This window comes from Telopea speciosissima, chromosome 11 (genome assembly GCF_018873765.1).
Source record: "Telopea speciosissima isolate NSW1024214 ecotype Mountain lineage chromosome 11, Tspe_v1, whole genome shotgun sequence".
In the NCBI taxonomy this organism is placed as follows: Eukaryota; Viridiplantae; Streptophyta; class Magnoliopsida; order Proteales; family Proteaceae; genus Telopea; species Telopea speciosissima.
Window position 1 is genome coordinate 52,506,137 of NC_057926.1, and position 102,439 is coordinate 52,608,575.

At 37.7% G+C, this 102,439-nt stretch overlaps 5 protein-coding genes, 2 long non-coding RNA genes and 1 pseudogene across 13 annotated transcripts; 4 read left to right on the forward strand and 4 right to left on the reverse strand.

The window, feature by feature from the left end:
• Positions 1 to 9,831: 9,831 nt before the first annotated feature.
• Positions 9,832 to 12,271, reverse strand: LOC122645326 (aspartic proteinase PCS1-like). Its single transcript, XM_043838641.1, has 2 exons — positions 12,266 to 12,271; positions 9,832 to 11,169 (listed from the first exon to the last, which is right to left on the reverse strand). The coding sequence occupies exons 1-2, from the start codon at positions 12,269 to 12,271 to the stop codon at positions 9,871 to 9,873; spliced, it is 1,305 nt and encodes a 434-aa protein (XP_043694576.1). The 3' UTR covers positions 9,832 to 9,870.
• Positions 12,272 to 25,321: 13,050 nt separating this feature from the next.
• LOC122645939 (pentatricopeptide repeat-containing protein At4g19440, chloroplastic) lies at positions 25,322 to 28,006 on the forward strand. The gene has a single exon (XM_043839357.1). It carries the CDS (start codon positions 25,376 to 25,378, stop codon positions 27,989 to 27,991), a length of 2,616 nt encoding a protein of 871 aa, XP_043695292.1. The 5' UTR covers positions 25,322 to 25,375; the 3' UTR covers positions 27,992 to 28,006.
• A 251-nt stretch (positions 28,007 to 28,257) lies between these two features.
• LOC122645944 lies at positions 28,258 to 34,994 on the forward strand. Its single transcript, XR_006330540.1, has 3 exons — positions 28,258 to 28,387; positions 28,420 to 28,556; positions 34,929 to 34,994. It is a non-coding gene; the product is annotated as an uncharacterized LOC122645944 (long non-coding RNA).
• Positions 34,995 to 38,404: 3,410 nt separating this feature from the next.
• LOC122645942 (GTP-binding nuclear protein Ran-3) lies at positions 38,405 to 61,171 on the reverse strand. Of its 2 annotated transcripts, none has more exons than XM_043839367.1 (8): positions 61,167 to 61,171; positions 44,150 to 44,219; positions 43,889 to 43,945; positions 43,690 to 43,807; positions 39,978 to 40,067; positions 39,688 to 39,867; positions 39,517 to 39,594; positions 38,405 to 38,614 (listed from the first exon to the last, which is right to left on the reverse strand). In XM_043839367.1, exons 1-8 carry the CDS (start codon positions 61,167 to 61,169, stop codon positions 38,545 to 38,547), a joined length of 666 nt encoding a protein of 221 aa, XP_043695302.1. In that variant the 5' UTR covers positions 61,170 to 61,171; the 3' UTR covers positions 38,405 to 38,544. The 2 variants fall into 2 exon arrangements, with proteins under 2 accessions (XP_043695302.1, XP_043695301.1); XM_043839366.1 differs by lacking the exon at positions 61,167 to 61,171 and adding an exon at positions 44,369 to 44,440.
• Positions 45,616 to 49,049, forward strand: LOC122646138 (annotated as a pseudogene).
• Positions 49,338 to 83,621, reverse strand: LOC122645941 (short-chain dehydrogenase TIC 32, chloroplastic-like). 6 transcript variants are annotated; one of them, XM_043839363.1, is made up of 9 exons: positions 83,440 to 83,621; positions 77,954 to 78,185; positions 77,680 to 77,759; positions 77,374 to 77,527; positions 77,089 to 77,167; positions 75,749 to 75,833; positions 66,454 to 66,500; positions 66,099 to 66,270; positions 56,566 to 56,585 (listed from the first exon to the last, which is right to left on the reverse strand). In XM_043839363.1, the coding sequence occupies exons 1-8, from the start codon at positions 83,543 to 83,545 to the stop codon at positions 66,112 to 66,114; spliced, it is 942 nt and encodes a 313-aa protein (XP_043695298.1). In that variant the 5' UTR covers positions 83,546 to 83,621; the 3' UTR covers positions 56,566 to 56,585; positions 66,099 to 66,111. The 6 variants fall into 6 exon arrangements, with proteins under 6 accessions (XP_043695300.1, XP_043695295.1, XP_043695299.1 ...); XM_043839360.1 differs by lacking the exons at positions 66,099 to 66,270; positions 66,454 to 66,500 and adding an exon at positions 56,964 to 57,010 and having other exon boundaries at positions 56,341 to 56,782; positions 83,440 to 83,620; XM_043839364.1 differs by lacking the exons at positions 66,099 to 66,270; positions 66,454 to 66,500; positions 75,749 to 75,833; ... (3 more) ...; positions 77,954 to 78,185; positions 83,440 to 83,621 and adding exons at positions 56,964 to 57,010; positions 67,360 to 67,444; positions 68,821 to 68,899; ... (2 more) ...; positions 70,012 to 70,243; positions 71,561 to 71,734 and having other exon boundaries at positions 56,341 to 56,782.
• Positions 56,551 to 66,203, forward strand: LOC122645943. Its single transcript, XR_006330539.1, has 2 exons — positions 56,551 to 56,618; positions 66,107 to 66,203. It is a non-coding gene; the product is annotated as an uncharacterized LOC122645943 (long non-coding RNA).
• Positions 83,622 to 90,599: 6,978 nt separating the features above from the next.
• On the reverse strand, positions 90,600 to 93,111 carry LOC122645940 (pentatricopeptide repeat-containing protein At2g01740). The gene is made up of 2 exons (XM_043839358.1): positions 91,179 to 93,111; positions 90,600 to 91,089 (listed from the first exon to the last, which is right to left on the reverse strand). Exon 1 carries the CDS (start codon positions 92,979 to 92,981, stop codon positions 91,320 to 91,322), a length of 1,662 nt encoding a protein of 553 aa, XP_043695293.1. The 5' UTR covers positions 92,982 to 93,111; the 3' UTR covers positions 90,600 to 91,089; positions 91,179 to 91,319.
• Positions 93,112 to 102,439: the final 9,328 nt, after the last annotated feature.

Genomic DNA, 102,439 nt, shown 5'->3' on the forward strand with positions numbered 1-102,439 from the left:
AATCGGTCTCGTCATACCTCAGTCCAAAACCAATCCAATAAGGATCGGTTTGGTTCGGTCTCGGATTTTTTCAATCGGTTTCGATCGATCTTAACGATTCGGGCTAGGTTTTGACACCCTTACCGAATATATATATACCCTTAAATGGATACAAATGTGAATCATATCCGGATTTTCGACTATCTGTTTACATTCGTGACATGTAACTCGGACCTCCCCCTTCCCCCTCACGGACATGATTCACTCTCAATCCATGTTTCTTGGTTGTCTTAGCTCTTTTCCTCATTCTCTAAAGCCCATCTAATCTTTAAGCACCCTCAAGATCATTTAGCTACTTATTTGTATTATTAGTTGATATATATCTATTCGAATTGGATAGATTTTGTTTTGGATTATCTAAATTCGAATTTGAATATCCTTTAACCAAATACAAATAACCTAAATAGATACCAATCGAATTTGAAATTTTCAACTATCCATTTACATCACTACATGATTCTCTAGCTTCTTCTCTACTAAGGGAGTTGGTTGTGAGAGATGGAGCTACTTGAGAGAGATTGATCCTTTTATAGGAACCCAGCTTTAGTTTAGTTTTGTAATCAATCTCATTTCTCCTCGCAAAAGTTTGGGGCTTGAACGTTGAAGAATGAGTGATTCTTTCAGGGATCAGGACCCTTTACTGCCGAGCTGCCCACACTGACACGTGCGCTAGCATCTTGCCCGAACAGGGGTAAGGCAATCTTTACCGCCTTGCCGTGTGTAGGGCGCATGGAAGTAGGGGCAGCTCAGAAATAGAGGATCCGGATCCTTCTTGCAATTTGTCTGAACTCTCAAGGGGTTTCTTTGATGAGTTTGAAGTAGAATGGTTGGTGTTTGGGATGGCATTGCATCTAGAAAGTTTCTATAAAAATCGTTTGAAAAAAAAAAATCAATCTTGTTTTTTTATCTTTGTATTCACTTTAAAAAAATAAAAAGAGGGAAAAAAAAAACTGTAACACATCTCATTAGTGTACTCCCCTCTGCCGCTTGCTCGGAGAACCCTCACCCATAGCATGAGTCTTCACTCTTGAAAACAAAGGCTGGACCATGACAGGCGGCTGGCAGGGCAGAGGTCAGTCCAGGCTTAGCTTGGTTTTGGATATTTTAAGTTCGGGCCGGGCTAGACTTCACAAATAGAAGCCCGTTTGCCTGAATCCAACCCAATTAATTTTACTGGGCTGGACCAGTCTGTGTGCATATAAAGATCCATGTAATATCAACCTCTCTTTTTCTTCTTCCTCTCCTTCCTCTTCTTATGTGTTTTTTTTTTTTTTTTTTTTGGGGGTGAAACTTCTTATGTGTGTTTTGAGAGTCTTAAGACTTGAAAGATGGTGCATTTCTTCAAGTTTGAAAAATAAAAATAAGGCAAATTTTATTGCCACAAGGATATGTTGTTTTTCCAACATCACAAGGCATCTATTCTGCCACATGGACAGGTAATATGTATGTTTTGACCGTTGGATAGAGAAGACGTTGTTTAGATTGGCTTGCATCAAATTTCAAAGTTTGATTCAATCAAATACCCCTTTTTTTTCAAATCTAAGTGTGAGCAACGGTCTAGATTAAAAAAAACATAACGTAAAAATGAATTGCTCAGATTTGTCTTGTGATTTTTAGAAACCTCACCTTCCATTGTTACATTGATAGCTATCCATAAAATAAGCCTTGCTTTTAAGAGAGAGATCTTGATCTTCCAAATTCTTAACTACCCATTAGTCGATTGTCTCCTCTTTCCAAATCCAAAGAAAAATTACAAAAAAAATATTTATGGAATAATAACTCAAATAACCATTAAACAAAAATTTCCCTACGAGGCAATTAGGATGGAATCTCTTAAATAGAATCACATAATTTTATCACATGCCAGAATGATGTGGAAAATCTGACCATTAGATATCTAGGGACTTGTATGAATAGGTCACTTATCAAATTTCAAACTAAAATTCAATCATATACCTCTCATGTAATAACATACCTTTCTAACAGTTTGTTTGCCAGGTGGCCAAATCTCTTTAGGCTAAACTCGATATGTGAGCAAGGGATCTTGCGGTCTACCTATCCACAAAGTTTCATGTTGTGTTTGGTATGCATTCTACGTTGATTTCACATTCTTGGACAACAAAAACAACTATCTTTATCATCCGAGAATGTGAAATCGACCTAGAATGCATTCCAAAAATGCATATCAAACGCAGCCTCAGACTCATCTAATTGGCCATGCGATAGCATTAAGGCTGTGTTTGGTATGCATTCTTGGAAAGCATTCTAGGTCAATTTCGCATTCTCGGGCGATAAAAACAACTATTTCCATCATCCAAGAATGCGAAATCAACCCAGAATGTATACCAAACGCAGCTTAAGACTCGAAAAAAATGGTTTGATATAGACTATTTAACTTTTATTCCACATTCTTATTTTATAATAGGAATGCATTTCTAAGAATGCATTCTCAAAATAAATTTTGGGTTTTTAGAACACATTCTTAAACCTTAAGGGTGTGTTTGGTATGCATTCTTGGAATGTATTCTAAGTCAATTTCGCATTCTCGGGCAATAAAATCAACTATGCTATTTTTATCATCCGAGAATGTGAAATCGACCTAGAATGCATACCAAACGCTACCTAAGTTTTCTCATTTTTTTTCGTTCCAAAATGCATTCTAGACCCAAAATCTATTGTGAGAATGTAAAACCAAACACAACCTAAGTTTCCATTGAGAAGATTCAATCTTAAAGGTTGAATTCATTAGAGAAAATAAGAAAAACTCAGCCAGCTAGGTTGGCCATGGTATATGCTGGGAAGTTCCCTGAAGCAATGTATGGGTTGTTGTGTTGGTTTCATAGTTGTGGGATTGCTTTATTTCTGTCTCTTGCTTCACTAACAGAATGAGTTATCATTAGTGGGGGAAAACAAAAACTAATTGTCAAGCAAGTAGGTGCAAGGTTCATAAAATAGACCATTCCCATTTAACATTGGTAAAGGTTGTTAGCGAGTTAATACATCCATATTGGAGGGCAAAATGGTCCGATACGGCTTAATATTGCTGATCCATATTGGTATTGGTATCGGCCAAAACCGATATGGCGCTATCGTGGTTTAAATCTTTGCCTCTATCTTTTTTGTTAATGCAGCTGGAAGTATGGTTTAAAATTGGCATTGGAAGAAGTAGATGTGGCCATGGTGGCCAAGGTTGGTTAAGAAGTGTTTGGCTAAACAAAAGGGTTAACCAAGGCCAAACACTGCTTAACCAACCATGGCCACATCTACCAGATGCTTAACACCGTGTTTGGTTTGCGTAAATTCATGACTGTTGAATCAATAGAATCATGATTCTCAATTTCGTGTAGTGTCTGGTTGATTTATGAGATGACATCTAAAGAAACACAAAAATCCAGAGATCTACCATTTACACTAAAAATCACAAATCTTGAGGTGAAATCTGAAGATTCAACCTTTTTATAAAATCCTTGACATCTGGAGATTCACAAAAAATCAGGATTTTCCTCAAGTTCACGTCAACCATCCGCAGCTCTGCTCCTCCTCATCGTCGTTGTCGCTGCTGCTCCTCATTGACTCCAGGTAATCTCTCTCTCTCTCTCTCATTCTGTCTCTTCTCTCTCATTCTGTCTCTTCTCTTTCATTCTCTCTCTCTCTCTCTCTCTCTCTCGTTCTCTCTTTATCCCTCACGATTGAATCCCAACCTTTTTTCTCCTCCCTTCATCTTCTTCATCTCAGGTCTTTATTTTGGAACCCTAACTCACGATCGAAGAATTCCCTTCCGATAACGGTTGCAGAGGTCAAGGAGAACCCATTTCCAGCAAGGGTTGCAGAGGTGGATTTTCTCCTTTCGAATTGCTAGACCGAAATGGTGGTGGATTCATCTCAACGGAGAAATTCTAAATCGAAAAATTCCTTTTCAGTAATGGTTGCAGAGGTCAAGTAACCAAATAGTTATTCTGGTAGATTCAGGTTTCAGAATCAGGTAACCAAACAGTTATTCTGTCAGAATTTTAAATCCACAGATACTTAATCTGTGAATGTTACATCAAACTCAATATAGGCACCAAAAGATTTAGATTTAAACATGGCAACCAAAAACCGGTGTAAAGCATCTCATGGACCCTTATACATATTTCAGGCAAGAGGGGTAGGTCTATAACAAGAAGTAGATATGAACTAATTTTCCAAGGGCATCTCTATTGTGGGCTGGAATATTCTAATTAATGGTATTATCCTAATCACATTTGGTGTGTAACAGCTCTGCTTAATTAAGTTGAATATGCAAACGTAATATAAAACGGAATCATCTGATGAGAGAGAGATGGAAGAAGAAGAAGAAAAAGAAATACGAGGTTGAAAGGCTTTGTGTGTGTGTGTCATAGTTTTAGTGCACCGTTTTGGATCCAATATCAGCATGGATCGATTGGTATCAGATACCTTTGCCACTGATGTTTCTTAAAAGGTGAGTTTTTTTTATAAGTTTACTCCTGGTCTGTATTGTACAATCGATACGGATCAGTCATGTATCAATATCTTGTAAGCTGTGTTCGGGGAGAGTTATTGTCTGTCGTTAGCCTTTATGGTCAAATCAGTCAGGGAAGCCTAAGAGGCATTGGTTTACCTTGGGACGGATGTCATGTGTGTGTGTCCACTTAATCTATGATTTATCATTGTGTGTGTGTGAGAGAGAGAGAGAGAGAGAATTAAATTTTTAAGAGCTTCTTGTAGCTAAGGTGTCTTAGGATTTTTCATGAATGATCTACAAGCCACTTAAGAGGAGACAATGACCAAAATATTTTGCACACGCTACCACACGAGTAGACTGCTTAAAAAATGTAGAAACATGCATGTCAACAAAAAGCTCTTTCTTAATATAATTACAGAATTCCCAAGAAGAGTATGGTTCTAACTACTAGTATTGCATTGATGTATCAGTTAATTTGTATTGATATCGTTAGAGACCGATATTGATATGATATTGATGTAGGACACTTGTGTCACCCAAAAAGTGCTTTATTTTTAATTTATTCTGATCTTTGACCTAATACGACCAATCTGTATCAATATCTTATCTCATCCTATAAGATGGAAGCCATCTCAACCATATCTCTTTAACTGAAAATAAAAACATGGGAAAATATTCTCCGTGGGTGAGCGTGGGGGGAGGAGGCGTAGGCCACACCCAGACATAGTGGGGGGGGAGGTGAAATGATCGCCCCACCCCCACAGATGCCACAATGTGCTCTCTCATTGGCTGCCACACGCGTGGCCCGTGTGCTTCCCCAAGAACATATTATTGGAGCACATTTTTATCATCAATCAAATCAAGTTACATGTCCTCTAATTTTCTAAACTATAGGTCGAACTTTGAAACTAATCTCTCTCTCTCTCTCTATACAAGTCCTTGCCTTGTTTGACTTGAAAGAAATCTCATTTCTTTGAAAGATGCATAAGTTAAAACAATTAAGAAAAAAGAAAGCTAATGTCATAGTCTTTGACTTCCTTTTCAAAAAAAAAAAAAAAAAAGGTAAAGAAAGAGAGATAATTGTAGAAAGAGAAAACTATACCTTCCAATTTTTCTTCTTTTCTTCTTTTCTTCTTTTCTTCTTTTCTTCTTTGCTTCTTATGATTGATTGTTGCTTGGAAGGTGTGTTTTAAATGTGATTAATGCTCATGTGAAGAAGATAAGAAGGTCTTATCTTATTTAAGATGGTTGTTTAATCCTTTTCAAGGGTTTACGTGTCACATATACACACGTAGCAAATGGAAAGCTATGGCTGCGAAAACGTGGAACCTTCTCCATCTTCTTGAGATTTTATATGTTTTTATTTTTTTTGAGACAGGAGGAGTATCCTACTTTAGACTGACTAAATCCCCCCTGGGCTCGTACATGACCCCCTGCAGGCACGAACCAAGAGCTTTTGGGCCATAGTGAATCTCAGGCGGGTGGCGCCAAGAAATTATGCAGCGGTGAAGGTTTGATTAGATTTTATATGTATTTCTTTTAAGATATCTACTCTATCCTATTCTAAGTAGCATGATTAAAGGTTTCAAACACTAAAAAGAACCGGTCGAACCAATCAAACTGGACAGAAATACTCTAATTGAATCGAACCATTTCCCTTTTGGATTTCATACAATAATTAAAGGGAAATAATTATGGATTGAGCTCCACTCTAGGGAGCCTAGTGCCAAGGGATTGAGGGAGTGCCAGGGGGCATCCCACTGCTGAGCTGTGCGGCACACATCGTGACAAATGACTGACATATGCCAAAATGTGTGTATCACAGCTCAGACATTGAATGCCCCCTGGGTACTCCCTAGAGAGGAGCCGGATCCAAGAATTATGTCCCTCATTTTCCTCCCCATAGGTGAAGAGAAACTTTCTCCAAAATATAATGATTGGAACTATAATTTAGACTCAGCTCAATTATTTCCCTATATAAGTTCAACATAAATGCTCTCGTAATCCCAATCTAATAGATGTGGTCAATAGCACTTGCCCACATTTTCAGTGAACCTCTAACCTTATCCAATATCTCTAGTGTCTCTATTGATGGTGACTCTAATGTATCTTTCGTCAATGTTTATTAAGTTTAGGTGTTCTTAGGCTTGAGGGGTTAGGCAAGATGTCTCTACGTCACTCTGTAGAATCTAATACTTCTTTCTTTTCATCAATATAAGCTCCTAAGGCTGTCAATTTGTATTGTAAGTTCAATGGCTTAACTAATCATGCTCATAAATCCAGCCCCTTATCCAAATTAGGGTTTTAAAAATTGGGATCGGACGGGCTAGATCCGGCTCCCCAATTCTCTTCCAAAAACTAGGGTTAGGGCATTTTTGGGCCGATTATTATCGGTTCCACATTGATCCGGGTCGAAATCACTTGGGACCAATCTAGATCCTAATTCCGAAGTTTTAAACCCTGATCCAAATATACCTATCTTCTTGTTATTTGCATCAATGGGCTATATGATATGATCATCATAGTTTTAAACTTATTTTGGAATCGTTTGATTTGGATTGGAATAGGCCGTACTTGTCCAATTTCTTTCCACAAACTAGGATTAGGGCTTATTTGGGCTGGTTAATACAAGTTCCTCATCGATCTAGATCAGAACCTCATTCTATGCATATTGTGTCTGATTGAGATCCAATGAAGATGAAACATCCCCCCCCCCCCCCCGACGATTAATAGTGGATACCAAGTTTATCTCCTCCTCCACACGGAAGCTAGTGTGGAACCTAAGATCAAGCCCTGAGAATCCTCAATCAAACAAGAATTTCCACGTCCTGACTTTGATACCACTTATTAGGGACTTGGGTCTCATCCTCAAAAGCTAATCGTTAAGGAGAGGGTGCCCAAGTACCTATTAACCCACTCATATCCCTTTTCATATCCGATGTGAGACTATTTTTTCTATCTTATGCATGGATATCCCAACATGTTACAATCAGATGGCGTTCTTTATGCCCCAAAAATATATGTTTTTAGGGAAGCAGTTTTTTGTATGGTAGTCCACACTCCCATGTGTCTCTCTCTCTCCCTCTTCCTTAAAGCAAGGGGGCAGACGTGTCTTTTCATATGGGGAGGAGAGAGATAGACCCGTGGAAATGCTGGCATAGATCAAAACAGACCAAAATCAAAATCAAACTTCAACTTTTTAATTTGATTTCGCGAGTTAAATCGAAATAAATTCAATCTCATCAAAATCAAACCAAACTAACTCATTGACACCTTACTCATTAGAATGCCTTCATTGAAGGTTCTGGGTGGTGGTGATCGTCGCTCACAATCAGGGTTTTAAAAAATGAATCCGATAATGTCAATTCCAATCCGAATTGGCCAAAAGTGATTGAAAATCAACAGATCCAATTCTCAATTTTTAACAGGTAGCTCAATCCATGGTTCTAGATCTCGGCCTTGGATCGACCGTATCAATGAACACCGATACCTATACTTGACTGATACCAGATTGATACGCAGTATGAAGATGAGGGTATAATTATCAAAATACTGTGTGGTATCGAATATATTTAAAGGCAAAGCTGTCATATGACTGATACCAACTAATATCTCCACCGTATCCGATTCGATGCCGATACCAAATGCCTGATCACGCGAATCCAGAAAGTAAAGAAAGACTCCAATAATCATTCTGTAATAGTTTTTCCAGACTTCCAAACAGAATTGGGATTTGAAGTTTACTTAATAGAGGAGGGGTTCGTTCCTCGAGGTGGAGGGATTGAAAGAAAGCAAATTTTGTCTCTCCCAATCCCAAATGCCAATTGGGTCTTCTTGGCCAGTTGGCTCAAAATACTTTCCGCCTTTTTCTTTCTTCTCAGCCAGCTGGTTATTCCTCCGTTCCTCTTTTTCAGTCTCTGTCAAATTTTGGCTTACTAAAAGTCTCGCACCTCAAGACAAATACTTTTTTTCCTTTCCGCCAAACACTCTGTAATGATCATTTCTACTCCTTCGTCTGGCTGTCATCTCACTATCATCAACTACTCACTTCACTTCACTTCACTTACCCCGAAGACCCCATAAAACGAATATCTGCCACTCATAATTTCTTATAAAGAAAGAAAAAAAAAATTTTATATGGAAAGGGAATCGCTGCCAGACTGCGTGGTCCCATCACCCGAACAAATGAGACCGTGGTCCGCGGGACATCCAACAAGGGAAAATTATCTCCTCCAATTTTCTGTTTGACTTAGTTCCTCAGTGCCTGTAATAAGGGGGTGGATCCATCTGAGCAGTGTGTTCAAGTAGGGGTAGGGTGGTTATTGCACCCCCTTATTACAGGTACTGGGAGAAGTGAAGGGGAAAGAGATCTTCCAACAAGAGAACTTTCATTTCACAAGAGTGATCGATCGATCATTTCGCTTTTCTAGTGTTTGGGCAAAAAACCAAATTGAAATTGTTTATTAAAATTGAATCGAGCTATTTTCATATTTAATAGATGATTTGATTTTAGATCCTTGCAACTTAGGGTTGAGCGGCCATCATGTTGTGTTCAACTCACACGTCACCACGTAGATTTTATTCCACTTTGATGAATTGGTAGACGATGATTTGATATTTTTAAATTTTGAATTATAATTTTGAATTTTAAATTGAACTCATCTACCAACCATTGGATTGGAATAAAATCCACGAGGTGGCCTATGACTTGAGCGTATAGCATCATCATCGCTCAATCCCAAACCTTAAACTAATCACATGTGAAATCTCAGTCATATTCAATCAAATACCTTATTTCATATTTACATAATTACATGCATCATATATGTCAATGTGTATCAATACTTTACAACATTTTTTTTTATCACCTTCTTCATTAGGGAGAGTTTTAAAATTATAAAATATCAAGGAAGAAAATGAGGTGAAATTCTTTTTTTATTAAAGTACAAATCATGAAATTATGAGTAAAATAGCCTTATAGGGAAAAAAGGTGACGAAAGCCCTAGAAACACTATCTGAGACTCCCTCGACAATCTACCCACTAAGGTTTCTGGGAACTATGAAGTTGCACGCTTGCACTTTGGCACACCACCACACATCTTACAATCTTTGTCGGCGAGGAGATGGGCACTGAGCCGTCCTGCCCACCTTTGTCTCTCATAGTGGCACGTACACATATGTCCCCAACAACCTGGACCCCACCATTTTTGTCCTTTAGGAATATATATGGTCTTCCACGAATTTCAAGTCTCTTCCACGTGTTCGTGTGGGACCCACATCTTAGATAATAAGCTTAAAAGGGTTAAGGGATAGTATCATACACAGTAATATATATAATATACACCGTCCGATTAGAATTAAAGATCTTATGCCGATCTGCTACAATCTGTTATTCCGAACCCAACTCTACGATTGGTTAGGTCAAACTCTACCCATAAGTTCTGCTGATGAACATTCCCAATTATATTACTTTCCACTCCTAGTAAATCTGACCGTCCGATGCTCAAGCAGTGGACCCCACTACCTACATCAGCCAATACCCTATCCTTACCCACCACAGTCTCAACCCCTTTCTCAAACTCCAACACTACGTCCCCTATCAACCGTCCGATCTCTGCTGCATCCCCATCAAAGCATAGATCCAATGCTTGTCCGTAAACGAATCCCTTCTTCACTCTGGACCCCACCAACCTCATGATCTCTTCCTTCACCTTAACATACGCAGCTTCCACCAAGAACGTGAACTCCGTGCCGGAATCTATCATCGTCTGACCAGCACCACCAGCATCCGGTCTAAAAACGGACCGGGGAATATCCAACCGGTTCATTCCAATCCGTATCCCTTCCATCCCTACCGTATACGCCAATGGATCGAAATTCGGCATCCGTTGACTTTGACTCCGATCAAAGGTCAACAAGTCAACATACCGAAAACCACCGGAGCTTGGATTCTCTCCGAGATAGAAAGACCCAACTGGAGGCGACGCCACCATCCGGTTCGGTCGAACCGGAACGCAATAAGAGAACTTGGAAATCTTGGCTTGTGCAGCAAAGGAGAGCCGGCCGAGATTCATTCCCAAGATTCCCTCCGTGGAAGCATCTGTAGATTCCCGAGCACAACCAAGGATTAAAGGAGGAGTGGTTTGACAGCTTGAAAACGCTATTTTTTCTCGGACGAGATTACCCTCAGCTAAAGTTCCGTCGGCGTAGAAGTAAGAGTAGTGGCAGAGACGGTTTTGGTCGCAGGAAGTTGGGAGGGTAAAATCGGGAATTTGTGGTTTGCAGATTGGGTGGTTACAGGGAAGAACAGAGAAAGTGGAGGAACGAGAAGGATCGAAGGAAGACGGTGGAGGAAGATTGGTTTGAGGTTTTGTGACCGTTGATTTCTTGTTGCATTGGACCCACGATAACTGGCTTCCGGTATCTAAAACCATCTGTTTGGTCTGTGGTGGGGTCCCTATAGGAAGAGAAACGATCAAAGCCATTGTATACTTGAAAGAAGATCTGTAAGCTTTTAGGTTTGTTTTAGGGACTTGTTTGGTTGATGGTGAAGTGAGGGAAGAGGAAAGGAGAGGAGAAGAAGAAGAAGGGGAAAGAGGGAGAGAAGTGAGAGGGAAAGAAAGAGAGTAGTTCAAAGAGGGTTTAAGCTTTTTCAGGGTTTCTTGCTTTGAGAAGGAGAAGAGAGAACAGAGGAAGAAGAAGAAGAAGAAGAATAGACGAAGAAGAGAGTTGCAGTGAGCCATGGCTATAGACGGTGATGGTGTGGGGACTAAAAGACTTGCGTTTTGGTTCTATTTATACCATTTGAAACAAAAAAACGCCAAAAATGAACGCGTTATTTGGAAAAATAAATTGTTATTAATTATGGTGCTGATTTGTTCTCTTCTCCCTTGAAAAAGACACTAAAAATAGAAATCAGTTTTTTTTTCCCTTTAAATTTCTCTGGACTATTACCAAACTTTTTCATTATGAGTGACAGTTCAAAAGAACTATAAATCTTATGGTTCTAAGCATCCCTATATAAACCTAGTTTTATCTTTGACCTCTCTGGTTCACTTCAGTGCTGCTTACTGTGATATGGGTCCCATCTCCCAAGCCTTTAACAGCCTTGTGATGCTTTGCTTGCTACAATTTGCTATTACCCTATTACACATATATAGTAGCGGTGTCAATCATTCGGTTTGGACCGGTTTCGGTTTCAGTTTGGTTTCATCGGTCTCACAGTGTGAGAATGAGTGAATTCAAAACATGATCTAATAAGGGTACATTGGTTTTGATTCGGTTTCGATTTGATTTTAATTTGTTAACGTGTATATTGAAGATAAGGATGGATCGGGTCTATGACTGGGCCATCAAGATTCGCTGATTATAATGCTTCCTTAACTATCTCTCATATCTAAGATACTCTACCAAATATGTCTCATGACTTGGTCACCAAGATTGTTGGTGATACCCTAAAATATCCTACCATACTTATCTCCTATAATTGTGCATTCACCTTCTATACATATGAGTGTCAATTGATGTAAAAATCATTCACAATAGTGACATATATGACTATGTAGGCCTTGGATTTCTTTCTTCCTTTACTTTCTTTAAACAATTTGCAATCCTAAACTTAACATGATTTCTTTTCAGTTTCTCTTATCGGCTTATGTCTCGAGTTGGTTTGAGTTTGTCATGTAAATATATTCAAAACTGTGAAGAAAAAATGTATTCGTAATGCATTTTGAGCTGGGATCAGTTTCTTACTAGGTTTACATCCATTTTGGTCCTATTTTTCAAGTTCGGTTCAATGTCTTATCAGTTTCGGTACAGTCCAATTTAGTTTCAGTATCATAAAATCCTAATCCGAAACACGGTAACATACCCACAAGGAATTCTCAAAGCTGTCTTTCTAACATAGATCCTCTCATAAGAAAGGAATTTTTTTTTATAGAAAAAAGAATGTTACTTGGTCGCGTGGCTCCAGCACCACCTAGACATAGAAGTGTGTCGGCTCCTCTAAAAATAAAAAATTGCATATGTATTGATGTCCTTGTACGTACTCACATTGGTCCCGCGTTGATGCAAGGACTTATTTTTTTCTCTCTCTTTTCTAATCATTGTGGATTTTATTTTTTTTTTGGGTAGAATCATTGTAGGTTTCTTGGTATAGAAACTGAAACACCATCCAATATTCAATTTATTGTCATTATTGGACGCAGACATGAGCCAACCTTTTAGTTTTAATCCTTTATTTTATGAACACCAGAAACCGGGACTACATGTTAAGCCCTTAATTTGGGTTTTGAAATTTGTTTAATTTCCTCTCCAGATTTAGAAACTATGGCTAGCATTTTAACAAAGCACTACTGAACCGGCTTTTGTGGCTGTAATAAGAGTTCTAAACCAAACTTCTACCAGAATTTTTTTTTTTTTTTGATGGATTCTATTAGTATATTTGGTTAGCTTTTTCTCATTGAGACTTAATAAAACTCTCCCCACACAATTTGGGTGGTTGATTAACAAGTGAACAATTCGTGCAATGTGGCATATGATTATGGTTATGGTGGATCATCAAAAATTTGTCACATTTCAATGATGGTACGTTCCCATATTTTTCAAAAATATATGGGAAAATGTTCTCTACACTGGGGCGAAGAATGCGCTCAAGCCCCATACACATGGGGGTGGGCAAAATGACCAGCCCCGTCTCCTGAATGACCGAAATGGTTGTTCTGTCTTGCCCCATGTGTCTGGGCGCAGCCTATGCGCTCCCAGGCAGAGAACATCACCCCAATATATAAAGCCAAAGAGTTTTACTCTGTGCTAATAAAAAAAACCTTATGTTCTTTGCCCCATAGTTAGTAAGTTTGGGTACGGCAATAATACAGGAACGCATACGTACAACAAGTAATCGGCCCACACGACAATAGGTCGTTTTAAAAAATCTAGTGCAATAAACCGTGTACGGCAATTAATTGGTACGTGTTTTAATACATTGCTCTGAAATAGTATGAGAGCAAAAATATGGGTTTATCCTATTAAAAATCAAGGAGAAAATTGATTTTTTTGCAACTAAATTCTAATCTTCTCATGCACTCATGAACACTTAAAACCAATATGATTTTTCAATTTAAAATCATTTCTCATTCTTTTGGATCTCTACATCTAATATAAATTAAGTTTAACCAATTAATATGGTATTTAATACGATGATTAATACATTAATCTGTATTAATACAGCAATTAATACGACATTTAGATTTAGGTTTTAGTTTTTTATTTTATTTAATTACATTAAAATAAATAAATATGTATTAATATGACAATTAATATGGTGATTAATATGACTGCTTTTAAAAGTCGCATACGGAATTAAGCTACCCCATAAAATACGGTAAGAGTAAAAAATTTGAATTATACGGTCGGATACGATAATTAATATGGCAATTAATACGCGAACTTACTAACTATGCTTTGCCCACATATTTGTGCCATGTGGAAAGATTATGAGGCAATTATAATTGTTGGACATGTAGGCTCCTTTTGAATGCACGAGAAATGTAAATATTTCCCTTAGAATGTGAAATATAGTTTATAGGAAAAGTCATTTTGGGTATTTGGTTATAAGGAAAATGCAATATTTCCAGTCACTTCTCTTCCTCATTACCCTTGCAACCAAATGGAGCCATAGAGAAATTTGGAATAGTCCATGTATCAAGTTTCATACTCAAATTTTGAATAGGCCATGGAAAATTTTCAAATGTATATATTTTTTAAAATTTGGCACTGATTTTACCCGTAGTTGGAAAACCAGGTTTTCTGACTCGACTCGTCTTTTAGAAAAAGCTAGTGACTCGGCCTTGTCAAACCCGATCAAGGCAAGTCTCGTTTTACTTTTTTATGCAATAAATATGTATAAATTAATAAAAAAAAAATAACGAAAAAAAAAGATATGGGAAAACCAGAAAAAAAATCAAGGAATCACATATCAATGCATCTTGAGTTTATACAATTGAACAAGAGAAGGGAGTCGAGGAGTTGAGGGTTTCTTCCTGTTTTAAACTACAAATTTACTACTTAACTCAAGTCAGTTTAAGTGAACCTCCTTTATGGATTTTTTTGAAATGACTAAATTCGTCGAGTTTGTCATGATTCAAGTAAAAATACCGACTCTTACTTGACCCTGGATAATTTATGACCCATACTCGTCATTTTTTACCTTGACCTAGTCTACACGACTCTTGACTAAGTTCTCCAAAATCTTGACTCGACTTAGTGACTCCCCAATCAAAACCCAGTTTTCCAACTATGACTTTTTACCTAAAATTTCTCTTCTATTTCTTTCATAATATTTATGAGAAAATGAGTACTTATTAACATAAAAACATTGTTACCACATAACAAGAATTTCTTCAGAACAAAAGATTCCTTCTAAATTCATTATAAAATGTTGCTACTGTTATTCACTTTTTTTTTAATAGCATGAAAAAAATTGACATAATATATTAATATCTTTTATTTCTTCCTTTTTGGTTCTTGGGTTCTAACTTCAGAGTCCAATCATGTTTGGGTTGTAGGGGAAGTGGGGTTGACTACTTTCCCCCTGAAAGAAAACATGAATTAAGGCAATACATCTATAGAACTTAAAAGTGAGACTTTCAATCGTCTATTTTTATTTTTTTTTTCTTTTCAAGCTTCATTAATTAATCATCTGAAGCCTTTAATTAGGAGATGGAAGAAGGAGAAAGTAACAAACGAAGGGGACATCTATCAAAGTATTGTTGATAATGTGAAACAGTCACGGGCCTACCAAACACATAGAAAGTAACTCACGGATCTTATAATAACAAAGACTGTGTAGTACATTGCTTCACAATTCTTATAATGAAGGGAAGGGAGAGGGGGAGAGGATAGGACATGCTGTTGGCTTTCGATAAATTAATGGCATACACCAATCACAGGGTTGGACACATGAGAATAAAAGGGTCTTTTTCAAAAAAAAATGAAAGAAAGAGAATGACGCGTGCTGAGCACTCTGACCACGTGGCTAACCTTTCCCCAATGAATAAATAGGAATAAACATATCTGAGATTTTTTCCAAATTTTTTTTAAAGGATTAGGAGGAAACAAATCTCTTTCATACATGTGAGAGGTGGTTCTATGGTTTAATGGGTTGGTAATGTCAAGTTTATCATGAGTAGGGGTTGGCATGTCTCATCCGTCATCACTGTTGATAGCCCTTAGTTGCAATGGTGGCATCCGTGATCACAGCTGGTCTGTAAATTACTCTAGTTATTTATGATACATCTTTTAAAAGATTTTACTATATATGTTTTGTCTCTCATAATTGTAGAACTCAAGATCTACCTAATGATTCTTTTGACAAAGTAAAGAAAACAAAATTTTTAGTTCCACATTTGTTTTAGAAAGAGTGAATTGAGGCTTAAATAATTTAATGGAAACTACAAGAGTAATTAGGTCAAGACTTGATATACTCTTTTCTTCGAAGGGGGTTCAGGGTTTATAATGGGAATTCGTATTGAGCCGGGTTGTGCGTGGCAAGGCGAGGCGAGGCAAGGGACTCTTGTGTATGTCTTCCTTTTTGTGCTAACAGTTGATCTTTGTTCGACGTCGTTCAGAATGTACTAGACGTCGACAATGGATCTTTTTTTTGTATCTTCCCTCTCTCTGAGAGACGCACCTCTTGAACCCTTTTGGACAGATGTTTCCCAAGGTATCTCTCCTTTATAAATAGAAGACGTATATTTATTTTATTTATTTATTTATTCCGGGTTATCTTCCTGCCAGCTCATCCGCAGCAAGGATTATTTAGAGCATTTTATTTGTTAACAAATTTTAAGATAATGATCTAATTGTCCTTTCATTAGTGGGTCCACTCATAATTCACTTGTTTAAGTAGCTACAACGGGGACTTTTTTTTTTTGGTGAAGCTACAAGGTCCCTATTTAATAAAAGGAGAATAAAATTTTTGGCTCTAATATTTATTTTTGGGAGAAGTTTCATTGAGCAAGTTGCATAGGGAGTACATTAATGAGTTCGACAAAACAGTATTGAGATCATTTCATGTGAGGAGGAGAGATAAACATAGAGGTGCTAGCGTAATTAATGAAAATCAATTGGAATCAACTAGAATCACCTGGAATCGATCAGATCGATCATAGATGATTCCAATCTGAATTGGCCGATTCGACCGAACTGATTCTGATTTTGAAAACAGTGCTTCCTTTGCCTCCACCTTTTCTTTAAACAGATCTTAGATGGATGATGGCTATACGTTCATCTCTAGTGCAAACTTTCCTACCATTTGTAAGCATGCAATTTGTGGGATCTTCAGCCCATAAGAGTAAATTGGTGGATGTTAAAAACAAAATATGAACTTGCAACTCAAATTCTTAGGGCCAAAATTTGTCATTTTCTTATTGGGGAAAGTTTTTCTCCAACCATAGAAGACGATTCACCCACCATCCTAGGGTTCACAAACCTCTCCTAGGGCTTTGGTATGTTCCAAAATACCCTCCCAATACCCATTACCACCCTCTCCCGCCCCTCGGTGAATGAGATCCCATTCACCGTGGGTGAAGGGAAACTGGGTCCTTTCTTTTTTGGTAAGAAACTAAACTAATGATATGATAATGGGAGTGTCTCTCTTTACAACTTGACACCTTCATTTGTCTTATTTCTAAAAACATTTAATCCAATTCTTTCAATGAGGGTAAATATATTATCTCACATAGCAACTGTATTAAAATGACTTTCAACTTTTTTAAAACACCTTTTTTACCCCTTGCATTAAATACTACATCAATTACCTTTTGAAATAAAACAATGGGAGAAAAAATGGGGGTGCGGTTGTGTCTAGGCACAGGGCAGCGCAGCTCATCGCACGCGCCCAGGTACCGTTCTCTTTCCCTAATACAATGGATAAAAAAGCAAATTTACAAATAGTTTCTTTGATTCTGAATGCAGGGTGGTCAACAGGCAGTTCAGGAATGAAGCTTGCCTCCCTAGCATTGCTCTTTCTTGATAATAATCAGATAATTAGTCATTTTTTGGAGCTAGTAAGCAATTAAAATCAATAAGAGGGGGACACTAAAGTCATAAGCAACCACACAGACAAGGATTTGTAACACTAAAGTCTCTGGCCATAAAAAGTCTTTAAATTCCTCTCCACATTGTATGCACATGCATGCATATCCAAACCTTCTTAATGCCCCATGCTCTTTTGGACCACCTGAAGCTTCTCCCCATTCCCAACATAGAAATACCAATCGAATCTTATCTTGATAGTATTTATTCAATAGAAATTTTTTGTAGTATGAAAGAGAACTTGTATCAGATTGGTGAGTCTACAACACTACAAACCTGTATGCTTGCATGAACATGGTGCATGTGGGCTGTATAATTATTGGCAATATAGATAGAACTTGGAAGTATGGAGCCATAATCACAAGTATTTTGTTAAGACGGTTTTCAAAATTGGAAAAAAAAAAAAAAAATGAATCATAGATTCTATTTACTCATGCTAATCCACTGGATCTGACCCTCTGAATGGATTGAAAAAATGTATTTTAGACGCCTAGGACTAGGGTAGAACTCGTCCTTAAAAGCTAGACATTAAGGAGAGGATGTCCAAGTCCATATAAGGACTCACATCGGTCTATGTACATCCGATGTGGGATCTATTACTTTTGCGAGGAACCCCAACAACACCAACCCAAGAGATGATCACCAGTGGATGGAATAACTGTTTACATTTACAGGGCCAACTATAATACTAGTATTCAATGCATAAACATGGTTGAATATCTATTACCTGGTGTACTATAGTGCATTAGGTATATCATTGAACAAGGCGGATTTCTTGGTACCATAAAGGGGAACCCGAAACCCAAAAGGTAAGCTTTAAGAACCACATACCTTCTTAAATAGCAAACATTTCTTCCCACTTCAACAGAGAAGAGCTTCATATAAGCATAATGTTTTGCTAAAATAAGTTTTCTTTGCCCTAGAGAGAACTTACTGGGAAAATCATCAAACTATTATATTATCTGAGCATTTTAATTAGAATTTCCCTCAGTATCTATGTAGGTTCAGGTTTCAATATCTTATTCTTTCTTCTCAGCTCTTCTTACCTTTCCACTAACTGATGAGAGATCACCTCAAAAACTTCTTCAACAGGTCTTTCGGCTCTGAAAAATAGTACCAGTTAGCAGTTGTCTACCTACTAATATGTTAAACCTTCATATTATAATTCATGAAAGGAGAAACAGAAGAAGCTGTTTCCCAGAGTAGCAGCCAAGGAGGCCTATTCCTAGATGGATATGTAGCTTGGTTGGCACTCAAAACTTTGCAGACATGCTATGCATACCACTGTCTACTTGAGTAGTATGCTTCAACAATATGCATTTAGAAACAGCCGAACATCAAGGAAACCATCCTTGACTGCCAGTTTTAGGAGATAAAAAAAATCTCCAAATCCTTTTATTTGGTAACCTACCTTACAATGCCACTTGGGACTCTAAACTACAACTACAAGAGAGAGAGAGAGAGAAAAGGGGGTGCCTTAAAGCACAAAGTGAAAACAGGAGAGTAGGGTTGTCGAAATCAGGATGGGAAATCGGATCGGTGAGTGCCGATTATGTTCCGAATCGGCCAGATCAGTAACAGCTGATTCTGATTTTTGATACAGTGCAGGAGAGTCAAACCCGTGATCTCCTGGGACGCTCCACTCTACCCGTAGGATACCAACCAACTGCACAAGCAGTTTGTCTTCCTAATCATTAGATATCATATGTCCAAATTTAAAGAATAACTTAAATTAAAAAACAAACTCTGTTTTCCTCTGTCAAATGAGAAACCTCCCAATTAAAAAAAGAAATCATGAACATATAATTACCTCGCAAATCTTGCCCTTTGATCTGTAATATTCGATTACAGGTAGAGTGGACTCTTCATAAACTTTAAACCGCTTTAGTATTGTATTGTATCAATGTTATCATCATCTCTTCCTGTTAGCAAAACCGTGAGTAAAAAAGAAAGAATGAGAGAATAGAATGGCTTGATTTCATTGATAGGTAAGCCCCTCTATTTATAATAGAGGGAAATATTACAAAGGGATATAAATAGACAAAAATATCCCTAACTACCTGACTCAATAAGAATAGCTATCTAATCCTAATAACTTAACAACTAAGCAAGCCCAAAAGGACCAAAATACCCCCACGATATTCTGGATTACATATTCCAACACTCCCCCTCAAGCTAGATTATACATATTAGTAAAAAGAAGCTCCAGCTTGAATAAAATGGGAAGAAACAGAGTTGCAATAGAGTCCAACTTGACAGATGAATGAAGCTCCCAAATAAACCTTCAAGAACTTGAAATAATTGTTCTTAAAAAATTGGGCAGACTTGATCACCAAAGCTTTCACCAATCTTCAATAGTGGTCCAGTGATGAATCTCAGATTGTCATAGTGACATAAAATCTTGAAGTGAAAGATTAGGGCAGCAAGCAGCAAAATAAACTGAATCAGGCAGGAGAAACAACTGAATCAACCCAACTGTAAACCCTTAAATAGGCAGGAAACAACCAAATATCTTCAGGAAGGAAACAACTTTCATTCCCTTCCTTTTTGTCTTCTGTCCAAGTTGACTGCCCAAGTCTATCAACATTCGACAAGACAGACTTCTCGACTTTATCAGCAAAAACAGTATCAACCATCCCTTTTCTCTGAGAGTGTAAAACCCCTTCTAAGCTCAGGGCATGAAGAAAAGCTCTTCTCAGGTAAGAAAGATCTCCAACATCTCATCCGATCCATTAAGAAAACCCCTTCAAGTTCTAATGCCGCAAAGTTTTCAACAAAACCAACCGTATGATCAGGGCTTTGGAGAGAAAGAAGCACAAGTAAGAGAAACAGCGGTACTTTTGGGGAACGGTTGCAGAGATTAGAGAGTGGATGATGCCGGCTGAGATTGAACAACAAACTTAATGGGCCCAATCAAGAGATGAGAACAGGTTGGGGAAGACTAAAGTGGATGTGGTAAGAGAAACAAAGGCTCTAATAAAAGAGAGATTAGCTGAATTAGTAGTGATATCTTTAACATAATTAATAAGAATTTTTCTCCATCTAAACACAAGTCTGGAAGTGTTTGCCCAATCCAACAGAATACTAGACAACAATTCAATAAAAAGGAGCAATTATCAAAACCAAATTAAGTAATAATTTCGAGCTTAAGAGAAACATTGGTATGCATACAAGGAGTACATGGAGAGGCAGCAATAAATACGGTAACTAAGAAAACTATTCTAACAAATCTTTAAATATCAAGTACTCACCCAAAACAAAAACACAAGTGATTTTAATGTCTGATAAACTCCCATTTGCATCCTGAAGTTGAAAAGTAAACTTAGTATCAATTGGTGAATATCAGAGGAGTCAGTAGAGAATTAGAAGCATACAAACTACCACAATTTAGTACTTACTCTATATTCTGCAAAAGTTAAAAAATGAGTGTGCTATCACTTGGAGGCCAAATTGACAATCATTTTCCCTAGCAGTATGGTTTGAGACAGAAATCATATGCTACATTTCCTTAGGTAGGAACTCTATCCTACCCTCTTTCTCATTGGCACCAGCTTCTATGCCAGGGAAGGACTGGTAATCCTGATTTTCTACTGTAATGACCAAGATGGCCATAAAATCCAAGCTAAGCAGTGTCAACAGGGTTTGTTTACATCTGATCTACTTTGTTCATAACAACATTTGATGCATAATTACTTGACAAAAAGTCTAATAATTTAATTATTGACTGTAACTAATGCTAAAGAATTGCTAAACAGTATGTACAAAAGCCTCGGATGCAGACAATGGGAGCTGATGAGTAGTGCTTATTAGGAATTCCTCGTCAAAGACGAACAATTGCAAGATCTATCCTCATCACCATGAAACTTTTGAAGATTACCCAGGTCTGTCGGTCAAGGATATAGACTCAACTCAAAACCTAATAGTTATACAATAACACACATAGCAACCAAGCTAACACTCAAATTGGTACTTCAAATGAACGTTATTTATCATATCTTAATATCTCAAATCCAGTCACAGAGAAGCTAGAGAAGCAAGCAAGAAAAGAAAGACAATTAACATTCGAAGGAGACTCAAAGTGAGACTGAAAGAGCATACGTACCTTCCTGCTTCCAAGCAATCAAATCCCTTCTACTTCACTGTAAATTAATGAAATCCTTCAAATGGAAGAGGACCTCTGACTTGTTCACCTTAGCCTGAAATGCAGTGAAGCGATTTAAAGAGATTATTATGAGCAGAAGAAGCAGAAGAAGACCTAGATTGGAATGGTTAGGGCTTAGGGGAGTTTGGGTAACTTAAACCTTTCATGCTTCTTGTGCCTTTGTGAGTTTCCCAAATCCCGCGGGAAAACCAAAGAGGCTTTGTTTGCTACCGTTGTAACTCGGAAAATAGATTCACTCGCTGCTCAGCCGATCCGAGTGGAATACCGAGTCAGTACTAAAATAAATATAATTGAATCTTGGGAAATGATTCCCAACAAGGCCAACGTAGGGGAATTTTCCATGTTACACTAATGACAGTGTGAGAAATGGTATCATTCACATGAGGTATATAAATGATGAGAATTCAGAATCAATTCGGTTGAGTTATTCAGATTGGAATCGACTGTGATTGGTTTCAATTTACGTCAATTCACATAAAACACTAGAATCAGTGAGGTTTTGAATCTAGGTGTCAATTCTAGGTTTTTCGAGACCGATTTCAATCCGATACTTGATTCCACATTTTGAATCCTTGCACATTGATTGCGTGGGAATTTTTTTTTCTAAATTTTTGAAGAAAAATAAATTAAAAGCATAATCAAAAGAAGAGGATGAGGGATTCAACATAAGGAGGTTTGCAAGAGAAGTAATTGAGTGAGATAGACATGGTTTCTTCCTACTCCCTTATTTATTTGTATTTATGGGTTGCATTTTCTCCAAAAATTCTTTAAGACGGGTAAAATAAGGGTTTTTAAAAATAATTTAAAGAAATTTTTTTATTGAAACTAGTGAAAGAGAAATTATAATTTTACTCCCTCCCCCTCCCCCTCCCCCTCCCCTCTCTCTTCCCCTTCCCCTTCCCCTTCCCCTTCCCCCTTTTTAGTATAACACAATTATTTTTTATTGGGGGTTAAATCTTGTCATTTCACATGGCGAACGATAAGTCACTTTCAATTATTTTTTCATCCCCATTTAAATAAACTTTAGGACTAAGACAAGGGGGCAATCAAAAGAAGTTTCCGATTTTTCGTGTCACTACTTAACTGACAAAAATCATACATTTATAGGGAAAAAGATCCTTGCTTGGTGGTGCCCCTTACGTCCTCTCACATGGCCCAGTGAAATGATGCCCCTACCCCCTAAGTGGATACTAAGGTGTGCTCTCCCATCGGCTTAGACGCTGGTGTAGAGATCATGCGACCAAGTAGCGATCTCATGCCCATATTTATTTTAGAACATCTTCAAAAGTTGATATTGTTTTGCACGAAAAATAAGGTTAGAAACTATTTAAGGTGTCAATAAGAAAATCACAATAGTGAAGACCTTCTAAGTAATCCTAAAATAAGTTAGGTCAATATTGGCCAAGCATCACCAAGAAAATCTGGTACAGACCTTTAACGAACCAGGTTTTGCTTGGCCACTCTGGTATAGGGCAATCATATACTAACTTAGGCCCAAGACTTCGACCGGTTTTCTTTAAGAGGTTTTGTTATACGCATGGTATATATCTATTTTGAGAAGTTTTCCTACATTGTGAGTGAAGGAAAAGTACACCCATCTAGGGTCATAAATGCTCTTCCCCCCTATAATTAGAAGTCGATAATCCTCCCACTTTACATCAATAGCTTGTACTGCGCTATTGATTTCCATGTGGAGATCTGTTCTGGTCTTACTTGTCCGGAGGTTTCTCATGATCAGCCAGGCCCTTAAAGATGTAATTAAGATTTTCGCAAACACCTTTGATGGACATGGCCTCCTCTTTAGGACATCTTTTTGATCCGGTGCCTGTGTGTAGGGGTGAATTTGTGTGCCCGGGGTATTAGTCAAGCCGAATGTCTTGACACAAAATTATCTCTTGCAATTCTCTGTCTGGTCCATTTCCCCAAGTCCCTCTAATAGGGGGTGGATCCCACCCGAGCAGGGGGTAGGGTGGTCATTTTCACCCCCCTTCCTATGGGAGGAATTGCAAAAAATGAACGGGCAAAAAATTGTCGGGGATAAAGATCCTCTGGACACTCTCCTCTCACGGGTCTGAGCTCTATTTATAGGCCTATATGATCAGGGAACACCTCATGATCGATCCCTTTCAAATATCAAATTTCTTTCAAATTCATCAGTTTTATCTATAGGCTATAGTCCTAAAGCTTCTTTAAGGCTTTTCAATTTCTTTTATGGATCTCTAGTGGTGTCAATTTTTAGCCAGACCGATCGAGAAAATCTGAATTGAACCCTCTTCGGTTAGGCTTTGGATTGGGCATTTATGAATCGGTCAAAACTTAACCAGGCCAACCAATGGATTGAAATATTGAATGAAACTTTAAACCGGAAACCAAACCCAAAAAGTTTACAAAAACATGAAAACCAAAACTAAATCGACAATAACTCGATATGATAATGGACTGATCAGTGGCCCATTAAGGCAACCCGAGGCGGGATCCCATTCTCGTACACTTCGGAGGCACACATCTAGAATCCACCATGTGGGGACTAGGGGTGAAACAGGGTCGGATTGGGTCGGGGTTTTTTATTACCCTAGTCCAATCCTGAGTCCTTTTAGCTCAACCCAAGCCCCAACCCGGCCCTAGGTCGGACTGAGATAACTCAACCCAGGCCCAATGCTGTTGGGCTCAGCCTAGCTCAGCACGACCCTGATTGACACTTATTGGGCTGGGTTGGGCCGGATTAGCCCTGATTGACCTTGATTTTTACTAGGACCCAGTTGGACCTGAAAACTTAGTCCAATCTTAAAATTTTAACACAGGGTGGGGCTGGGCTTAGCTCGAGTCCTCAACTCCTGCCTAGCCCAACCTTGACCCCGAACTTGAAAATTTCAACCCTAACCCGCCCTCAAGGTTGAAAAATCCAGCCCAAGCCCTGTTTGGGCTCAGGACGGGTTTGGGCCGATAGGGCCAAAATTACACCCCTATGTGGGACCCACTTGAGTGGATTCCATGTGTGCACCTCTAAGCGTATGAGAATAGGGATCTGTCCGAGTGGGGCCCACCCCCTTTTATTAGAGGCATTGGGAACTGGGCTGGGTAGGGAAGTGGAGGATATAATTTTCCATGAGAATAGGAGGCGAATTCAAAAAACAAACCAAACCTAACCAATATTAAACTTTGGTTTGGCCCAATACTAGACCTGAACCACTTCAGTCCAATCGAAACTGGACTGAACCGACCGAGTGACACCCTTTCGGATGGGTTTCAAGTGTCCGACTCCTACGGGACCGGAACAACAATTGGAGCGATAGTCGGACCGGGCCCGCGCGTTTTAACCAGCCCTATTATTTCCAAACTGATCGCTGAAACCCTTCCCAATAACATTTCCTCTCGCCCGTTTGCGGCAGAGGTCCTGCCAAGTTGCCTACAGTTAGTTTAAGTTCTATTAATGGATTATACGCCATGTTTATGAGGGAAAGGTTATTAGGTTACCTTACCAATTTGCAGTTCTTCTCCGTTTGAAAGTGATAGGCAGTTCCTCGATTCCCATATCGTCTGTGTTGGTGATATTTTAGTTCTTCAAATCTCAATCTGTGCAACTCCCCCCATCTGTTTCCTTCTCTGACTTTCCTATGGATTTGAGAAGAATCGCTACTGCCATTGAATCAAAAAGACCAGCTCTGTCATTGTCCTTGGCCCGTTCTTTGTCACACGAAACTTCTATAGCACAACAACATCAGCAGCAGCAGAAACAACAGCAACAACAACAACCCAAACAATCTTCACCATTGTCACCATATGATCAGAGCTTTGTAGATAAGGTAATATCAATCCTGTCAAACCCATCTTTTAACCCCTCTAAATGTAGAGAAATACTCTCTTCTTTATCTCCTCATCATTTCGATCGCCTAATTTTTGACACCCAATCATCAGTCAATCCAAAAACAACATTAAGATTCTTCTATTTCGCATCTGAATCCGTTGGATTTCAATTCTCGATTAAATCTTATTGTTATCTCGTTCGTATCCTTATTGGGTCGAATCTTGTACCACCTGCTCGATTGCTTTTGATCCGTTTGATAGATGGTAAGGTGTCTGCTTTGTTTGAGAACCCAAAGGACAAGCATCTAGAGATTGCCCAGGCGGTTGTGGAGTTGAATTCTAGATCGGAATCCATGGTGGCGGCTTCGACATTTGATTTGTTGGTTCATGTCTATTGTACTCAGTTTAAAACTGCGGGCTTGGGTAGTGCTATTGATGTCTTTCGGTTCTTGACAACTCGGGGCATTTTTCCATCTTTGAGGACGTGTAATTTCCTGTTGGATTCGCTTGTGAAGGCAAATGAGCTAGGGTGGACGTATGAGGTTTTTGGGATAATGTGTCAAGGTGCTTCTCCTAATGTTTATTCGTATAGTATTGCAATTAATGCATTATGCAAAGATGGGAAAGTCAAAGAAGCTACCCAGGTGTTCTCAAAAATGGAGGAGTTGGGAGTTTCTCCCAATGTAGTTACTTACAATGGCGTTATTCATGGATTATGTAAGATAGGGGATATAGCTGAAGCCTTTAGGTTCAAGGAGAAAATGGTTAAATCCGGTTTGAGTCCTAGTCTTATTACTTATAGCATTCTTATAAATGGCCTGATGAAGTTGGAGAAGTTGGATGATGCTAACTGTGTTTTGAAAGAAATGTCTGCCAAAGGAATTATCCCGAATGATGTTGTTTATAACGCATTGATTGATGGGCACTGTAAAATGGGAAATATTGGGGAAGCTAATAAGTTAAGGGATGAGATGGTGTCCAAGGGACTCAGTCCAAATTCAGTTACTTATAATACACTTCTTAAGGGTTTGAACAAGGTGGGTCAGATGGAACAAGCTGAGCACATTTTGGAGGAGATGTTATCCAGTGGTTTTTCTATTAATCCTCATGCCTTTAATTCCATTATTCACTGGCTATGTGCAAAATCTAGCTTGAATTCTGCAGTTCGGCTCTTTAGGGAGATGATGTTAAGGAATTTGAGGCCTAATGATTCGGTTCTGACGATGATGGTCAATGGACTCTGTAAAACAGGAAATCATTCTGATGCAGTTGAAATTTGGTTTAAACTATTGGAGAAAGGTTTTGCACCCAATACAGTAACATCAAATGCATTAATCCATGGACTTTGTCAATCAGGTCACATGCAGGAGGCAGTTTGCCTTCTCAAGGAGATGCTTGAGAGAGGGCTGGGATTAGATAGGATCACATACAACACACTCATTTTAGGATGTTGCCAGAAGGGGAAGGTTGGAGAAGGGTTTAAGCTGAGGGAAGACATGGTTAAGCGAGGACATAAGCCAGATATGTTCACTTACAATGCACTGATACAAGGGCTATGTGACATGGGTAAAATGGAGGAAGCTTCTGAGCTTTGGAACGAATACAAAAGGAATGGTTTGGTGCCTGATCTTTCAATGTATTGTACTATGATTGATGGGCATTGCAAAGCTAAGAAATTGAAAGAAGGTCAAAATCTCTTTAATGAATTGGTCTCGCAAAATTTGAGGTTGAATTCTGTTGTATATAATATTCTCATTGGAGGATACTGTAGAAACGGAAATATATTGGAGGCCTTCAGGCTTCGTGATGAAATGAAGAGTAAGGGCATCTCACCAACTGTTGTTACATACTCTTCATTACTACATGGGATGTGCAGTGCTGGTCGTGTTGAGGAGGCAAAGAACCTTCTTGATGAAATGAGACAAGAGGGCTTGGGACCGGAAGTTTTCTGTTATACTACACTACTTAGTGGGTATTGTAAGCTAGGTCAAATGGATGAAGCATGTAATGTTTTGCAGGAAATGGTTTCACATGGTGTAAATCCAAATAAGTTCACTTACACTGCCATGATTGATGGCTATTGCAAAATAGGTGACACTAGACAAGCAGCAAAGCTTCTAGGAGCAATGGTGGATGATGGTGTTGTCCCAGATGCTGTCACATATAATAGCTTGACATGGGGATTTTGCAAAGAAGGGAAAATGGAAGATGCTTTTAAGATATGCGATCAGATGTCTCAAAGAGGTGTAGTGTTGGATGAAGTCTGCTATACAACACTGGTTAATGGGTTGTGTAGTTCAGGACTTGTAAAAGAAGCTACTTTAATATCAGAGGGCATTTTCAAGCGAGGTTTGTTTCCAAAGCATGTGAACCCTGTTCAGTTCATTACTGAGCCTTCAAAGCTTGAGCAGCAGTCCTCAGAGTAAATCATTTGCTTCTAAGCGAAATAGAAATTTGTTGGATTTGATTACATACTGCCATATCTATTGGACCCTGAAATGAACAACCAAATGGCGGTCTCTTGTTATTTTCATCATAAGTGGGCCTTGAGGTGGCTATGGAGATCAACATCAATGAATATGAATCTGTTGAAAACCCGTGTCATTTCGCTTCTCAAGTGGATCCTCAAGTGCCACTGGGTTGACATTCTTGAATGGTGGATAAGCTCCTGGCAAGAGGTAGCCTCCCAAGAGAAAGATGTTCCATTGTAAGTGTCATTTTTTGGTAGTCAACTCCATTTCAGGTTTTCAGTGAATGTTGTTTTACTGAATTAATTTTATCATATTCTTAGCCCATCGTAGTGTGGGGCTCATGTAACTTAGGTGCTTATTCTTTTTTTTGGATTGGTACTTAGGTGCTTGATTTGTTTGCACTTTGGCTCATTCTTTTGCAGGAAAGTCTTTTCTGGATAATTCATGGGTTCCGCTTTTTCACCATTATTTTTTCTGGTTGAAGAATTAACAAACACGCTGTGCTTATTGTAATTACGAGGTATTCTATTTATTGCATATTCTCTTGTTGTAATAGTTCAGCATACCCTTATGTGCATTCGTGCCTTTGCCTTTTCCTTTCTGATGCCTGTCTTTTGTGGACGTATTAGGTTTAGTGTTTGCTGTTCCATATGTGGAATCATCTTTTTTATTTGGCTGGCCCCGTTTAGTTGGGATAAGACTATGTTGTTGTTGTATGTGGAATCATCTTTTTGTTTGCATATTATTAAATCTGCTGTCTTCTTTTATGTTTTTCTTTTTTCTCCGTGGGGTTTTCTTTATTTTCCTCGCTGTGTTTTGGTCTAGACTTGAGTTCTGTAGTCTAGACTTGTTCTGGCCATGGAACTTCCCCTCCTCACTTGTACATTGTTTCATTTGCCGTTGTAGTGCCTTTACTTCTTTTTGTAATAATTACTTGTTATGAATACTTATTTTCCTGGGTATGACTTAAAATTTCCTGATTGTATTAATTGCAACAATCCTGTAGATTGGATTCCCAAAAACTCATTCTTCACTGAGAGTGTCATTTGATGAATTTATTAAAAAGGCCCACTCTAAAGTCTCTGAAACTGCAAACAGTTTAACTGGTGTTGTTTCTGGTCCAACCTTACCTGTTTCTCAGACCCTTGGCACCAGATCTATTGAAAGTTGTCAAATGTGAGTCGTATATTGGGCATTATTTGATGTAATTTTGGCGTGCTTTTATGCTGGTCTGGTATTTCCTACAGCATTTGATGGGGTTGTTGACTTAGATTGATTGCCAATCAATGTAAATGCGAATTATGACCTGGGTCTGAGGCAAGTTGCCAGTGTTCATATCAAGAACTTTGTGGCTAGGAACTGAGGTAATTTTCCAATTCCACTTTATAACTTTGATCCTTGTTGGTTTCCATCATTGTAGATGAGCAACAGAAGATTTTGCCTAGTGATAACGCTATGGTGACGTGGGACATTCTTCGTGAATTGCACCAGTTCCCAATAAGCTACATCCATTTGGCCTGCATACATTGTGTAGAGTTCCAACACAATCAATAGGATTATTCGAGGACATTCAGTAGTAGGCAGGCATGAAGATATGGTCATAAAGACCATCGACTACAAATGTCCATGTATGGTCATCGTGATATATATATTTTTAATGAGCTACACCAAAATTGATGTAGTTATTCTTTTGTACACTTACCCATTTTTGTGATAAAAGAATTTTGACGTTTACACCTTTTCCTCTTTTGTGATATTTTATTCATCTGTTTATTTATTCATTGGAATGAGAGGAAGGATTTATTCATAACAGTGTCGGGACTATCGTCATGACTTTGTACAAAATGAATGACTCTCTTTATTGTAGATGAGGTTCAACTAAGAACCACTCTACAGTAGGATCGATGATAGGTTGCAGCAGAACATCAAATTAGAAACAAAATCAGAATCAGTAACTTAGTAAAACCAAACCAGCCAGCAGAAAGTCACAAAACTTAGGTCGAGTGGAGGTGATGTTGAAGAGGTTCTATGCTCCAAAATTCAGCCAGTTCTGATGGCTGAAGGCTGAGATATGAAGGGGACTCCAAAATAGAAACTTAGCCCTCAAAATAGAAAATTGTACAGTATCTCACCAACCAACAACAATCTGGGCTCCAAATAGGGATCGAATATAGGTCCTGGTAGCAGTGACAAGCCCTCAAAATCTCAGCCAATTCTGATCGGGGGTTCCGGAGTAGAAAATTGTACAGTATCTCACCAACCAACAACAATCTGGGCTCCAAACAGGGATTGAATATAGGCCCTGGTAGCAGTGACAAGCCCTCAAAATCTCAGCCAATTCTGATCGGGGGTTCTGGAGATATGCTCTTCCCAAGTTACAGCAGCAAAATCAGATCGTAGGGAGCAGCATGTCACAGCCCGCCTAATTATGGCCAAGGCTAAGACTTGCAAGGCCCATTGACATGGACCTTGGGCCAAGGAAGAACCAAGGTCTAGAACTCTCCATATGGAAGAGGCTAGACTCATTCTAGAAGTATTGAAGAACCTCTAGAAGCTAGGAAAGATCTAGCAAGCTTCTAGAGCATTCTTGTTAATATCTAGGATTATTCTAGACTCTATTCTAGAAGGTTCTCCACCGTTGGATGGAGGACACATGTAAATATCATAGCCATTCATTATAGGCTTGGTTGCCTATAAATAGAGGTGGCCTCATTTGGCAAGGAATCAATCAAGCAAGCTATCAAGTCTTGTACTAAAAGCTTTCAAGCAATTCAAGTGCATTCTTTCAAAGTCTCTCTAGTGTTCTCTAAGTTCTCTTCCCAAGTCCTTGCTACGAGTTGGTGAAAGGCTGACTTAGTGCTAGAGTGAGTGCTAAGTGCAGCGCGGTTGCTTAGTAAGATCTAGGGCCGTGACAAGTGTGGTATCGAGCTTCGGTTGCGAGGGAAGATACTTGTGGATTCGACATCATGGCTAACGAATCGGAAGTGGTAGACATGATGGTGGCGAGCAGCCCGTGGGGGGAGGCCATTCCCACCAAGGAAAGGCGAAGAGGCAAGGACAAGTCTGTGGACGTTAGTGGAGCTATGGAGCCACGCCTAGCTCGGGTGGAGCTAGCACGGCCGAGGGAAGGAGCGCCTCGATGTTGTAGAGCAAAGTGGGGAGGAGCTCGAAGGCCACATGATGGAGCTCGAGGAGGAGCTAGTGAGCCAAATGGGGGAGCTCGAGGAGTCCCTACAAACCACTCTCAACACCATAGTGCACGCCCAACGGAAGAGTTTGCCGGCTATCAAGGCTCAAGTATGGGAAGCATTGGCCAAGTTGGATGCTCGCATCGATGAGGTACAAGCGGATTGGGCAATGTGTAGGAGGGGGCGGCCGGGAGCCACTACCTCGCGTGAGGTACCTAGGGTGGAGGTACCAAAGCCCAAGCCATTTGATGGGGTCGGCACTACACTTCTCTACAAGCTTCCATCCACAAACCGATGGAGACGGAGCGCATCAACGTTTGTTGGAGCTTTACTTGAGGCATTTCGTGAGTGCTAACCAACGAGATTGGGCTAAGTTGCTTGATGTAGCCCAATTCTCCTACAATCTCCAAAGGAGCGAGGCAACCAATCAAAGTCCATTTGAGATTGCCACAGACAGCAACCCTTAACGCCACATACGGTGATGATAGGCTACATAGGGAAGAGCCCATCGGCGTTCAAGTTTGCCAAGGAGTGGCAAGAGAAGGTGGATGTGGCTAAGTCATACTTAGACAAAGCCACTAAGAAGATGAAGAAGTGGGCGGAGACAAGCACGGGCAGCCAGCAAGGTTTGAAGTTGGGGACATGGTACTTGTGAAGCTTCTACCTCAACAATTCAAGTCCCTACGGAAGGTACACAAGGGGCTGGTTCGTCGGTATGAGGGCCCATTTGAAATCACAAGGAAGGTAGGCAAGGTGTCTTATGAGGTGAGCTTACCTCCTAAGCTCAAGATCCATCCAGTCTTTCATGCAAGCATGCTAAAGCCTTATCATGGAGACATGGAAGACCCAAGCCGTGGAACGTCAACGAGGGCACCAATGAGTGTCACAACTTCCTACGATAAGGAGGTTGAGTACATGATCGAGACCGAGTTGTGCGGAAGCGAGGAGTACCTCCTAGTAGGGAGTACTTAGTCAAGTGGAAAGAGCTACCGGAGAGCGAAGCAAGTTGGGAACATGCGGACTCTCTATGGCGGTTCAGGAGCAAATACGAAGGTTCCACGAGGAGGACGCGACGAGGACGTCGCCAACTTAGGTGGGGAGAATGTCACAGCCCGCCTAATTATGGCCCAAGGCTAAGACTTGCAAGGCCCATTGACATGGACCTTGGGCCAAGGAAGAACCAAGGTCTAGAACTCTCCATACTTGGAAGAGGCTAGACTCATTCTAGAAGTATTGAAGAACCTCTAGAAGCTAGGAAAGATCTAGCAAGCTTCTAGAGCATTCTTGTAAATATCTAGGATTATTCTAGACTCTATTCTAGAAGGTTCTCCACCGTTGGATAGAGGACACATGTAAATATCATAGCCATTCATTATAGGCTTGGTTGCCTATAAATAGAGGTGGCCTCATTTGGCCAAGGAATCAATCAAGCAAGCTATCAAGTCTTGTACTAAAAGCTTTCAAGCAATTCAAGTGCATTCTTTCAAAGTCTCTCTAGTGTTCTCTAAGTTCTCTTCCCAAGTCCCTTCCTACAGTTGGTGAAAGGCTGACTTAGTGCTAGAGTGAGTGCTAAGTGCCGGCGCGGTTGCTTAGTAAGATCTAGGGCCGTGACAAGCAGCTGCCTTAAATCGATGGTTTGCAACAACAGCAGCTTTCGGAGTTGATTGGGAATGGATTCTGATCTTCGGAGTGTGTTCTCACAGAGATTTGTTGCAGTCACAAGCAGCAGCAGCAGCAATGGAGATTGAGTAGAGGGCTATGTGGGTTTTAGTCCCACATCGCCTATTTTAGTCACTTGTAACTTTCCCCTCTAGTTATGGGCTTACCTATCAATTAATACAAGTCATTCCATTCTCTCATTCTCTCTTTCTAACCCACGATTCTACCAACAGGTAGGAGAAGAAGATAGAAGAAGAAGGGGGGTAGGGGATGGCTTTCTCAGCTTGGGTCTCTCACCCACAGCTGTCCCAGCTGTTGTACAGGGGTTTTACTCCCATAATTGAGTGCAAGAATGCCTCAGAACTTCATTCATTAATTCTGCCTAACTATTACAAAAAAGGCTGCCTATTTAATGAAGTAGGCTAGCTTACAATATTGAAGGTAGAAAAATAGAAACTTTCTAAAAATCTAGATGCCTTATTTCAAAATAGAAACCCCTATAAAAAAAATATTAACAAACTGAAATTAGAAACTACCTTATATAAACTGAAAATAGAAACTAAATTATGGCAGCATTAGGATAGAATCTTCCTCCACTTGATAGGCCCACAAGATCTTCTAAAAAGCAATCCCAAACAAGCAAATTTTGGCTTTGACACTATTCACGTGATCAGTGACGTGAACAGTGTTTTAGTCTTCAACTTGGGCCTTCTAGAAAGATGACCAACAAGGCAATATGGGCTGTGACACTGTTCACGTGAAGAGTAATTCCTGACTCTTCTCTTCTTCATGCTTCAATCTACATCATTCTTATGCTGAATTTTGTGGGAGGAATGTTGATTCTCTAATATTGATTTGGTCTTTTTTTGCCCCTATGTAGCTTTCTAATTTTATCACGTCTCTTAAAGAGACATAGTGTTCATGTTTTGTCTATGCATCCATGCGTTTTCAGCCATCCATGATTGGTTATTTTCATTTTTTTAACTATTTCTTCTTTCTTTTAGTCAATAAAATAGCAGAAAGTCAATGAAAATTATCTCTTGTACCAAGATCTAGTGTTCCACAAATTTCTTGAATAAACCACTCCAAAAAATCATGTAATTCTAGTATGAGCGGCCGCAGGTGTTACCGACTAAACAAGCTGGTGATACACTAGTCATCGTGTTAAATGTGGTTGTTTCGAGAAGTGACAACTAAACAACCGCATTTAGTATGGAGGAATTTGAAACCTTTTATGATATTAGTAACCTAGAAACACATAAAAATGATCTTTTTAGCTTCTCAGCCTCCCCCCCTCCCCCCCCCCCCACCCAACCCTTTTTACTGTTATATTGCTAGCATAATTTGAAGGAATAATTGATGAATTCAATGGTTTAATGGAGTGCAAGAGGACATGCTGACCTAGTAGTTATTGAAAATCTCCTTGTGACTTGAGAATTGATGAACATAGTTTATTGCTTCTATGATGAAAATTCAATATAGCTTCCCATACAGATTGTAGTAGTCAGATAAACAGGGGTAAGAGTTGCACATGTTTCATTCCCACACTCCCCTCCGCCCCCCCCCCCCCCCCCAAAAAAAATGTTAGAGAGAGAGAGGCAACTGGGCCAGTGGTAGGCTGTTGGTTAACATGGGCTTTAAACAATGTCCCCTCACATGAATCTCAACGGTATTACCAACTTAACAAGATGATGATTATTTATTACCAATTTTGCTTTCTAAAAATATGGAAAAATGTTAAAACACTGAGAAGTGATGTATAATTTGCATGAATGATAAAGATGGCAGAGAATTACTTACAGTAATTACCATGGTATGGCAATAGTATTACCCAACTATTGAGTAATCAGCGACAAGTACATTAACCAATGCAAAGATAAAAAGCTCAGGTTCTTGTGTGTAGAACTGGTATGCAAGATAATCCTAAGCTCCATATCCTTACCAATTTGCAAAACTATAGAGTACGTTTTATTTACTCAACTACAGGAAAATGTTTCTTGGTCTTGGTTTTCTTACCTGTATCTGTTACTCTTTCCTATTGATAGGTAAGAACCCTTATGTTATGTCAGTGCTAAGATGTGCTGGGATGAAACTAGATGAACGAAATATTGTAGAAGCAGGTAACTATGATTCCTTCAGGGTGGAGTTCTCGGACGGTTTTGATTTTCTGACGGTGAAACTTTCTGGTAATTTTGCAGGGAAATGAATATTGCAGAGCAAGTGGATTATCTTCTTAAGCAAGCTACCAGTATAGATAACCTGTGTAACATGCATGAAGGTCAATGGATTTGAACAAACATTGGGGGAGAGGATACCTCTGGCTTTGCTTCCAAGGTTGGGAAGGGCACGGCATGGGTATCACATGAATGCCCAGAGCAGAAGGGTTGTCGCATTTTTCGAGTGTCTCGGGAACATATATGTTGATGTATTATCTCAGCAAGTCGGAATCAGTTGGGTGCTCCTCGTGAAGAATACAAAACTGAATCAGTTAGATGTCAGTTGCACAATGAAATGGATAATTTCAATTCCATTTCCATTAACAAGAGCTTCCTGAATGGCCTTGTCATAGCTTTCACTTGCTTAAGCCTCCAGATCTTTGATTTCCTGGCCTTTGTCCATTGGCACCGGCTCAGACATTTGTTCCTAGATTAAGTGCTCTGCTGCAGTTCAACTGGTGGGAGTGCTGCCTTACGGTTTCGGGCTTGACTCTGCATTTAAGGGCTTATTCAGAATGACCCTTCAGTATTTCTCTCTTTGCTAGCTGAGCCTTTTAACTGGACTTGGGTTACCATGTGTCGGGAATTCAGGAAGTTAAAAAGTCTCTCCCATCCAATGACAAGGAGGTGAAATCTTATGCAGTGGTTTTCTGTTGTGGCAGGAGAGTCCTGCAGGGGTTTTCAAGACAGTTGGCTGGTATTGCACTTTTCTGGCAGAATATGTTTGCCATTGGCTTCTGGTATGTGAGATGCTTTTATTTTCCAATTGGCTCATTGAATAGGCTGCGACAATAATTTTGTATTTATGCAGCTTTATGTATATTCCTTAATCTTTGCTTTCCTTTAGAAACAAACAAGCTCAGCAGCTTATGTTGTAGACTTATATCTTGTAAAGCTTAATCTTTGTGTAGTTCCCTGTAACTGATATGTTTGATACTGCTCCAAGGCTGGTACTCACTGGCTGTAAAGAAGAATCTAACCCTTGGTATTTGGCTTCAATTTGATACTAGTTTCGGAATCCATCCAGTTTTATTGTGATGATAGTTAACCAACAGTTTGTTTGCAAGCAAGGCAAAAATCAATAAGGATGCCCAGAAGTTCTACTTGATGTTTGAGATATTCTAATGGGCTCATAGATCTTGCAAAGAGTCTGGCCAGTGAATCGGCAAAAGGTTTGTATTCATGCATCAAAGCTTGAGATTGTAATGGGTTATTGTGATAGCAAATCCAGATTTCGAACAAGATAACTTCATGTTATCAGAGTTTTGCCGGTAGATTTTTTATTTTTATTTTTGGCTTGTAGAGGAATATCTTTTTGAGCCTTTTTCAATATATTATTGGGTCCTTCTAGGCATCACTATGCTTACTGAAGTAAGTAAAATTATAAATGATAGCAATTTTGTATTTTATATTCATCTCCATTTTATGAGATTTTGATAATTTTACTAAAATTTTGAATCTGAGTTTGAACAACTTTTCATGCTTGCCTTGGACTAAAATTTGGCCATTGACATGGATCCACTTATGCCATGAAAAACATCTTGGTTAATTGTAGGATTGCAAGACAAACGTCCAGAGCGCACTCTCACCCAGTCGCATTTAAGACTCCAAAATTCAACCATATACCCTCATGTGTATTGGCATGCATCTCGATATATGTCAATGCATGCCTATAAACCCTAACCTACAATCTACTATTCATAATCTTCGATTTTCAGAGCTTTATTTTGTCACTTGACAAACTCTATTTAGGATGAAACTTAACATGTGAACAAAAGACTTAGGACTTCACCTTTTCACGAAAAATGCTGATGTAGTAGATTGATATACTTCTCTCACCCCGCCTTTTTTTGGTGGTGGGTGCATTTTTTGTAATATGTTGAATGGAGTCCAAATTTTGTTGATAGGTAGACCCCTTACGTTCCCACGCACATGTCATGCTTGAGAAAATATAGATTTTCTAAATGATAAAATAAAGCTTTGAAAATCCATTACAACGAAAAATTACAAATAGTGGTCAGAGTACAATATGCCTATCCAACATTAATAGTTTCCATATCTTTCTGCCAAAATTTTTTTTTTTTTCTGAGAGGGGTAGTGGGGAAAGGAAAGGGCTGAGGGCAATGTTTTAAGAATTATAAATCCACTAATTCGGATCGGAATCGGCCATGAGTGATTCAAGCGATTACAACCAATTTCGCTTCATTTCTGTCCAATTCTGGTCGACACCGATCAATTCCAGCCAACTCAGATTGGAATCGATAATTATCGATTCGCTTCCCAATTCCGTTATTTGAAACTTAGGGTGAAGGTATACTCATAAAAGATCCATATCTTTTTATGTTATTCTCTTCCCCTTCTATCTTTGCATGTTTGCCTATCCAACCCTTGGTTTTCTTTGAGATTTTTAACAATATAATCACCACCATAGGATAGGATTCCTATGATATATCAGTTTCAGCTTTCATGAGGCTCATAGTTTGCAAGCTCTATTTACCTCAAGTTTCTGCCATAAGCCTCAGATTTAGGTTCACTGCAATTCTGGTTTCTTCAGATTTGCTTGTGTTTATTTTGTTTTTCAGCCTAGCAAACCTCATCACGGTCAGTAATTTAAACCAAAAACAATATTTTATAAACTGATTTAGTGTGTTAAAAATCAAGATTGAAGAACTAATCAGCAAAAACCATGCTCTTATGTTTTTATGACTTTGCTTATTTTTATTAGGGTCTTATTTTTCATTATGTAAAAAGCTACATGATTTGTTAATTTGGTATAATACTTTAAAAGTAATATGAGAAAACAATCTTTATTGGTTGAGCAGTGCAAAGTGTGATTTGCAGAGTAAGGGATTTTGCAATGCCTAAGTACCGAGTCATATATGGTAAGGCATTGCAGGCAGGAAAGGGGGGGGGGGGGGAGGGGGTGGGGTTTGTATTGTGAAGAGAATCCAAAATTATTAGGTCTGGTTGTCTTTCTTTATGCCTTCCATATCTACATTCAAATATTCAAGTTGAAAGGCAAAAGGTGTCCTTTTGTTTGAATGACAAACCTGTTCACATTGTGCAATCAGTAAACGGTCATAGGGGTAATAATTTTTTTCTTATTTTTTTAAGAAACAATAATTAGATCTTGGAACATTTTTTATTTCAAAACATACTTTAGTTAAATCATAAGGTACCACACTACAGTAAATCAAGAATAAATCTTGCAGTTCACAAATACCTACATGCATAGATTCAATATTGGTAAACACAACAGGGGACAAAAAAGACTAAAATATCATCCATCACTCGCAACATCCAGGGAAAAAAAAAACCCTGATATCAAAATCCTTCATATATATTCGCAGAAAATTTTGGAAACCTATTCAATAATACAGAGGGAATGATAAGGTTATGAAAAATATGAGAATATTGGAAACCTCTCTACATTGTTTCAACCAGTTTACTCAAAGGCATCATCGTCGTCATCAGGAAGAGGTTGAGCAGCGGCAGCAGCAAGCTCGGCTTCATGCCTGCAAAACCACAAAACATGACACTTGGTAGGATAACACCAACAGCAACAACCACAATATTGACAAGATAGACATCAATCCATAGATTGGTCATATTTAACAAATTCCATCACAAACTGCAACTAGTATATCCAAACAGCTCCTTTCTTCTAAATTTTATACAAAACCCATCTTGACCCAAATACTGAGGATCATTGACCAATGTGAATTTAACTTCCAAACAACCAATCATTCAGAAAGTCTGCAAATAGGCACGACCATAATCACCTTGGGGTCTACTTCAGGAAAAGCATTAAATGTTTAAGAAGTACTAGAAAGTAAGAACAAAAGCACTTAATATTCATGTGCGACACAAATGACTGGGGTCTCACCCAACCAGTAGGCCCCACATCCATATGCTAGTTGGTCTTACTGTAACATTGAATCCTGGCCATTACAAATTTCACGATGCCAATTACTTATGTCCTTGGCAGTTTCCAATTTTTTAAGGTAGCGGCATAATGCAACCTCCAATACAATCCTCCAATGGGGAAGAATGTTAACATGTCATATACCTATACTTATTTTTCGTTAAGCAAATTAATTATTGTACTTATGAACCCACTTTTTCAAACATTTTAAATGGCCATAAATCACGCAATCCAATACAACTTGATAAAGAGGCAAACATTTAAGATTTTTCATCAATTGCATTCTACTGGTCCAAGCCCAGATAGAATAAGTTACATGAGGTTGGAATTTGATGTACAACCTATACAAAACCCATTTGAAGTAAACATTAAAAAGTTCAAGTGTCATGCTGAAAAATTGGAATAAGTTAGCGGTAATCCATCCTAGTCAACTTGAGTCAAGGATTAAAAACACAAGCAATAAAGCATGTGATGAGATGCTAAAACACTTACTGTTGCTGTGCAGCCAAGTCAATCTGCACTTCAGGAGGAGCCAGAGCAGGAGACTCAACAAAGTGGAGATTAGCATCCCTACAAAACCAGACATATTTTTGTATCAAATGGCTTTCTGCTGCATTCAGTAGCACAAAAGTAGTGAAAATCGGACCAAAGTTGTCTCATTACCCTGCAAGCTTCCGGGCAAGATATAGGAAAGGCTTCTCAAAATTATAGTTGCTCTTAGCAGAGATCTCATAGTACTGAAGATTCTTCTTCCTGTGGAATGTAACTTGCTTTGCCTTCACCTGCCTGTTCTTCACATCAACCTTGTTTCCACATAGAACAATTGGGATGTTCTCACAAACACTGCAATTTTGAAACAAAGAATACATTTGAGAAATAACCAAGATAAATCAGGGGACATTATTACACAGCTAGAAACGTAAATAGTCTTTTAGTGTTCTCTTTTTACACACCGGCAGAGATCCCTATGCCATGTAGGAACGTTCTTGTATGTCAATCGAGCAGTAACATCAAACATGATGATAGCACATTGTCCATGGATACTGCACATACCTCAAGAAGTTTCAGCACATAACCAATATTTTGAAGCTGAGCTGAAAATACTTCAAAAATAAAATTAATAGCCTCCAGCAGTAATATTACTTTATAGGGGAATTTAGTACCAGAATAGAATCACCTGGGTCAAAATAATGTTGAATTCACTAGATTTTAAAATGAAAAAACATATAATCCTAAAATTGGATAGGGTGGTTTATGGGGATGGTCTGGGCAAAAGCTTTATAAAGAGATACCCCCATGCTTTTGGATCTTTTCTAATCCACCACAAATGGATGGGAAATTAAATCACAAATTATAGATTTCAAAACTTAACTATATGGTTTATATGCCAATCAAGTAGAAGAATCAGAATCATTTGTTAATTTCAGTCACAAGATTTAATTCAGAGCTGTTTTAGATACTAATGCTACTTGTACTATTAAAAATTAAAAAAAGTACACTAAAAAATTGAGTCACAATGCAGAAAAAAAATTCATGCATTACAAGTCATAAGAAAGGGTGGCACAATCCTATATAAAAAGCAACATAATAGATAACACTGACATAGATATCAGCAAGATATGAGATGCTATGCTCAATTTGAAAAGGAAACTCGCATGTTAATAGATTATCACTCTAGCTCTATCAAAACAATAAAATGGATAGCCAAGTCATAATACCTTAGACATTAACTCTTTATAATAGACATACGCGTGTTGCACAACATACCCATTTCAGCAAGATGGATACATAAAACTAGACCACAGCAACATTAATGGTATGATATTGCATAGACAAAGGAAACTAGCACTTATGCTTATATTCCTAAATCAATGGAAATGAACTATTTAAATTATTGTTCTCTTTATTCTATTTATTAACTAACATATGAGAATCAAAAAAAGAAAAATAAATCCTACTAAGTCGCAGGGTGGTAGAGCCCCTAACACATATGGTAGCAACCGAGCACTGAAGGTGAAACACTTGCAAAGAGAAAAACTTGTGACAGAGGATCAAATGACCTAATGAAACATCCTCCAATATCCCTTCAAGTCCCGCTTCTCAACTGCTTAGCAGTCAATGACTACTTCCTCTTTTTAGGCTTGGAAAAAATGAAGATATTCCAAGCAACTGAATAGATTTACCAGCATATCCCACTCCATTAATGACAGACCAACCATTGTCCACTAAAGGAATAACTAGTAACTAATATAACGGAGAGCCCCTTGGTACTCTCCTCCCCCCCCTCTGGATCATTAATGGAAAAGGTAATCATTACTTCACCATAAACTACCTAGCCATCAGCTCCTAAGAAGAATAATTTAACTATGAAAAAAAATAATAAGACAAGAATAACATTAAACCAGTGCAATGCATGGGAAATATTAGAAAAAAGAAACTTATAATAATAAAAACAAACAAAATGGGAAAATTATTACTACATAAATATTTAATATATAAATAGAGTTATATTAATATTGATTTTAGAATTAATAAGCTAGTGTAAAATGGAATTATTTAATATATAAATAGAGTTATATTAATATTGATTTTAGAATTAATAAGCTAGTGTAAAATGGAATAAAAAGTAATTTGATGAGGGAAAAGAAAGAAAATAATGGAAAGAAAATCTTATAAAGTTTGAATAATTACATTTTAATTAAGAGAGAGAGAGAGAGAGAGTTGTAAAAGAAGGAATGGGGGACTGCTCTCTCTCTCTCTCTCTCTCTCTAACCCCGCAGCCACCCTTTTCCATGTTGTCTCCTTCCCCTGCCCCGCTCCCACCTCGTGCTCTTCCCTCCCCCCTCCATCTACCTTGCAAAATCCTAAAATGTTCCGATTGTTTCCCCTGTTCTTATTTCCTACATATGGAGTTATGGACAAATAGCAGCTCGAACACGGAATCTGAATCCAATAACCCTCTCAACGAGGGTACCCATTTATAGTAGTTCCCAGATTGCTTGAGAAGTGCACAAAGATACCGCAATATGGTCAAAAGACACCCAAATCTCCATTACTAACCAAGACCAATGAAGGAATACCTCATTGCAAATACAGAAACACCTCCAGATTTTCTGGTTGTTCTTCCCAAGTTGTTGCATCAGAATTATTAAAAAAAAAAATACAGCAATGTACATGAGAGAGAGAAGGGGGTGGGGCAGATGCTAAGTAGAGATTCTAATTTCTCGTTTTCATTCATTGAATTAGAATTTTATCTTTCTTTTTACAATAAGAAAGATTTGTAACAGATTCGCAGGACCAACAGTCCAGATCAGTTTCGATCCCCACCACGATCCAACTTCAACAATAGAAACCAGTTTTGAAGCCCGTGAAGTTGAAGAAAACTCCAGATCACAGAAGCTTTGGGGCATGGGGCGCATGGGAGAAGACAACGGGGGAGGGGGTGACTGCAGGGTTTGTGGCAAGAGAGAGAGAGAGAAAGATAGAGGTCTGACGTTAGGTTAACCTACTCCATTTCACAATACTCAAGATCCTATTTTGGAAACCCACAGTTCAACGGAGGGGGTGAGGGAATGTAGGAAGGAGGAAGAAGACGAAGCATAGGTGGCTACTCCAGTATATTACATAATTCCCCTATTCTTAACTACTATTCATCAAAAAAATAGTGAAACATTTCTTTTCAGTCTCTTTCATGACGTATAGAAGGACCCTTCTATAAAAGAGAGGGATCTTCAATTGATGTTCTAAGACAGAAAAAGTTATTAAAACTTATTAAGGAGGTAAGAAAAATATCTTTGTAGAAATATGAGTATGGAATTTTCATTTTTCAATTTAAATAAAAAAAAAACATTACAAATTGTAAGAATCATTGTGAAATCAAGAATTGAAATATCTTAGTTTTATAAAATTGAAAACCCAAAAAATAGTGGGTCATACACCACACCAGTTCCTTTTATTACAATTACAGATAAACTAAAATCTATACGATAAAATATCCACTATAGCATTGCAAACTATCAACAAAATATAACTAAAACTTCAATATGACAGGAAAAGTCAAGTCATCAGGAATCAATAAATTTATGGGTTCAATTAAAAAAAGAGAAATAATAATAAGATTCATTGAAACACATACCATTCACATTAAGAATTATAAAAATTAAAAAAAAAAAAGCTAACTTGACGAAAGGAATAATGAATGGAAGATTGTCCCAGCCTAAGTTCGATTTAGCTAGGAATTATATGGGGTGGAGGAAGGTGGGGAATAGGTTAAACTTGGTATTAGATTGAAGATATTGTACGACTATGGAAGCCATTAATTATTTTTCTGCATGATGAAAGTAACAAACACCGAACACGTGGATAGCTTATAGGATTCTTATCACCCATGATGAAAATTCTTATAGCAAAGGAAAAACATTTTATATTGTATTTTCAAAGAAACCATTCTATCAATCTACGAAACAATGCCAGTAATCTAATGGATTTTAACAGCTATCAAATCCAAAAGTTTTACCGACAAGTAGCACAAACAGACAAGATTGCAGCTCCTATTAATCACAATTATCTAAGAGTTTTCCAATGACGAAAAAAGCTCCAAAAAGGATAGCATCTGAGAGCACAGTTTTAAAATGATTACACAAGGACCCATTTGCCGATACTTACTAGTATCCATCTCTCAACCCACCAAACTTCTCCTGGCCAGCGGTATCCCAACAATAAAACCTGAGTTTTCCGCAGTTCGTGAAGAAGTCCAATGGGTGAACTTCGACACCAATGGTTGCTGTAGATCACGTTTTACAACAAAATCGTTAATCTCAATACACCAATGAGCTAAAACAAATAATATTGAAACAGATCTTACGCTCATATTTCTTCTCAAACTCGCCGGTAAGATGCCTCTTAACGAAAGTAGTCTTCCCTGCATTCATAACCGACTAACTTACTCAGCTCAAAAGAAAGAAAATTTAAATTCTGATAAATACATCAAACGCATGCTTGCCTTTATTCTTTAGACTATAAGAAAAAATCCATTTGGAACCTAAAATTGAGAAGAAATCACTCAAAAAAAACCACTTTTTTTTTCCCCGAAGAGTTTTTCAGATATGAAAAGAGAAGCAAATACCTGTACCACCATCACCAACGATAACAAGCTTGAAGCTAGGGTAATCGACAGTTTGCTGGTTTGGAAGTGCCTGCAGATAGAAAACCAAAAACCCTAAACCCGATTAGCACTTACCTAATCAGAGATAAAGATAAAAAACAAAATAAAAATGATAAGGAAAGAGAGAAAAACCCTAAACCCTAACCAAAACCTTGAAGGGATTCAGAGCAAAAGATATACCATTTTCTAGGCTTTCTGAACTCTTTGTCACGAGAGGAGACGGCGGAGTAGGTTTCTGCTCAGAGGTATTTATTTGAACGCTAGAGACAAATGGAGCTGCGCAGGCGTTAGTTTTAAAACCCGATTCAGGGTCGAACCGGACGATACCATAGTCCAGACCGTAATCAACCGGCTGTCCCACTATAATTGATGGCTTGACTTTGCCGACCTAACAAGCTGGCAACTTCATCATCTTTGTCCCCTAACACACTTTACCACCTTGCCAAGAATGACCAAATTATGATCTTAGGGTGTCACCCAATAAGTTTACGTTTGATTGCCAAGAAAAGAAAAAATATAATAAGATAAAATCATGATGACACAATGATCATTTTCTATTTCTATCTCTCTCTTCAAATTCAAATTTTTTTTGAATTTTTCTTCACATCCAAATATAGTTTAAAAAAAACAAAAGGGAAAAAATCAGATTTTTTTTTTATTGGCGAGGGGGGAGGAGAGGGTTGGGTATGCTATCAGTTTTTTTTTTTTTTTTTGGAGACAGGAGGGATATCCGACTTTAGGCCGACTAAAAACCCCCTGGGCTCGTACATGACCCTCGCACCACGCACGAACCGGGAGCTTCTGGGCTCTAGTGAGCCTCAGGCGGGTGGCCCCAAGAAATTATGCAACGGCGAAGGTTTGATCATGAGACCTCGCTTCCTGATGCTATCAGTTTTTAGCCTCTCTAGTCTCTACCTAATACATATGATTAGTTTGTGATGAATTTCATCAAATGCTATTGCTTTTAATGTGATTTTCCACTCTTAAATTCGTTAGCCACTCTATATTAAAGGCAAAAGTTTTCGTGCACGGCCATGTATATACACAACTAATAGTAAATGCAGTTTATGCCAATCTAAAATATCATGAAAATCCCTAGCCCACCTATTTGATGGAGTTGATGGGAGAATCTCCCGTGTACGAATACCTTCCCTTATCTTTATTTTCAGATGGCGGAGTAGCTCTCTCTCTCTCTCTCGTCCATTGATTGATCCAATTCCTTTATCTTCGGTGGCTTTCAATCTTGTCCATCGGGTTTCGGAAAGAACTTAATAGCATCCCTTGTCAATTCCTGCATCGTGACTCCTCTATAGACCAATCTATTATATACGTATTAACAACCCCCAAACCCTACTATAAAGAGAGGGGTTTTATTTCAAGTGTAGTTACTAATCCTTTTCCTTAATAGGAGGGATGGAGAAGGAGGGATGGAGAAGGTAGTGGCATTTCAAGCCTTTCCTCCTCTTTCATCTCTAATCCTTTTGTTCCCTGGGACAAAGGTTTGTTTGTTGGGGTTCCCTTTGCTCCGCTTCTCCAAGGGTAAACTATTACTCGATAGATTCAAGTTTCTACAAGCTATAGCAGCCCCGAATTATATCGAGGGATAGATGATTCTTTAACCTACCCGACATTCTCGCATTCACGCCCATTTATACGCCATTTACCATTATTAACAAACTAAAGGATGGATGAGTTATGAGGTCATCCATTCCCCCATGGATGAGTTTGATGATGCTTTGTTTCTATAGAGGTGGTAGTTTATTCAATCCATTCTAAAGCCTAGGGGTTATTGACTCATTCTATTCCTTTTCAATAAACAAGAGATTGAATGAGAATCAATGATCCGGCTCGATCGCCATATCTATCACTCTCTATGCATATACAAAAAATAAAAGACTCATTATGGTGGTATACCAGTCGCCTGTCCTAGAACTTCCAATTCCAATCAGAGCATATAGATCCGTAAATGGATTTGTATGTATAGCCACTTCAGTCATGCTCTTCGTTTCTCGAATAGAAAAAAGTATCTTTTTTTTGGGACCATGGTCAACTGTCCTTAAATATTAATTATTCATGCAACCAAGTCAAGCTGAAAATAACCACAAGGTACTTGTGAGGGTAATAGTGAGGGCCTCCATTGCTATTCGTTTCTCAAGTTAACTCATGTGGTTAGTTTAATAGAGAAGAGAATAGGTTTATCGAGCCACGAAGGCGATCCGGGGATCTTGATTCTCCATCATCCTCCATATGAGTCCATCAAAACAATTTCATCCAAGCGGATGAGCACCTTAAAAGCAAATGTCTTTCAATTTCTTCTTATGTACACTCTTGCATTACAATTTCTTTCTTATTTTAAATCGTGGAAAACACATAAATCTTCACTCTTTTCTTACCAATTAGCACTTTAGGGGTGCAAGTTTGGCCCTGTCGCCCAAACCCACCCTAGCCGGCCCTAAGCCCAAACAGGCATGAGGTGAGATATCTTGGCCATGAGGGCAGGTCGGGGCTAAAAATTTCTAACCCTGAGTCCGGGTCGGGTCGGGTCGGGCCAAGGTTGAGGCCTCGAGCTAAACCTGGCCCGGCCCAGCCCTATTTTAAGTTATACAATAAAATAGATATTGATATAATATATATATTATAAACTTTAAATATCATCCACACTTTGTTATATAATATATTATATATGAAGATAATAAGTAATATAAACATTTTATTATAGTGTTATTTTACTTAAAATTGATAATTTTCTCTCCGGCTAGGCCAGCCCATGCATCTCCCTTATCCCTCCCCATAATTAGAGTCAGTCCGGCCTGACCCTGAGGACAGATCAGGGTTTGATTTTTCAAGCCCGAAGTCAAGGCCAGGTCGGGTCTGAGCACAGCTATGGGGACTCAAGGTTGGGCTAGGGTTTTATAAAGCCCGATCCAACCCAACCCAACCCTGTTGCAACCCTAATTAGCATGCTTGCCATTAAGAATATTATTATTTTTAAACTTCTTGCACTAATAACTGAATGCAACAATAATAATAAAAAAAGGAAAATTTACACATATCACCATGAGGTTTGACGAAAGGATAATTTTACCTCCCAATTTTGAAAAATTCTACGTACCCCCTGAGATTTGCAAACAATAACAAATAAGTTCATTCTGTCTGGCAAACAGTTAAAAATAAAAGGTGAACTGACAAAATTACCCTTGCAAAAAATTAAATTAAAAACCCTGCAACTCATCTTCCCCTGAGATTTGCAAACAATAACAAATAAGTTCATTCTGTCTGGCAAACAGTTAAAAATAAGAGGTGAACTGACAAAATTACCCTTGCAAAGAATTAAATAAAAAACCCTGCAACTCATCTTCCCCAAATCTATTGGGGAAGATGAGTTGCAGGTTTCAAAATCCTTTCAACCTTTACAAATACTCTCCAAGATCATAGACCCATGAGCTTTCTCACTTACAATAATGGAATCTAATTAGGGTTATCTGCTTTGAATATGCAACGGGTTATGCTTTCTCACTCGCAAGATCATCGAACCCTTCACTCGAGCAACTTCTCGATATTCTTCAAGATGCCGCCGCCTGTCACTTAGACGTTCTCGATGCCATACGTGCCATTGCCGACCGTGATCCAGCGCAGCGCAAGCGGTTCATCCGCTGTCTCGGTTGGGACACAACCACCGAAGGCCTGCGCACTCTGTTCTCACAATACGGTGATCTTGAAGAAGCCGTGATCATCCTCGACAAGGCTACAGGGAAGAGCAAAGGTTATGGCTTTGTCATTTTCAAGCACATCGACGGTGCTATGCTCGCATTGATGGAGCCCGGCAAGAAGATCGACGGTCGGATGACTGTCACACAGCTCGCCGCCCCAGGGACTTCGGGCCCCACTACATATCAGCCACCGGCGGTTGATGTGTCAATGCGTAAGATTTATGTTGGGAATGTTCCTCCAGATATGCCTGCGGATCGCTTGCTTGCTCACTTCTCGTCTTATGGTGAGATAGAGGAGGGACCATTAGGATTCGATAAGCGGACCGGAAAGTCAAGAGGGTTTGCCTTATTCGTCTACAAAACTGCTGAGGTCGCAAAGGCTTCTCTTGTTGATGCCACCAAGAACATTGATGGGCACCAGTTGCTCTGCAAATTGGCGATTGAAGGAAAGAAGGCGAAGCCTGGCCAACCTGGAGTAGCTGTTGCAGGAGCTCAGCCCCCCACTGGTGTCACCGGGGAAATTACCGGCGATGGACTTGGCTTGCCACCACCGTCTTCCATGCCGAGCACTCTTTCTTCTCATTACAGTGGTCATCCTTCTGGGTTGTCTGCCTATGGTGGTTTTTCCGGTGCTCATCAGGGCCCACCACCATTGGGTGGCCATCACCATCATAATCTGAACTCGCCATTGCAGTCGTCTATTGGTGCTCCTGGCCTGTCCGTTGGGAGTCAGGTTCCATCTTCGTTAGGTGCCACAGGTAGCTATGGTGCTGGCTTGAGAGGTGGTCCATATGGCGCTTCGCCGCTTCACAGTATGGTGGACCTACTTCGGGTGGTTATGGTGGTTTGGGTGTAGCGGATCGTCTTTATATCGTTTGCCGCCAACTTCGGTTGGAATGCCTTCTGGGAATTATCCAGAGAGTGGGCACTATGGTTTGACGTCTGCGTATCCAAGCCAGCATAACCTGCCTACAGGGACATCGCCGGTGCCTAGGGTACCACCTGGTGGGTTGTATCAGAGCATGCCTCCTTATTACTGAGGTATTTATTTTTTCTTAGTCTATTTTTATTCCTCTAATATATTTCTCCTTTGTTTTCTGTTGCAATTTATTTTTCTGTGGTTCTGTTGTGATTCTTGCTCTTCGTTTCTTTGTGAGATAACCCTAATTAGATTCCATTATTGTAAGTGAGAAAGCTCATGGGTCTATGATCTTGGAGAGTATTTGTAAAGGTTGAAAGGGTTTTGAAACTTGCAACTCATCTTCCCCAATAAGGGAAATTTACACATACCACCCTGCAACCATATCCATTGAATTAATTTAGCAATGAATGAAGGTAGAAGTCCATAATGTGATATAATAACAAAAACAAAAACAAAAATTTTGAGTAAGCTTATTAGGGCGAATGGAGGTATTCACTTATTGTTGACCCATGAGGGATTTTACTACATAGGCTCAACCAAAATACAAAAGTACCTGCTGAGCATTTTTTAACACATATTTGCCAAGTGCAAAAAAAATTCCTGCATAAAGAACACAGAAGATTGAAAAATCATATACCAGAATTTTAACCAAGCAATTTACAAAAATAACTAAATGATAAAAAAAACATCCATATGGTAGCATAATGCAAATAGATAACCCAAATCAAGTACAAAAAGAAAAAGGAAAGTTTTCAGTATGATAATATATATTTAGGGAAAAAGTTCTCTGTCCGGGAGTGTGGCCTACGCCAGCACTCCCATGAGTCTATCTCTCTCCTCCCCATATGAAAAGACATTTCTGCCCCCTTGTTTTAAGGAGGAGAGAGATAGACACATGGGAGTGCTGGTGTAGGCTACACTCCCGCTATATATTTTCTAAAATAAAGGATTGAACTACCCACATAATTGGCAAAGACAATAAAATTATATAATTTGCCATCATAAATTATCCCTTGTATGATGACATGTTGTGCACATGAATGATCCAAAGTGATTCAGTGACTTTTTTTTTCCTTAGGAAAGATTAAAATAAATAAATTGATCATTTACCATTTAGAAAGCTGGGATGGCGTAGAATATTGGTCGCGATAACTCCTGGATGAATTGAATTCGCAATTATGTCACCCCCCTCTTCCTGTTCAAATAAAGTAAAGAAACCATTTTTACCCAAAAAAAAAAAAAAAAAAGTAAAGAAGCCATGAAAACCAAACTGTGTTTTACCTTGCAAAAATTCCATTGCTGCAATAACTGCATGACTACTATGAAACAATGGAGGTAGTATATAACCCCAACTAATGAGTAGGATGCAAATATGTAGTAACTGAGGGAAGTTCCCTAAACTAGCACCCAAGTAAAATTATGGAAGTTCCCAAAACAGTTGGATTACCTACATCCTCAAAATAATGAAATAGAAGAGCAATTCTACATGCAATGAGAACATTCAACAGTCAAAATTGAGATAAAAAAATGACTTCTTGTGTACATGATAGGGGACTCATTGGATTTGTCACACTTAAATTTTCATAGCTCCACTCTAAAAATTTATTTTGCCACAGGGAAAACACAATTTTGATGAAGGAATTGTTTCAGCGACACCTCTCTATAGGTGCATTTAGAACATGTAAACTTCTTTTGATTGCCCCTTGTCTTATTCCCAAAAATTCTTCAAAATTATTTGAAAGTGACTTACCATTATGTCATTTTTAAGAGTTCTCATTGTCTCGCATATTTTGGAGTACACATGAAATGACAAGTTTTACCCTCACAGAAAGAAAAAAGTGTGTTAAACTAGTAGGGCTAAAAAATAAGGTTACAAATTATTTGACACTTTAAGGGATGTCAATAAGAAAATCTTTTTGATGAAACTTACCATGTGTAGAGGGTGAATGTGGACACCTCAACAAAATTGAAGTACCAAGTTGCCATATGGTAGATCCCCACCCATTTGTATGTATTAGAATTTAGATACACATGCATATTAGGATAATGTGATAGTCTTGTTGATCTTTTAATGGCCTATCTAAACTTGTCATGAGATATAAGGCAACATATATGGACCCAAACATTCTAATAGTCCTATAGCCCCAAAACCAAGAATCTCTTTGTAGAAACAAACAAAATTAGCACTGGCAATACAAAAGCATTCCGCTCTAATTTGCCACATATTTGGGGTGGGGTGGAGGCATAAGAAGGTGGGATTCAAACTCGGGCTTAAGGGATGATACCCTGCAGGCATTACCAATGCACAGGCACCTTCAAAACCAAGATAATTTGATCATCAAAATTTCTTAAACAAGGAACCCTAAAAAATGTCATTCACCACCAACTTTACAATTAATATCATACAACATTTTACAAATAAACAAGATTAGTGTCTAAGATACAAAACTCTTAATTTTGGCACATATTTGAGAAAATATATTTTAATCATAATAAAATCCCCAAACAAGAAAAGTTCCAAAAAAATGCCATTCACAAACACTTTAAACTTGAAGGTGCCAGCTCAGCAAGTAAAGCTTTGGGCTGGTAGCCAAGACCTCAGACCGAGTCCTGCCTTCACCCTCCCTTCTCTTATTACCCCCAACCCCACCAACCCCCACCCCCAAAAAAAAGTTCCAAGTGAATGTAATCAAGTTCATATGTCTAAAAAGAGGGGGAAAAAAAAACAAAACTTTAGATTTAATATTTCAGAAATATTTGCGATTTTATGAATTGATTGGATACCTTTAGGCGCCTATTAAGTTCATTAGCATGCAATATGTTCACAAGCTTTGATTGACCATAGGCATTCCAGCTTGCATACCTGAAAATTAGCAAGTCCAAAACAATTCCAATCCAGACTGAAGACAGTGAAGAGCGTAAATGCCTTCAATAAATCCCTCTCCAAGTATCAATGTGCTCTCAATGGCATGGTTTTATTCTTTATAAATTATAGTCCCTTATTGGACCTCATCTTCATAGACTGTAATGGTTGAAGGTAGAGGATCCTCTGCAGAAATGTCAATGGGATCAGAGTAAAGAGGGGTGCCCAAGACAGAACCAACCAGACTGAGGCCATCAGAGCAACAGTAGTGGAGTGGGAGACCTGGTAACGAGATCCATAGAAGAATGGAGGAAAGGTTGATATGGTTTATCATGCTCATTAGAGAATATGAAAATGAAAAACCCATTGTCCATCAGGTATGTTTCAACGTAACCTTGGAATCTCCATTGTTTTGTGAGAGAGAGTAACAATGTTGAATGGGGGGTGATTGCCAATGAAATAGCCAACCAAGGAATTTTGCCAGAGAGAAGTCTCATTGTCAAGTAACCTGTCAGGGCAGTGGGCTACCTTGGAGCTCCCAACTAAGGAAGGGCAACAAAGTGAAGACCTTCTTGAGAGGGCTCTGGGGCCTGGCTGAAGTGAGCGTCCCACGCTGGACCAGACTGGAGGTGGAGGGGAGAAGGGGGAGTGGCAGAGGAAGTAGAGGATTATTAGTTTACATTTATGAAACCCATGACAGGTAGAGTCAAGTAGGCTATGTGGAATATATGATGAGCTGAGAGTAGGATCATGCAGTACTAGCCCTGTTGCTATTTCCATGGTTGTATGAACCTTATTCGTCTTCACACATACACAATTCTTGGATAAGAAGTCAGCCATGCATAAAGAAACTGTTGTGGTAATTAAGACACACTACATCACATATCTTTAACAAAATATAAAACCTGTACTCAGAACTTAGGAAGTAGAAAAATTTTCTGCAAAATTTATATAAAATTCCCTTCCACTAACACTCCATCATATTTCAGTATGTAACAGAAGGGAACAAAGAACTACTTCCTGCTGCTCCCAAGAATTCAAATGAACAGATGGTCCCTTCTGTTAAATTTATGAGCAGTCAACAGCCATGAAACACAGAATTCAACCATAATTGTAACAACTTCCCATCAAATCAAACCAATAAAAAAAAAATTTCTCACATGGGGAAAAATAAATCAGAATCAACACCAGGCACCAGCTTCAATTAAAGGTAAATAAATGAAAAACAAAATCAAATAAGAAAACAGAGCCCTGCCTTCCATCACACAAGAGGCAGTTGTTCTCAGCATGCTAAGTACAAAACAAACCTTAATAACCTCTTAACTGAACACCCCTCCCCTCCTCCTCCTCCGCCAAGCCCATCTAAAACAGTAATAATCATTGGCGGGCGGAGACAAAGTAAGAACTGGAGGAGACAAAATTTTCAACCAAAAAAAAAAAGAGTATTTGTAATACCCAGATTAACCGATCAAAAAATTGTATTAAAAGATTGAGAAAGTAAGAAATAGAGCAAGAAATGGAAATCCAAATAAAATATTACCAGTAAGAATGGCAGTGAATGGCAGTGAGACCAGTGCCATCTATTCCTTGGGTAACTTCCTCTGCTGTAGCACTAGCTGAGAATCCAGAGGGTCCTTTTCTTGCAAAGCGCCACATCGTTTCTTCGTTGCAGAGTGAAATTCAGAGTACCAAAGAAGGCAATAGTTCCTCCCCACCACTTCCATCATAGAAGAAGTGAGCATCATCGTCAAATATTACCAAAAATCAACCCAGAAGAACCAAGAATTGATGAATACTTTCCCTCCGCCAGCCCTCCCCTCGGAACTAACTAGGTTTCACACTTTACAATCGGTGGCAGGTGGCAGGTGGCAAGTGGCAAGTGGGAAGCACCATATGGATGTTTACAGTTCGCACTAGTTCTAGCAAAACATTGGTTACCATTGATGGTCATTACAGAATTACAGTCTACCCCTCAATGGTGCAATACTGCAAAGTTTGAAATTTTGATTGGCAGGTGATACGCCCAAAAATAACCAACCAATGAATGAGGGACACGTGGTGACATGGTTTGCCTTTGGGGCAAGCAACTGACTCAAGGCACGACCCAAAGAGCAGTTAACCAACATTACATAAGGAGAAGATTTTGTTTCCCACTAGGGAGTATTCCCCCTCATTAAGGCGAGTATAACTGTCTCATCACTACCACGCATCAGAGGATAGAAGGAAGGAAGATTTCCAATTGCCTCAATAATCACTCCAAGTATAAAAGCGTAGAGGGGGACCCAGGTAAAAGGATCTGACTACTCTTACAGTTATTGTTCTGTCCGTACCCCCTATGCAGAATTTACTTGTTCGCCAAAACGACTTAGGCATCGGAGAGTCCCCCCTCGGAGTTCGTTCTGGATCTCTTTAGTGCTTTTCACCCCTTTGCAGGTCGTCCACATCATTAGAAAACTTTCTGACAGTAGCAGTTGGTGATTTCAAAACTCAAAAGAAAATGTTTCGAGTTTTAACAGATTTAACTCGAAATTTCAGCAAATTTTCTAATTAACAACATGTTAAGTTACGTTTGGCACGCATTTTGATAGATTTTCAAGTTCAATGCATCTTATTAATGTAGGAAAATCAGCACTTATGGGGATCACTATGATTCTAACCAGATTCCAATGAAGCTTTAGAACATAATGAAATGATGCAGGAATTCTGATTTTTTTTTAATTTAATTCCATTTCTCAAATGTGTTTAGGGAATGGATTTGAACAAGAACAAGTTTCATTACTAATTTTAAACCCTTGGGATTCGGTCTAATTTCAAGTAAAATGAAAAGAAGGGAAGTGAAATTTGTTTTAATTAGATAAAATAAACTTTTGTAATCATTATTTAACATGATTGTTTAACCTACTTAAATTCTTACCATATTAATGTAATTATATTTTTTAGATGTAAATTTCTACTCTACTTCTCAAATTCAAGAGATTTGGATGCAAAAAATTTAATAACCCAATTAGAATGATTTGGTGGCTCAGTTATGTTAAGTAATGATTACCAAAATTAGGTTTGAATGTAGGAATTGGAACCAAAAAAAAAAGAATTTTCTTTTTTCGGACAAAGTAAATAGAGGAAATGAATTCTTTTTGTTTCGACCCATGGTGATTTAGCTTCACTTCCCCTCCCTTTATTTTCCTTGCAACTACATGGAGCCTAGATTTAAGCATTTGAAACCAGTGGATTGAATTTCTCCAAAAATCCTGACTTTGCCTTTTTTGAAACAAATGAAACAATCAATAAAGAATCAAGGGCCAAAATCCAAATCCACAAATCAAACCTCACTCCTTCTGATCATAGATCCACATGCAGCTTAAAATAAATCAGCAACTTCTACTCTTTGGGTTCCTTTATTTCCATTAAAAAAAATAAAAATTTCTACTCTTTGGGGTATAACTTAAAGCAATGGAATTTCTCAAATTGATTGCTTTTCATATAAATAAATCAGTCTTTTCAATAGAATTATCTAATGGAGCAAACCAGCAAATGTTAGTGATTCCATCTTTACTGAAGCAGTTGGCCATTGAACTTCAACAATGTATGTAGCCAATGACAGCAAAGAAACAGCCCTGGAGGAGAGGGGGGAGGTGAGGTTTGCATCTTCCCTCACAGACATCTCCATTTCTTTCAGGAATATATATATATCTTAAGGAACCATTTGATTACTTCATTAGATCCATTTGAGCCTGCAAGAATAACTGCTGCATACAATGTTGCAGAGGATCTGCATTCCCAGCTTATTACAAGTTACCAGCAGCAAGTCATCACTTAAATAGTTTCTTCTCATTTACTCCCAGATCCAAAATTCTTTAGCATAACCTTGAAGGAAACCAAATCATTCCTATTTAAACTGTTTTCTTGAAATGATTAATCATTCATTTTATTGGATAAGTTACAAATGTCTTAACCAGCATGAAGAACAAAGCATCCTCCCTCGCAGTGCACTGATCTTTTAAGAAGGTATCTTCTTAAAAACACCCCTCGATGCTTCTTCGTGACCTTACTTGACCTGTACTTTAAGCAGATGTACCAATTAACAAAGTTAACCTTTGGGACCTCCAAATCTCTAGTCAGTAATGTATTAGTAATTCCCAAATCCTTCATTATTTTTGGGACCAAAAGTTTTTTACTTGACATTCCTATTTCCTTGCTACCATATTATATTGCATAGGCACCTCAATGTAACATTTCTTTTTTGTAATTTCATCTGTACCTTCAGGTTCAAACAGCTACTTTTGTTGTCTATTTTTCCTGTGGCAACAAAGAGAGGCAAAATGAAAATAGAAAGGGTAAAATATAACTTTCACTTGAGGTGCCAAAAATGAAGAATATGAATACATGGAACAGGAGTCCTATATTAAGGACCTCTTGGTGTCCCAAGAGTCTGCAAACTATGATCATTGGTCTTCTTTGCAATGCTTTTTAAGTTGTAAGTTCCATACCAGGATTCTTTCCATTAATGGTCCAATTCCAATTAAATTAGCTTGATAATTGGTTTTCTGAAAAAAAAAAATAGAGGGATAAAAGGGGAGGATTTAGCAGGAAATCTGCAACCTGCCGATCTGACAAAAGTTTTCTGAACTATGGTTCAGTCTGCACAGAAGTTACAACATACCAAAACATAAAAGATCTGCATCATCTGCTTATGACAAAAATTATTATTAGTGATCCATTACATATACTTTCATAGCTCTAAATTCAGGATCTCTAGAATAATCCTGCACAATCACCACCCAGATATTATTATTATTGTTGTTTTATTTGGTTTGACTGCACAAATAATTAAATGTCACAATAAGTACAAAAGAAACATGATTTTTCGGGATCATAAATCACAAAATATTATCTTCCAAATCCAATCAAGAATGGAACAACATCTATGAGGTAGAGGTACATCAATCAATCAAATTCATGCTCAATTCCCATAGCTTCTTTGCTAACTCCATGTCCTTAGCTTGGGAAGTGGGTTTGGCTAGGTTACTATCTGCAAAGTACTCACCACTGACCCCCTTGACTTGTGGATGCAAAGCCACATAGCAAGTGGTTGCCGCACCCTGCAACCGTAGCGATTGAATTAATTTAGCAATAAATGAAGGTAGAAAAGTTAAAAATGTGATATAATAACAAAAACAAACATAATTTTTAGTAAACAAATTTAGGCCAAATGAATGTATTCACTCATTGTTGACCCAATAGGATTTCACTACATGGGCTCAACCAAAATACAAAAAATACCTGCTGAACATTTTTAAACACATATTTGCCAAATAAACGAACAATTCCTGCATAAAAAATACAAAAAATCAAGAAATCATATACCAGACTTAACAATGCAATTTACAAAAGAATAAATGATAAGGAAACATCAATGTAGTAACACCAACTTAAGTTTTATATGGCCTCATAGGAGAAGGATCTTGCCCTTTGATAAAGAATGGATTTGGATTGACATGACCTTCACCGGTGGATCCACTAATGAGACTACGGGTAAGTTTGCCTTTGATGCTGCCATCTACCATATCTGGTTGAAGCACAATCTCAAACGATGGACTTCTAATTCTAGATCCCTCTAGCAGATTTTGACCATCATTGCTTTCGACATTAGAAGCAAATTTTCAGTGGCCTCCACTCTCTGTGGAATAGGCTAATTATGGATTCGTAGGGTTTCCCCATTTCATTGTACTCTTCCCAAGCCTCTTCTAGATGAGGCTGGGTTTTTCTTGTATTTTAATTTTCTTTCCCTCTCCCCCACCCTCCAAGAGAATGGGGGAGCTCATGCTTCTCTCTTTGGTTATGAATTTTTTATTCACCAAAAAAAATGTTTTATATGGCATAATGCACATAGATTACCCAAATCAAGTACCGAAGTCCGGCTGTTTCATGAACAACAGAACAAGGAAATTTTTCAGTATGATAATATATTTCTTTAAAATAAAGGATGGAACTACCCACATGATTGGCAAAGACAATAAAATTATATAATTTGCCATCATAAATTATCCCTTGTATCATGAGATGTTGCACGGATGAATGATCCAAAGTGATCCACTAGATTTTTTCTCCCTTAGGAAAGATTAAAATAAATATGGATGTGAAATAGATTGACCATTTACCATTTAAAAAGCTGTGATTGTGTAAAATATTGGTCACGATAGCTCCTGGATGAAGTGAATTTGCAGTTATATCAACCCCCTCTTCCTGTTAAATAAAGTAAAGAAACCATGAAAACCAAACTGTGTTTTGCCTTTCAAAAAATTCCATTGCTGCAATAACTGCATTACTACTATGAAACAATGGAGGTAATATATCAGCACAACTGATGAGTAGGGTGCAAATATGTAGTAACTGAGGGAAGTACCCTAAACTAGCACCCCAAAAAAAAATGATGGAAATTCCCAAAACAGTAGCATTACCTACATCCTCAAAATAATGTACTAGAAGAGCAATTCTACATGCAATGAGAACATTCAATGGTCAAAATTGATATAACAGAATGAACTCTTGTGTAGATGATAGGGAACTCATAGGATTTGTCACACTTAAAATTTCATAGCTCAACTCTAAAAATTTTTTTGCTACAGGGGAAAAACATAATTTTGATGAAGGGATTGCCTGAATGACACTTCTATAGGTGTACTTAGAACATGTAAACTTCTTTTGATTGTCCCTTGTCTTATTCCCAAAATTTCTTCAAGTCAGAGGTGAAAAGGATTTTCAAAATTATTTGAAAATGACTTAACATTATCTCATTTTCCAGAGTTATCATGGCCTCACACGCTTTTCCAGTATACATATGAAATGACAGGTTTTACCCTCACTAAAAGAAAAAAATTTGTTAACCCAAAAGGCCGAAAAAATAAGGTTACAAATTATTTGACACCTTAAGGGATGTCAATAAGAGAATCCCTTTGATGAAACTTACCATGTGACCATCTCCACAAAATTTAAGCACTAAGTTGCCATATGACAAATCCCCACCCACTTGTATGTATTAGATACATATACATATTAGGAAAATGTGCTAGTCTTGTTGATCTCTTTAATGGCCCATCTAAAGTTGGTTATTGATCCTCTTGTCATGAAATATCTGGCAACATATATGAACCCAGTACATTCTAGTAGCCTTATAGCCTCAGAAACAAGAATTGTCATTTAGAAACAAACAAGATGGGTGTTGGCATTACAAAAGCCTTCACTCTACTTTGGCACATATTTGAGCAAATTTTCTTTATTTTTTTCAAGGGGATGGTTTGCGGTGGGGAAAGAGGAAAAAGAAGGCGGATACAAACTCAGGCCTTATGGATGATACCATAGAGGCTCCACCAATACAATGCTCAGGCACCTTTAAACCAAGACATTTTAAGATTCACCACCTGTTTACATTTAATATCCAATAACACAGATCGGTGTCTAAGATACAGGTATTGGGCATATTTTGGCACATATTTGAGAAAAGATATTTAAATCATGATAAATCCTGACACAACGAAAAGTTCGTAAACAAACTACTCAATCAAAAACCATCAATCCCCCCTAATATTGAGCTCGAATCAGCTCCCCATACGTGAAGGCTTCACATACAGTTTCATGATGACACGTGTCCTTTTGCTTCCCGCAAATGCCCCTCTATGCTGTCATTAAGAGTGTTTAGAGCGGTATTTGTGGAAAAAAAAGGACGTGTGTCGTCACAAAACTGTGTGTGAAGAGTTATTACACTCCACATACAGCGGGAGCCAATCCAGAATTCCAAATATTCCTAGTGAATGTAATTAGTTTCGTATGTGTACAGAAGGGGGGGAGGGACTACCTTAAATTTAATATTTCAGAAATAATTGTGGTCCAAGAATTGATTGGATACCTTTAGATGCCTATTAAGTTCATTAGCATGCAATATGTTCGCAAGCTTTGATTGGCCATATGCGCTCCAGCTTCCATACCTGAAAATTAGCCAGTTCAAGGATAATTTAAAATGGTTTCAACAATTCTAATTCATAGACCAGCCTTGTTCAAATACCATCATATTATTTTAAAATGGTTTCAACAGTTCTAATTCATAGACCAGCCTTGTTCAAATACCATCATATTATTTAAAGAGACTGTCTAAATGACACCTCCATAGGTGTATTTAGAAATTAGAACTTGACACCTTTTAATTGTCCCTTGTCTTATTTCCAAAAAAAAAAAAAAAAAATTTAAGTTAGGAGCATAAAAGGGTTTTCAAAAATAATTTGAAAGTTATATCATTATGTCATTATCAAAAGTTGTCATTGTCTTGCACATTTTTCGAGCACATGTGTAAAATAACAGTATGTACTCTCAATAGAAAAAAGAAATGTGTCATACTAAAAGGGTAAAAAGTAACAACAACAAAATAGCCTTATCCCCACTAAATGGGGTCGGCCATATGGATCCTTGCTCTCCAATCAGTTCTAGTTGAAGTTAAGGGGCATCAATAAAAAAATCTCTTATATATATAGCAAGAATATAGGCATAAATTGATGTTGGGATCCTTATATTATACATATATAGGAAGAATATAGGCATAAATTAATGATGGGATCCTAGTATGCTCCTTAGATTTTCCAAAGCATAGAATATTGTCACTGTGAATGTTGTTAGCAAAGTGATACCCTGATTTATCATTGATTCTATCAAAACGAATTCCTTCAGGATATGGCCTCTGGTGAGCCTCTGATGAAACATTAACAATTCTACCCTCATTCTTACTTTCACGTGCTGTACTTTTCATTGTCTCCAACAAAAGATTTGTCAAAAGAAAATGGCCTGCAAAACAATGAGATATCCTCATATTAGTTCCAGATCTATCAAAGATTTAAAGGGCTGCAAGTTGCAAACAAAAATTTAAAAGCTACAATGTAAATCATCTATATGAAAAATTATACCATGTTAAAATCTTGGAATATCTGTCCAACATACCTACGTGGTTTGTTGCAAAATGTAGTTCTATGCTGTCTTGTGAAAGTGTGAAAGGAAAAACCACAACTCCTGCATTATTACTTAATACCAAGAAGACAAAAATCACTATCCTCTTCTTACTTATAATAAAATAAAAAATAAAAAAACTAAGAAGAAAGAAGAGGACCATAAAAATAGACAATAAGAAATGCATATCACAGTAATCCACCACCCAAAAAGCTCATATAACTAAGACAGGAGTCACTTGCTAGCAATGCAATCTCTCCTACTCCATCTCTTACATAAGAATGTTGAGAGGAAGACCCGATGAATGGAAATCTGATGCAAATTTCCTCACTGATGCCATTGAACTGAGATCCAATTCCATCACATCCACTTTAGCAGTAGGCACTTCCTTCATGATTGCTTCTTTAACAATACTTCCGCCATCCACGTTCCTCACCCCCATAACAATATGAACTCCACGCAATGCAAGAACACGTGCTGTCTCAGCCCCAATACCATTCGATGCTCCTGTAAGCACAACAGACATAAGCATCTAACAGTAAAAAAGAATAGGTATCAAATGCACCTACCAAGTCATGAAATGTCAGTTGTACACATCAAACCAGGGATGGCGCATCCACAAAGACATTTATTATTATTTTTTTGGGCTGATGTTCTCTGTGCAGCAGCACAGAACACATGGGCGGGGTATTTGTGTCATTCAGGGGGGTGGGGCGGTCATTCGCCCATCCCTCATGTGTCTGGGCACAGCCTGTGCCCCCTGACTGTCTATAATGTTCAAGTCCATTAGGTTGCTTAGTGGTTATTTAATTCCATTAGAATTTTTTGAAGTGGATGAAGTTTACTCAAATATTTTTGAGTTTTTTAACCTTAGGATATAATGCCCCATATCAGTTAATGTAGTTGATTATAAGTTTATTTGTGAAATTGTGTGGGCTGTGAACTCTACTTCCCTACCCCTCTCTTCTCCTCTCTTCCTTCTTTTTTTTTTTTTTCTTTCACATTACTGTTCATAATCCCAAAACAGCCAGTATCTCTTCTCTTCTCTTTCTTTCTCTTTCTCTCCACTGCATATTTGTGCAGCAGAGACACTAAACAGAAGAAGTCAAGAAGGTATTCTCTGTTATCAGAATTCTCTAAACAGGTCAGTCGATATTGTGTTGAGTCAATATCAGATATTGCTTGGACATAATAATTTGTGTTTCGTTTTCTGAAACTGATCTTCAGTTCTATCTCCCTCTATACTTCAGATCTGTTTCTGAACATACTATCTTGCAACTCTATATCTGGTTTCATTCCTTCTTACTTTCCCAGATCTGACATTAATATCAATTCCTTGTTCTGTTCTCAAACCAAAATTCTTTCTACCTGTTAATTTCCTGCTCTGATAACTTAACTGAATCTGCTTGGTTATTATTAAGCTCTTTTATTAGCCATCAAATATGACAGTTCACTCTTGTATTACGATGCATGTCCATTGTAGACCTTCGGACGCCCCAGTTCAAAGGAGTGACTTGATTCGGATTGAAGGTACGAAAAGAGCTAGGGACAGGCCTAAAATGACCTTAGGAGAAGTGGTGAGGAAAGGCATGTATAGCTTAAGTCTTGTCTCTAGTATGACGTCGAATAGAGCTAATTGGAGGGCAAGGATCCTTAGCCGACCCGAGTTAGTTTGTTTATTTGACTTTGTGTTGCAATGTTGTGTTTCTTTCTTCTACTTTGTCTTAACATTGTTTCGTCGCAAGAATCCGTATAGCCGACCCCATTTAGTTGGGATAAGGCTCAGTTGTTGTATACATCAGTTCACTCTTGGGCCTGTTTGCATCTGAGATCCATGTACTTTTGGATATCAGAACTGCATAAAATTAGGCAAATGGAAGGTTACTGGCAAAGTGGGAAAACGTTCAGCTATAAAACAAAAGGCCATCCTAAAGTTATGGAAAAATTTTATATATCATTCCCTTCCAGTAACACTCCATCATATTTCAGTATGAAACAGAAGGGCATAAAGAACTACTTCTTGCTGCTCTCCAGAATTGAAATGAGCAGAAGGTCTACTATAAAACAAAAGGCTAGCCCAAAATTTACAAGTCGTCAGCATCCATGAAACTCAGAATTCAACTATAATTATAACAACTTCCCATCAAATCAATCCAATAAAAAATTCCCACATAGGAAAAAATAAATCAGAATCAACACCAGCTCCAACTAAAGGTAAATAAATGAAAAACAAAATCAAATAAAAAAACAGAATCCTGCCTTCCATCATACAAGAAGAGGCAGCTGTTCTCAGCATGCTAAGTACAAAACCCATCTAAAACAGTAATAATCATTGCATGAGACAAAGTAAGAACTGGGGAAGACAAAAATTTTAACCCAAAAAATAAAAAAGCAACGAACTCACAGTATTTGTAATACCCACATAAAAACATTGAATTAAAAGATTGAGAAAGTAAGAAACAGAACAAATAAAATATTACCAGTAACAATAGCAGTGAGACCAGTTCCATCTATTCCTTGGGTGACTTCCTCTGCTGTTGAACTAGGTGAGAACCCAGAGGGCCCTTTTCTGCCAAGCCACATCGTTTCTTCTCTGCAAAACGTAATTCAGAGTATCAAAGAAGGCAATAGTTCCTGGATTCTCCACCAGTTGCAACATTGCCATTTATTACTCTTAAGGCAAACCATAAGAGCCACGAATTTCTACAGTTCAATGGTCTAATGCCTGGTTTCTTGATTTGCTGGTTCATGAGGGGGCGATTTCAAACTTCTGGGGAAAAAATATTGCGAATTTGGATAAATTATATGTCACCCCGTGATTGTCAAACGAAACTCAGATCACCCCTGGTTTTTTAAAAAAACTCAAATCACCCCCTTTACAGTAACGGTGTTAGTCTTCTGTTAGTTATTGGTGTTAAAGACTATTTTACCTTTGTACTAAAACATTAGAATTAAATTTATAATACTACCCTTCCTTCATCTTCAACATTGGTCAAGGGTAGTTTAGGGATTTAAATTTGTTTAATTGGCTGACATCATCACTTAACAGCATAAAACCAAGGGACTAATTTGTCATATTGGGGTCTAAACCAAGGGTGATTTGAGTTTTTTTTAAAACTAGAGGGTGATCTGAGTTTCATTTGAAAACCAGGGGGTGACGTGCAATTTACCCTTCAAATCTTAGCAGATTTTACCAAATTTTCTAAAGGACAGAAGTTTCCTACTATCCTAATATAGGAAATCGCCCCAACGGAAGAAGGGTTGACTCACCGATCCCGATCCACCTATCTTAATTGTTGCAGTTTGAATACGATTCCCTATTATTTGGAGTTGTATTGGACCAATTCCTGACTCAAGAACCAATTGGATTGGATTAATTTCAGGAAAAAGATCTATACTTGGTGGGGTTTCCTACACCTTCTCACAGAGGCACCGTGAAATGATGCCTCTACCCCTACCCAGACGCTTGTATAGAGACCATGCGACCAAGTAGAGATCTCTTGCCCTTTTTTATATTTCATTCGGAATTTCAAACATTGCCATGGCATATTGACATTTTCCTTGCTGCCTTAAAAACCTTCATGGTACAGGCCCTTCTCTTTTGAAGGGTGTTTAATCAAATCCATTATATAACAACTCCCCTAGTATTTCTTTTTAGTCCCTTTGCATTTTCTTAATATCATATTCTCTCTTAGCAATCCTTATAGGTTCATACACCAAAAGAGAAATATTTCACTGATTTTTAAAGATTTCATTCAAAACTTCAAACATTACCATGGCATATAGTAGCATTTTCCTTGCTGCCTGGCAATCTTCATGGTATAGGGCCTACAAGCCCTTTTCTTTGGAGGATGTTTAATCAAGTGATTTATATAATACTTTCTCGAGAAAGAGAACACTACCTGGGCACGTGCAGTGCACAGCCCCTGCCCCCAAACCCAGGGGCACGCAAAATGACCGCCGCACCCCCATGGAAAGGCGGAAAGTCCCAGGAGTGCGCAGTCATTTCGCACACCCCTGTGTCTAGGTGCAGGGTCAGCGCACGTGCCCAGGTAGCATTCTTTCTCCATAACTCTCCTAGGATTTCTTTTTAGTCCCCTTACATTTTCCTAATATCATTTGCTCTCTTAGCAATCCTTGTACACTAAAAATTCCAATGTTCAATGGCTAGATTGGCAAATCCAGGCAATACCTTTGTTGTAGCTAGTATGTGTAATGCAAATTGGGCTCTGCTAAGCACATAATAGTTTAAAGTGCATGATCAAGGGATAATGTTTCAAGCAGCTAAAAAGAAGAGATGCCTTGACAAAGAGGAAGGTTTTATGGTTAATGGTTCATTTTCATGCAATTTAAAGAGGAATAAGAAGATTGCAATAGACCCATTTGAGCCTGCGAGCATAACTGCTGCATACAATGTTGCAGAGGATCTGCATTCCCAGCTTATAACAAGTTACCAGCAGCAACCCATCACTTAACAGTTTCTTCTCATTTACTCTCAGATTCAAAATTCTATAGCATAACCTTGTAGGAAACCAAATCCATCTATTTAAGCTGTTTTTTTGAAATGATTAATCATTCATATTATTGGATAAGTTACAAATGTGACAGTACAGTGCATATCACAAAAAGGATCTTAACCAGCATGAAGAACAGAGCATCCTCCCTTGCAATCTTCCACTGACCTTTAAGGAAGGTAATGTCCCTTAATCACCCCTCGATACTTCTCGGTGACCTAACTTGGCCTGTACTTCAAGCAGATGTACCAATTAACAAAGTTAACCTTTTAGACCTCCTAATCTCTAGTCAGTAAATGTGTTAATAGTTCCCAAATCCCTCGATATTTTGGGACCAAAAGTTTTTTACTGAACATTCCTATTTCCTTGCCACCATATTATTTTGCATTGGCCTCTCAAGGTAACCCTATTTTTCTATTTTTCATCTGTAACTTCAGATTCAAACAGCTATTTTTGTTGTCTATATTTCCTGTGGCAACAAAGAAAAGCAAAATTAAAATAGAAGGGGTAAAATACAGCTTTCACTTGAGGTGCCAACAAAGAACAATATGAATACATGGAACAGGAGTACTATGTTAAGGACCTCTTGCTGTCCCAAGAACCTGCAAACTTTGCTCATTAGTCTCTTTGCCATGCTTTTTAAGTCGTAAGCTCCATAACAGGATTCTTGCCATAAATGGTCCCATTCCAATTAAATTAACTTGATAGTTGGTTTTCTGGGAAAAAAAATAGAGGTATAAAGGGGAGGATTTAGCCGGAAATCCGTCCAGTTTAACCTCTCCAACTTGTGTGTGTATTGGTTTACTGCACAACTAACTGATGTAACAATTAAGCACAAAATAAACATAATTTTTCTGGATCATAAATCACAAAATATTATCTTCCAAACCCAATCAAGAATCGAACGTCCATGAGGTAAAGGTACATCAACCAATCAAACTCATGCTGAACCCCCATAGCTTCTTTGCCAACTCCATGTCCTTAGCTTGTGAAGTGGTTTTGGCTAGGTTACTATCAGCAAAGTACTCACCACCGACTCCCTTGACTTGTGGATGCAAAGCCACATAGCAAGTGGTTGCCGCACCCTGCAACCATATCGATTGAATTAATTTAGCAATAAATGAAGGTAGAAGTTCAAACTATGATATAATAAAAAAAAACACAAACAGAATTTTTTAGTAAGTATATTCAGGCCGAATGAACGTATTCATTCATTGTTGAACCGTAAGGATATTACTACATGGGCTCAACCAAAATACAAAAAGTACCTGCTGTACATTTTTAAGCAAATATTTGGCAAGTGAACGAACAATTCCTGCATAAAAAAATACAAAAGATCACGAAATCATATACCAGACTATTAACCATGCAATGTACAAAAAAAATGATTAGGAAACATCAGTGTAGTAACACCAACTTAGTTTTATATGGCCTCGTAGGAGGAGGATCTTTCCCTTAGATAGAGAGTGGATTTGGATGGACATGACCTTCATCGGTGGATCCAGTACTGACATTGTGAGTAAGCTTGCCTTTGGTGCCGCCATCTACCATATCTGATTGGAGCGCAATCTCAAATGATGGACTCCTAACTCCAGATCTCTCCAGCAAATTTTGGCCATTATTGCTTTCGACATTAGAAGCAAACTTTCAGCGGCCTCCTCTCGGTGCATCGACTCCCCGCAGAATAGGCTAATTGTAGATTCCTGGGGTTTCCCCGTTTCATTGTACTCTTTCCAAGCCTCTTCTAGATGAGGTTGGGTTTTTCTTGTATTTTAACTTTCTTCCCCCCCCCCCCCCCCCGCCTTCTCTTTGGGGAGCCCATGTTTGTTCTCTTTGGTTATGTATTTTTTATTTACAACAAAAAAAAGGTTTATATGACATAATGCACATAGATAACCCAAATCAAGTACAAAATTCTGGTTATTTCATGAACAACAAAACAAAGAAATTTCAGTATGATACTATATTTCTCTAAAATAAAGGATGGAACTACCCACACGATTGGCAAAGAAAATAAAATTGTATAATTTGCCATCATAAATTATACTTTGTATGATGAGATATTGCACGCATAATGATTCAAAGTGATCCAGTGGTTTTTTCTTTCATAGGAAAGATTAAAATAAATATGGATGTGAAATAGATTGACCATTTACCAGTTAAAAAGCTGTTTCCATTTAAAAAGCTGTTATCGCGTATAATATTTGTCGCGACAGCTCCTGGATGAAGTGAATTCACAGTTATGTCAACCCCCTCTTCCTGTTAAATAAAGTAAAGAAACCATGAAAACCAAACTGTGTTTTGCCTTGGAAAAATTTCATTGCTGCAATAACTGCATAACTACTATGAAATAGTGGGGGTAATATATTAGCACAACTGAAGAGTAAACAGTTGGATTACCTACATCCTCAAAATAACATAATAGAAGAGACATTCGGCACGTAGTGAGAAAATTCAACAGCTAAAATAGATATAACAGAATGAACTCTTGTGTACATGCTAGGATGATACAAGCCTCAAAATAGGTTGCTGGACTCGGATCGAGAGAGTGATAGAAATAGGCTCCAATAATCTTGAACTCGGATTCAGGATTTTCCAGAACCACGCAAGATTTGTAAAATAGCAAACTCTCTAGATACAACTCGTAATGAGTTGATTCTAAACCCAAAAGAAAGAAGACTTGTGGGGCTAAAACTGTCGTGAAGAAAGTTTTCTCTGACTCTGATTATAGATTGGTGAAAATAAGCTGGGAACACAGACCTTCTGCAACTCCGAATTCTGAAATTGAAAACATCAAAGTATTTTTTTTTTGTGGGTTTTTGTAAAGGAATAAATATGGGACTGAAACACCTCTCTTCTAGGATGTGTAGCAATACCAAGAGTGTTGTTGCAACTCTTCTAGGATGCAAGTAACACAATGGAAAGCACCAATTCTTCAAGGTTTCAAAGAATGGACTCTTCTAGGTTCAAAAGGGAGAACCCATCATGGTTCTAATATATGCTCAAAACAATTTTTATTAATCAAATTCTAGCCTCTATTACAAATAAGATAAGTAGGCCTTTTATAGGCAAAGAAAAAGAAATCCTAAAAGTTCCTAAAATGTCTCAACCAAGATATTTTATGATTTACCACCTGTTTACATTTAATATCCTACAACATTTTACAAACAACACGATCGGTATCTAAGATACAGGTGTTGGGCATATTGGCACATATTTGAGAAAAGATAATTTAATCATGGTGAATCCTGAAACAAGGAAAAGTTCCTAAACAAACTACTTATGCAAACTCCATCAATCACCCCCACAATATTGAGCCCGAATCAGCTCCCCATATGTGAAGTCTTCGCATACGGTTTCATGAGGAGACGTGTTCTTTTGCCTCCACAAATGCCCCTCTATGCTCTCATTAAGAGTGTTTAGAGGAGCATTTGTGGAAGAAAAAGGACATGTGTCATCATGAAACTGTGCGTGAAGAGTTATTACACTCCATGTACGGAGGAGCTAATCCAGAATCCCACATATTCCTAGTGAATGTAATCAATTAAGTATGTCTACAAAAAGGGGGGGGGGGGGGGAAGTTCCTTAAATTTAATATTTCAGAAATAATTGTGATCCATAAATTGATAGGATACCTTTAGATGCCTATTAAGTTCATTAGCATGCAATATGTTTGCAAGCTTTGATTGGCCATATGCGCGCCAAGTTCCAAACCTGAAAATTAGCAAGTTCAAGGATAAATTACAATGGCTTCAACAATTGCAATTCATAGACCAGACTTATGCCAATACCATCATATTATTTAAAGGGACTGTCTAAATGACAACTCTATAGGTGTATTTAGAAGTTGACACCACCTTTTAATCGCCCCTTGTCTTATTCCCAAAAGTTCTAAAGTTAGGGGTATAAAAGGGTTTTCAAAATAATTTGAAAGTAACATATCATCATATGTCAATATCAAAAGTTGTCATTGTTTTGCACAATTTTCGAGCACATGTGTAAATCACAATATTGGGGGGGGGGGGAATGTGTTATACTAAAAGGGTAAAAAAGTAAGGTTAAAAATTATTTGAGCCCTTAAGGGGTGTCAATAAGAAAATCCCTTGTTTAAAAAAAATATATATATATAATTGCAAGAATATAGGCAGAAAATAATGATGGGATCCTAATATGCTCCTTTGATTCTCCAAAACATAGAATATTGCCACTGTGAATGTTGTTAGCGAAGTGATACCCTGATTTATCATTGATTCCATCAAAACGAATTCCTTCGGGATATGGATTCCGGTGACCATATGATGAAACACAAACAATTCTTCCCTCTTTCTTACTTTCATGTGCTGTACTTTTCATTGTCTCCAACAAAAGATTTGTCAAAAGAAAATGGCCTGCAAAACCACAAGTCCTCCTGATATTAGTTCCAACTCTATCAAATGGGCTACAAATTGCAACCAACAATTCAAAAGTTACAATGTAAACTCGTGTGTACAAAAAATTATTCAATGATAAATGCCTGAAATATCTGTCCAACATACCTATGTGGTTTGTTGCAAAATGTAGTTCTATGTTGTCTTGTGACAGTGTGAACGGACTAACAATAACTCCTGCATTATTACTTAATACCAAGAAGACAAAAATCACTATCCTTTTCTTACTAAAAATTTTTTTTAAAAAAAAAACCCTATGAAGACAGTAGAGGTCCATAAAAAGAGACAATAAGAAGTGCATATCACAGTAATCCGCCACCCAAAAAGCACATATAACTAAGAGGAGAAACAAGAGTCACAAGTTAGCAATGCCATCTCTCCTACTCCCCCATCTCTTACATAAGAATGTTGAGAGGAAGACCCGATGAATGGAAATCTGATGCAAATTTCCTCACAGATGCCATTGAACTGAGATCCAATTCCATAACATCCACTTTAGTAGAAGGCACTTCCTTCATGATCGCTTCTTTAACATTCCTTCCACCAGCCATGTTCCTCACCCCCATAACAACATGAATTCCACGCAATGCAAGAACACGTGCTGTCTCAGCCCCAATACCACTCGATGCTCCTGTAAGTACAACAGACATAAGCATCTAACAGTAAAAAAGAATAGGTATCAAATGCACCTACCAAAACATGAAATGTCAATGGTAAACATCAAACCAGGGATGGCGCATCCATAAACACATTATTAACTAAAAAATATAGACAATGAAGAAAGTAAATGCCATTGTTAAACCCAGCTCCAACTAACATTGTGCTCCCAATGGCATGGTTTTATTCTTCGTCGCATAAAAGTTATAGTCCCTGACTGCTTATAACATTTAATTCCATTAGGTTGCTTAGTAGCTACTTAATTCTCTTAGAATTTGTTGAAGTGGTTGAAGTTTACTCAAAACATTATTGAGTTTTTTAATATCAGGATGTAACAACCCCCCCCCCCCCCTCAGTTAATATAATTGAATAGAAGTTTATTTGTGAAAGTGTGTTGGCTGTGAACTCTTCTCCTCTCTTCTCTTTTTTTCACATTACTGTAAATAATCCCAAAACAGTCAGTATCTCCTCTTCTCCTTCTCTCTCTTTCTCTCCACTGCATATTTGTACAGCACAGGACTGTTCTCTTCTCCCTGCCACAGGCTTGAAGAAGGTATTCTCTGTTATCAGAATTCTCTAAACAGGTCAGTCAATATTGTGTTAAGAGTCAATATCAGAATCTGCTTGAACATAATAATATGTGTTTCGGGTTCTAATCTCTTTTCTGAAACTGATCTTCAGTTCCATCTCCCCCACTATACTTCAGATCTGTTTCTGAACATATTATCTTGCAACTCTATCTCTGGTTTCATTCCTTCTCCCTTTCCCAGATCTGACATTAATATCAATCAAGTGTTTTGTTCTCAAACCAAAATTCTTTCCCTGTTAATTTCCTGCTCTGATTACTTAGCTGAAACTACTTGATCATTATTAAGCTCTTTTATTAGCCATCACATACATCAGTTCACTCATGGGTCTGTTTGCATCTGAGATCTATGTACTTTTGGATATCAGAACAGCATAAAATTGGGTAACTGGGTGGTTACTAGCAAAGTGGGAAAAAGTTCAACTAAGACAAGAGGCAGCTGTTCTCAACATGCCAAGTACAAAACAAACCCATCTAAAACAGTAATAATCATTGCCGAAGACAAAGTAAGAACTGGGGAAGACAAATTTTTTGACCCCCAAAAGAAAAAAGCCATGAACTCACAGTATTTGTAAACCCATAAAAAAAATTTGAATTAAAGTCCAAATTAAAAGATTGAAAAAATAAGAAACAGAACAAGAACTGGATAATCCAAACAAAATTATTTTTTTGGGTCAATAATCCCAAAAAAAAAAAATTTATTACCAGTAACAATGGCAGTGAGACCAGTTCCATCTATTCCTTGGGTGACTTCCTCTGCTGTTGAACTAGGTGAGAACCCAGAGGGCCCTTTGCTGCCAAGCCACATCGTTTCTTCGCTGCAAAGCGTAATTCAGACTATCAAAGAAGGCAATAGTTCCTGGACCCTTCACCAGTTGCAACATTGCCATTTATTACTCTTAAGTCAAACCATAAGAGTTCACCCATAAAAAAATTCAAACCAAGAATTTGTTTAAGAATTTGGATCCTCCCAGTGCCGCTGGTTTGCAGGGCACCCCAAATCCTTTTGTTCAAGGGGTCGCCTCTCTCTCTCTCTCTCTCTCTCTCCCTCTCTCTGCAAACGTTCGTTACACTCTACACTCTACACTCTACACTTCAATGGTGCACTACTCGAAATTTTCTAATGGTATGAAATTACCCGCCCCACCCCATGCATAAATCTCATCCTATTGATGCTTTATAGCGTGTTCCCATTGATCACCACATGCAGAAATCTCACCCTATTGATGCTATATAACATGTTCCCATTGATCTACGCATTGGCGTAAGGACCATATTCTTGGACAAAAAACTCTTTTTCATAGATATTTAGAATCTTTTACTCAAATTTTTAGCAAATTATTTATGTTAAGTTCCACTACCCTCCAGTAGGAAATCTCGCTAGAGAGAGAGACTCACCGATCCCAATTCGGAATGGAATCAATTGACATTGATCCCCATTTTCATCTATCTTACTCATTGCAGCTTGAATTGGAATTGGAACAGCACTTCCTTAACTGATTCCTTTGTAGTTGCAGTTGAGTTGGACCGATTCCTGATTCCAGAGCCGATCCCAATTTCACCCTTTTATTGCTAAGAACCGGTTGGATCGGATTGATTCAAAGTAATTCAGATTAGAATCGACAATGATCAATTCGATCCCCAATTCTGTTTTTTTAAAACCCTAGGTGTGAGACAGATTCCTTCAGTAGAGGTTTCACATTTTATTTTAGGAGAAAAAGTATCAGCATAGTTCCCACAACTCATTATGTGAGAGGGGGTGAGAAAAATAAATCCCCATGAAGCTTCCCTTTTTCTAATTTTGTAAATTTCAACTTCTCAAAAAAAAATATAGATATTTCGCTAATTTTTTAGATTTCATTACGAAATTCAAAAATTGTCGTCATTTTCCTTGTTGTCTTAACAACCTTCATGGTAAATGCCCTTCTTTTTTGGAGGGTGTTTAATCAAGTATTTATTTTTTGTCTCTTCGCATTACTCTAATATCATCTAATCTACTTTCTTAACAATCCTTATACATCAAAAGAGAAGTATTTCACTAATTTTTTAAGATTTCATTCAGAATTTCAAACATTAGTATGGTATATATACCAGCATTTTCCTTGTTGCCCTTTCAATCTCCATGGTATAGGCTTGCAGGCATTTTTCTGTTAAGGGTGTTTAATCAAGTGATTTATATAACAAATCCCCTAGGATTTTTCTAGTCCTCTTGCATTTCTCTGTTATCATCTTTTCTCTTAGCAATCCTTGTATACCAAAAGGCTCAAAGTTTAATGTTTACATTGGCAATTGATGCTTTACTTCTATTGTAGTGTCAACACACCTTAATGTTAAATGTCATCATCCTTATACCTATCTCATATGAGCCTAGCCAAATCTAATACTGGTATACAAATTGGGCCCCATTAAGCACATAATACTTTGAAGTTTCAAGCATTTTAAAAGAAGAAGAAGAAGAAGACTTGACAAAGAGGAAGGTTTTGTGGTTAATGGCTCATTTTCACTCGACTTAGAGAGGTACATGAAAATTGCAATATATGGAGAAGACTGATAGAGAGGAAGTAGATCTCCACATATGAAAAGAAAACTTACTTAGAACCATCAAATTAGAGCATTCTAGGGGCATTGTCAATTGTTGAATCAGCCTTGTTACAATCTCTACCGTGACAAAGCATCATTTAAAGTTAATATACTCCAAACCATGCGGGGAAAATATTTTTTTGTTTAAGGATAATCTTTGTGTAATCATACATGGTAACAATGAGCTACCACCACAAAGCCATGGTCGTACCCAGTGCACAAGGCTCTCGCGTTTAGCAGGGTCTAGGGAAGGTCAAATGTACACAGCCTTACTCCTATTTCTAGAGAGACTGTTTCTTGGACTTGAATCCATGACCAAGCATTCAACAAGTGAGCACTTGACCAACGTGCCAAGCACGACCTACTATCACCACAAAGCCATGGTACAAGAATATATGGTTTAAGTTGGGTATTTAAATTTGATTATCAACATGTTAGGTTATGTTTGCCGTGACTTTGAAAGATTTTCAAGGTCAGTGCATCTTATCAATGTATTGAGCAAAATCGGCCCTTTTTAAAACACTCTAATTCTTATCAAATTCCGATTAAGCTCCAAAATTAAATGAAATGATGCAGACACTCTGAATGTTTTAGGACTTATCCCATTTCTCACATTTTGTTTGGGGGATAAATTTGAGCAAGAAAAAAAATTGCATAACTAATTTGAAATCCATAGTTTGATTGCAAGTAAAAGAAAGGGAAGGGAAGTGAAATTGGTTTTAAAAGATAAAAGGAGTTTTTGTAATCAATGCTTAATATGATTGTTTAACTTACTTAAATTCATACTTCTTTTAAAACAAATGAAACAATTAATATGGCTTTGAAGGTCAAAAGCCAAATCCACATATCAAAGTTCACTCTTATTCATAGATTCATAAGCCACTTAAACTAACTCAGCAACTTCTATTCTTTGGGGTATAACCCTTTTGTTTTAATTTTGCCTCTTTGTTACCCCAGGAAATATAGACAACAAAAGAAGCTGTTTGAATTTGAAGTCATACCCTAAAGAATAGAAGCCAACAAAGACAATATGAATTCATGGAACAATAGTCCTATGTTAAGGACCTCCAAGTGCTTAGGGGTCCAAATTGTCCCTAAAGTCTGCAAACTTTGCTCATTGGTCCCTTTGCCATGCTTTTTAAGTTGTGAGTCTTGCCATAAATGGTTCCGTTCCAATTTAATTAGCTTGATAATTGGTTTTCTATAAAAAATTAGAGGGAAAAAGGGGGAAGTTTTAGCCGGAAATTCATCCAGTTTAACCTATGCAACCTGCTAGTCTGAAAAAAAGTTTTCTGAACTCTAGTTCGGCCTGCACATATGTCACAACATAAAGATCTGCATCATCTGCTTATGATAACAAGTTTTATTAATGATCCATTACATATACTTTCATAGCTCTAGGTTCAGGAATCTATAGAATAATCCTGTACAAAATAAACATGATTTTTCTGGATCATATATCACAAAATATTATCTTCCAAATCCAATTAAAAGTGGAGCAATGTCTATATGATAAGAGGTATATCAACCAATCAAACTCATGCTGAATTCCCACAGCTTCTTTGCCAACTCCGTGTCCTTAGCAAGTGAAGTGGGATTGGCTATATTACTATCTGAAAAGTACTCACCACCTACCCCCTTTACTTGTGGATGCAAAGCCACATAGCAAGTAGTTGCCGCACCCTGCAACCATATCCATTGAATTGATTTAGCAATAAATGAAGGTAGAAGTCCATAATGGATATAATAACAAAAATAAACAGAATTTTTGACAAAGTATATTTAGGCCAAATGAATGTATTCACTCATTGTAGACTTATAAGGGGTTTTACCACATGGGGCAAAACCAAAATACAAAACTTACTTGTGGAATACTTTTTACAAAAAATTTGCCAACTGAAACAAAAAGTCCTGCATAAAGAATACAGAAGATTGACAAATTATATACCAGACTTTTAACCATGTAATTTGCAAAATAAATAAATAGTTAACTGACAAGGAAACATCCATGTGGTAACATCAACGCAAGTTTTATATGGCATAATGCACATAGATAACCCAAATTAAGTATACAATTCCACTTGTTTCATGTAGAACAAGAAAATTTTCCAGTATGACTTATTTTTCTAAAATGAAGGATGGAACCACCAACATAAATAGGCAGAAAAAAATTATATAATTTGCCATTATAAATCATACCATGATGTATGATAAGATGTTGCCACATGAATGAACTAAAGCAGTCCAGTGGCTTTTTTTTCTTTCTTAGGATAGATTAAAATAAACATGGATATAAATAGACTAATCATTTACCATTTAAAACGCTATGATGGCGAAGAAGATTGGTCGCGATAACTCCTGGATGAAGCGAATTCGCAGTTATGTCAACCCTCTCTTCCTATTCAAATAAAGTGAAGAAACCATGAAAACAAAACCATGTTTTACCTAGCAATTTTGCATTACTACCATGAAAAATGGAGGTAATATATTACCACACCTAATAAGCAGGTGCAAAAACGTAGTAACTGAGGGAAGTTCCCAAAAACTAGTACCCGAAAAAAATGATAGAAGTTCCCAAAGCGGTTGGATAACCTACATCCTCAAAATAATGAAATGGAAGAGCAATTCTACATGCAATGAGAACATTCGAAAGTCATAATTGATATAACAGAATGACTTCTTGCACACGATAGGGGACTAATTGGATTTTTCAAGCTTTGAATTTCATAGCTCGACTTAACTGTACGATCAACCCATGACTTTGACTTTCCCCTTTTGTATATTTAATAATCAAACAATTTTAAAAATTGTTAATATTTAAACCCTTCCTAAAAAAATTATTTTGCCATAGGGAAAACCATATCTTTTATGAAACTTACCACGTTTAAACTTGACTGTGAACATCTCCACAAAATTTAAGCACCAAGTTGCCATATGGCAGATCCCCACCTACTTGTATGTATTAGTTACAGATACATATTAGGATCATGTGCTAGTCTTGTTGGTCTCTTTAATGGCCCATCTAAAGTTGCGTATTGTTTTTCTTGTCATTAGATATATGGCAACATATAAGGGCCCAGTATATTCTAATAGACCGTATAGCCCCAAAACCAAGAATCGCTTTAAACAAACATATTTAGTGTTAGCAATTCAAAAGCATCCACTCTACTTTGCCACATATTTGAGCAAACATTTTTTCTTCAAGGGATAGGCTTGGGGTGGGGGTGTAGAGGGATAAGAAGGCTCCACAACTTATGGTGAAAAGCCCTTTACTTGTAGGGGCAGAGAAACAAAAGCGAGATTAGTGTCTAAGATACAAAACTGTTAATTTTGGCACATATTTGAGAAAAGATATATTAATCATAATAAAATCCTCAAAGAAGGAAAAGTTCCTAAAAAATGTTGTTCACAAACACTTAAAACTTGAAGTACCAGCTCAGCAGGTAAAGTTTTGGGCTTTTGCAGCCAAGATTTCAGCCTGAGTCCTGCCTTACCCTCCCCTCTCTTATTAACCCCCCTCCCCTCTCAAAAAAAAAAATTCCAAGTGAATGTAATCAAGTTTGTATGTCTAAAAAGAGAGGGGGAAAGGGGAGGGAAACTACTTTGCATTTAATATTTCAGAAATAATTTTGATCCATGAATTGATTGGATACCTTTAGCCGCCTATTAAGTTCATTAGCATGCAATATGTTCGCAAGCTTTGATTGACCATAGGCAGTCCAGCTTCCATACCTGAAAAATTAGCAAGTCCAAGGATAAATTAAAATGGCTTCAACAATTCCAATTCATAGACCATTGTCAAGAAAACACCTCATATTATTTAAAAGAAAATATGACAAGAATATAGGCATGAGTCAATGTTGGGATCCTAATATGCTCTTTTGATTCTCCAACAGATAGAATATTGTCACTGTGAATGATTGTCAGCAAAACGATACCCTGATTCATCATTGATTTTATCAAAACGAATTCCTTCAGGATATGGCCTCCGGTGAGCCTCTGATGAAACACAAACAATTCTTCCCTCAGTCTTACTTTCATGTGCTGTCTTCTTCATTGCCTCCAACAAAAGATTTGTCAAAAGAAAATGGCCTGCAAAACCATAAGATCTCCTGATATTAGTTCCAACTCTATCAAAGGGCTACAAATTGCAAATAAAAATTCAAAAGCTACAATGTAAACTCATGTATACAAAGAACTATCAACTATCTCATGTTAAAGCTTGGAAGATCTATACCACATACCTACGTGGTTTGTCGCAAACTGCATTTCTATGTTGTTTTGTGAGAGCATGAAAGGAGCAGCCATAATACCTGCATTATTACTTAATAACAAAAAAAAAAAAAAAAATCACTATCCTCTTCTTACTAAGCCCAAAAAAAAGAGGTCCATAAACAGAGACAATAAAAAGTGCATATCACAGTAATCCACAATCCGAAAAGCACAGATAACTAAAAGGACGAGAGACAGGAGTCACAAAGTTAGCAATGCAATCTCTCCTACTGCTCCATCTCTTACATAAGAATGTTCAGAGGAAGACCCGAGGAATGGAAATCTGATGCAAATTTCCTCACTGATGCCATTGAACTGAGATCTAATTCCATCACATCCACTTTAGCAGTAGGCACTTCCTTCATGATTGCTTCTTTGACATTCCTTCCAGCAGCCACGTCCCTCACTCCCATAACAACATGAACTCCACGCAATGCAAGAACACGTGCTGTGTCAGTCCCAATACCACTTGATGCTCCTGTAAGTACCATAGACATAAGCATCTAACAGCAAAAAATAATAGGTACCAAATGCACCTAACAAGTTATGAAATGTCAATGGTCACATCAAACCAGGGATACCCTCCGTAAAGCATTTATTAATTCTTTTCAAAAAAGTCAAAGAAGCAAGTGAACACTCTTTGTTAAGCCCATCTCCAACTATCATTGTGCTCCCAATGGCGTGGTTTTATTCTTTGTCGCATAAAAATTATACTCCCTGACTGACTTTTGGATAAAATATTGAGAGCATAATTTATTAATTTGCTTTTTTTGTTGGAAATCACATGTAATCATTATGTAGTATAAGTCTATAAGTCCATACTGAGTTGGCAGACCATAGTAGCCAAGACTAAGCGCACATATAGTTGTTGGATCTGACTCCTAGACATACTCCCACCCCCAGCACCACCTATGTACCATGAATTAGTTTGGCAGATGATCTTAGGTAAACAGTGAAGACAAAAATGAAGAAGAAAGAGTGACATATGAAGTCTAAAAAAAACAGCTAATAAAGGACCACAGGAAGTGCTCTTCATGAAATTTGAAAACTCCTAAGTTGGATGTCATCCAAGTAGCCAAAATAAAATCTGCTCCCCAAAGCAGTCTAAACAACCTACAGCTACAAGATTCTGCAAACAGATGAATTCAACTCTCATAACAAAAGTTAACCCCAAGGGGTAGCTCAGTTGGCAAGGACCAACACCTCACAATCAAGAAGTCATGACTTATGAGTTCAACTCTCCTTGGGGCCTACCTATCCAAAAAAACGAAAGAGGTTCTGCAAAACAGTATGAATGTGATGTAGGACGATCCCAGAGAAGCAACGCTTTGGGTGAATGGACAAAATTGAAATTATTGCTACCTGTAGGGGCAGGTCTCCCACCAAATAGTCACAACCTTTGTACGAACATTAATAATAAATATAGTTATCCAAATTCAGTAAAAACTTCTTTGAAAATAGATATTAAATAAATATCACATGCACTAATACATGGTAAATTCTCACATATCACAAGACCAAGAGCACATACAAATGCACTTATACACATTTTCCTGTAAGAGATGTTCAATATGATAAAACATGTAAACCGGTCTTCTGACGCACTTAAAATCATTTATATAATATGAGGATACAGATAATACACACATGTGGTCTCAACTGACCTTTCATACCTTGATGAATACGTCAGCAATCGTTGATTTGTGTTTACTAGCCAAAGTATAATCTCTCCTTGCAAGACCTTTCTACAGATAAGGTAATTGTTAACATGTGATATATGATACTATACTTGTCATACCCTGTGGTATATTGGTTTTATTGGTCCTTACTGTTTCTTTAGTGTCTACTGCAAGGACTTGAGGGTATTCTTGTCCTTGCGGCTTGTAATCTGTTTTTACCCTAATATAACGGGTTGAGAGGACTGCCGCTACGCATATTCTGCTGTTCTCACTTGTGGAAGTCTCTTCTTCCTCTCTTCTTCTACAGTGCTTGTTCAAGTTTCCTAATTCTGATATTGTTACATGGTATCAGAGCTGGGGCAATCAATACTTAATAATCAATTTCTAATTTTGAAAGTCCATCTCAGCTTTTCGATTCATCTTTGCAGAAACCAATGCTGCTTTATTTCCTTTAAACCCTAGTTGAATGGGCATGGATAACTAGGGTTTCATATGATGTTATTGTTTATGATGAGTATACACTGCCAGTGAGGGGTTTACTATCTCTACCATGATCTCTGTTGTCTGCATGAGTGAAGTTTCCTGCTGTTTTCTCGGCGCATGAGTCTTGAGCTCTCGTGGGTTGTTGATCTACTATGTTTCTGCTACTCTATACTAGTGGAGATGCTATCTATGGTTGAAGATATCATATACAAGTAAGATCTGTTAATTTATTTGACCATCAGATTGGTATTCTGGATTTTCTTTACAAACCCTAATCTGAAAAGGGGTTTATCAAGAACTCACTGTTCTGTTATTGGATTATTGTGAAACTTTGGGATAATATTCTCACTATACTAAGAGAGATTTGATTCTAATGTGAGGGCAATCAGAGACCTCCTGCTCCATGTGACTTAAAAGGAGCAGTTGTTTTAGCAAAGAAGAGTTTCTCTGCCCTGCGGTTGGATTTTTCAGGTTGCATACTGCTGATCTCTTGTATATTGCATGATGAATAATCTCAAACCTACTGTTGAGTGTTGACAGCTTCCAGATTACATCTATCAAACTCAATGGAGTGTTTAATTACTTGTTATGGGCTCAAGCAGCCAAGGTCTATATCAATGCTAAAGGAAAGATGAAGTATCTCAAATCCGAATCACCTTTCCTCTGATTCCAAAGACTATGAGGAGTGGATACGTGAGAATGACACTCTCCTTATATGGTTGTGGAACAGTATGGAACTAACCATTGCAGCGAATGTTATGTTCCACACCACTGCCAAAGGAGTTTGGGATAACTTGAAGGAAAGCTTCTCCCAGGAAAAGAACATGACTCACATTTATGATCTTTATGACAGCTTTTAACATCAAGCATGGGGACAAATCTTTGAATGAGTAATACAGAGCCTTTAAGGAAAAGTAGGAGGAGCTCAATGTTCATCAACCTCTTACGACTGAGACCTGGAACAGTTGAAGACTTGAGCTGACTTTGAAGACTTAGTGAGCTGAGTTTCAAGTTGCAAAGTTCTTGGCATGGTTAAATTATGATTTTCATCCATTTAAGATCCAGCTGCTGTGCCCTCACTGAATGAGACCTTCTCCTGTCTTCAATGCATTGTTTCTCCCTCCAGGGCTGACATATCATCCTCTTCTAAGGAAAGTTCTGCTTTTGTTGCTAGCCGTGGCCGTGGTTCTAGTTTTCCTAGGAGAGGTCATGGCCGTGGTGCAGGTGGTCATGGTGGACAGTAGATTGATCGGTCTTCCAGACAGTGTAAATTCTGTGGCAAGCCTAATCATACAGTTGAGACGTGTTGGGCTAAACATCGTATACCAGAGTGGGCTTCGCAATTAGCTAATACAACAATGTCAGATGTAATACTGGAAAGGTGACCTTTACGACACCAATCTTGCCACTATGTCTCAAGATGACTATGATCAGATTCTTAAACGTCTCCAACTCTTAAGTAATCAACTGCTACCTCCTCACCCACAGCTACTCTGGCACACATTCTTACTACCACATCTCCTACCACTCATGGTACCATTTCTCCTACCTCACCCATGACTTTGTCGTCTATTCTTCATGTACCGCTATTACATTTTAAGTCTCTCATTCGTTTGTCACTTTCTGTTGTGGTTCTCGCTCCAAATTAAGATGTTTGTGAAGCCCATTATCATGCTTTGAAGTGGTGCTGAAGTTAAAAGCAAGTTTGACAAAGTTTGAAATTGTAGCTGCTGGAGAAGTAACATAAAATAAGAACAAAGCAAATGCACTGGGTTGTAATATTGATGGATATATCTACATGAGACTTGGAATCAGTCACAATAAAAAAACACAGTGTGAATGTATTTTAGGGCCCTGTTCAAGAATGGTGGAACAAAGATTAGCATCACTGAAAGCTTCTTACTTTTCGAACATCATTTGAGAGTGTACTAGCCAGCATGCCTGTATGTTACCTAGCACCATATAAGATAACACAATCTCCTGCTGATTGGATGGACAGATTACAATGAAACTTCTTATGAGTTATGACATTGTAGCATCTGGTAGACCAAGAAAGGGTTTGCAAACAAAAGCGGAGGCTCAGAGTACCTCAAGTTATAGAAGTTGAAACCGCATGATACAGGAAATGGCTTTGAAATTTCATTTTGAGGTGGAAAGTTTATGGAGGTAAGTTGTAGCAATCAAGCGTAGTGTGTCATTGTGAGTGATAAGAAAATAAGATACCATAGGGTGGTTGTATAGGAATCTCAAATCGGTATCAGTTTTTGGAGAAAGGAATTTGGTTTGTGCTAGGAACTCATTAAGGTACAGATGATGCAAGGAAACCCTATGGAACTACAATTCACAGGTATATTCCAAATATCAGCAAATAATGAGAGGCAGCTGTCGTGAATTTGTATAGGTCCAAGAAGGTAGAAGGATATGAATCCCATATGAGTAGGAACCTAACGGATCAGAAAAATAGAGTGAGGCATTACTGGAAAAAGTTAGAAAAACTTTAGGTGACAGTGGTTCCTGGTATATAAATATGGAATAGAAGAACAATCAGTATGTTATCTATATGATCTCTCTGTAAATTGATTCAGCATAGGGGTGCCATTTCTTCTAGGACGAGGGATATGGAATTTGTTAGTTCCCTCAATTTCTCTCCTCACAAATATAGATGCCAGTATAAGACACTCTTTCAGGTTTTATCCGACCATGGCCATACCTAACTGCACCAAAAAGGCAAAGCCAAATACATGTTTATTTAAATTTTTAATTTGAGCATTAATTGATTTTCATTTTTCAAACCCATGACAAGTAGAGAAAAGTTTGTGAGATATATGATGAGGTAAGAGTAGAATCATGCAGAACCAGCCCTGTTGCCATTACCAACAGACATGATTGTATGAACCTTATTTGTCCTTATTCGTCTTCACACATAATTCTTGGATAAGAAGTCAGTCATGCATAGAGAAACTGATCTAGTAATTAAGACACACTCATCACATATCGTTTACAACTACTCAGAACTCAGGATTTAGAAAATAAAAATTAGGCAAAATTTATAAATCATTTCCTTCCAGTAACACTCTTATCATATTTTAGTATATAATATAAGGGCATAAAGAACTACATCATGTTGCTGTCCAAAATTCAAATAAACTGAAGGTCCACCATTAAACAAAAGGCCATCATAAAATTTACAATCAGTCAGCAGACAACAAATACAGAATTCAGCCATACCTATTAACAATTTCCGATTATATTAAACCCACACAAGGAAAAAATAAATCAAAATCACTCAAATTTAAAGGAAATTAAATGAAAAAAAAAAAAAAAAAAAAAGAGTCCTGCCTTCCATCACACAAGAGGCAGTTGTTCTCCGCATGCTAAGCACAAAACATACCATAATAACCTCTATCTGAAAATCGCCAACAAACCCATCTAAAACAATTATAATCATTGCCAGAAACAAATTAAGAACCGGGGGGAGACAAAATTTTCACCGAAAAAATGAATAAATAAAACGTTGAACCCTACTGAATTAGAATTCAAAATAGAATGGAAATCCAAAAAAAATATTACCAGTAACAATGGCAGTGAGACCAGTTCCATCTATTCCTTGGGTGACTTCCTCTGCTGTTGAACTAGATGAGAACCCAGAGGGTCCTGTTTTGCTAAAGGGCCACATCGTTTATTCGCTGCAGAGGAAATTTCAGAGTAGCAAAGAAGACAATAGTTCCTTCACAAATTCCACCACTTCCATTATGTAATGAACATCATTGTTATTTATTACAGGAAGTCAACTCAGGAGAGAGAGACACGAATTTCTGAAGACTTTTTTTTCTAGAAACTAACTGGATTTCATATCAACTGGTGGCATGTGGGATCCACTATATGATGTTCACAAATCAATGAATCACACTTGGTACCCACCACGAATGACATTTGTTTTAAGAGTCGAACCTAGCAGCACGGCAAGTGCAGTGACACGCAGGAAAAAAAAATCCTCTCAGTGCCCTAATCTTGTGGTGCACTCTAGCGCAGGCCCGAGAGCTTGACACGTGAAAGTTGCGACATCTCACAAGGCCAAGCTCAAGAAGAACGGAAAAAAAAATGTTTTGCATTGAGCTAGCACTGTTGGATGAAGCTTCTTCCACATGTCGAGCTCTCAAGCCCGCACTGCAGTGCACCGCATATGCCCACACTACCTTCTCTCTCTCTTTTTGGAAATTTTAGGCAGTGTTTACTGTTTGGTATACATTCTAAGAATGCATTCTAGGTTGATTTTGCATTCTCGGATGATAAAAATTAGTTGTTTTATGGTCAGAAAATGCGAAATCGACCGAGAATGTATTCTAAGAATGCATATCAAACACAACCTTAGTTAATCTCCTTATGATTTTCTAATATGACTTTTTCTCTTGCCAATCTATACAAGTCAAAAGAGAAATATTTCACTATTTCTTCCAGATCTTACTCCAAATTTGGTAGTAGCATTTTCCTTGCTTTTCCCTTTGGCAATTTCCATGATACAAGATAATCTCCTTATGGTTTTCTAATATCGCTTTCTCTCATGCCAATCGTTACAAGTCAAAAGAGAAATATTTTATTATTTCTTACAGATCTTACTCCAAATTTCAAACTTTACCATGTATATTACCATTTTCCTTGCTTTTCCCTTGGCAACCTCCATGGTACAAGCCCTTCTCTTTGGAGAGGTGTTTAATCAAGTAGTCTATGTAACAATTACCTAGAATTGTGTTTTTAGGCGCTCCCCTTCTCTCTTAGCAATCTTTAAACCATGAAAAAAAAAATTTCTATATAGTACCAATCAATATGCCAATTGATAGATTTTCAAGGTCAATGTATTGAGCAAAATCAGCCTAGTAATGAATAACATTAGGAAATAGCAGAATCACCTACAATGTATGGGTCTTAATGGCACGAGAAATAAGAAGCAAAACAAACATACACAAGGATACGGGGATTTACATGGTTCGGCTTTTAGCCTATGTTCACGGGTGAAGACAACGAGATGATTCCACTAAGAACAATTTGAGAATACGAAAACACTCTCTAACACTAACTCGAAGATCCAAACACATCCTTGAACTCTTTCCATCTCTAAAACAGAAATATTACAAGAGCTCTCTATATATTCTATACCCGAGGTAAGTGAGGGATGCACCTTCACTCTCTCGTCCTCTTCTTAAATTGGATTTATTGCGATGTAGACAATGAGACTTCATCACTCTTCAATTCTTACAGCCGACACTAAAGAGAGATGAGAGTCTAACGAGACTTGTCTCCAACCATTTATTCAAAGCAATAAATGCGGCTTTATTTTAAGCCACAAATTTTTTTTTTTTTTTTTTTTTTTGATGAAACCAAAGGAAAAAATACACTAGAACACATGGATGTCCATACAAGCATTGCGTGCCAAGTTTTTAACTACAGCTGCACTAAAGTTGCATGTGTTAAGACGAAAATATACATTCTGGGTTAGATCTGAAATCCGTAGCATCTTAGGAACTAAGTGCCTTGGCCATTGGCATTTGGTTGGAAATGGAAGAGATTCAGTGATCCACTGATTATCACACCAAATTTTCTTAATCTGCAACCCAATACAGGCAGCATGGTTGAGACCCTTAAGGATCGCCAAAACATAAGTATCTACATCCTCTGTACATAGCAGCTTTCCTGCATCAAAAAACTTAAACTTGCCATCAACCAAAAAGAGGTAGGCCCACCCAGCCCCAGTTAGTCCAGGTGAACAGGATCCTGCACAGATCAAGATAGGAAAATCATAACTAGGCAAGGCCAAAAATGGGGAGTGGAAATGGATGACTATATCAAGGGCACAACCAGTGTGAGGGTAATTAGATTTAAAAACCCTTAAATTTAAGTCAACCAGCCATTGTGAAACAACCTGTACAACCCTTAAAGGATTAGGTTGTATGGACTCAACTATTAACTTATTTCTACAAGACACTATTTTTGACAAGCCTTTCGAAGAACACTATGATTCTAATCAGATTCTGTTTGAGCTCTAGGCACACAATGAAATGATGTGGGCATTCTAATTGTTTTTGGAGAATCTAATTTAATAAATTTGTTTAGGGAATGTGTTTGACCAAGAAAAAAGTTCCAGAACTAATTTGAAATCCTTACATTTGAGCATTTGAAACCCAGTGGATTGGATTTCTCCAAAATCCTGACTTGACTCTTTTTAAAACAATTGAAACAATTGAGGGCCTCAAATCTAAATCCACAAATCAAACCTCCTCCTTTCTGTTCATAGATCCATATGCGGCCTAAATTAATAGATCCATATGCGGCCTAAATTAAATCATCAATCTTCTATTCTTTGGGATATAACTTAAAGCAATGAATCTGCATTCCCAGATTATGGCAAGTTACCAGCAGCAGGCCATCACTTACTATTGGATCCAAGATTCTTTAGTATGACCTTGTACAATCTCTGCACAAATAAGTTTGAAAAAAAAAAATCAAAAAAGACAACCCAAAACCTGATTTTAATTTTTATTGAACAACAATCTCGTTTTTCTTTTGTTTGGATTAAATAATGAACAATCTCATTAGAGGACTAGACCTAGCTCTCCCATCACTGACAAGCTCATCCACCAGAGTTGTTAGATTCAGACAGCCAATCTGAAGAAATGCTCATAGAAATGGACTAGACCAAGCACTACCAATCAGCTGTAACTTGTAAGACCCACATGAGTCTCCTCATCCAATTATAAGTGGACCAATGAGCATCAATTGATCAACCTCATGCTGAACTCCCATAGCTTCTTTGCCAATTCTGCATCCTTAGCCTGCGAGCTGGGTTTGGCAAGGTTACTGTCTGCAAAGTATTCACAGCCTAACCCCTTGATTTGTGCATGCTGTGCCACATAGCAAGTGGTTGCCGCACCCTGCCCTTTAAAAGAAACAACCAATGGAGGTTTAAATTCTAACTGTGAGAGACAATTTTAAAAAAAAAAAAAAAAAACAGAAGTGCCCGCTGACTTGACCGATGTAAGTGGAAATCAGCTACATGATTTCGGTAAAGTACCTGACTACCTGGTGAACTTTTTTAAAGTATATACTTCCCAAGCAATGCCTGCATGAAATCAATAGATAAATCAGAACATTAGCATAAAACTCTTAACTGGGTAATATACATATCGGTAAAACAGGTTACAGATAAAAAAATATATATATAAGCTGGCATTAGACACAGTTCTCTGTGACAAAACCACATAGAAGTACAGAACACCAGAGAGCTTCATGAATGAGGAAATTTTCCAGAATGATGATACATTCTAAAACATATAAAAGTAACCAAAAAAATACAGATTCGAAAGCTGAACTTCTAAACTAAACATTGCATAATGTAAAGTCATGCAGAGGACTGAATTAAACAAGCTACTTTTTTCTGCACACCAACAATATATAGAGGAAACTCAATATAAACAAATAGGAAAATGAAAATGTCAAACGATTTGGCGTTAATGAAGCTGTGATATCGAAAAAGATTGCCATAATAGCTACTGAATGAACTAAATTTGCAGTTATATCAACCCCCTCTTCAGGTTCAAACAAAGCAAAGGGCATGAAAATCAGGCCAGATGTTGCTAGCAAGAGAGGATGACTACAATGAAAGACAGGGAGTAAGTACATCAAGGAGAATAGATGAAGTGATAATGAAGAACTGAAGACGTAATAACAAATGGATGCCACAACACTTGAAATACCTATATCCTATAGGAAAATATAGAACCTCTCTATATCCTATGAAAACATTTAAAATTCAAACTACTTTAAGGGCAAACCGTAAACTAATGTTATGCTATGCAATCATAGTCCTCACATTATATGCTTCCTACTATTAACAAGCACCATGCAATACTGTATGGATTCTGTACATAGACACTCTCTTCATGTTCTTTCATGGTAACTGTGCATATTTCAATTTTTAATGGTCATCATTCATCAATTACTTGTCCTTAGGTAGCATATCTTAGTATCTTACATTTAGAAATCTGTAGCTTCTGATTCTCAAGATACAAAAAAAAAAACTTGAAGATTTCAGTAAATGGACAGCACCAAATCAGAAACACCAAATTTTCAGAATAATTATTCTAGTAGGAGCCCAGAAGGAGCAAGGCATCCATTGTCTACACATTTTGACAACATTGGGACAGTTCTTTGATCAACCTACCCATGCCAGGCTTCAGAAGATTGGATAATTTGTGCAAGAGATGGAACTCAACGAAAGCTGCTTGGTATCTAAAGTATCAAACCAATTATTGGTTTCACCCCTTTTTTGTGGCCTGGGGAGTGCCTACTCCAATCAGTTATTAAGATGTATGAAATTTAAAATACTCTGTGAAAGAAATATTTTAGAAAATTCCTTGTTCAACAATTTAATGGATGAAATTTCTTGGTTTTCCCAAAAATATGCCAGACCAACTGATTGCTTTTGTATGTCAAACAAATATTTCATTTTATTATAAAAGGCAATCTTGGCTTTGGGCCTATGGGAATTATTAGAATTGTCTAGGAAATATAAGGTTCCAGTCACAGTTTACCAAAGTTTGACTTGTCTTTAACTGAAATTCCGTAATTACAGAAAGCCTGGTATATTTTGCATCAGCTCCTGTTGAAACTAACTTAGTCAGCTGACTTCTAAATCATTTTCTAGAAACTCAATCCACTTGCCGAAGCAATTGACTCGACTGATTCCAATCTATCCAGGTCGAGCTAGGGGAAAATGGAAGCATCTTGGCCAGGTCAGTCAACCTTTTAAAGGGCAGGGGTAATTTTATCGGTAGATTAGCCTATGCAAATCTTGATACAGATAAGCAGATATGCCAAATCTGACCCAGATACTTATTGATTACCACCCTAATGCGAAATAGGATAGTTAATATTTCTAACAATTAATAAATTACATGCTACCCATTATAGAGGATTAGACTGAAGGAAACCCTTCAAGATTTTTCGAGCATTCATTTGGAACTTACTTTGTACAGTTCTTTTTTTTTTTTGCTCAAGAAATTCAATCTTTAACCTTTATAGTGATCAATAAAGTGTTGGGATCTAAACATGCTTATTTGAACAACATAACCAATGTCAAAGAATCCTCAACAGCACCATAAGGACTTCATATCACCTTAACTTAAGTCTGACATTTTGATTTGGAGCATGAACAACATCAAAGCTCCAAGGAATGTCAGCATTCACAAAAGGGGGAAAATAAAGAATTTCGTTCTGGTATTTGATATACAAAACCAAAAACTGACAAGGCAACTATTCATAATTTTCAACCAAAAAAATCTCATAATTCTATAATATAGGTAACTGAACTAGATGTCCTATGTAATGATTATCTATAATAAGTTAATTAAAAGTTCTAAGATGTCCCAATGTTACTCGCATAAGCCTCACCTAAACGGCCTAAAATTGAAGGCAGTAACTCAGAAAGGCTCCATCTGACTGGAAGTTAAAACTGAAGGTAAAACATTTTAAGTATAAACTTCCAATAGCAAAACAGAAAATAATAACATTGTAGATGGGGCCATAGGCTGTCTACATTGTAGCTTTTCAAATTTGTAGAAGATGATTCCCTTCCTTGCCAATTTTTTGCCTTTTGGGGCACCAAAGTGTGAATGAAGATGCTGTCTGGTATCCCAAAACATATGGGTAAAGTATTTCCTTTTGACATATTTTTCTTTAAAATTATTGGGATCTTTATTATTTGTATTTTTTGGATAATAATCATTATTTGTAACTTGTATCAGTTAAAGGACCTGGTTATCCTACACAAGCATCAAGGAAAGAATCTCCTTAATGGCCTCTAGATCTTCCATATGGCAGGTCAGATCCGGCTGAAATTTTGTATGCAGGTAGAACCCAAGGCCCCCAGCACACATGCCAAATTTTTAGATCAGTCCAAGTTTGCCAAGTGGCAAAATAAGGAATTGAAAAATCTAGGACTACCAAGAGGATACATGGGACTACAATGGGGGGGGGTGTACACGGGATTACAATGGGGGATGCATGGAAATACACGGGAGGGTATGGCATTTGCTGGGAGTGTAAATGGTTGAATTTGAGGCTGAAATTTGACACATGGTCTTTCAGACCATTCCCTAGATATCCAACACAGTCAGATTTGCCACTTCCACGTGGCAAAACTAGGTGTGTGTGTGTGTGTGTTAAGGAGATTGTTTTTAAAACATCCATGTGGGAAAACTTTACACTAAAATAATAGCATTAAGAAATTTACTTGGTCCTGTTTTCTAGTATAGAAGCCCTTAGTTGATCCAAGAAGATAAAGTGTCAGACAAAAATATGCCACTACAGCATATAGGTTCCATTTGACAGGATTAGTTGCTAAGATACATTCGGAATCTAACTGAGAAGAGAAACTCAGTCAATACATCTCCAGAAAAATACCCTGAAATTGGACCTTCTGATTAATTGTAGGTTTTACTTTATAAGATAAAAAGGAAAATTAATATTCCATGCTACTTGCCAAATTATTGTCACACAGCACAATCACTTCTGAATTATATCATGAAAGATTGTAAAACTGATATGCTCTGAGACAGATTGCTCAAAAGCAAAATGGTGTCTCTCCTAAATTTGCTAAAAATGTTCCTGTTTTATTCTAACATCCTAGAAAATTATACTTCAAAAGACAATAGTTTGAGCAGGAGGGGGCAAAACAGGGTTAACTGATAATCCTATGAGAATATCAATGACCATAATTGTGAACATTCTAGGACTACTAAAATTTAACTTTATACTTTCCTACTAAAGTGTACAAATGCTTTTTCTGGAAGGACATTTCATGAAAGACTACCCTGCCTAAAACAAAATTACAAAGAAATACATAAGTGAAGGCACATAAATAGACCAATGTATATGAAATTTCTCATGATTAAGGAACAAAAAGAGTTTTGAATACCACAATCTCCAAATTCCAATTAATTCTCTAATCTCATGTCAATATTTAGCTTTATGTTTTAAGAATTTGTGAGATCCTCCAGCTAAAATAGCATCTGCCATCACCATAGAAACGACATATATAATAGGTGAACTTTAAGGAGAGAGAGAGAGAGAGAGAGTCTTGAGGCTCACCTCATCCTTGTGCAAAATAATATGTACATGGAGGAAGGTATTGGACCCACTACTTGAAACTAAAGGTCCCACCCATATCTGCAGCAAAAACTATTACATAATTAAGGATTATGGAACTGCTAAAAAATAAAGTGCTAGAAACATTAAGCATTAGCTTGTAACATCACCTTGGAATGAACATCTCTAATATTCAACACAGACTCAACCTCTTCTTAAACGAAGAAAGTAGTCCATCAGATACAATCTAAAAATGCCCTAGGTCGGAATGCACTAGTTACTTCCACATTTCCAATTTTGCAGGTGAGAAACTACACATCTCCATTTATTGCACCTCTTACAAGTAATCCTCTCCTTCTCATTTCGTCACGTAAATTATCAACTGCAGTTGTGTTGCTTTGTTCGAGGTAACCTCTGATCAGAACATCATAGACTGCAGAGTCAGGATTGATGCCTCTTTTCAACATATCATCAAACATCTGTTTTGCCTCAATCATGAGCCCTTTATTAGCCAAGCCCCAAATAATGGAACTAAAAGTGAACAGATCTGGGTCAGTGCCCCCACGAACCATGGCGTTCTTCACCCTAAATGCCTCTACCAAATTCCCTTGCTTGCAGAGCTCAGAAATCCAAGAAGTGTAAGTATATTTATCTGGAAGGAAACCTGCCTCCTGCATCTCCCTAAACAACATCTCAGCTTCATGTAAATTACCTTCCTTGCACAATCCATCAATGAGCACAGTGTATGCAATTTCGTTTGCCTTTGATTTGCAGAAATAGCCTCTCGCCTCTTGCAAAAGCCCATTCTTGCAGAGCCCATCCATCAATGTTGAGATAGTTACCACATCAGCCTCAAACCCTCTAGCCAACATTTCCCTGTACACATCCAAAGCTGCTTTCATGTTCTTAGTTTTGAAATGGGCATCTATAAGAGTGGTAAAAATCTTCTTGTCTGGTTTCAGTCCCCTCCTCTCTATCTCTTCCATGGTCTTCTTTGCACTATCCAGATGACCTTTACTGCATAAGCCCCAAATAACTGCCCCATACGCCGCTATATCGAGTCTGATCCCTTGGTTATGCATGCAGGTCAGATAATTCATGGCTGAATCCATATTCCCTGTCTTAAAGTGGCCATCTATCATTGAAGTGTAAACCACTGGATTGGGTTCAACCCCATCCTCCAACATTTTCTTGAACAAATAGTCAGCTCTTTCACACATATCTTGCTTACAAAGACAATCAATTAAGGCAGTGTAAGTAACAACATTAGGAGAGAGTGCAGACTTCAACATTTTACCATACAACTTAAAAGCAACTGCCAGATTACCAGCCTTGCAATATCCATCAATTAAACAAGTAAAAGTCACTAAATTGGGAGGCATTCCGGCACTCATCATATCTCTAAACACCGCATACCCCATATTCAAATTCCCCATTTTACAGAACATATCAATAATTGTACTATAGGTAACCACATTTGGCAAGTAAAATTTCCACATCAAACCAAGATACACCAAAGCTTCTCTTTTCATTCCATGCTTACAGAACCCATTAATCAAAATATTAAACGTAATTAGATCAGGCTTACATTCGCCACCACGAATCCGATTCATAAGCAAAGAAGCTCCAAGCAAATTCCCAACCCGACAATACCCATCCATCAAAGAGTTATAACTGACAATATCAGGCCTACAACGGATTCTAAACATCCATTTCAAGAAATCTTCAGCCGATTGCAGATTACCTAACTTACAGAAAACCCCAATAACGGAATTGCAGGAAGAGAGGTGAGGACGGTACCCTCTAGAGACCAAATCTAACAAGATCTTCAGCGAGAGATCACCGCAGGTGGAGGCGATAAGCTGGTGGAGTAACTTGTTGCAGGTCCATGAATCTGGAAATTTGTTGCTTCTTCGTAGTTGAGCAAAGAATTCCAGGGCTTTCCTGGTTACGGCCATTAATCCAGAACCCATGCATCTTCTCTGTCCAGGATTTCAACTGAGATAGTACTTTCGGAAAAACTAATGATCGAAAGAAAATGTGAAGAGTGAAAAGAATCGAATATTAGATGAACTCATAGGAAATATTGAACATTAGCACGAAAGAGAAGTAAAGTGGAGAAGTGAAGAACGGTCTAGCCACTCCTCGCCTGGCGCCAAATTACAAAAAACGGACTTAGGGTTTTAGTTTGTCAAGTACGAGAATAAGACCGAAATATAACATCAAGTCGTCGAAAGCCGATGATTTATATCCTTGGGATGCCTATCCAAGCGCTGATACAGAACGACCAAAGCCCCTCACTCTCCCCTCTGTTTGGGTTCCGAGGTAAACCGTAAACGGATCAAATACGGATTCTTACATGGATACGAACATGCATTGGATACGGATTTTCAACTACATATTTACATCACTATTAGAACAATTTGGATCCTCTACTGTCGAGCTGTTCAGCAGGATTGTACTGATGAGACACAGCAAGACAAGGAATGACCGCCTTACCCCTGCCCGAGCGCTTTGCCCAAGTGGGGCTAAGGCGGTCATTTCTCACCTTGCTATGTCTCGACAGCACGGTCTTGCTGGGCGGCTCGATAATAGAGGATCAGGATCCCTAATAGAAACAGAATAGTAGAATCATGAGTCCGGGTCTGGACTCTGGAGAAAGTGGCATTGTGGCCTCAATGTCTACATTTGAGTTCAGAAAATTGGAGAAGTTGAGAAATGCAGAGGTTGATGTTTTTTTTTGTTTTTGGATAGATAGCTAGGGTTGATGTTGAAGTGCCATAATTGAAATTACATAGATGTCGTCATGAATTTATTTTTTATTTAATTACTTTTAATGTATAGTGAATTGATAAGGGTATTTTAGTTTTATAGATTATTATTTAATCATATTTATAATTGGATATAAACTGATAAAATAATATCTTCTTCTCTTTTTTTTTGGTAGAAGTAGAAAAATAATATCGGGTTTGAAATTAAATTTTGAACGGATTTGGTAAGTTTTTGGAAATCGATTTTTTGAATACATATTCTCTAAATGGATACAAACAATAATTTTTTTTCCAATAATAAATGTATTAAATGAATGACATTAAGACTAGTTTTAGGTATTCACCCAAAAAAAAAAAAAGACTGGTTTTAGGTTTAATAAAATAAATCTAAAAGAAATTCTAAGAGAGAAAGTGAGATGAATTAGCGGGAAATCCTATTAGCTCTTTTAGGGTTTATATGGGGTAATTTGGGAAATTTGTATCTTTTGATTTTCCTATAAATTATTGCGACAAGGGGTTATTAGGGTTGCTGAGAATTCTTTGTAAACACGAAGAGACAAAGAAGAAAACTTGTAACCCTTTTTCTTTCTTTTTTTCGGTAAGAACTTGTAACCATTTTTCCATTGCTAGTAAAAACTGTTCTATATCTTTTATCGACGTAAACTTGTAACCTTCTCTCCATTGTGGCACTAGACATCTTATCGAACCATATAAATCAATGTGTGTGATTATTTTTTTCTTTATGTTTATCATGTCTTTTGAATTGTAAATAGGTTTTTTTTTTTTTGAGAAAAAGGAGAAAAAAGAAGATGTTACATTAATAAAGGAAAGAATATAGATATTTACAGCATAAAGAATTTCTTCCCATTGACGCCGTCCTGTATCAAACCGGTAAGAGCCTCTAGGAGATTGTCTATATACAAATGAACTTCCTAGCATAAATGTAAAAATCAACCTGGTAAATATGTTTCAGTTTATACACCTTTAATTATCAATGTGATGAGAGGATGTTTGGTGATGAAGTTCACATTGCCCTTTGGAGACCAACCTTCTATATTTTTTTTGTGCTAGGCCCTACACCAGGGGCAGACAAGAACCTTCTTGGGGCCAAACAATGATCCACAAGGGGGCCAAAAAGGGGCCCATGCATTGGGCCACGCTTATTACTATACTACTATATTATTATTATTATTACTATTTCAAGAAAAGTGAGGTGGGGGGGGGTAAGATCGAGGGTCGAACTCTCGACCTTCCCTAGACTTACTCTAGACTCAACTGTCTAGCCACCTGCCACTGAACTAGAAACTCATCCCCTGAGACCAACCTTTAGAGAAATAAACCAAGAATTCATTACTTAGGGAGGTTGCTATCATCAAGATCAAGTAGTCAAGTAATAGTCCCCTAGAGAGTTAATCCATAATTACATGCAAATGTAAACTTCCTCATTAATTAGAAAGGCAATAGGTCCCAAATCAACATTTTTTTGTTCCCTTCAACCATGAGCTCTTAAAATTAAGAAGGTGATATGTCAAGTATCAATGTCAAATCATGTCTTCAAAGGTCTCTCCATGGGGTTAGGGACCCAACATTTGTTTGTTAGTTCCCAAACAAGTAATACACCAAGTCAAAGTGAATGAATTATTTGATCCATCTTTAGCTTATGGAGTACCTATCTTATATATATATTGCAGTAGTTAATTAAGTTAAAATAAGGTTTCTAAGTGAGATCATATGAGTAATGTAATTTAGAAAAGTCTTGTATTTCTAGTCTTTGAAGTGCATCTTACACATAGCATGACTGTGGTTAAGGTTTAAGACATTTTAGATTAGTGATGGTGAGGCCCAAGTCATGCTAATTGTTGAGCCCAGGCCAAAGTAGGCCCAAAAGAAAGGGATTCATATTGCTATCCAATATCCATGGCCAAGTCCTATCCATGATGCCTTCAAGTAGGTCTTAGACCGGGAAAGAATTTGTGGGCTGTGATAGGACGAATTTTTATCCTCTCCTATTATAGCACGGTGTTGTACTGCATCGTGCAGTGGCTACAGAGACCATGTGCACCATGTGGGGCTCGTTGTGCCACATGGCCTCTGCAGCACCGCACGATTCAGTACAGCACCGTGCTGTAACAGGAGAGGATAACGATTCGTGATAGGACACTATGTTGAGCCAAAAACTGCATAGCCTAGACACTAAACCGGTCCGAACTGTGTAAGAACCAAATTTCAAAATCGAATAAGAATCAACATCGAACAGAACCGAGCATGTTCGACTTGAATACGAATTTCAGAATCAATTTGATTCTGGTCACACCAAGACTATTTGGCCCATATCCAGGCTGATTGACATCATAAGTAATGATACATTTTTTAGGGACAATTTCCTAGATATGTTAAATTAAAACAATAATTACAAAACAAGTAGGTTTATACAAAAAGTAGGTGTAAAACAAAGTAATCCTATGTGTTTGTAATTAATTTTCTTAACTAAGTAGATGTAGGTCATTTTTCTTTATTTTTTTTAAAAATTAGTAGTAATAATACGGTAAGATGAAAATGAGGGGGTATTTTAGAAACTTTGTCCTATAAAGAAAGTAATTAGTGTTTGGGAAAAAGAACGCTACCTGGTCGTGTAGCTCCAACGCTCAAACACGAGCGTGCAGAAGTACCATCTTACCCTCCATGAAATAAAAATGCATCTATGTTGATGCCTTTGTGTGTGCTCTCATTGGCCCTCACGTAGGAGGGCAACGATATCTTTGCCCTTAATGTTTTTTTTATCTATAGATTGGTTTGGACTCCAAACCATTATGTCCCATCTTTGATTAACTAAGAACTTTTATCATTTTTTAAAGTAAAATTTTATGTACAGTCGTGCCTACAACCATTGGATTGGGGAAGAGAGAGAGAGAGAGAGGAAGCTATGTTATTACACTTCTGCCCCTCCACCCCACTTCCATCCTACAATTGAAAGGCACAATTGTATACGTGCATGGTTGTGCATAAAAACTGGGCCAATTTTTTTTTGGATCGAGTTTCCCTCCATCACAGTGAAAGGGATCCCATCCACCGAGGGGTGGGAGAAGATGAGAATGGGTATTAAGAGGATATTTTGAAACATACAAAAATCCTAGAAGGGGTTTGTTAACCCTAGGATGGTGGGTGAACCGTCGTCTATGGATGGAGAAAAACTTTATCCTTTTTTTATTAAAAAATCATTTTCATATTTTTCTGATTGATGTTTGAAATCACATGAAACAACAGTCTAAGAAAATGTGAAAATTTTTCTACTCCAAACTTCCAAAGTACACCCAATATTCTAGAGTCATTATTACACCTTTATTGAATTTCGAAAATACCCCTTATTTTTTAATATCCATTTCATCACAATGATGGACTGGGGTGTGAGATTCCTTCCACACCCATGGTGTAGTGGAACTCAATACCTAACAAATAAATTGAAAAGGATATGAATTGAATGTTGTATTGAAGCCAAGCTAATCAAGGTTTAAAAGAGCTAAAAAAGGGACATGGGATTGGTCTTCATCGATTTTGATTCGAAGTTTCACAAAATCAGTTAGAATTGACCAGACTCAACTTGACTTAGCTTAACTAGCTCAAACTCAATATGCATTTCCGAGTCGAATCAGCTTATTCACCCGATTCTGATCCGAGTTTTAAAAGCATGAGACCCATCAAAAGCAAGCACTATTTGAGCAAATAAACCTATGTTAAGAGTATGAGGTTATTTTGTGCAAGGATGTAACCGGTATTCTTGTGTTGAGAACTAGTTAATTATTTTTGTGGGTCTAGTATGGGAGTGAGACATGGTCTACTAGAGTGTGTGAATGATAATGTTCTCATCTTGGGTTGGGGTAAGACAGGTATGTCCCCCCCTCCCTTTGTATTCCTTACCAGTTGAAGAAGGTTTCAACTTTAAAGAAGAAGCAATGTATAGTAAACTGTAAGAAACATGATGTGCACAGAGTAAGAAGCACATGCAAGGGTCAAGAATTAGGGCCCCCAACCTTTCTTTTCCCTCATTGTTCCTTGGAAGGAATCCCATCTCTGTTAGTTCTCACCACAAGACTTGAAGAAGTGAAAGAAGCAAGCAAACAGCAAGCAAGTCAAAAATGCTTTATTTGTATTGAGAATTAATCTTTCATGGGCTCAAACGAATCTATACATGATGGGTTGGCTTCAAAAGCCCCCACTTAGCCGTTGGAAAAGATACGTTACTTAACAAAGATGATAAGGAAGGTAGGCAAGGAAAAGGGATTTTCAAATGGTCCCCGGCCAATACATGTAAGCTAGCTAGCTAGCCAAACTGTTTTAAAGGTGTGTATAGGTATTATTATGAAAGAGTCATTTCCATACCAATAAAGCACAGAAAAAGAAAAGAGATAGTGATGGGTTTGGTGAACTAAGCTTTTATCTTAGATTTTTATGGACTCAATTGTCATACCAAAACAGACATGTATCCCTTTATATGTTCACCATCAGACAGATTTTGGCTTGGAAAAAAAAGTGAGACCAAAACTGCATGTGCTCCTCCCTTTTCCTCCTTATCCATCTACTATGTTTTTTAGGATTCTTTAAGGGAGAGTAAAGTTGCCTATCCCACAAAGTACAAGCCTTCTCTCCCTCTCTTTCTCTCACCTATACATGATTTTAGGTATTGTTTTGGTTTGGTACCTATATATCTTGATCAGTATCAATTTGTATTGAAGTATCAAATGATTTTGTCCTAAAAAATAATCATACCATACTTTTTGGATTAAGGATATTTTTGGTATTTTATATCCGTGTTAGTTTTCGGTATCAGTATCGATCGATACCAAACCGATACCTAAAACATGTCAATGATGGTTTTAGGTATTGGTTTTTTGTTTGGTATCGATATCGGAACCAACCCTAACCAGTATTCATCTATATCAACGTATCAAACGATTATGCCCTAAAAAAATACTGATACCATACCCATTGGATTAAGGGTATTTCGATATTTTGCATCCATGTCAGTGATCGATATCAGAACGGCATCAATATTAGTGTCCACCGATATCTATACGTATCAGCCGATATTAAAAAATCACTTTTCGATAATTAAAAAAAATCCACTTTTTAGTTTATCGCTTGATCCGTATCAATATTAGACTCTGCGATACCGATACAAATCAGCCGATACTATACCGATATTAAGAACTACTCATAACCCGAAAACTTGATTAGCATCAACACCCTGTCTTGCACCCAATTTGGTCCACACTAATCCCTTAATGATGCTTTGACAGAAAATGTTGATGCATTCCTAAAGGTATATATGGAATTTTAGCTTTCAAAAGGGTTGCACATAATAAGAACCAATAGTGCAAATTGCATATAAAATCATGAGTAATAGTTATCCCACCTTACAGTGGACCCTGTTCTGATACATGGATGGGTTCCAATTTTAGGTAGATACATTCTTGTAATCCTATCAATGCTTGATGTGAACAATCTTTTTGAGTAGGGCATATTCAATAATGGTTCCTTATCATTCTTTTGTGTGTCAGCTTACCTAGCAGTCAAATTTGTTGTACTAATAAGCCTCATCCTCAGATTCATGTATTAAATTACAACCATATATATGAACTCTTGATGCATGGCAAAATAGAACTAATCATTTAAAAAAATATATTTTTTATTAACACCCTTCAAGGTGTCAAATAATTTGCTTTAAGCAAGCAGTCTGTGGGAGTGTGTGCACCAATAAGGGTGACGGAAGGGCTTCGTAAACACCGAAGGGCAAAGAATCCATTTTATGTGAGTAAGAGAGAGATAGAAGGAGAGGGTCCTAGTGTACCCTCCGTCATCAGCTGAGATATACTTTTTCAAATATCATTTTAGGGAAAGGTTTTTTTAACAAGTGGGATCGCCTATGTCTCTCACAAATATCTTTCTATTAATTTTTTGGGTCGATGTTCTCTATGCTACAATGCAGGTTGTGCCCAGACACATGGGAGCCGCATTTACGCCATTCAGGAGCGAGGCAATCATTTTGCCCACCCCTATGTGTTTGGGCACACCCTGCGTTCCAGGCACAAAGAACATTGACCTAATTTAAAAATTTTTCTCTCCTTAAAAATAAATAAAAAAATCATGCAAGGAGATGTATTGCTATGGCTATGAGCCACTTCTCCCATAGGTATTGAGACAAAATTACAAGAGAATAAGAAAAAAAATTTAAAAAAACCAGCATTAAGCATATAGTTTTGAGCGAAGAAGGTTTAAAGCTAGAAGTGTACTTTGCTGGTTATTGAGTGTTAATTAATGGTGTTGGCCAACAAAAATTAGGGATTTTTGCTTCAAATTATAGACCTATTTCCGTTGCTATGATGTAATAGATTGTTTTGTTAGAACAATTGGGTTATTTAAGAGACCAATTTACTGTTATCATAATGAAAATAATCAGATTTTTCGCATTCTAATTAAGAATATAATTGCCTTTCATTTTCAGTTTGGTTTAAGCTCACTTGTAATTTTTAAATCAACTTTCCCAAGGTTAGAATGAATCAAACAAATTTGGAGATTTCTATCTCTATCAATCCTTTTCTCAGAGCTCTGGCCAACTTTATTTTGATTTTTAAAGTATCCCATCTATTAATCCTTCTCTAATTTGAATTTAGGTTGGGCATTAATTAGCAGTTTGCCTAGTTAAGCACAACTCTTCTATATGCAGCTCAATAATATTTTTTCACAATTTTCAAAGGTCCGAGTTTGCCTCCACCCACGGTAAATGGGATCCCACTCACCGAGGGACGAGAGAGGGCAGGAATGGGTATCAGGGTATTTTAGAAAATACCAAAACCCTAAGAGGGGTTTGTGAACTGTTCTCTATGGGTGGAGAAAAATTTTGTCCATTTTCAATTAGAGCACTAAGAATTTATCTTTTCTTTGGAGAATATCTATGGTGATTTTATCACAAGAATGGATGTAGGTGGATCCATATGATAGAGAATTTTACAATTATGTCACATGTCAAATTTCAACTTAAAATAAGCATGAAAGTGGTAAAAAAAAAATGTTAGAAGTTTGAAAATCACAACATTTTCATAAATTCTCAATTATTCCATAAATTATTCATTTCGTACATTTAGGTATAGGCAAAGAGAACGTTACTTGGACATGTGCGGTACGCTGCCCCTGCGTCCAGACACAAGGGCGAGCAAAATGACCGTCGTCGCCCACCGCTGTGTTTGAGCGCAGGTGCAGTGCACCACACGTGCCTAGGTAATGTTCTTCTCCCATTAGTATGATATGAATTTTGGAAAAATCTAAATTCGGTAATTGAGAAGCTAGCATTTTATGAAAAGTAGGGACCACACACGCACAATAGCCAATAAGAGTGCGCTCTGGCATCTTGGGGGATGGAATTTTTGCCTTTCATGGGCGGTGGGGAATTCAGTTCCCCCCCCCCACTGTGTCTGGGCGTGGTCGGCCCCTATGTCAATGTGTCTCCCATAGAAAACTTTTCTCCATCTATTTTATACCGTTTGAGGGTAAAACTTAGTTGTCTAATCTACCTTAAATTTATCAAAAGAATAGCCTTTGCTATAAATTGTGGGAGAGTTACTTAAAACTTAGAGGAACATAAAATAGCTTATATTGAAAAAATATTGGACAATCCTAAATCATAATGTATGTTCAATATGAAATTATGAAGTACATGGCCATACAATCCAAAGGATAACTTTTTTGGGTGAGAGAACGCTCCCTAGGACTCTAGGGCCTGCACATGCACGTTGACCAATGGAAACGCATGTGAAACCATTAATCTAGGAGGGATTTCTGCCTTTCCGTGGGGGCAGCACAATGTTGTGTCTAAGCATAAGAGCCACACTGGCCACACGACTAGGTAACGTTCTTTTTCCCAAATATTTTTTTTTTATAAGAAACCGAACATGCAGCTGTTGATCTTAACATTTACTTCCACCATCAATCATATGAAACTTTAAGGGCTTCTATCTAATTGTCTCCATTACATGGAATAAAATAATTCACACACACATATCCTACCAATTGGCATGGGGTTGCTTACATCAACATGATACACTTATCATAATTAGGCTAAATTGTTCTTCTATTAAAATATATATGGGAAGAGGGTTTATGTGGGAAGCGTGGCACCTATGCCTATACACATGGGGCGAAATGGCCGCCCCACCCCCACTAAATGCAAAAGGATGGCCTTATTGATGATTCTGCATGCACTCCCATTGACCCTCACACACATGCAGAGGCCACGATTCCCCACAGAAAACACTTCTCCCAATATATATATCATTCAAGATTCTGATTAACTATTCTTCCAGACCTCAACATGTTCTTTTAATCCTTTTTGCTAGCAGGGAATAACTATTCTCACTAGTATTCCAATTCTTCATTGATGTATCTATCAAAGATTAGATCATCTTATTTGTCTTTTTCTCATTTTTTACCTACTTCTATTGTTTTTCTCATATGCAATCATAATTAATTTGAGGGGGATGTTTTCTGCCTGAGAGCGCATAGGGGCTTAGGCTGTGCCCAGTCACATGGGGCAGAATGTGCCGATCATTTTGGCCATTCAGGGGGCAGGGCGGTCATTTCGCCCACCCCCATGTATCTAGGCACATTCG

Bases quoted from the DNA above. Each gene is read 5' to 3' on its own strand.
- LOC122645939 (XM_043839357.1), top strand. From the start codon at position 25,376: ATGGATTTGAGAAGAATCGCTACTGCCATTGAATCAAAAAGACCAGCT.
- LOC122645942 (XM_043839367.1), bottom strand. The intron at 43,808-43,888 runs GTAAGATCTGTT...CGTGATCTACAG, and splicing joins GTTTGAGAAGAAATATGAGC to CAACCATTGGTGTCGAAGTT. The intron at 39,595-39,687 runs GTAATGAGACAA...CTGGTTTTGTAG, and splicing joins CTTGCCCGGAAGCTTGCAGG to GGATGCTAATCTCCACTTTG.
- LOC122645941 (XM_043839360.1), bottom strand. From the start codon at position 83,545: ATGTGGCCCTTTAGCAAAACAGGACCCTCTGGGTTCTCATCTAGTTCA. The intron at 77,760-77,953 runs GTAAGAGATGGA...TTTGTTATTAAG, and splicing joins CTTCCTCTGAACATTCTTAT to TAATAATGCAGGTATTATGG. The intron at 57,011-75,748 runs GTAAATGATTAG...TTTTTTATGCAG, and splicing joins CCATCATAGCGTTTTAAATG to GAATTGTTCGTTTATTTGGC.
- LOC122645940 (XM_043839358.1), bottom strand. From the start codon at position 92,981: ATGGGTTCTGGATTAATGGCCGTAACCAGGAAAGCCCTGGAATTCTTT.